The sequence below is a fragment of the Cupressus sempervirens genome, chromosome 4 (genome assembly GCF_028749045.1).
Source record: "Cupressus sempervirens isolate cs-2001-9-10 chromosome 4, ASM2874904v1, whole genome shotgun sequence".
NCBI lineage: Eukaryota > Viridiplantae > Streptophyta > Pinopsida > Cupressales > Cupressaceae > Cupressus > Cupressus sempervirens.
Window position 1 is genome coordinate 293,190,754 of NC_143121.1, and position 144,179 is coordinate 293,334,932.

The window sequence follows — 144,179 nt, forward strand, 5'->3', positions numbered from 1 at the left end:
GTCATCAAATACACTTTTTCATCAATGGCTTAGCTGATCCTTGTACTTCATTACAATATCATAACTTCAACATTTCTCTAGGTGTTCTAGTTACATCTTATTGATTGCCACCACCTTGTCAACCAACTAATTGATAGTATTTGGATCACTAAAGCAATTGTCATTCCTCCAAGTAGCAAGTTTGACATCAATGACAAAACAATGATTGAGAACATTCTTTATCAGTCCAACAACTCTTATGATCAATTCAATCATTTCCAACAATATCCCTCTTTGGCATTGATGGCAAACCAAACTGATCAAGTAATCAATTCAGTTACCACCAAGATTGTTAGCTTGCTGCATTTTCACTACTTTCACTACTGATCACATATATCTACCTCTTTCATATATGTCTCCCTCTTTCTTTGTATTGATCAGGTTTCTGCATATTTCTCCCTCTTTGACATAAATTCCAAAGATGTAGCATCCTCATTATGCAAAATATGAGCTTTTTCTTCTTGTTGTTTTTCTCCCTCTATCACCATGTTTGTGATTGTTTTGGATTTTCTGCTCTTGCTTTCATCCTCTACATCATTCTTCTGATATTTCACTGATTTATTTGTTGGTGATGCAGGGTAGCATTCTTGTTGCTTTAAGTTGCTTGAGTTAGGGGCATTACCCCCAACTTGCCTCTAAGATATTGATAGGCATCCTTGGGCAATGGTTTGGTGAAGATATTTGCAGTTTGTTCCTTTGTGTGAATGTATTCCAACTTCACTTGTTTGTCTTCTACCAATTCTCTGACATAATGATACTTAATTGCAATGTGCTTGGTTTTTGCATGAATCACTAGATTTTTGGATATGTTAATAGCACTTGTATTATCACAATACAAAATCACCGATTTTGTTACTTCTTCTTTCATTCCATTCAATAGATGTGTGAGCCATACAATGTTTGTGCAATTAACTGCAGCTGCCACATATTTTGATTCTGCAATGGATTGTGATGTACATGTTTGTTTCTTGCTAGTCCAAGTAACTAGCCTCTTGCCTAGAAATAATGCACCTCCACTTGTTCTTTTTCTATCATCAATGTTTCCTCCCCAGTCTGCATCTGTATATGCATTGAGTTCAAACTTCTCATTCCTTTTGTAGTATAGACCAAAGTTATGAGTTCCTTTGGGATATCTCATTATTCTTTTTACTACTATGAGATGATTTTCTTTAGGATTAGCAGAGAATCTAGCCACTATTCCAACTACTAACGCTATGTCTGGTCTACTATGTACAACATATTGAAGTTTTCCAATCATGGATCTGTACATTGTTTGATTGACTTCAGCTGACTCATCATTTTTGGATAGCTTATTTCCTATGGCCATTGGTGTGCTGACTGGTTTGGATTCCTCCAATCCAAATGTTTTAAGAATCTCTTTGATGTACTTTGATTGTGTTATAAATATCCCATGTTTGAGTTTATGTACTTGCAATCCAACAAAAAATTTGATTTCTCCAAACATTGACATCTCAAATTCATGTTTCATTTTTTCAGCAAAGCCTTTGCAAAGTACTTCCTTACCACCAAATACTATGTCATCCACAAAAATTTCAAATACAATAATGTCTTTACCTTCCTCTGCTTTGATGTACATGTTTCTATTGTAATCAGTTCTTTCAAATCCAATTTGCACTAGATACTTGTGAAGTCTTTCATACCATGCTCTTGGTGCTTGTTTCAAACCATAGAGTACTTTGTGTAGTTTACACACCATATCCCTATTGTTTTCATCAACAAATCCTTTTGATTGTTTAATGTAGACTTCTTCTTCTAGTATACCATTTAAGAAAGCAGATTTTACATCCATCTGATAAACTTTAAAATTTTTGTAGGCAGCATATGCAAGTAAGGTTCTTACTCCTTCCATTCTAGCAACATGAGCAAATGTTTCTCCATAGTCTATTCCTTCTCCTTGAGCATAACCCTTGCATACTAGTTTAGCTTTGTTTCTGGTAATCTCACCATTCTCATCTAGCTTGTTCCTGAATACCCATTTGGTGCCAATCACATTCTTGTCAGTTGGTCTGGGAACCAAACTCCAGGTTTTTTTTTTCTTTATTTGATCAATTTCTTCTTCCATAGCTTTATACCAGTCATCATCTGCTAATGTACCATATACTATCTTGGCTTCAGATTTTCTGATTAGACATGATTCATGTCTTAGTCTATTCCTTGTCATTGTTCTTGCATCTTTGTCACCAATTATTTGTTTAGCAGGGTGATGTCTTTTCACATATTTGGATAATCTTGGCTCTGTCCTTGTTTCCATGTTTGATCTTTCAGATTCAGGATCACTATGCTCTTCATTGTCAGGTTGTTCTTCATTATGTATGCTATTTTCAAAATTAGATTGTTCATTTCTTTCATTCTGCAACTCGGCTTCTGAATGCAACTTGGCATTCACTGGTTGAGACTTGACTGAAACTGATACTTGTTGTTGAGTTTCAATTTGATTGACATCATCCTCATCAGCAATCATTCCTTCATAAGAATAGAAAAAGGTTCTGTATTCTTCCATTTTCTTTGGTTCTTCAGTTTGAACTTCTATGTGCTCATCAAAATTTACATTTGCACTTTCCACAATTTTGTTATTGTCAACATTCAAACACTTATATGCCTTGCTTCTAGTGGAGTATCCAAGAAATATACCTTCATCACTTTTTGCATCAAACTTTCCATTTCTAGCATCTTTAAGGATAAAGCATTTACAACCAAATATTTTGAAATGTTTTACATTGGGTGAGTAACCATACCATAATTCAAAAGGTGTCACATTTGTACCTTTCTTGATTTGTACTCGGTTTAGTGTATGAACAGCTACACTTACAACTTCTCTCCAATATTTTAGAGCAATGGTCTTTTCCATCATTAATGTTCTGGCACAGTCAATCACAGATCTATTCCTTCTTTCAACAATTCCATTCTGTGTGGGAGTTCTAGGAGCTGACATTTGTCTCTTGATTCCTTTGTCATTACAGAATATCTCGAATTCATTTGATGTAAATTCACCACCTCTATCTAATCTTAGGCATTTCAAGCTTTTTCCTGTTTCCTTTTCAAGTCTAGCCAGATACCATTTAAATATTTGAAAAGCATCAGATTTTTGTTTTAAGAACATAACAGTCATCATCCTGGAATAGTCATCAACAAACAACATAATGTATTTATCTCCTCTATAGCTTTGTACTTCTATTGGACCACATAAGTCAGTGTGAACTAACTCAAGTATCTCTTTAGATGTATAGTTTTTTCTTTTGAAACTTGACTTTGTCATCTTTCCTAACTGACATTGTTTGCACATGATATTATGATGCTTCTTCAATTTTGGTAAACCTCTAAATTTCTTCAATTTACTGATGTTGATCAGATTTTCAAAGTTGACATGACATAATCTTCTATGCCATAACCATTCATCATCAAATTTTGCAATAAAACAAGAAACATTATCCATATCAAGGTAAAACAGATTACTCTTTGTTTGATCTCCTTTTCCTATCAATTTACCATCAATATCATAGATTTTTGCAATTTTGTTTCCAAATTCCACTTTGCAACCTATGTTGCCTAACTGTGAGACACTCAGTAAATTGTAGTTTAATCCTTCAACATAGTATGCATTATCACATGAGATTTTTTCTGTGAGCTTAATAAACCTTTTCCTTTGATTTGACATGGAGCATCATTACCAAATCTAACACTATTTCCATCATACTGAGTAAAGTTAACAAACTTACTTTTGTCTCATGTCTTGTGATGTGAGCATCCACTGTCTATGATCCATCTGTCATTCTTGTTTATACATGTCACTAGTGCTGTGGCTTCTTCTTCATCAGATTGGTCCTTCATGGCTACATAAAAAATTTCATCATCATTGTCATTTGAATTTTCTTCAACAATATAACACTTCTTACCTTTTTCTTTGTAATCTCTCTTGTCATCATCTCTTCTATTCTTGTATTTGTTGCCTTCCTTGGAATCCTTTTTCTGTAGACATCTTGTAGCAATATGACCTACTTCATTGCAATTGAAAGGCATCTTACCTTTGAATTTTCCTTTACCTCTGTGAAATCTTCTAGCTAGTAAAGCTTCCAATTGATTCACATCTTTCTTATCAGTGCTATTGTCACTGGATACATATTTCATTTTTCTTCCTTTCTTTGATTTCACCTGTTTAGCATCTTTCAGTGATAGCTTGGCTTTGAAAGCAGTTTCAACATTCTTAGGTCTATAATTGTCAAAGTTAGATAACTCAAATGTAGTGAGTCTACCTATTATACCTTCAAAACTTAGATTGTTACCTGGTATACATCTCAGCTCTTGTATTGCTGATACTCAAATATCATAGATAGGAAGCAAGGTTCTTAAGAACTTACTATTAACAGTATCTTCATCCAGTTGACCACTCAAGAATCTTATTGCACTTACCACTTCCTTTATTCTTGCACCATACTGAGCAACGTTCTCATTTTCCTCCATTCTCATGTCATCAAAATTTCCTCTGAGACTTTCTCTTTTTGTTCTTTGTACATTTTGATCTCCTCCATAGATGTCTGATAGGGCTTTCCACATTTTGAATGCAGTATTACATCCTTTAATATCATTAAATTCAGCATAACTGAGTGCAGAGGCAATTTCTAGCATTTTCTGGTTGTGTTCTTGCTTGTTTTTCATATCTTCTGCAGTAGGAGCACCTGTTGGATCTACATGTTCAGTTGTGATTGAATTTTGGGCATAATCTCCTATGGATCCAAGATGTAGCTTCATCAAACTTTTCCATGCAACAAAGTTGTCTTTGTTGAGCTTGGGAACTTCTCTCTTAGGCATTTTGATCTTTTCTGCTAGTAGTCCCTTTAAATTGAATCAGCAGTTAGATGCTCTGATACCAATTGTTAGAATTCTTTAGAATAACTGAGAGGGGGGGTCAATCAATTATTCAAGGTCCAAAATGCCCTATTAATACCTTTCTTATACTTTTATACCCATTTCATCTGTTCAAACTTAAAATAGTCATATAAGCAAATTACTGTAAATCAACATGCAAAGATAAAATATGCAAGATCAACACATGACACAATGATTTACGTGGAAACCCAATTTGGGAAAAACCACTAGTAACATGCTACTTGATTCTCACTCTTCTGAAGTGATGCCCTGTTAAAGGCTTACAACACACTGTTAAATGTGACCTTGTTAGAGGATTTCACCAAACTTTTAGGAATGGGCCTGGTTAAAGGACTTTAGAACATTCACTTGGAATGTCACCTTGTTAAAGGATTTATCTAATGGTTATCAAACAGACCTAAGTCCATAGGATTTAAACTAACTGTTACAATTGCTAGAAAGTAACAATAATGGTCTTTTGATCTGATACAACTTACAACATACTTTGCAGATTTTAGATCACTCTTTTATTTCAATCCTTATGCTTGGCTTTTATCACTTCAACTCTGACTGCTTGTCTTCCTCTCAAGATTTGCCTCCTTGAGTCTTCTAACTCATTGTACCAATGCATCCATATCAGGGGTCTTCTTACTGAAACAAAATAACTATGCTTTCTTTTCTCTTTTGCACCTCCTTCAGCATTTCATGCTTTCATGCTTGACCACCTCCCTCTCATCCTATTTTTAATTTTCATTAACTTATGACTCCTTAAATAGAGATCTGACTTGTCTTTGCCACTCAATTCTCCCTCTCCAATTTTAGGATTTCAAAATGGATTAGGTAGGATATAATGTATCTACCCCATATCTTGTTCTCTTCTAGAAACTTTGCCAGCTGTATCCTCAAAAAATTTTTTACATGGTGTTCTGTGCCACTAGCTCATCATTCTTATTTTCCTTTTTAATTTACAAACTTCTAGATAACAACTTTGTCGGCTTAGATCTGACAATTCTTCAATTTTCTAAATAATGCAGCAACTCGGCATTATTTAGTTACTGGTGCTCGGCACCTCTGTGCTAGTCGGCACACAAAACTATATCACTCAACACTTGTTATCACTCAGCACTTGTTATTACTTGGCACTTGTTATCTTGCTCGGTACTTGTTTTCACTCAGCACTTGTTATCACTCGGCACTTGTTATCACTCGGTACTTGTTTTCTTGCTCGACACTTGAAGTTTACTCAGCATCTATAACATGCTCGACTCCTTTCCAATAAACTTAGTTGAGCTTTGCAAAAGACTTAGCTAAAACTTTCTATCTTTAATATGTTTTAGTGTGCCCATTCTTTGTATCTAATAGTATGTCATCAAATACACTTTTTCATCAATGGCTTAGCTGATCCTTGTACTTCATTACAATATCATAACTTCAACCTTTCTCTAGGTGTTCTAGTTACATCTTATTGATTGCCACCAACTTGTCAACCAACTAATTGATAGTATTTGGATCACTAAAGCAATTGTCCTTCCTGCAAGTAGCAAGTTTGACATCAATGACAAAACAATGATTCAGAACATTCTTTATCAGTCCAACAAATCTTATGATCAATTCAATCATTTCCAACAAATTTCATGTATAAGAGAGGTTTTAACAAGCTTTACATCACAAAGTAAGAACAAATTACTCACACTAGCACCAACAGGACTAGTTGCATTTAATATACATACTTTGACAATACATGCAAGGCTAAAAATACCTATTAAAGAGATGAAACTATTATAGAACCAAGTATTAAACACATTCCAAGAAGAAATGAAATATATAAAATATATCCTTATAGACAAGATGAGCTCCATAGGACCAAAGTTGCTTCTCAAAGTTAATAGTAGACTACATAAAGCCTTCTCCCATCGAAAACATAAATATTTTGGTGGTGTTTCAATGATACTATTTGGTGATTTAGCCTAATTACCACCTATAATGGACAAACCTATTTATAGATCGCATTCTACTAAAAGTTTTTTATTAGGAAAATAGGTTTTACAGGGATCCTAAAACCCAATGTTTTACAGCAGAAAACAACTTAAAACTGAAAAGATAGAAAAAAAAGCTGCCTCAAAAGGCCAGAAACAAAAAGGCCCGAAGCTTGAGAAACAAAGGCTAGGAACAGAGCCTGGCGGGTAGACTAGTGTCCCTTCTTTTCCATTTCCTGTAGGGTTTTTGTAGCATCGCTTTCCTTCTAGTTGGCCTCTTCCTCTTGGATCCTGGGGGCAAAATGCTTCTGGTCCCCTTGACTTTCTTGGTTTCCAGTCTCTTTTTGAGGATCTTCCCGGCTGGTTCCATGCTCTGTACTCTGCTCCACGTTCCCCACAAGACTAGCATTGGTTAGATAGTCCCCCAGATTAACAATGTTTTCATTCAGGGTATGGAGGGTATCCACAATCTTTTTAGTCACAATCTGGTGGATGAAATCTAGCCTTTGGACCTTCTGCTCGAGCCGAGTGATTCTGTCTTCCTGATTGTCTCTGGGGTCCTGGCTTCTGCCTTTTTCCTGGCTGCCCTCCTAGTCTTTACTACCTCTGGCCTCATGATCCTTGACATCCCCCCTATTGTTGGTCTGGTTGGACCTATCCTTCAGAGTCTCAATTTCATAAAAAACCCACTTAATGGAGCAAAAATTGTCAATCAGGGTATTCTTTGCATTGTTGAGAAAGTTGAAACCCATTTCACGAACATTGTCAAAGAGAACCAAAAGAGTTGGGTGAAGGAGCTCGTCATAGTGGGTGCTACTATCAAGATCCCCCAACACCTAGATTTTAGCAAGTTCTCTGACAATGCCCATACTGGCCCTATCCACATTGAGATTGCTCCAGGCTCTTCTCTTATTTTCCCTAATGGCCTCCCCCCCCTTTTCAACCATGATTTCTATCATCTCTTCTGGGTGTGAAATGGGGACCTCCAGGGGGGAGGTAGGCATAGTAGGGCTAGGGGAAAAATCGACGAGGTCACTGAGATGATCATGGGTAGGGGTCTGGTCCAATTTTCTTTTCTTGGGGTTATCCTGGGTTACCAAGGGGGTCACCTCCTTCTTGTCATTATCTTTCTCCTTGTCATCTTCCAACTCACTTTCCTTCTCTACCACTGAATTTGCCTCCTCTGACTCTGTATCTGACTCATCACTAGACTCTTTAGGATGAGGGGAAGGGGGGTTAGGGGGAGGGCACCTGGGGCTCTTCTTGCTAGGGAAGCGGGGAGAGGGATTGGCTTTTGGGCTTTCAGACTTGACAGATTTCACAACGCACACTTCCCTTGAGTCTGAGCTAGCCGTGTCCTCCGAGGAGCCACCCAAAACCCCAATGGGCTTTCCTCTTGTCTGGGTTTTTAGAAACTCAAAAATGAGGAGCAAAAGGCCTTCGTGAAGGGCGGGGTTCTTGACAGGACATTTCTTGTAACTCTCTATATTCTTAGTCATAGAAATATTAGTATAGAAAGGAAAGGATATTTTCACTTTATGTCTAAAATGATTAAGCAGAACAAAATGATGGGTCCTGACTTTATCAAACCTGGGCTCCAAAGTGACATACTCTATGATGATCCTCAGAACATGCACCCCAGATCTTCTTGATGGACTCAATGTCATAGTAGGTGTCAATCTTTACCAGTTTTCTTTTCTCCTTGTCGTTCTTGACAAAATTGTTGACAGCATTGGCAGACATCTTCTTATCCCTGAAGAAGCTAATGCCTTCCTAGGAGAAGCCAGTCACCTCCGCAATGAGACCTTCTATGATTTTGTGGGAAACACCATCAATTTTGACCTTTCCATTGTGCTAGGTTTCAACCATAATCTTGGTAACCCCCGCGTTGAAACCATGGAGCTTCTCCATGAAGCTGGTTATGCCGCCCTTCTGGAGTTTTTTCCAAACCTTCCCTTTTTCTTTCCAGCTCTCCATTTCTTCCCATGGTTCTCTTCTAATCCTTTCTCCCACCATTGTGATATTATGCCTCTCTAACCCTAAACCCTTAACAGAATTGTAGAGCTCAAAGATGAAGAAATCACTAAGGATAAGAGCTTTAATGCACGTGTTATTGGGTTTAACTCTGGCTTTCTTCTACTCGTGTATTTTGTACATGTTCTTATGAAACGGTGGGGGTTCCACATAACTCCAAATGATTCCATTTTTAAAACATCATTTAGCATGTCTCATCATCATAATAAAGATTTTGTATTGGTACCTTGAATTTTCTCCTTTCGGATGAGCTCCATAGCCGTCGTCAGAAAATGATTATTGTTTCCTCACGTCATCATTGAATTGAATGTGACCACTGCGTTTGCGAACCAATCAGCAACCATGTTAGCTTCACGGTAGACATGGATGACGTTGTAATTTTTAAGTTTTCTCAAGTCCATTTTTAGGTCCTCAATTATGCTTTCAATGGTCCATGAGGGTTTGGTTACTGCTATAATACAGTTTATTATATTTAAGGAGTCTCCTTCAAGCCACAGATGTTCGATCCGTGAGTCCAGGGCCAGCTTAACAGTGAGTTTGGTCCCACTAGCTTCAGCCAAATGGTTGGTTTGGTGACCGATAGGGGAGGAGATAGCAGCAATGCCCCCTCCCAAGCTGTTTCTTATGATTCCACTACATCTTGTGGGAGCAAGGTTCCCCTTAGCCACCCCATCGAAATTGGCTTTATGCTAGTTTTCAAGGGGGAAGGACCAAGTAGCCTACTATCTTCTTTTGATCCTGTCTTCTTTCGTAGCCTTCATTTTCCCTCCATCCTTTATGTTTCCATCTCTAGTTGTGGAATAGTTCTCTTTCATGAGGCCATCAATTTTCTCTGTTATAACACCCTCATGAGCTTCTCTATCTTTAAATATCCCATTTTTGTGCTCCTTCCATATTCCCCAGCAAAAGTGTGGCATAATCCAAGAACTCAAAAATTGGGAGTTCAGGCCTTTGTGGTTGCTACTCCACTGTATGAAGAATTCCTAGATACTGGCTGGCAGGCACTAGTAGAAGTTCATATTGGAATTCAGATGACTCCACACTCTAGAGGAAAAGGGGTAGTGAATGAAAATGTGATTAACCGACTCCAAACTACAAAGTTATTGTGGGATCGATTCACAATAGTCATCAATTTGCACACAATCTTTTGACAACAATGAGATGACAACATCCAAAAATGATTTCATCAAATGTTATGTAATATCTGAGATGCAAATCCAATAAACAATGATTGGAAGCTATTAATGACATGTACAAATATATACCTAAAAACATGTGAAAATAAAAGATTCAATGGTGCTACACATTTATTTGCAGGGTATGTGCAGGATCATGGTGTGCAAAAAAGTGGCGATCTGAAAAATATGTAGTTCTAAAATGCCTCAAAGAATTTCAAAATCTATTCCCACTTTTTTCCCACCCATCCTGATACTAAATGAAAAAAATTAATACCTTTATAATTCCTACTATATCTTTCAATACCAACCTTATATGGTCATCTTTAAAACATCCTGAAAATGTGTTTTTGGCATATTCTTATGTGTTTTTTACTTCAAGCATGTAGCTGATGACTTTTTTTTAACCAAAATTTGATGTAATGAAAAGGGTTTCTTAAGAATGTTCTTAGCTTTTTATAAATGTAAGTTTTGTCAAATTACGAGTTCACTAAGTAATTATTACTTATTTTCTAATGGAGTTAGCTACAAAGTGCTGATTGACATACTGGTTGAAAAATAGCTATAACTTTCAAACCGTATAAGATTTGTGAAATCCAAAAGATGCGTCACATTCTATGCTTTGACTAGTATAAGAAAAAAAAAAAAAAAAACTTAATTTTGATTTTTTTTGAACTAGTTAAGGTGGTCAGACATGGGAGTTTTTTTAATTCTAAAAATAGTATAGTAGAAAATTCATAATTAATTAAATATTTGGAATTAAAATTGCCAACAATATGCGTCACATCCAAGAATGAGTCTAATTTTTATATCTAAAATTATATTTGAAAATATTATCATTTGATTATGATTAAGGTGGTCAGACATACACCTACTTTTTATTTTTGCCCTGAAATTTTTGTAGTACTACATTAAAATCCAAACTTTTGACCAATCAAATAATTTTTTCTCCAGATAGGGCCTTGTAGTTTAGAAACTAGATTCAATTTCCTATAGATTATTTTCTTACAACTTTTTGATATAAAGTCCAAAAACACTTTAAAATTATGTGTCAAGTTGACATAACCCTGATTTGCTAGTTTTTCACTGCCACTTAAGGCCATAGTTTGGTACACCATGATCCTGCACATACCCTGCACGTAATGAGGCCATAAAACTACACAATAAGATGATGTTAAAATCATTGAATTCTCTAGTTGGACTAAGTATGGTAGTGTATTATCTAAGTGGTAATAATAATCTTATGGATGAAGAACAACTTGAAAAATATATGCTCCTTTCTAAGGGGCAACACATCATGCTTAAAAAAAATATATGGATATATATAGGAATGGCGAATGGAGCACTTGGTGAGATTTTTGACATTACTTATGAGCCAGGCTGTAAATCATGAAGTCTTCCCATGTACATTACTATGTGTTTCGATAATTATAGGGGCCATCATGGGATGAACATGATTCAAATACCATACCAATTTTTCCTATCACATTAGGAAGCTGGAGACAACTCCCACTCACCATTTCATGGGCTATTACCATACATAAATCACAAGGGCTAACACTCTGCAAAGCAACAATTGACATAGGCAGAATAGAAAGACAAGGGATGACATTTATAGCTATGTCAAGAGTAAAACACTTAACTAATCATCATATTTAACCTACTTTTACCTTGCTAAGGTATGTAAAAATGAGGAATAACCCATAGACAATTAAATAGAAGAAATAGGAATCTTGCCTTGATCAACTAGTAGTAGAAACAAGATGTAACTATTTTGCATTCATGAAGAAGAACTAAATAGATAAATCACCATCAACATAACCTTGTCAAGGTTAGTGAAAAATTGCCCTAGTGTCAAAAACTATAACATCATCTCATATATCAAACTATTGGTGTTATCCTTGAACCCTTCAATGGTGCAAGTGCTAGTTAATAACACCATCAAAAAGTAGAAAATGCGTCTTGTGGTATGACCTTAAAGAGTTGTCCATTTGAGAATGATTAAGGTTTCATTGAAAAAATAAAATAATTAATGATCAATGGGAATGGTTAGCTTATGCTCCCTTGAAAATTTTATGAAAAGTTTGATAAAATTGAAATATGATAAATTTAACTATTATGCTCATTCTTTGAAGAAAAAACCACTCTATGACATTGCATATAGATGGTTTGAACTACATTATCAACTGAATTCTAGAACTTCTATGTGACAATAAGATATCTTATTGGTTTACCTTATTTAGGATAATACTTACTATCAAAGAGTGGGTATTATTATGATTCAATATACTTAAGTCTCAAGTTTGTCATACTATTATGAATTTTTACCCATCTATTTTCTTCTTTGCTTGAGAAATTTCCCTATTATATTATTCATAAACAAAAATAAATATAATCTATATCATTGTTAGTCCATTTTCTAAATAGAAAACTAATTTTTTCACCTTATATTTTGTTACCCTAATGGACAATGTAACTAGTAATGCTCTAAATGTATGTAAATTGATATCAGTTGTCACTGATGTCAAGTCTTAGTTGGATAAATATTATGCTAACTCAAAAATGTGCTTTATCATTATGATTGATGAAGAGGATTTGAGGAAAGAAGCTTGAAGAGAGAGTTAGAAAGTATGGTATATGATGGAAACTTGAAGGAGTTGGACAATGAAAATGCAATGATAGTTTGATTATTTTACAATCATGTGATATTGCAATGTATTGAACTATGCAAGCTTAACCAAGTGACATGGTTAATGAAGGAAGATTTTATTTGTGGAGTGATTAAATAGTTTGTCACGAAAATTGAAAGGTAATAGGGAAATTTAGTGTTATCCAAGAAAGTCTATTATTAACCCAGTACTATACTACCCAATGCAATGATAGTTTGATTATTTTATAATCATGTGATATTGCAATGTATTGAACTATGCAAGCTTAACCAAGTGACAAGGTTAATGAAGGTAGATTGTATTCGTTGAGTGATTAAATAGTTTGCCAAGAAAATTGAAAGGTAATAGGGAAATTTAGTATTATCCAAGAAAGTATATTATTAACCCAGTACTATACTACCCATGTAAAATTTTATGTTCACCAACCAACAACTAGAAGAAAAAGTTGAATGAAATGGAATCTAAAGTTGTCATCTAAAGGCAATATAGAATGTTTTGCATTGTCAAAGGCATGAGTCAAAGTTTTTTGCAATATCAACAAGTGGGAAAATTCAATAAGGATATGATAATGGAGATGAAAGGATAAAGAAGAGCATGAAGTTCTATGAAAATTTATATTTACTATGTGGTAACATACATTGAATCTATGATTGATGATTATAATTAAGCAAAAATAGATATAAGAATATAGAAGCACAAAGATGACTATTTAATGAGATTTTCAAGATAATTTTAAATTATTAGTTGGAAGTTCATTAGGTGATGATAATATTTATATGAATGTGAATTTTTTGAAGGGGAAAGAAGATATATGAGCCAGGTGAATTGGGTAGAGTTGAGGAAGAAGAAAGAAAATGTGTGAGTTAGCTAGTCAAGGGAACAAAAAAAAGAGATCAAAATACAAAGATAAGATAGAAACAAGAATAGAAAGGAGATATGAACAAGCATAGTAATGCTATACCTAAATAGATCATTTTTATACTATTAGATTCTAATCATTGTAACAAATAATCTTATAGACCTACTGGACCTAACAAGTCTATGAAATCCAATATGATAACATTGATTAGTGATGATTGAAAGTCCTTTAGATGAGGCCACTCTTGAGACAAGGCCAAAGAGTGATAAGGCCTCAATGAACTTTTGGTTGAAATCCTCTATGAAGTTCACATGAACAATGTGTCTATGTGTAACTGTGCAAAGTTGAGCACCAAAAACATGCTACTATTTTTTTTTTTCTAATGTAAGGTATAGTGTGATATTTCTATAGCACAATCAAACTATGGTTTGGGTAGCATGAGAATAACACTCATGAAATAGGTAGAGTTCTCATGCTATCTAAAAATGATGAATTAAGTAGTGGAATTACTCTATAGCATGATCACATTGTTGAAAAGGTTTATAATAAAAAAGCTAGAAATATTCCTTATTTATCTTCCAAGGAAAAAGGAGTGTGTGCATATTGTTGCTACCCATTTTTTACCTAAATTTGTATCAGATATGGCACCATCACATCAGAAATCCCAAAATGCTCAAAGAGGTATGAATTTGAACTCTTGTTTTTGTTAAAATTTTGTGTTTTTAAATGGTTTTTAAATTTTGATTAGGGTTTGTTTAGTTTTTTAAAAATAGTACTTGTTTAATTGTTAGATAATTTAGAGAATACACCACCTTATCCACCAAACCCTCTACAGGATCAAGTGCCCAAAAACCCTCAAAATAAAGAACAACCACTTCCATGACCTCCACTAATCAAAAGATCACTTCCACACACCTAAGAAATGTATTGAATGAATTTGAATGAGGAAAATTAGAGTTAGAAACAATTGTTAGGAGGTTGAAGGATTCACTTCATAATACTCTTGGTAGATCATTATTGGTACAATCCCTTGAGATCATTGTGGGTTAGGTAGCATCAACTAGTGGTCAACAGAACCTATGACATAATAAAAAAGAAGAATAAAAAATATATTATGCTAATAAATTGTGCTATGAAGATGTCAAAGGAAAATTAGATTACCAAAGATGACTCATGTACTTTGGTTAGAAAGCCTAGAGAGAAAAAAACATTAAGAACTACAACTAAAATGTTTCCCATTCATTGGTGCATTCATGAAGATATTAAAAATAACTTTTGGGAGAGATGGTGGATGATATTTGTGTTGGAAATATAAGAGGAATAACTGAGCAGGGAGTGGTGAATCAATTACTACAAAATAAATCTCAGATCCCTTAGATGTCAGTACAAATAAACTCTAAAAATTGAATACTACTAAAGCTTAGCAAACAAAGAAATGTTGTAACTCAATAAATAATGAGAATGCTTGGTAATTAATTAGCATGCAAATCTTAAGATGTTATCTATGATTATTATTACTTTAACTTAGTTACTAACATAAAAAAGAAACATGATGAACACATTCGACACGAAGATTTTAACATGGAAATCGAATTTGGGAAAAACCATCAATTACAACTAGTTACTAGTTTCACTCTTCTGAAGTAAGCTCTAGAGGAGCCAACCCTGTTAAAAGTTACAAAAAACACTATTAGGTGTGACCTTGGTAGAGGATTTAATCACCCTATTAGGAGTGGCCTTATCAGAGGTCTTTTAAAAAATTCAATAGAATTGCCACCCTGTTAGAGGATTTACAAATGGCTATTAATCCAACTCTATTAAGAGATTTAGAACACTACTACAATGTTTAAAGAGTAAAAATGAGATGAACTAATTTTTAATGCAACTGAATTACTGATTAGAGATCTCAATTATAGCTTGTACTTGATGCTCCTTGATTGAATGTATCATTTTAGCTCTACAAGGATATTCTTCTTATCCTTCTGATTTACTTTCTCTTAGCATCCTCTAATCACACATACACTCCTAACTTCCATCATCAAATTCTCAAATTGACCTTTTATTTATATCTTTCATTTTGTCAAGTCAACTCATATACAACATAGAATAAATAATATTCATCTTCTTAGTTATCTAGAACCAATAGATAAATTAATTAATCTCAATATGTCAAAACAAGAAAATCCTTTATTAGCCTACCCTACTCAGTAGACACTAAATCAGAAACTATTTTCCTATATTAACCAAGTGAACTTGGTTAACACTGCATACTTGCACAAATCTTTTGGCAATCAAGTGAGCTTAGTACACACTGGTTCCAACCAAATTTTCCTTATTAATCAAGTGAACTTGGTTACTAGTCATCTTCCACAAACTTTCCTTCGGTGCCTAAGTGAACTCAGTAGACACTCCCTTCTAAACTAGGCAAATTTTGGAACACTCAATAGACACAAAAAATTGTCTTCACTGCCCACATGAGCTTGGCATACACTAGATGGTAATGATATGACATGTGTGTAACATCAAAGAATGATACACTGACTAGTAGTGATATGACATTTGTGTAACATCAAAGACAATACATAATTAATCAATTGTATCCAATAATCTCCCTCTTTGGCATTGATGGAAACACAACATGTAATAACATGATGAAATTTTTGGAACAAGAATAAGGTAAGGAACTCATATCCATGAGAATTCTCTCTATCAGTGTGAACTATTTTTTCCTTTAGTTTCTCCATCTATCAAAAAACTTCTATCTACAACAACTTCTGATAGCAAACTCTACCCTTGATATCAGAAAAAGTTCAATCTCCCTTTTTGACATCCTTTTACAATGATAGCACACTTTTTCTTTACTAAAATTTATATGAGATATGATAGTATACTTCTCCCTCCTTGAAAACACATGCCAAAGACAATTTTCAATGAATGTCAATGTACCTTAAGTACTGATTCATTTGCAATATGCCCTTTTAATACTGTACAAATTGATTTATCTTCAACATGCTCTAGTTGATGCAACACTAAACTTCATTTAGTGAGATTCAGATAGGGGAATGACCCCTTTCTTACCTCCTAGATACAAAAATACATCCTTAGGTAATGGTTTGGTCAATATGTCTACAATTTATTCGTTTGTGTTCCCATGTTCCAATCTAACTTCTTTATCTTACACTAATTCTCTTAAGAAGTGATATTTTATGGTAATATTCTTTGTTTTAGTATGTATCATTGGATTATTTGATATATTGATTGCACTGGTGTTATCATAGTATATGACTAATGGATCTTTGGTCTCTATCTTCATTCCTTCCAACAATTGTTTAAACCAAACAATGTTAATACAATTAATTATTGCTACCACATATTCTGCCTCTACTATGGATTGAGAGATGCAATTTTGTTTATTTCTTGTCCAAGACATTAGTCTTTTACCAAGAAAGAATGCTCCACCACTAGTGCTTTTTCTATCATCAAGACTTCCTTCCCAATCAGCATCAGTAAATACCTTAAAGTCCAAATTGCCTCTAATTTTGTACCATAATCCATAGTTTTTAGTATCTTTCAGATATTTCATGATTCTCTTGATTTCTATCATGTGATTTTCTTTGAGATTTGTTGAGAATCTTTCCACCATACCAGCTGCTAATGTAATATCATGCCTTGTATACACTACATACTACAATTTTTCAATCATTGATCTATATGTGGTCTGATCTACTTCTTTGGAATCATCATTTTTGGAAAGATTATCTCTAGTAGACATTTCAAATTAGTCTTCATTCTTCCATTTCAAATTTTTTTAGTAGTTAGATTGAGTATTGTAGATACCATCTTTCTTCTGCTAAATCTATAATCCAATAAAGAATTTTATTTCTCCAAACATAGATAACTCAAATTATTTACTCATTTATTTTAAAGATGCTTTGCATAAGTCATCATTTATTATGAATAAGGTATCATGAACGAATATTTCTACTAACACAATCTTCTTGTCTGGTACTTCTTTGATATAGACTACTGTTAACATTTGTTCTCTAAAAACCAATCTGTATCAAGTAATTATGAAGTCTTTTACACCAAGCTCTAAGAGCTTTCTTGAGACCATATAATGCCTTGTGTAGTTTGCAGACCATGTCCCTTTTGTTAGGATCTATAAAACCTTCTAGTTGTTCAATGTAGACTTCCTCATCAAGAATTTCATTCAAGAATGAAGATTTAACATCCATTTTATACACTTTAAAAAATCTATGAGCTACATATGCAAGTAAAGTTATAATACCTTCTAATCTTGCAATAGGAGCAAAAGTTTCACCATAATCAATACCTTCTTCTTGGGAATAACCTTTACATACCAACCTTGCTTTGTTTCTGGAAACTTTTCCATCTAAATTCAGCTTGTTTCTAAACACCCACTTTATGCCAATTACATTTTTATTCTTGGGTCTAGGAACAAGAGTCCAGGTGTTTTTCTTCTCTATTTGTTCTATTTCTTAATTCATTTCTTCAACCCAAATTTCATTATCAAATGCATCTTTAATATTTCTAGGTTCAAATTCAGGAAGTAAACATTTACCTTTTAATTTGTTTCTTGTCATTGTTCCATCACATTTGTCTCCAATGATCTGATTAGGTACATGATGCCTTTTGACATATCTTACTAACACACACTCTTTGGATTTATTGATTTCATTATGAACTTTGGTGTCAAGTTCAAGTCCCACTATTCGTGACTCAGGTCCATCAGACTTGATTTCTCTTGAATTAGCTTGGTAGCCTTTGACTGTGACTCGAGTCCTTTAGACTATGACTTGAGCTGCACTATCTGCAAATTAGTAATTGTTGGAGATTTTTGAGACTTAGGAGGTGAAGCCTACTTTCTTTTACATAGATTTAGTAGGGTATCAAGTTCATAGTAAACAAATCTTGTGTAATCTTCTAGTTCTTTGTTGCTTTCATCTTCCCTTTTTCCTACAAACTCATCAATTCTCACATGTGCACTTTCTATTATTTTATGAGTAGACAAATTCAAAAATTTGTATGCTTTACTTCTATAGGATTATCCTAAAAATATGCCTTCATCACCTTTGACATCAAATTTTCCTTTTCTATATTCTTTCAAGCAACTTACATTAGGTTTATAGCCATACCATAGTTCATAAAGAGTTTGATTTGAGTCTTTCATCAACTACACTCTATTCAAGGTATGAACTACAGTGCTGATAGCCTCCTTCCAATATTTGGTTGCAACATTCTTTTATATCATCAATGTTCTTTCATAATCCATGATGGATCTATTTCTTCTTTCAGCTATACCATTCTACTCTAGTGTACCAGGAGCTTATACTTGTCTTTTAATTCCTTTTTCAATGCAAAATTCATTGAATTTATTTGAGATAAATTCATTACCTCTATCTAATCTTAAGAATTTTAACTTCTTTCTAGTTTGTTTCTCTACTCTTGCCAAGTACCACTTGAATTTTTTAAAAGCTTCAGATTTTTCTTTTAGATACATTACAATCATCATTTAAAACTATAACTCTATATTCCAATGGGTCCACATAAGTCTATATTCACAAGCTCTAAGACTTCTTTAGAATGATAGTTTTTTCTTTTAAAACTAGCCTTTCCCATTTTACCAATTTGGCAATTTTTGCATAGACCCATATTAAGTTTCTTCAAACTAGGAATACATCTTAGTCTTTTGTTTTTTCTTATCTTAAATAGATTATCAAAGTTTACATGACATAATCTTTTGTTCCATAGCCAACTTTCCTCTATTTGAGTACTTAGACATGAACTTTCATTGAGATTAAGATAAAATAAATTACCTTTTGTTTTCTTGCCAGATCCAACCAAATTTCCTTTACCATCCAGCACTTTGGCCTTTCCATCCATGAATTCTACCTTGAATCAAATGTTATTCAACAATGCCACACTCAGTAAATTATGCTTTATTCCTTCAACTCAATAAGTATTATCACAGACAAGTTCATTAGTTAATGAGACATGACCTTTTCTTTTTATGCAACAAGGTTCATTGTTTCCAAATCTTACACTACCTCCATCATAATGTACCATGTGTTCAAATTTTGTTTTTTTCTCTAGTCATATGATGTGAGAAACCATTATCAATAATCCATGTATCATTTTTTCAAACATGAGAGATAAGTGCAATCGTATCTCCTTCATAATCAAATTCATCTTTTATAGTAATATATACCATTTCATCTTCACTACTATCAAAATCTTTAGCCATAAAACAAGATTTATTACCTCTGTCCTTGTAGTTCTTGTAATTTTTGAATTCCTTCTTGCCTTTGTAATTATTACTTTTCTTCTCATCCTTTTTTTCTCTGTTTGGACACATGGTAGCAATATGACCAACTTCTTCACAAGAAAGGTAGATCAGGGGAATTTTTCCTTTGTACTTTCCTCTACCTTTGGAGTATTTCTTTGCAACTAGGGATTCAACAATTTCAACATCACTATTATAACTTTCTTTTGTCTCTTTTTCACTTCTTGATTGATTGGACTTTGATTTTTTCCCCTTTTTTTTAGCGAGAGTTTGGCTTCAAATGAAAACTCAATGTTTTTGGAACTAGAAACATAGTTATCATAGTTATCCAACTCAAAAGTTGTCAATCTTCCAACCAAAGTATCCAAAATTATTTTTTTATTTGGATCACATCTCATTTCTTGAATGGTTGATACTCTAATTACATAAATAGGAAGAAGAGTTTTGAGTACCTTGCTTGCAATATTTTTGTCATCAATGTCTCCTCCATATGATTTGGTTGTGCTCACACTTGCTATGATTCTTTTCACATATTTTGCAATGTTTCTATCTTCTCACATTTTCATTTGATCAAAATGACCTTAGAGACTTTCTTCTTTTTCTCTTCTTACATTTTCATCTCCTCCATAAATTCCTTTTATTTTTGTCCACACTTTATGAGTGGTTTTATAGAATTTTACCTCATCAAATTCAACATAACTAAGAGCAGATGCAATATCAATCATGATGATGTTATCATTATTCCTTTCTGTAATGTATTCAACTAATAATGCTTGAGTGGGAGTCTTGTATTCAGCATGAAGATATTTACAACTTAAATCATTGATGGTAGTCAAATATAACCTCATAAGTCCATGCCATGTTGCAAAATTGTATATGTTCAAGTTGGGAATCTCTCTTCTATAAGACATCTTGATCTTTAGCTTAAGTCCTTGAAAGCTTCTCTACAAGCACCAAAAGCTTTGATACCAATTATTGGAAATATAAGAGGAGTAACTAGGAGGGGAAAGGTGAATCAATTACTACAAAATAAATCCTAAATCCCTTAGATGTTAGTACAAATAAACTCTGAAAATTGAATACTACTAAAGCTTGACAAACAAAGAAATGTTGTAACTCAGTAAACACTAAGAATGCTCAGTAATTAATTAACATGCAAATTTTTAGATGTTATCTATGATTATCATTACTTTAATTTAGTTGAAAGCACAAAAAATAAATAGCATGAACACATATGACACAAAGATTTTAATGTGGAAACCCAATTTGGGAAAAACCACCAATTGTAACTAGTAACTATTTTCACTTTTTCGAAGTAAGCCCTGTTGGGAACCAACCCCGTTAAAGGTTATAAAATACACTATTAGGTGTAACCCTATTAGAGGATTTAATCACCCTATCAGGAGTGGCCTATTGATCTCAGATTGGTTTTGAAAATTGAGTGTCAACACACTTAATCTTTTTACTAAGTTCATGTCAACCTAGTAACATATGCTAAGTATAATGTGTATAGATGCCGAGTTGCAATGAGTGTCGAGTCACTCATGTGCCGAGTAGTTCAAGTTCGAAGTGAGCAGTAGATGCTGAGCAAGTTCAAGTGTCGAGCCAAAAAAAATTAAAGTATGTGTCGAGCATCAGTATTATCAAGTGCCAAGTAACATAGAATGGAACTAGTTGTTTGTGATGGCACAAACAACTATGTAAACCATTTTTGAGCTGACATATGGATAGATTATGATATTGCTATCAAGATTTATCTGTGTGATTTTTGAGTCAAACTCATTGACCCATGTTTCATGAGTAGTGATTCAACATGAATCCATCTCTCGTGAGAATAAATGGAAGACTTACCACTCATTGGATCTAGGTGATGCTCATAGGGGTGAAGCACCAGGACTTCCTGGGAGGTCACCCATCCTAGTACTACTCCAACCTAAGCGATATTAACTATAGAGTTTCCTCCATGGTTAAACCCAAAGCTTGAAACTCCATTTTTAAAACCTTCACCAATTTGTGCCTTATGAACCATTCATTAGAAAGCCCCTTAAGCTCATCAATTGATAAGTAGGACATAATTTCCATAGCAAGTCAAATTATGATCTTGCTATTAGGATTTAATTATGTGATTTTTGAGTCAATCTCATTAACCCATGTTTCATGAGTAGTGTTTCAACATGAATCCATCTCTCATTAGAATAAATGGAACACTTAGCACTCATTGGATCTAGGTGATGCTCACAGGGGTGAAGCACCAGGACTTCTCAGGAGGTCACCCATCCCAGTACTACTCCAGCCTAAGCGCACTTAACTATAGAGTTTCCTCCATGGTTAAACCCAAAGATTGCAACCCCATTTGTAAAACCTTCACCAAGTGTTTTGGAAACTATATCCTAATAGCAATATCACAATTCGACTTGCTATTGAAATTATGTCCTACTTATCGATTGATGAGCTTAAGGGGCTTTCTAATGATAGAAATATCATAATTTGACTTGTTGTGGAGATTATGTCCTACTTATCAATTAATGAGCTTAAGGGGCTTTCTAATGAATGGTTCATAAGGCACAATGCTTGGTGAAATTTTTTCAAATGGGGTTGCAAGCTTTGGGTTTAACCATGGAGAAAACTCTATAGTTAAGCGCACTCAGGCTGGAGTAGTACTAGGATGGGTGACCTCTTGGGAAGTCCTGATCCTTCACCCTTGTGAGCATCACCTAGATCCAATGAGTGCTAAGTATTCCATTTATTCTCATGAGAGATGGATATATCTTGAATCACTACTCATGAAACATGGGTCAATGAGTTTGGCTCAAAAATCACATAGTTAAATCCTAATAGAAATATCACAATTTGACTTGCTATGGAAATTATGTCCTACTGATCAATTGATGAGCTTAAAGGAATTTCTAATGAATGGTTGATAAGGCACAACTGCTGCAGTTGCAGAGAAGTGAAACGCTATAGGAGGCAACATTGTTGAAAATGTAATAGGAAATTTAATGTTATGTTTTAAATGCTTTTAGTTTTTGAAGTTTGTAATAACATCCTACATGTGGTGGCATACCTAGAGTAGCAGTTCGATGAGCTCTCCAGATATAGCCACCTAGGACTAGGTGTGTGGATCTTAAATTAGAATAGTTTTTTAATTCGTAGGTGGAGTGTTAATGATTTTCAGAGTCCAAGAATAGGTAGTAGGCAGTTTTTTGGAATATTCCTAATTTAGGAAATGACTGTCTAATATTGGTAGGAAAAGAACGTTTCAGATTCTGATCTTTTTTTGGATAGAAGACATTCTTCTTTTCTAAATAAGAAGAAAAATTTTCACATCCTTTAATTAGAAAAAGAAAGTCAGTTTTAAATAAAGCCAGTCGGCTATGTAAGACAGGAATCGAATTTGGAGAGAAATGTAATGATTTTTCATAGTGCATGTTTCATTAGTCTCAGTGCGGGGGTAATATCTCCCAAATGCACCATTGGATATTCATGAGCTTTGGATATGTTATTATCGGCCCAATTACACCCATCTTCACCAAGGCGATTGAAGAGTTTCGATATGGCTCAAAAGTTATACATGTTTGTTCACAGGTCTATCTAGAGACAGCAAGAAGCAATGTTTTGCAAAAAAATATACTCTGAGGCGAGGTCAATATCTCCAGTTTGAACCGTTGGATTTCTCTAAAAAATTTATATATTGTTTGAAACCTAGTTACGCCAAATATCAACGGCTGGATTGAGTAAATATTTTCCGGTTCGAAAGTTATTCATGTCTGAGTGCAAGTCTATCCGGAGGTAGCAAGAAGAAATTTTTGGGGGAATTTTAGTTTCAAAGTTTTGATTATTGAATCTGATTTTAGTGTGTGATCTTGAAGGTTGTAGATGCCCCTTGAAGAAACTCAGTTGAGTGACTGATTCCTCCTCAGTTTTCCAAGGTGTGGCTCTGCATCACTTTTGGTATCAGAGCTCAGCAAAAGGTTTGGGAAAAAGTAGTTGTGTATATGTTTGTGTGATTGTGAAAGATTGAGAGAAGTAGTCTGAGAAGAAGTCCAGGGGACTAGATAAGAAAAAGATAACCTAGCTAAGGAATAATGGTAGAAGAAGAAGCAAAAAGACAAAGCTATAGCCAAAGACATTCTATATTCCGAACAAAGTGCAAGTGCAAGAATAAGGTATGCAAAGTTATAGTTGACAGTGGTTCCTTTGAAAATATAAGCTCAGTAGAAATGGTTGAGAAACTGAATCTTCCAAGAGTACCTCATGATTTACCTTACAAAGCTTATGGGTTAGGAGATGAATAGTGGATTGATGTCTTCGAAAAGTCATATGTTTCTTTTAACATTGGACCATATTTTGATACCATTGAATGTGATATTATGCCTTTAAAAGATTGTCACTTGATTTTGGGAAGAGCATGGCAATATGACAAGTCAACCATATATGATTGTAGAGAGAACACATATACCATCAACAAGAATGGGAAGAAGATGGTTTTGCTTCCATTGAAAGATGATGAAACATGGAAGGAATCAAGAAGTATAGGTCTTATTGATAGGATAGCATTTGCAATGCATGATGAAGTGAAAGAGGAAGTGAAAGAAGTTTTGGTAGAGGCAAATGAAACTATAGAGAAGGCAGCCATAAAGAGTGTAGATGTATGTGAAGTTGGTACAGAAATCTTAACAATGATAGATGTAAGTTGTCCTTTGGAAGGGAAAGAACCTGAAGATCAGAAAGAAGATAAATTGCAGCAAGTAAATGTTGATGAGAAGAATAAAGAGGAAAGTCCTATGGGATTTGAGTGTGAACAATTTGTGGATGGAACAGTAACATGTCCTTTGAAAATAGAGAAGAGTACAATGTTGGAAGGTACTCCTATGGAAAATATTTTGGAGGCAACTGATGAAGCCTTAAATATGCATAATGAAGAAAAATGTCAAGAGGAATGGCATGAAGATGAAGCTAAGAAATGTGTAACAGCAAGTTCTAAAGAAGAATCTGATTTATGGGAAACATTTGCAGCCATTGTGGGAGAATGGAAAAGGCATGGCGGTAGTATGGAAACTCAGCTTGAAGAAGAAAGGAAAGAGTGCAATATTGTTATTGTTCTAGAGCAAAGTTGTAATAAGAATGAGATATTTGAAAGTGAGATTACTACAGAAGATCAAGATGATGATAAATGTTTAATAAAGGAAGAAGAGATAAATACGATTCTTAAGATTCAAGATGTGAAACTGGTTGATAGTCAAGAAGCAGATAAGTTTATGGTTACTATTGATGAAGATAGATATGATGCACATTACATGGTGTATAAGGAAGCTCATATTCAAAAAGAGAACTCAAATAATCTTAATGCTGATGATATGTTTTCTTCTAATAATGTTCATGCAGGGATGCAAATTTCATGTATAGTGAATCATGCTGGAGAATTTTCTGTGACATTTACAGCATTAAAGAATCAAAGCTACAATGTGGAGAAGTTGGATATTATCTTTGTTTTTCTTGTACCTATGCTCATCCTAGTTCAAAGAAATTGGAAAGTTTGAAAGAAGAATGAGATGCATTTCTACAAAATATCATCTCAAGAGGACTTGAGATTCATTCTACAGGGGAGTATGCTGCAGTGGCAGAGAAGTGAAATGCTATAGGAGGCAACATTGTTGAAAATGTAATAGGAAATTTAATGTTATGTTTTAAATGCTTTTAGTTTTTGAAGTTTGTAATAACGTCCTACATGTGGTGGCATACCTAGAGTAGCAGTTTGTTGAGCTCTCCAGATATAGCCACCTAGGACCAAGTGTGTGGATCTTAAATTAGAATAGTTTTTTAATTCGTAGGTGGAGTGTTTAATGATTTTCAGAGTCCAAGAATAGGTAGTAGGCAGTTTTTTTGAATATTCCTAATTTAGGAAATGACTGTCTAATATTGGTAGGAAAAGAATGTTTTAGATTCTGATCTTTTTTTGGATAGAAGACATTCTTCTTTTCTAAATAAGAAGAAAATGTTTCACATCCTTTAATTAGAAAAAGAAAGTCAGTTTTAAATAAAGCCAGTCGGCTATGTAAGACAGGAATCGAATTTGGAGAGAAATGTAATGATTTTTCATTGTGCAAGTTTCATTAGTCTCAATGCATGGGTAATATCTCCCAAATGCACCATTGGATTTTCATGAGCTTTGGATATGTTATTATAGGCCCAATTACACCCATCTTCACCAAGGCGATTGAATATTTTTGATCTATTTCAAAAGTTATACATGTTTGTTCACAGGTCTATCTAGAGACAACAAGAAGCAATGTTTTGGAGAACAATTTACTCTGATGCAGGGTCAATATCTCAGGTTTGAACCGTTGGATTTCTCTAAAAATTTTATATATTGTTTGAAACCTAGTTACGCCAAATATCAATGGCTGGATTGAGTAAATATTTTTTTGTTTGAAAGTTATTCATGTCTGAGTGCAGGTCTATCCGGAGGCAGCAAGAAGAAATTTTTGGGGGAATTTTATTTTCAAAGTTTTGTTTATTGAATCTGATTTTTGTGTGTGATCCTGAAGGTTGTAGATGCCCCTGGAAGCAACTCAGTTGAGTGACTGATTTCTTCTAAGTTTTCCAAGGTGTGGCTCTGCATCAACAACACTTGGTGAAGGTTTTTCAAATGGGGTTGCAAGCTTTGGGTTTAACCATGGAGGAAACTCTATAGTTAAGTGTGCTCAGGTTGGAGTAGTACTAGAATGGTTCACCTCCCAGAAAGTCCTTATGCTTCACCCCTATGAGCATTACCTAGATCCAATGAGTGCTAAGTGTTCCATTTATTCTCATGAGAGATGGATTCATGTTGAATCACTACTCATGACACATGGGTCATTGAGTTTGACTCAAAAATCATAGAGTTAAATCCTGATAGAAATAACACAATTTAACTTTCTATGGAAATTATATCCTACTTATCAATATGGATAGATCTCGAAGCTTTTAAGATAAGATTGAATCTATTTTGATTCCCTATGTGATCAACAGGAAACCAATTAGAAAAATGTAAGGAATTGAGCTAATAAAAAAAATGAATCTCAATTGTAGATTCATACCTAACCCTAAGTCACCAGAGTCTTTTTAAAAGGGAGATGAAGCCCCATAATTTAGTATGTGAGAGAGACCTTTAGAGAATGCATGTGAGGAGGTGATACTAGCAAAGATTTGAAGGAAGTGAAAAGGGGTAAATTGATTAGTATACATTCAAGGTGACTTAGAAAAAGGATTGAATTGTAGAATCAATTAGCAAAATAGAGGATTGAGGATACAACAATTTCATACTAGATTAGAAAGGATCAAGATGAATGGAATTGATATTTGAAATCAGCAATACTAGGTTGTAAGTAGTTAGATCAAACATTCTACTTTACTTCCTAACAACTGTATCAGTAGGATGAAATCCTATCTATTAAGGTTGACTTAACAGTCATTGTGAAATCCTTTAATATGGTGACATTCCAAGTGACTGTTCTAAAGTCCTTTAGCTAGGCACACTTTTAATAGGGTGTTTAAATCCTTTAATATTGTGGGATCTAACAATCCTTTGTAAACCTTTAATAGGGTAAGCCTTTCACAGGGAAGATCATGAGAATGGTCAAATTATGTAACCTTAACCGGTGAACTTTATTGCTGCAATAGTGAAGAATTGTGGGTCTCATTCCCATCCTAGTTTTATGTTTTAATTGGAGCATTTCTGGGTAATCATATATGGTGTCAAATTTTCATGTGGATGCATTTACTTTACATGTTATTTCATTATGTTTATGCATGCATTTTTTTTAAGTTGAAAATTTTATTGGTTAGGGATTAGTACTTCTAATTCACCTCCCTTCTTAGAAGTATACATTTCCCATTTGTATTTCCAACAATTGGTATCAGAGCTAAGTTCTCACTAGGAGAAGCCTTACAACTTGGAGAAAATATCTTGAGATGGAAGTTTACAAGTTGGGAAAGACCATTGAACATTAGGAGATTGAGATACATCTCTTATTACAACAACTAAATGAAGCTAGAGATGCCTTGAGAAGTTTCCTAAAGAGAAGGAAAGAGATTGGTATGGCAAAAAATCACACTCAATACAAAGAGAATGACATCACAAAGTTATTTGCAGAAGGTAACTCCTATGAATTTGATGCAACAATTGCAAATCTCATGGACAAGAATAGAGCGCAAGCTAAGGAGATGAAAAATCTTATCTTGGAAAAAGAATCACAAGAAAAATTTCTATGTGAGGTGACTGAACAAAAGAAGAAAGCTATAGAAGACAAGACCATGATTGAAGAAGACAAAAGAATTTTTTCAAATAAATTGGAAGAAAAATCAATAGAGTTATCTAGGATCTTAAATATGCAATTGGACACCCTAAGCTAAATGATGAATTCCTCGTCATGAGTTGAATGTCAAGGACATTGAGATATCTGCATTGAAGTTATAGAATGAGCAATTAAAAAATGACTTGAAAAGAGAAAAGGAATTTGTTAAAATTTTCAACAAGCCAAATGAAGCCATCAAGTACTTTGAACAACTATCAAAATCCCCTAGATCTAGTAAAGACACATCAGGATTTGGATACACAATCACTGAAGAAGGAGAATCATGCAAAGATGCTAAGGAAAGAAACAATAAAGGTAGGAATTCTAAACCTAATTGTCACCATTATGGAAGGAAAGGACACACAAATAATGTTTGTAAGAGAAAGAATGCTAGTCAGAATGCTAAGGCAAAGAACCTGACTCATTGTTACAAGTGCTACAAACAAGGTCATTAGGCACATGAATGTAGAACTAGAACCATCCATGTATCAAAATTTGAAGGGCACTGCTACAATTGTTAGAAGTTCATACAAAAACCCTTTGAATATAGATCCAAGACCACATGGTCATTAAACAAGTCAACAAAGGGAAGAAGCTATGAAAATTCCTATAATTGTGATTACAATACAAGACATAACTATCATTATTGTCAAGAGTATGGATACATCCCTAAGAATTGCATAAGAACACATTTCAGTAGTAGCTACAATTAATGATTGAGTCAAACTACATGGTTTAACTATTTGAAGACTGGTCATATGAGTAAGCACTACCCAACAAGGACAAAGACACCTAACTTAGAGTTCAACAAGGGAAAAGGCAAGGTAGATGTTGAGAACATTAGAGGAGAAATGAAAAAAACATGGAAGATGAAAGATGGCTGCAACACATCAAATGAAGAGATCACTTCACCCAAAAGGTCCAGTGTTCACATTTCATCAAACTAAGCAAAAGGAAGTATGCGGGACCGATATCTAAATGCCACATCATACATCATTTCCAAGATAAGTTAGTGCTTAATGTATAAACTAGCATGAATAAAGATGCAAGCCAACAAGAAAAAAAATAGGTTAAATATTTAATTTTTCGTCTTACTGCCTAGTGTAAAAAATCTTCTTCAATTGTTGAGTAAAATTCCAATGTGTACCGAGTTGACAGCCAAAGTTAGTTGAAGCCGAGTTAGTTTTAGCTACCAAATAAAGGAAATTCCTATTGGAACTGAGTAAGGGTGATTGAAGTAGCTACCAAGTGATGGGAAAACCAATGGATGTCGAGTGAAACAAAAATTGCATAGAAGCCAAGTTTACAGCTGTATAATAACCATGCATTAAATGCGATGTTTTGAAAGGGTATAAGGTAGAGTTTTGATCATTTTTCATTAGTACAAACACAAAGAAAGAGTGAGCAAAGAATAGAAGCAATTTTCATGTAAGATTGAAGCATTTTCATTGATTCTAGTAGCGATCAAGCATCATTCCATTGATCTAAATGTATCCTTCACATGTCGAGTTACACAGTTTCATTTAGTTAAAAGCCTAGTTTGCAAAATGGCCTCTAGCTCTAAGAATCTAAGGACAAGGAACCATTCAAAGTTCAACTAGTTAGTAATGAGGTAAATCAACAAGACTTTAGAGCTATTCCAGAGGTTACATACAAAAATGACCTAGCAAGCACATTATCAGTTATTCCACCCAAGGTCATAATGGTTCGAGATGTAAGCAAGTGTTATAATTGCAAGGTTAGAGTATTTGGAGACATGGAAATTTGTCAAGCATATGATAAATTATGTGAAAATGAAGTGTTAAAAGAAGAATTTAAAATTGGAGAAAGAAAGAGACTAACCCATGCCCTAGATTTCCCCATTATTTTGAAGATAGAATGGATGATAATTATCTTAAGAAAAATCCATGATGGATGCATATAGCTAGAAGGAGGACCTATCAAACTTTAAAATAGGATTGTACATAGGGTTATGGATATCCAACCCTAGATTGGCCCAAGACCCTAAGGAGTGATTCAAAAGAAGTAATTGAGAAAAATGCAGGGGCAAAGTGGAACAAGAGTGGAATGACAATTGATACTATCAAGGATCCGCTTCTTGAATTTACAGTGAGGGTTGTATCACACAAATTCTATTAGTTAAGCCAACTGAATAGTGTTCCATGTATTGCAATTGATGTAGGGTACAAGATTTTAAAGAAAGATCATACTTATGATCTAGCAGAGTTATAGTTGCAACAAATAATAGAGAGCTTAGGATCAATAAGGAGATCTAAAAGTGCTCAATGTAAGTTTGGTTCCATATTGATATGCATATTTTTCTATGTTCAAAATGAATTCCCATATTTTGGTAAGATAGGATGGAAAATCAGTAGGTTTTTGGCTATGCAAATAAATGAGTACATCAAACAAATGGGAGATAACTTTGAGTCAATGATGACTAGTTAATCTAAAGACGTCAAGAAGTCAACGAAATAGAGGCTAAGAATTTTTGTTTCCCTAGTGGAGAAGTACTACAATGACATTTGTTTCTTTGTAAACATTGATTACACCTTTATCTAGGATGTAGTACCTAGAGTGAGATGGCTAAAGCCTTTGGGTTATGAAATCAACATAGATGAGGCATCAACTACCATTACTACACTACTTCTAGAAGAAGTTGATAAGTCAACAAAAATCTTTGGTAATTATGATGTTGACAAATCTAAGGTTGAAATGGAGTTGAAAACTACTCCAACTCTAAAGAAGAAGGATAAAATGGTGAGGAAGTTGAATGCTAGATTTGGTGAGGGAGTTGAAGGCAATGATGAAGGTGATGATGAAGAAGAAGAGGAAGATGAAGAGCCAGGCTAGGAACCTCTTGCCCTAACCCAAGGAATGGGTGAAAATGTTAAAGAAGAAGGTGTCATAGAGGAACAAGTTGAGGAAGTAGTAGCCAAAAAAGAACCAAAGAAGAGAAAGGCTAAGACACAGTCTATAGCTCAACCAAAGGGAATGATAATTGCAAAACCAAGCCCTACAAAGTCTACTGCTCCAGCCACAAGAGCCACCACAAGGGCCACCACTCAAATGGCCAAGGAGCAAGTAGAAGAAAAGAAGAAGGCTACAAAACAACAAGGTCCTGTGTAGAAGAAGTTAAGGAGAAAATATGTTGCACAACCTAAGTCTGATGATGAAAGGACCAAGTCAAAAGACACAAGCCAGCTTAGAGTGGTAAGTCATGCTCCCAAGTTTGATATTATAAACATTTGTCATAATGTTAGGGACAATGCAAACTCAAATAGTTTGAAAAACATTGAATTTAATAAATGGAGTAGAGAAGGTCAAAATAAGGTTGAAGAATTAGTGTATGCGATGATGGAAAAATTCAAGAATATCCCTCATGAATTTGATAATACAATGCTCAAAGATTTATATTCAATTGTTGAGAATAAATGATACTATTGCCTAAATATGGAGAAGGAAATAAGAAAGTCTACATGGCACAAGTGATGCCAGAATTGTCAAAAGGGAAAATAACCAAGGCATATAAGAAACATGGTAGAAAATTTACACGTAAATATAGAGCCTTTAGCATATTCCAAAACAAGATTGAAGATGTTGTAAAGAAATCAACTCAAATGTTGAAGTTGATATATGGCTTGACTACTATCAAGGAAGGAGAAGAGGATCCCTTTGAGGGAAGGAACAATGGAGAAGATGAGGATAATGAAAAGGAAGGAGAAGCTAAGAAATAAAAGGAAGGTAACACAGTGAAGGAGACACAACAAAAGAGAGATGAAATGGCATTAGCTGAGCAACAACAAATAGATCAAAGTATGCAAGACACACAAGTACCACCATTAAGACCTCCACATGACACAAACACACATGTAGTCATAGTAAAAGTAAAAGATGTTCCTAACAACTCAACTCAGAACATCAATTCACTAACTATAGAGGATCTAAAGAAGATCCTTAACAAATCCATATTATAGCATAAATTTTATGATAAACCAGTGTTGGTCAGTGTGGATGAGTTATAGAAAGAAGTAAGTGACATAACTAGGGATAAGGTGAATACACAAGATCCGCCTGCCATCCCTACACCTACTAATGGTCAACCTCAAGAGTAAGTATCACAAGATACATTAGTAAAGGTTGACACCATAGTCATAGTTTTTATGATTGAACAACATACTCAGACTATAGAGGATCCCACAAATGATTAAGCAGGATAGATAGAGCTATTTGTACATACTACACAAACAAAAGGTACACCATAGATAATTGTGATTGATCAAGAAAAAATAGAAGAAGATAAGGACATTCCAAAGGAAAAGGTGTAGGAAGCCATTCAGACATTGGTTAATTTACCGACAACTGGCACTCCTACCCAAGTCCTTCATAAGTCAAGCACTAATGCAATGCAACTTTAGATTTCTACAGTAGGCTCAAGCTCAATAAAGGTTGCAAGGGTACTTCACTATGTAGACCCAACACTAGATGAGGAAATAGTTATACCAAAATATGACTATGCAACCATGAACCTAGAATAGATCAATATCATGTAGGAGGCATTGGAAAGGAAGAAGAACCAAAAAATACTCAGAAAGGAGCATAAGAAAAGGCAAGAACTACATGAGATTGAAGACACCTTTTTAGATACATTCAGCTTGCAAACACCTAATGAAACCAAGCCTATATTAGAACAAATATTAGAAGTTGTTGAACAGGTGACAAATGGAGACCAAGAAACCAATGCAAAACTCATGGAATGGTCTGAAAAGAAGTTTCAAGGTAAAGTTAATGAGAAGATATCTAGTGAAATAGCACTATCACAAGTTAAATTGGCTACAAAGATTGAAAAATTAAAGAAGGTACTTGAGAATATATTCTCATTGTACACCAAATTGTGTGACGCCACACTCTTCACACAAAAAAAAAGCTAGAGGATTTTGAGTTTGGAAAGAAATTTGAAAATAGTTGTATGCAATTACCACAAAACCCATCTCAAAGTGAGAAGCACTTTCATTGAACGCTTCACACATAAAAGGAACTAGCTGTATTGATAGTGAAAGACGTGAACACAAGAGCAAAGCTAGTCAAGGTTCAAGCTTCCCCGACCCCTCACATGGAAATACAACAAAATGAACTAGCCTATGCTAAAATAGTACTCAAGAAAGATCCTAATCTTTTTACTTTGGATGGTTTAGTTCACCTTGTAGCAGAGACAACCATCTAGATCAAATCATTAGATGTTGCAATAGACAACTAGGATGGTACTCTCAAGATTGTAATGGAAGTGAATAAGAACTTGGATAAATACACACTTAGTGTATAGACCCTTTGACATCAGTGCCAGAAAAGGGGGAGATAAAAGATGGAGACAAATGTGCAAAGGGGGAGACATATGAAAAGGGGAGTCTATAAATAAGAGCAAACAAAGGGGGAGTAAATAGGACAAAGTAAAAATAGGGCATATCAAAACATATTAGATAGAGAGTATCAGAATGATTGAAGAAAAAGAGTAATATCAAGAGTCAAATCTACTCTAAGAGATCTTGGATAAAAAAAAGACACATAAACTCAGGGGAAGTCACCAATTTTTTGGAGTGTATGGTTCATTAAAAAAAAATTTGAACAATTTTGAAGTTTTGTATATATGATGAAGTAGATATATATTATACTCAAGGAGATTAGATTCATCATGTATAGCTAAGTGTTTTTGCCATTCATCTCAAAGGGGGAGATTGTTTATTACAGATTGATTTTGACAATTGAGTGTCAACACACTTAACCTTTTTACTAAGTTCATCCTGAGCTAGTAACATATGCCAAGTATAATGTGTATAGATGCAGAGTTGTAATGAGTGTCGAGTCATTCATGTGCCAAGTAGTTCAAGTGCCAAGTGAATAGTGGATGCTGAGAAAGTTCAAGTCCTGAGACAAATAGAATTATGGTATGTGTTGAGCATTAGTATTATCAAGTGCTAAGTAACATAAAATGGACCTAGTTGTTTGTGATGGCACAAAAAACTATGTAAATCATTTTTGAGCCGACATATGAATGGATCTTGAAGCTTTAAAGATAAGATAAAATCTTTTTGGATTCCCTATGCGATCAACATGTAGCCAATTAGAAAAATGGAAGGAATTGAGCGAGAAAAATGAATGAATCTCAATCGTAGATTCATACCTAACCCTAAGATACCAAAGTCTTTTTAAAAGGGAGATGAAGCCCCATAATTCAGTATGTGAGAGAGAGCTTTAGAGAATGCATGCAAGGAGGTGATACTAGCAAATATTTGAAGGAAGTGAAAAGGGGTGAATTGATCAGTATACATTCAAGGTGACTTAGAAGAAGGATAGAATTGTATAACTAGTTAGTAGAAAAGTGGATCAAGTATACAACAATTTTATACCCAATGAAAAGTGATCAAGATGAACTAAATTGAGATATAAAATCAAAAATACCAGATTGTAAGTAATCAGATCAAACATTCTACTATAATTTCTAACAACTATATCAGTGGGATGAAATCCTTTATATTAAGGTTGACTTAATAGCCATTGTTAAATCCTTTAATAGGGTGACATTCCAAGTGAGTGTTCTAAAGTCCTTTAGCTAGGCACACTTTTAACAAGGTGTTAAAATCCTTTAATAGGATGGGATATAATAATCCTTTGTAAGCCTTTAACAAGGTATGCCTTTCACAAGGCAGATCATGAGAATGGTCAAATTATGTAATCTTAATAGGTGAACTTTATTGTTGTAGTAGTGAATAATTGCGGGTGTCATCCCCACCCATGTTTTACTTTCTCATTGGAGGGTTTTTGGGTAATTATATTTGGTGTCAAGTGTTCATGTGGATGCATTTACTTTACATGTTATTTCAATAGGTTTATGCATACATTTTTTTAAAGTTAAATATTTTACTTGTTAGAGATTAGTACTTCTGATTCACCCCCACACCCCCCGCCGCCCCCCCCCCCCCCCCCCCAAGAAGTATACATTTCCCATTTGCATTTCCAACATGCGCTTGTGAGAGGTCTTTTAAATAATTCAATAGAGATGCCACCTTGTTAGAGGATATACAAATGGCTATTAAGCCAACTATGTTAAGAGATTTAGATCATTGCTACAATGGTTAGAAAGTAACAATGAGATGACATAATTTTTGATGCAACTGGATTGTTGATTACAGACCTCAATTTTGGCTTGTACTTGATCCTTCTTGATTAAACATGTATCGTTTCTAATCCACAAGGATACTCTACTTATACTTCTAATTTTCTTCCTCTTAACATCATCAAATCACACATACACTCATTACTTCCATCATCAAATTCTCAACTTGACTTTTTATTTATATCTTTCATTTTGTCAAGTCAGCTCATATACAACTTAGAATAATTAATATTCATCTTCTTAGTTGGCTAGAACCAATAGATAAATTAATTGATCTCAATATGCCAAAATAAGGAAATCCTTTGTTTTTCAACCCTACTTGGTAAACACTAACTCTGAAATAATTTTCTTGTGCTAACCAAGTGAACTCAATTAACACTCTTAGTGTAAATAATTATTATTTACACTTTACTTAAGTTTACTCAGGATAAATGCATTATTTTATTATTTCTTAGGTTAGACACATAGTAGTTTGCATACTCATATGAGTTGTCATGTTGACAACACTAGAGTTTGCATAATTAATTTGAGTTGTCATATTGACAACATAGTTACTCACACTCTTATTTTAGCACATGGTGTCTACAACATAATTTTATGTGCTAGACCTTTGTAGGCTTATCCTCTCATCATTGCACTAATTATTGTGCTTAATGGATGATAATTCACTACTGGTGGACATGTGCCTGGTTGGAAGTCTTATCAGTTTTCTGACTCCTAGAAAGTTTAGAGGCCTTTATATTCAGGCACTCCTAGTGTACTTGCATATCAATTACAATCAATTGAATATCATATTGTTATTTTGATCATACTTTGTTTGTCTATTTTGTGTTAGTTGTTGTGTTTCTAGGTCTTGGGTGATTTTTCCCTAAGGCAAATTCTTACATGGTATCAGAGCTATACCAAATTCTTACATGCTATTAGACCCATAGGAGCATCATTTCATAGCCATTGGAGACCATTCTTGCTTCACCTGTCTGAGGATACCTCAATTCAAATCTAGAGTATCCGTAGCTATTGGGAGTGTCTAGAGCCCAAGCAGACCTCACCATTGCATTTGGAGCATTGATTCGGTGAAAATTGACTATAAATTCACCTATATTTGGCCATAGTCAACTTTGAGGCAATTTTTTTTTTCAAATTGACACCCAAAGGCCCGATTTGTAAATATGATATGATCAATTAGATCTGCACATTTATTTTGTTTCAGATCTGTATTTTATTTTTTCTATATTTTTCAAAGCATTTTGTTCAAAATTATTTTAGGCCATCAAGCCTATAGAGAAATTTTAATTTTTTTGGAGGAAGTCGGTGGTCAAATCTCAGCCCTTATAGGTGGAATATTTCTTATTAACTTAGCATAATTCATTTTAATTTAGCACCTTTAGCATACCAAAAAACCAGTAGTATTCCTTGCTATTTTGGCATTGGTTCATCAAATTCTAGCAATAACATTGTACAAATATTGTACCGCACCATATTTCCCAAACATCTAGCGGCATTGAACACTCCATATCCAGTGGACTATGTTGGTTTATTTTACTGCAGTGGCCAGGTGTTTTTAAATATTGTCCCATTCATAACCCTTGTAAATATGGGACTAATATTGCCCACGGACCATCGATCTTTTCAACTATGCTACTGGTAAGTTATTTTTTGGTGATTACAAAACTTTTGGCTTCCACATAGACAGATCCCCTTCACATGTACTTGAGCCATACAATTCCATACCCCACATCAACAACACCATATTGTGCCACATTGAATCTATGTAGGCACTACCACATGTATGTCTATACATCTATATTATTTTTATCATCACTGACATCATTTGCCACATCAGCCAGGGGTATCTTTATTGTTGATGTCATCAAAACACTATGTTAAAATTGATGGCCATTTGACCATCATTCGTAGGCAAAATTGAACTGCTGCAATAGTTGTTTGGATGTCAAATTCAACCTTGCACTTTGCTGATTAGACCCCTCTCTAGATTCAATTTTGATTTGATAGTCTAAATTTGAGAGGCCATATCTCAGTCATCCAAGCTCCAAATCAAGTTCAATTTTCTCTTTTCTTATCTAGAATTTCTTTAAAAAATTAGTGGTGCCATTATTTTCTAGTTTTAGGGCATAGATTTGTCAGAAATTGTAGCTTTTGGTGACTGTATATGTCCAATCTTGCATTTTTCAACTTCAAATGCTCTGTATAGGCTCATCTAGACACATAAAGAGGTTCCATTTTCTTGAAAGTGAATAATTTTTTGTGTACTTTTTGGATCTACAATTATACTATAGGCATGTGTGGATAAAAATATCACTTTTAGAGATAGGTCCTTTCTTTGCATTATATTGCTTTAAAATTATTGTATTTCTGAGCTACATTCTAAGGTTCTAGATTTCTACTTCAAAAGGAGGTTGTAAATAGCAAAATAAGAAGTCCACTAAGGCCTAAATTGGGAAGTGGCCTATTGTAAATGCACTACCTATAAAGTTCCAAATCATACATTAGGGGGGGTTGATTGCTTGTTTTTTCATTTTGGGGGGTGCATTTATACATTGATCTCATGGAGTTTTGTTTTAGATGTCATTTTGGTGTTAGACCGAGGTTGACAAAGAGGAACTATAAAAAATGGAGTGCTTTGAGAATTCATCAACCAAGAGAGCATATGGAAGTATTTCCTTATCTATGTTCCAATGAACTACTCTCTATCATTGATATACCACCTATTACAGTAATTTTACATCTCATTTATTTTAGTATCACCCCTGATTTCTTTGAAGTCATTGACAAGGTCACTTATCCTTATAACATTTTGATGGCTCTTTGGAAAGCACATGGAGATCCTACAGTTCCTCCATTTCTAGAGCACATTCTAACTCTAGTCACTCCAGTTATGGTACCTCCAAATCCAAATGAGATCACACATCCTAATACTCCTATTGATTCCACTGATCTAGTTCAAGCCACAAATTCTCCTAATTTAGTGTAGTAGGCATTACCATGTCTTCCTACTTAAGCTTCATGGGATGACTTCCTTCCAAACATTGTAGGGTTGTTCATGGAGTCTTACCTTAAAGATGTTGGAGACATCATTGATGACATCAATTTTCTCTTTGTTGAGGAGACTTCTTCACTCATTGCAAGGGCACACTCTGACCCTCAACCACTTGAGTTATCTTTCAAGACTGACATGATTATGGATATTTCTTTACAGCAGATGGAGAAGGACTCTTTCACTTATGAGGAGTCATATCAATCTTTGGAGATTGTATTCCTTTTTCCTCAGATATCATATTTTTTGAGGATTCTTCCTACTAGTTGGGGAGCATTCTCTACTACACCTATGACACCATTTCTTCCTACAAGGAGGAATTTCATTCACCCTTCCTAGTGTAGCTTCTTCAGTCATCAAGGAGCTTCTATCATGGGTGTGCCTACATTATTGAGGGGAGGTGAAATTTCTTCTCTTCCTACATCTTCTTATCAGGATGCTTCATCATCTTTGGAGGTTGATTCACCTTCATGCATGGACATGTTACCTTGTTTTCCACCTTTTGGGAATCAATTAGACTGGTTCACGGAATCTTCATTCATCAAGGACTTGTCAACATTTGATTAGACCTTAGAGGTAGCACCCACGACATACTAAATACGGATTCCTCTTTCATCTTCCTATCCACAGTGGGAAGCATACTTACACCTATACTTGGTGTATCTTCTTCCTCAAGGGAGAAACATTGCTTGTCAACAATAGATTTTCTTCTATCTTCACACACTTATCATTACAAGATCCTTAACTAAGGGGGGATTTCATCAAAGAATTCTCTGTTGTATATGCATGATGTATGTCATGATGGGGGGGTATTGATTATGCCATCCATACATGCATCTTTCTTTATTGTACATATCTCTCTTTTTGGAGGATGTTTTTTCCCATGAGTTTTTCCCTCTTCCTTCATTTTCAAAGAGATTTAATTTCATTTCAGCATTGCATTTGTACTTCGGTACCTAACATGGCCTAATAGCCGGGACCCATTATGCATTTCATTATATCTTTTGTCAACTTAAGTGCATTTCCCTAAGTTGCACCTAAGTGGGGGTTTTACTATAGATAAATATTATTTACACTTTACATAAGTTTACTTAGGATAAATGCATTATTTTATTATTTCTTAGGTTAGACAGATAGGAGTCTGTGTACTCATATAAGTTGTCATGTTGACAACACTAGAGTTTGCATAATTAACTGAGTTGTCATGCTGACAACACAATTATTCACAATCTTATTTTAGCACATGGTTTCTACAACATAATTTTATGTGTTATACCTTTGTAGGATTATCCTCTCATCATCACACTGACTCCTGTGCTTAATGGAGGATAATCCACTCCTGGTGGACATGTGCATGGTTGTAAGACTTATCAATGTGGTGACTCCTAGTTAGCCTAGAGGCCTTTATATTTAGGCCCTCCTAGTGTACTTTCATATCAATTAAAATTAATTGAATATCATATTTTTATTTTGATCATACTCTGTTGGTCTATTTTGTGCTAGTTATTGTGATTCTTGGTCTTATGTGATTTTTCCACAAGGTAAATTCTTATAACCACTACATACTTGCATAGATTATTTAGTAACTAAGTGAGCTTAGTAGACATTGGTTCCATCCAAATTTTCCTTCATTAATTGAGTGATCTTGATTAACACTCATCTTCACCAAGATTTTCTTTTGCACTCGAGTGAACTCGATAGACACTCTCTTCTAAACTAGGCAAACTCTTTAACCCTCAATAGACATAGAAAATTAGTTTCACTTCCTGAGTGAGCTCAACATACACTAACTCGTAATGATATGACATTTGTGTAACATCAAAGACAATACACAATTAATCAATTGTATCCAATAGTTTGATGCCCCTCCTTGTAGAAATCATGAGGTTCCAAGGTATTACTTGAGCAAACTATATTGTGAATTTTTCCTTGGGGAGATTCCTAATTATTTTAATATTCTTCCTTCTCATCATAGAGGTGGGGTTCATCGTCTAATAAGCCATGTGAACTTTGTGACCCTACTGTTGTTAGTTTTCTTATCGGAAAGCCATAGGTGAAGCATATTACTATTCATTCTTGTTGAAAAGGAACATGTGGAGATCGACATTGTAGGAACTATTAGATCTTTGAATTAGAGCCTCAATCATTATGCATCTCCTTTGGTTGTGGATGAGCCACTCATACTATTGGTCACATGTGCACATCATGTGGATCTTTATACGCATTCAACACTTCTAGGAGATGGGATGAAGATACTGGGATCATGACATAAGACTTCCTAAATGTTACATTTGGAATTGATACACACGTAAATATAAATAATTCTATTTTAAATATTTTGATCACATCTCATATGTAGGTGAATGAAAAATAAATGAATGTCTCAACATTGTTCAAAAATTAGAGGTAAACTATTGTTGACACTAGCATTAATCCCTTGACCCCATTTTATAGCACATTGACAACACTGTAGGTATATATCAATGTATTCATTTAAGGTAATACATCTATTTATAATGTAATCATATCAAAGGTTAACTCAAAACTTGTATCGATTTGAATTAGTTTTGTGTTAGACCATCAACTTTAACATTAGATTTTGAGCATGGACATGGTACAAGTCATGTGTGTACATGTATATTTGTTTGCACGTTATTTTTATTCAATTGATTATGTTTATTGAATTAATCAATGATTAATTTACTCCTTTAATTTATTATATGATCTTATGTAGAATTAGATTATTCATGACGATGTTGATTTGAGGTTAGCAAGATTTTAGATGACTTCATTTTCCCTAGATGTATACATACATATGCTAATGTGTTTAATTTTTTGTGTATAGTACATTATTTTTCACATGAATGTGATTAAATTCTAATGTCTAATACATTTACATACATGTGCAATAGGTAAATGTTGCACCTTTAGGATCTACACAATACAATGAAGGATGTGGTGCTACATTCACAGAGGTACCCAAATATTTGAATTGCTAATGTGGCATAAGAAAATATGTATTTTTGATAAATGCATCTGATTCTCTTTTTCTATCATTTTCAACTAATACCACTAGAGATTCCTCCACATCTTCATCACTATATTGATCAGGGAGTCACTACTACTATTGCTAGTTCCAAGCCATTGACCAATGCAATAAAGAGCTTGCATTACAATTTAGTATGTATTTAAATTAGATATGATATTCATAATTATGATAACCTTGATAATTATTGCAGGGTCTTATTACTCCCAATCATCCATGTGCCTATGATGGGAATGTAGATCATGATTATCAGCTAGATGTAACAAAATATTCTATTTTATGTGTATATATATTTAATTTTTGATGTGTAATAGGTATTGATTTGCATATACTTTTGATCGTAATAGGTTGAGTTATAGAAGAGTCTAGACAAATGCACTAGTGAGTGTGTTAGGAAGACCCCATCATCAACAACATCTTTTTCTTCTTAGTAATCAATGTCAACTAGGGATATATTTTTTGTTCCCCTAGCAAAAAGAGTAGATATCTAGGGATTTATATTTTATGCCTATATGCATTATTGGACATACATTTTGTATATTGTTTTTCATGTATGTCATTTTTAATATATATTTCATGTATGAAATTATTAGAACTAAAGTTATGATGTTTAAAATTATTGATGTATGATATTATATGAGATTATTGGATATTGGCGTTATTAGACCTTATGCACAAAACTTCAAGTTTTTGTTATCACATTGGATTTGATGCTTGCAATATGGGATTAGCTAATTTAATACTAATATTTGATAATAGTGAATTTTAAGCTGAAATGTTTTGACAAAGCAAGATATTTCATAATCCATACTGTGTTAGACGTATGGGAATGTTTGTGCATTTAAAGATCAATAGTTTACAAAGTTCAACAGCTTACACTGGTTGGATTCTTTGTTGAAATTTGTGTCTAGTGCTACATAAATGGATTTAATGTATGGTGGATGTCCCTCTCTTTTTTGAAATTCCAATGTTATGCATGATTCCATATTTTTAACATGTATGAGTAAGGGAGATCAATTCCATTTCTTTCAACTATATTTGACTGTGATTAAATAAATACTCTTCAACATTTAACTCTATCACCAAGGTTGAATCATTCCTCCTCACATTTCATCAAATAATTCAAATGCATCATACATGCCTCCTTAATTTATTTGGATAAATTTGTCAAACACTTCCCAACATGTCCTCTCTTCTTCTACAAAGCAAAATTTCTTTGAAGGAATTTGTCAAATAGTTTACATTCTTTGTATATTACAACATGAGCAATAGTCATGATGCAATGCTCACAAGCTCTTAAGGACAACAAGGTATAAAATCCATGAAAGCATTCCCAATGTTCGGTGAGGGAAATAGGATATTCAGTAAAATTTACCCAACCAATGGGACCTAATAGAGCTAACAAAATAGTCTCACAATGAAAAAACTAAAAGATGCTACATTTAGCAACTTTTCATTGTATAAAAAATAAGATTTTGTATCGACTGAAATGTCTTCACCAAAATAAAACCATGAGGACCATAAAAAATGAAGCTACATGCGCTTACATCATGGGAATATCTTACTTGTATATTTCATGTAACTTTTGTAACCATCATGAAGTCTGAGATATTGCCCTTTGAAAATCAGTGTTTGGTTTTACTTAGTGCATGTTGGGGACACCTAGGTATGACTTGCACGAAAGAATTCCCTATATTTAGTGAGGGAAATGGTATGTCCCCTAGCATTCACTTGGCCAAACCCACCTAAAATAACTGAAGGAAAGGTCTCACAATGAACGGATTGAAAGATGCTCCATTTAGAAACTTGAACTACTACACAAAAAAGAAATGTTTTGTATCAATCAAAACATGTTAACAAAAAACCAAACTATGAGGACCATAAAAAATAGAGATAAAAACACTTACAACTTGGGACCACCTTTATTTTTCACTTCATATAACTTTGCTAACTATGATGAGGTCCAACATATCGCCCTTCAAAAATCATTGTTTGGTTTTATTTAGTATTGTTAAAATGTAAAGTCCACCAAGATAACTGAGAAGGAGGGAGGGTGAATAAATTATCCAACTATTAAAATATTTATCAACCTTATTAATCCTTAACCATGTGACCAATATAATCAGCAACCATAACTAGATAGTCATACACAATAATACTAGATATGTTAACTAGGGAGACCCTTAGGGAAAAATCCAATGGGGATTGTACCCACAAAATGATGTACTAATATAAAGGTTCCTTGTTAGAGGATGGACTCTGTTAGAAGCCAATGAAATATATTTAGTAGACATTGGTCCCTATTAGGAGAATTTAAATCTCCATTAAGAGATTCCAATCCTATGAGAAGTTGTGCCAACCTCGTTAGAAGTTGTAGAAGGTAGATGGACCCATTGTCCAAATAATTTCATGTTGAAAAGAGATTGATATGAGTATGATAAATATGTTTCAATCATTTTTTTTTCATTGATGTCAAACCTACTACATACTGGTGAGACAATTGCTTATATGATTTAAGTACTATCATTTATATGATTGATGAAGAGGATTTGATCAAATGAGGTAACAATAGCACCTAGACGAAATATTGAGTTATGATATGAAAAGGAGTACAAGAAATAGTTGAGATAGTGATAATATAGTGCATTGATAATATACTTAAGGTTGTAAAGGTTGGTTAAACTATGTAACGTTGGAAAGACATGTTAAAAAAAGTTTTTCTACCAAGCTTGACCAAGTAGATAATAGGTGCCGAGAAAACTTAGTGCAAGTCGAGAAGAAAATTAGTTGGAGCTGAGAAAAGTCAATTTTAGTGTAAGTCAAGTGAAAGAGTGTAAGGCAAGTAAAGTTTTGTTGATGACAAACACTATTAAATTTTAGTTCATGTTGAGTGTTTCAATAGTGGATGTCAAGCAATGTAGTATGTGCTGAGCACCAGAAGCCAACTAATGTCAAGTATCAACATTATGAGAAAGATCAAGAATTTGATGAATTTGAGCTAACAAGTTTGATTTCTTGGATTGTGTGAATCATGTGGAAGATAAGGTTGATGAGTTGGTAGCATAGAATTCATGGTAAATTATTTTAAGGCTACATTCAAAGAGAATTGAAGGAGAAGTTTAAAGAAGGGAATGAACTGAAATAAAGGGTAGATTCATTGAATCCTACCTAATCTGATCTAACCCTACAATGGACAATTGAGGATGAACAAAAAAAGATCTTTATTCTCTACTAATAGAGATGGTTGGTCAGAAGAAAGGGTTGTCATGTGCAAGAACCTAAGGAACACAAACAGTCTAGGGTATTGCTTCATTTAGTGACTTAAGAGAAGAGACAACATTGGTAAGAAAAGTAAAAACTCTTAAGGATATGAATGCTTGAAGGGTGAACAAGCTACCAAAGCTGAAGTGTATGAAAGGCAAATAGCATGGAGGGCTGAAATAGAGATCTATAATCTAGAAGTGTGTTGTAAGTTCTTATCAGATCAAACCTTACTATTACTCTCTAATCATTGTATCAATCTAGAGTAAATCCTTTGGATTAAGGTTGACCTAATAGTCATTTGTAAATCCTTTAACTAGGTGACATTCCAAGTGAATGATCTAAAGTCCTCTAATAAGGATCACTCCTAATAGGGTGATTCAAATCCTTTAACCAGGTCACTTTTAACAATTTGCATTGTAACCTTTACCAAGGTTAGCCTTTCAAAAGACATCACTTTAGAAGAGTGAGAATGAGTAGCATGTTACTAGTAGTTTTTCCCAAATTGGGTTTCCACATTAAATAATTGTGTCAAATGTGTTATTGAATCTATTATGTTTCATGTTTACATTTCTACAAATTGATTTAAGAGTAAACTACAAGTTTGAGTAATTGCATAATCTAATGGATGCATGCATGATGAAAATGTTTTATGGATATGGGTTCACTAAGATATGAAAAGTTTTATTTTACATCTAGACCTTGGATAACTAATTCACCCACCCCCCCCCCCACCTTGCCCACCCTCAGTTATTCTAAATTATTCCAACACTTCAGGGCCAAGACCAACAAACCAACTATCCAACTAGTCTATGTATTATACCTTGCAGAATAATAGAAATGTGTAGCTCCTTCTATATCCTCTGACTAGACCAAATGCCTATTGATTTTGATACTAGATCACCAACATCACATCTAATAATCCTTTGATCACTTAGACACATTTACCAAACACTTTGCTCTTTCTTGCTTGATGTTAACCTGAATACATAATTGATCCATATAATATCACAAGTAAAATAACCTTCATTTATATCATGTCCTTCAAACTATTCCTTGGGTCTTCCCTAAGGCTTTGCTAATTAATTATAATAGGACCTCATTAAGATAAACAAATATTTTACAATTACACAACACTTTTAGCTCATAGTCTTTAAAACTTATTACACGTGTGACTTCTATCCTTACATGCATGCTAACATCACCATCATCATGTTTAGCATAACTATCCAACTTTTCACATTTAGATTCTATCTCTATTAGGAATTAGAATCCAAACATTAGAAACTGCTTCTTAGGTACTTTGTTTGAATACTACCTTCTATAAATTATGAATATCTTCATCATGTCTTCAACTCTCTGTACATGCTTTTGTCCACTTCATCATGACATACTATATAATACTTTCTTAGTTGTGCTTAACTTGATTTAATAAACATACAATTTATACAACCTCATTCTCTATCTGCTACTCTACCAGTCTTTATAGAAATTATACTATGCTAACACCAATGAAATTTACACAGTCATGAATGCAACATGCCAATAATAAATAATCTCTTGAATTCTTAGGATACCCCCCCTAAGGAATAGCATTATCATTCATGCTAAAAATGTCCCCATTTGGCATTGATGGAAACATAGATGAAAAACATCCAAGTTCCAAGAATACATAATCAAACACTATTGATGTTTTTGTTGTTCTCTTCTTTTCAAATCCTTGTTATCAATCAAATATGAAACACATAGAAGCACTACTTTATTTTCTTCTCTTTTTGTTAGGATTGAGATTAGTTGTTCACACTCTAATGCTCATGAATAATTCTCCTTATTTGATGGATGGCCATCATTTTTCTCAATCTTAAATGCATGGAAATCAATTGTTCACAACTTCTCTTATATCAATATAACTCAATGTTTTCTCCCCATTAACATCAATAATACTTCTCCCTCATACATAGATGTAAAGGATGTTTTCTTCTTCACTAAGTAGATGTTTTTCATACCATGTATACTCCCCCGCCCTCATTGACATCAATGACAAAGGTTTCATTATATCAATCATTTACTCAAAATCTTCAATCAGCTCAAGTGTCCAAATATACTTTTCCCTACCAACTACTAAGAGTCCTTGATGATTCTTCTTATCATAGATACTCCCTCATACAGGAAGCATGATCATTCAATATATATAAACAATAGTTCTTTGTACCGTCAGACTGATGCATTCTTTGCATCATTTATTTAGAAATAGGTATGGGCATAACCCCAAGCATACCTTGAAAATACTCAAATGTATCTCTATGTAAAGTCTTTGTAAATATATCTATAATCTTCTCTTTTGTACTTACATACTCTAATCTGATTTCATTCTCTACAACTTGCTCACTCAAAACATGATAATTAATGGATATATTCTTAGTTTTAGAATATAACACATAATTCTTAGACATATGAGAATTGTACTTGTCTTATCACAATGTATGATAAAAGGTTCTAAAAATTCTATTCCAATGTTCTTTAGCACCTAATGTATCCACATGATCTAATTATAATTGTTTACTGCCATTACACACTTTGCTTCTATTGTTCTAAGTGAAATACAAACTTATTTCATTCTTAGCCAAGAAACCAATCTTCCTCCAAGGAAAAATGCTTGACTACTATTTCTCTTTCTTCCATCCATACTACCTACCCAATTCACATTAGGATAAATACACAAAGGGAAATTACTTGATCTATCATACCATAGTGCAAAATTAGGTGTATGCTTTAGATATATGAATATCCTCTTTACTATTGCATAATGTGATTTCTTAGGATAATCTTGAAATATTTCTACTATCCCAACTACATTTTCTATATCAAGTCCATTGTGAGTTAGATATTTCAAACCTCCAATCATAAATCTATACTTCTTCTACTAAACTATTGGTGTTACATCTTTGCTAGATAACTTGTGAACAATTATCATAGGTGTACCAATAAGCTTACAATTTTATAAACCATTTAAATATCAAAAATTAAATCAAATACTTATTTGTTGATAAGAAAATACCATCACTATTTTGTACAATCTATAATCCCAAGAAAATCTTTTTCTCACCAATCATACTCATCTCAAACTCATTCTTCATCTCATCAAAAAACTTATCACTTGTTTCGTCATTTCCTCCAAATATTATATCATCAACTAACATCACAAGGATCAACAATTAATTCTCAATTTTTTTCAAATAAAAATTAATGTCTTTTGTACCTTTAGCAAATATCAATTTTTTCCAAATATTTGTCCAATCTTCCAGATTAGGTTCTTGGTGTCAATTTTGCACCATAGAATGTTTTCTTCAATATTCCTACCATGTCTTTCTCTTCAATGATACTCAATTTATACTTCTTCAAGTTCTCAATTCATAAATGTTAACTTTACATCCATCTGCTACACTTTAAACTTCTTATTTGTTGCATAAGCCAAAAACATTCTTACTACAATTCTGGCAATAGGGGAAAATGTCTTCATAATCTATACCTTCTTTCTATGGGTATCCTTTGCATACCAACCTTTTTTCTTTCTCATAACTTCACCTTGTTCATTCATATTGTTTTTGAATACCCATTTGGTCCCTATAACATTTATTTCTTTGGGTCTAAGAATGAATTCTGATGTCCCATTCTTCATAATCTGATCTAGTTTTTCCTTCGTTACTTGAATCTAATGATCGTCCTTGCATGCCTCATATGCACTTTTTGGTTCAACATGAGAAATCAAACATATTTATTCATTCATTCTATTTATTCTCTTTACTCCTTTGTGAATAATCTGATCAACAGGGTGATTCTTCTCCAAATTTATGTTTTTTGTGGCAATTGCTGCCTCATTTCCACAAACAATTAAATGTAGATCATTTTAGCCAACATCTATGTGATTTTTATGGATTGTAGATATAGATAAGGAAAAAATTACATTTATTGTTAGAAGGAATTGATCCCAAGAAAGGAAGATTATGGTATCATGCCAAATCAAAAGGGTTAAATGATAAAAGAGTGAATTATGGATCATTGGTTATGATCTAGAATATTCTACGATTATCTATTTAAGTAGGGTTCTAACCCTAACTCAATATAGTAGCATGTGTGATTTGATGAATGCATAGATGAATGTGAAACATCAAAAAAGCTAAGGATAGAGCAAGGAAGGCTATTAGACCAAAAAACTTAGCAGTGAAGACAAAACTATAGTACATCAAATGAGGAAATCAAATTTAGACATTGAAGATAAGAGATCCATAAATATATTTTTGAGAGAAAAATAATTGATCAGGTACTGATATATTCTAACAAGTGTATTAGGGAAAATATCATAGTAGAGTATTTTTAACAAACCTTGTGCAAATTTCTTAACAGAGGAGTGAGTGCAAGAAGATGGGTCTCACTTTTGGCAAAAAAGTGGAAGTGTTTTTCCTATTTTTGAAATATCTTGCTAATTGATGCAAAAATTTGAGGCATTGAGATATTAAATATAAAAAAACTTCACAAATAAAAATTGTAGTGTTAAGAATATCCTTTTTGTATATGTTATTTATTTTTATACCAATATGATAGTTTCTTTTTGTATGGATATTTAAAAACCATTTTTTTCAAAATGCATGTTTTAGGACCATACAACACTCATGTACGAACACCATAATTTGACACAACTAAATGATTTTTTGTGAATCCTTTTAAAAAGAAGTTACTTGACACACCAAATATTGATGAAAATAATTTTCTTTAATTTTTTAGTCATTTTTTAATTATTATTTTTAATTGATGACTAAGCTAATTTCTAAAACCTCCCATGTATGAATATCATAATTTAATCAAAAGTTAACTTTTCTAATTTTTAAACTTCAAAAGAATTGTGTGCAGGTTGATGACATGTAAATTAATTTAAGAAATATGAAAAATTAAAAAATTTATTAAAGTTTTAGTGAATCTCACTATTTTATGTTTAAGTGATACTTTTGATTAATCAAGCAAACACCACATTGATCCATGCATTCATGCTCTTAGGATCTATCTTTCTAGTGAAGATTTCTAATGTTTTGTATTCAAGGAGTTCAAGTATTCAAGGCTTTCAATAATTTAAGCAAGATGATTCCTATCTAGCATTGACAGATCCTTTGTGGGCATTTATTCTTTAAGATCTAGCATATTGTTGGCCATCAAGGGAGGGTATCTATATTGAAGAATTCATCATCTTCTTCATTGATGCACTTTTATATCCATGACACCATGGTTAGATTATGGTAGATATATTGCAAAGAGTGGAGATATCCTACATTCCTAGTTCAAGATTTATAAAACATTTATCTACATACAAACAAGAGGAATCCTAAAATTTATCTTGTTTCTTAAGCATTTAAATCTAAATTTCTGAATTATAGTTGATTTATTAACCTCAAGGTTTACCAAGGAAAGCCCTCATCAAACCCCAACCCCTAAAAATTCCTTTTCCATGTTGATTTGCAAGTTGGGAGAAAAAAGGATTATAGATTTGAAACTAACTATTTGCAAGCTTTCTAGAACCATTAGTTGCAAATCATTGGACATGAACCTGATTGTAGGATATTTCCCCAAGTTGACCTAGTCCTTCAGTCTCTAATTTTGGGAAGATTTTAGGGTTTTTTTATTCTTGTTGTTTGATTTTGAGATCAATGTATGGATATTTAAATATAGTTTAGATCATTGAGATTTGGAGGGAAAGTACATCTTCCTTCATGAATTTAAAGGTGAGTCATTTATATTTTATTTCCTTTCATATCTTTACCCTATATTTGTATCTTAATTTGGTTGATTGTCTTTACATAGCATAAAGATTTATAGTAGCTAGGCGATTGGTCAATTTCATTATCTAATTAAAGGCCTAAGAGAGTGTGTTTATTTGTATTGTTTTCCTTTTTATAATCTAAATTCGGTATTAGCACCCTTATTTCTCTGGGTCCTAGTTAATATAATTTGTTTTGGAAGTGCAATCATACTTGGAATATCTACTTTTTTCCTCACACACATATTTGAATGACTTAGTGTCCCCATAAAGTGGAAGTCTACATCTTATTAAAGCACTTCCATTTTATCACTAAACATTTTGGTGAACTTCACTTGTCCCCCTTTCTTTTTGGTATTAGATTGTATTATTTTAGGTTTTTACTATATTTTTGGTGAACTCCTCTTCTCTTTTTATCCTACACTTATATTTGGCTATTTTATATGTGATTACATCTCCCTTTTATGCTATTTATTACATTTTTATGGTTAGATCTCATTTTTCCTTTTTTATCTCTCCTTTTATGAGTTTAATTACATGAAACGTAGCCTATAACATTCCTATCAGGTTATGTTGTAGACTCATGGTCTCCTTTGTTAATGATTCCTCTTTTCTTCCTAGGACTCAAAATGACACTCACATATGTACTCATGAACTTAACCATATAATGGAGCATAACTCTTTGAACTCATCCCGTAAAGACAATGATGCTTTCAGAGTTCCTCCTTCAAAAGTTGATAATCTTTCTAGTGAATTTGATAAGTTGAAAACTTGGCCTACTCAAGAAAATCAAAATCCTAATAGCATTGCTACTATTGAATATCTTAATAATTTCTTAATAATTATGATAATAATATTTTTATCTTACATCGTATATCTAACCTTATTAATACTCATGCTTAGTCTTTGACAAAATGTTCTTAAGAGCTAGGATATCCTCCTCCTTCCAGAACCATTGAAACTTCTATCCTGATTTATACCACTCTTTCTAAAATAGTTCCATATGCTCTGCATCTTATGACTACTTTTAGACAAGTGTCCACTCATTTAAGTGTTTATCTTCCTATTCTTTCACTTCTAGCAGGGATAACTTTAAGAAACTGCCTTTAGAAAATAGTATAAAATTTTGATGACTCGGATACTAGTTCAAGGAAAAAATATTAATTTCTATTGTGAAATTTTTATTTTTAAGTAGGAATTTTTTTAATTTTATTGGTGATTATTTTTCAATCAGGTGAAAACTCCATAAAATCTCAGTGAATGTTTCATTATTGATGAAAATCATGAAAAAAATTAAACATACCTAAAAACAATGATTTTATTATTATTATAATATGGAGCCTAATTAATTATCAAAGTTTATGTTTAAATTTAGCCCACTTTTATCATTATGATTTACTTGCAAATTATTGAATGGTGGTTTGGGGGAAGCACCCCTATTATTTTTAACTATTGGATGATCCTAAAACAATTGTCTTAATCTTATTTCATGGCAAATTTTTAAAATGATACTAGGTTTTAAAGAGAGTTCTCAAAGCAAAGACATGTGTCCCCAATCAAATCCATTTTGTAGCAAAGTGATAAAGGATTAAAAGTTTCATGAAAGGTCTTTAGAATAGAGACACATGTCAAATATACATACTTAATCGATAGTGTAACTTAAATATTTATGAAATATTGGTGAATATGACCATTATTAAGAAAAGGCTTGAAAATTGTAGGAGAAAATATTTAATTTACTATGTAGAAAAATTAGATTCCATTGGCGAAGTCATCACTAAAATCTAAATACTTCAACATTATTATTGGTGATTAACCTAAGTAGGGGACCAAATTTTGGTAAAGTGTAGGCAATATGGACACCCCAAAAGTGCAAAAAAAATTAGACAAATTTGGTTTCCCGAATGAGTGAGATTGGAAAATTGGAAAATATTAGCCACTAAAGTTATGCTTGACTTCTAGTGAGTATTCCTCCTAAATCCATTCCTTCTCATCCTCCACCAAAATCCTTACATATTCATTCTACTTCTTATAACTTTCCTAATCCATCTATCATACCTATTGCTACTTGTGTTTCTTTAAATCTTACTATTAGTATATTGATTCCAACCCTCTCATCTTTATAGCAACAACTCACTTAGCTTACTCAATATAAGTAAAATATTCCTACATTTGATGTTGTTAATCCCCTTTCCTTATATGAAATTCATGTTTTTATCATACAACATGTTGATGCACTCCATCTTGATACTTATAATGGTAAGGGAGATCACATAATTCATGTTAAAACTTTCTAGACTATATGTAGTGATTTGTCTCGTGACTATAAGCTTATGAATAAGTTATTCCCACATACTTTTAGGGATAGAGTCTTGCAGTGGTATTTCTCTCTACATCCTTATTCTATTAATTTTTCTCAAACTTTTTTCTTTCTTTCATTCAATAGTTCAATAATATTACTCCACAAGTGTCTTTATTTTGATGATTTAATGCATTGTAAGAACAATGTCAAAGAGAAAGTTATTAATTTTATTGCTAGATTTAAACATTTGTATTCTCAGATTTCTTATCATGTGCCTAATTGTGATATTTAGTGTATCTTTATTTATAATTTACCAAAGGACATTAGGATTAAGATTCTCCTTACTAAGTACACCTCCTTTTCACTCTTATGCATAGTGCTTCACCATTACTACTTACAAGTCAGCCAACTCGAGAGCTCTACTCTAATGGCTCTTGTTTCTAGTGATAAGGGTGATACCATCAAAAATTTAAAAAAGCTCTCTAAAACTAAAAATTTCATCAAAATCAAGTCTACTAATATAGGTGATGATCAAGTGACTACTACATCTAGAAGTATGTCTACTTTTTCCTCTATATTTCATCCTAGTCATCAATATGCTCAACTATCTGAGCCTTTGTCTAAGGTGATGACTAACTTGATTCATTCTCATGTTCTAAATCTTTGTCCTATTCTTCCTATTGACCATAATAAGGTATTTAATATTTCTTTTGATTCCAATTATTTTTGTCAATATTACTATCAACCAGGTCATGACAATAAAAAATGTTATGGTTTGAAGAATGTTATTCTAGATGATTCTAAGGCTCTTTGTTGAGTCTGAAGTTAATAACATGGATAGATTTTTTGCATCACCTAATCAAAATTTTAAGATTTATAATAATCCTTTCGCTTCTCACTCAATGAATATTTTTAATCAACCTTCTTTTTTCAATCATCATATTAACTATGATGAGAATATACAAGAAGTTAATCATGTCGTTAATCATGTTGATTTATCACCTCAACCTTCAATTTAATCTCCACCTAAAATTGAATAAGTGTGTATTATTACCTTTAGTCACTCTAATATGTTTAAGGAACCTAATAGACCTTTACATCACTATTAGAGTTTCTCATATTCCTTCTTGTGGTACTTTGGTTGATCCTTCCTCTATTGTAAATGTTATCATGAAAGAAAACCCTTTTAACAAAAGGTTGCATAGAGATATAGTTTCTGGTACCACTCATGTTTGGATTGGAACTTGTAATCATGTTGTCTATCATCCTTAAGTTTCTATTACTTTGGCTATGTCTTTATTAGGGAAAATTATTTATACTAAGTTTATTGTCATTCCCACTTTTGATCAATTTCAAGTTAAGCTTGATATTCCATGCCTTTTTTCCATGCAATTCGTAGCTTCTCCTATTTATAAATGTCTTAAATTTCCTTGTGATTGTGCTAAGATTTATTTTTATTGGCCATCTCACTGTGGAAAACCACCTACATGTCTAGATCATCTCTATCAAAACTATTAATGACATTAAGTAGCTAATACCATGGAGTTGAGTTTTCTGAAGAGTTTTTCTCTTGCATTTGTCTCTCCTACTTTATTTGTTCCTTATACTTTATAACCTATTCCTCCATCTAAATCTCATCCTTTAGTTGCTATACCTGAACCCATTGATGAAAAATTAACTAATATGGTGGAGTTTTTAGAAAATGACTTGTTGTTGTAGGAGCAGGTGTTGGAATAGGTTCATCCTTCATTTTTAGCATATTTGTTATCACTAGTTATCCTTTTAATTATAGGAACCTTTAGTGTATGAAAAGTTGTTCCTGATTGTAGGTGAATATCATTGAGAGTAATCGAATAGGTTTTGTTGTTGATTAGGTTGCTTACTATTAATTAGATTAGGGTTAGGCTGAGTCGGCTTGGGGTGACTTGTATTGGCTTTAAGAGGAAGAAGTATAGTTTTTTGTTGAGGTGGTGGTAGTATTGCTTACTAGTTAGGCTAACTATTTCATTACTAAGGTGACTATTGCAAGATACTTTATGGAGGCTTCCATTGGTTGGATCATTGCTAATCTTATTGAGGTTGTTACCAATTTTGAGAAGATTGTTGCCATTAGTTATTTTACCAATTTTGAGAAGATTGACATTGTTGGTTAAAATTTGGTTGTTACCACTAGTTATTCTCCTAGGATTGAGACTAATTATACTAATAACTACTCTAGTTATAACCGTAAGGTCTAGGGTTGGAAATTTTATTTTTTCTCCATTGACTAATTTTATTATAACAAGAATTATATATAGAGTCTTATGGCATACATTTTCTTTGAGCACATGGTTGACATTGAGAAACATCAATAAAATCATAATTCTCATCCACAAATTTAAATTTAGTTGGCATTAGATATGATTCTAGATTGGCTACAATTTTGCACTTGCACCTCCTCTTCCTCTCCTTACAGTGTGGACAATAATCCATGAGCATTGCTATAGCTTCGTCATGCTTCCTCTTCACTTGCATTGTATCCTATTGTGTACCAACATTATTGATAATATCCTTGTTGAAATAAGAGAGTATATTGTAAAGATCTACTTTAGATACTATGACACCATTCAGCTTACTAGGAATAAATGTAACGCATGTTGTTTTTTTGGTGGCCACTCTTAAATAATTAAGTCAAATTATCTTAATATCTTCTCAAGTTCTTTAAGTAATATTGCCTCCCTAACTGAGGTCCAATTCTTCTATTATCACGTTACTAATACCTTTAAGAAAAAATTTCTTAGGTGATTCTTCATTTAATTCATGTTGAGTGTTTCTTTGGAGATTGAACATAAACCTAGATAAGTAGTCTTCTAGAGTTTCAACATATTTTTATGACATTTTAACAATGTCATCCCATTTCATATCATATCCTCTACAATACTCCTTGTACTTTGCAAGAAAAAAAGTTTTTATTCTATTCAAATCTCCTTGAACATTTTCTCCTAACCTCATAAACCATCTTAAGGAGACATTCTTAAGAGCAGATGGAAACAACTTCATCTTGTGAGCAACTGTTGTATAGTCAGAACTCCTATAAGGGATGTCAAACTCAAAAAGAAAGGTCTCAAGATCTTCTATGATTAAGCCATAGAATTGTATAAGGGTAGAGGCTGAAATTTTTTCAAATGATTTTTTTCTTGATGGCAACGAATAGGAAATAGAAAGGTAGGTTGTGCCATCCTAGGTTGTGGTGGTGGTATTGTTTGTCATGGTTGATAGATGACAAGAGAGAAAGTATTATCCTAGTATTTAGGGGTATAAAAAAGGTTATTCATGATTTCTAGTGTTTAGAAGAAAATAGGATGAAAGAAATAATTTATAGGACATGTGTGTAATGGTTTAGTTTGATACAAAAAAAGGGTTAAAATATAGAATGGTAAAAAATGGAAAGTTATATGGGTTGCATCTTATGCATCATCATGAGATAATTTTTTTTAAATATAATGGAATTTTTATATTTAATTTTAAAAATTATTATACTATATAAGTGATAAAACAAATAAAAAATTATTAAATTGAATTATTTATGAAAGAAAACAAAAATAGTGACCCTGACTTAAGCTTTTGATGCAGTGAGGCTTTAAGTGTCCTACAAAACTCAAACAATGGATTCATTAGGGTTATCTAAATACTCCAAGGATTGGTGGGGTAGGATCTTCCAAAGAATCCTCCCTAGGTCTTTTCTCTCCTACGAAAAAAAACCCATCAAATTAACCCTCAACTCAATCTAGCCTATAGGGCTCTCCTAGATACCTTGGTGTCTCACCAACACCCCCACAGCCCCTACTATAGAATATTTACAATTAAAGGTGTCCAACACCTTCCAAAAATATCAATGAACTTTTTTTTCCATTCTTCAAATTGGGTTTCACTCTTTTCTCAATCCTTGTTCAGAAATGATATGCTTTATCCAAACAGACCTAGCAGAATTAGCCCAACTAATCAAGGATTTTACAAATTCCATAAGTTTGACCTAGAAAATTCCCTGAAAGAATTGATATTTGGATAACCTTTTAGACAAAATATCAAATTCTAAATAATCCATTTAGGGTACCGTACATAGGTTCCCTAATCACAAAACCCTCCCTTTTAGGCTTAAATGTAGGGTTTAAACTTGATCAAATTTGTTTCAAGGTAAAATCTCTTGAAAAAAAATCTAAACTAGGCTCAAATATTCTATAACAATCTATATTTTTCATTTAAGGTTTGAAACCTTGCATCATAACCCACAAGGTGACAGTATGCATATTTTTCCTTCTTGTAATGGCTCAAAACTACACTTGTTCAACCATACACTCACCATTTTGGCATCACAAAAAAAGAGGAAAGGTCGGAGCACTTATTTAAAATCTTTTAACCTTTACCCCTAGCCATTTGCAAATCCATAGCAAGTTAGAGGACTTGGATTGCTAGGAATTCATTGAAAGTTTCATAACCCTAATTGCTAGGAAAACAAAAAATGAAGAAAAATGAATTCAACGTATTATAACAATTAAATATAATAGTTTTAATCAATTTCTTGACCATTTGAGACCAATCTACGGTCTAGATTCAATCAGTTCATCAAACAAAATCAAAACTTGCTTGAAAAAGTACAGATCAACACTCTAGTACACACAAAAATTTGCTCCAAAACTTGTCTCCTTGATTTCAAACCAAAAATATGGTGATATCCAACATATATACATTCCTCTAGGCTATTCCTTCATTTCACAAACAATATTTTACTTGGTTATGCATTCTTGACAACTTTTGCAAGAAATTACAAAAAATGCACTTTCCAACTTTTTAGCAACTTTTTGCACTATTATGTAATTTGACCCCAACTATGTGTGAGAGATCCCAAATTATTTCTAAAGAATAAATATGATAAAAAAAAATGATCTAATCCAACCTTTAGTCAACCTTTTACAAAATTTTGACTGTTTGACCAACCTAGAACAACCTAGACAAACAAACATTAGGTGATCTTTTAAACTCTAAAAGTCTATGAGTTAACCAACATCTAAAAAATTACCACTAAGGTCTCTAGGCTCGCCCTATCTAGGTTCTTTTCCCTAGAGTTTATTTCACATTTAAATTGATGATTTCAAAAACTATCTTGCCATGCTTGATGATGTCCAACTCAAGTTGTCTAGGGTATGTGCAGGATCATGGTGTGCCAAAAAGTGGCGATCTGAAAAATATATAGTTCTGAAATGCCTCAAAGAATTTCAAAATCTATTCCAACTCTTTTCCCACTTATCCTGATACTAAATGAAAACAATTAATACCTTTATAATTCCTACTATATCTTTCGATACCAACCTTATATGGTCATCTTTAAAACATCCCAAAAATGTGTTTTGGTCAGGTTCTTATGTGTTTTTTACTTCAAGCATGTGGCTGATGCTTTTTTTTAACCTAAATTTGATGTAATGAAAAGGGTTTCTTAAGAATGTTCTTAGCTTTTCACAAATGTAAGATTTGTCAAATTATGAGTTCAGTAAGTAATTATTACTTATTTTCTAATGGAGTTAGCTATAAAGTGCTAATTGACATACTGGTTGAAAAATAGCTATAACTTTCAAACTGTATAAGATTTGTGAAATCCAAAAGATGTGTCACATTCTATGCTTCGACTAGTATAAGCAAAAAAAAAACAAAAAACTTAATTTTGATTATTTTTGAACTAGTTAAGGTGGTCAGACATAGGAGTTTTTTAATTCTAAAAATAGTATAGTAGAAAATTCATAATTAATTATTTATTCAGAATAAAAATTCCCAAAAGTATGTGTCACATCCAGGCATGAGTCTACTTTTTATATCTAAAATCATATTTAAAATTATAATCATTTGATTATGATTAAGGTGGTCAGACATACACATACTTTTTATTTTTGCCCTGAAATTTTTGTAGTACTGCATTAAAATCAAAACTTTTGACCAATCAAATAATGTTTTCTCTAGATAAAGCCTTGTAGTTTAGAAACTAGATTCAATTTCCTACATATTATTTTCTTACAACCTTTTGATATAAAGTCCAGAACCACTTCAAAATTATGTGTCAAGTTGACATAACCCCGATTTGCTGGTTTTTCACTGCCACTTAAGGCCAGGTTTGGTACACCATGATCCTGCACATACCCTCTAAGTGGTTTCAACTTTAGGATAACCTTCCCACTTAACTAAGTAGTCTTAGTAGACTCCCTTCCTTCTCTTTTTCAACACTTTGGTGTCCAATATCCGTTCAACTTGCATAGATTGAGGAGTGGGAAAATAAGTCACCCAATCATCCATCCGAGAGTTGTAGACTACTATTTTGTCAATATATAAAGGCAATCCTTTGTTGGCATATAAGATCACATACATTGAAGATAGGGGAGAATCCCAAATCAGGTGGTAGTTCCAGATCATAGGCATTGGTGCCATAATTTTGTAATACCTTGAGGGGTCCTATCTTTTACATAAGTAACTATTTTGGTTGACCCTTATTTAACCTCTCCTTTCTAAGATAAGACATGACTAATTCTCCTACATTGAACTTGACTTCTTTTCTGGACCTTTTTCCTCTTTTCGTATATTTATCAACACTCTTTTGAAGAGATTTTTTTACTATATCATTAATGCCTTTAATATGTTTAGCAAAGTTCTCTCTCAAGGGACTCCTCTTCTTCATATATTTGGTATCTCTTAGTTCTAGTACTCCTTTTGGATGGTAACCATAAATAATCTCAAAATGACTTATGCCAGTGCATCTATTGACTAAAATATTATAGGCATATTTTGTCCACCCTCTAATTAAATGCCAAACTTGTCAATGTTGTTTGGTAAGGATCCTCAAAACATTTCATAATGACCTATTCACTACTTTAGCTTGACCATCTGATTGAGGATGGCAAGCTAAATAAAATGGAAGATTAGCACCAAGCTTTTTCCAAAATGTCCTCCACCAGTGGCCAACAAACTTAGAATCCCTACCACTAAAAATGCTAAGTGGTCAACCATGAATTCAAATAATTTCTTTAAATAAAATACCTACAACATAAGAATCATCATTAGTACTCTTGCATCAGATTAAATGAGACATTTTGCTAAATCTATCCACTACAACATACACAGTGTCACAACCCCTTACTATTTTAGATAGTCCTAATACAACGTCCATACTAAGGCACTCCCAAGGCCTAGATAGTATGGAAAGAGTTTTATAAAGCCCGAAATTGGATATGTTCCTTTACCTTTTTGTAAAATTCTACATTATTCCACAAAATGCCTAATATCTTGGTACATTTTAGGCCAAAAGTATGTCTTGTTTACCTACTCCATTGTCTTCTCATATCCAAAATGTCCTCCAAGACTACTTTGGTGTTTTTTTTTGACAATTTTCATCATCATAGACCTTTGAGGTATACACAATTGTGAACCTTTAAAAAGTAATCCATCGTGCAAAAAATAATCAACATAATCCACATGGAATGCATTAGAAAAATCAAATTAAACCTTATATGCATCTAAAAAATCTTTATCTATGATGTAGTGCTCCTTTAATAGCTATAAACCCACACTTTGTAATTGGACTTTATGGATTTCCAAAAACCCTTCTACTAAGGGAATTAACTACCTTGTTTCGAGTACCCTTCTTATGCATTATAATGAATGCATAGGCTTGTAGATACTTTACCCACTTGAGATTATTTTGATTCAAATTATTTTTTTTATTAAGAAAACTTAAGGCATGATTGTCTATATAGACTATAGACTCCTCGGGAAGAAGGTAATGTCTCCATTTTTTTAGTGGTTGCACCATATCTTACAACTATAGATCATATGTGGAATAACTCTATCTAGCTACATCAAACTTCTTTGAAAAGAAATCTATAGGATGGTCTTCCTGACTCAAAACTGGACTAATGGCCAAGTTACTAGGATTATAATCAAGTGTAAATGTATTTTAGAAATATAGTAACCTAAGGATGGGAATGTCAGCTGCCCTCTTCTTAAAGTACTCAAAACTTTCATCTACCTTAGGTGTCCATGCAAACTTTCATTTTACTCCTTTAATAGTGTTTAAGATAATTACCATGATATGATGTCTAAAGTTTCTAAAGAAATTCCTATTAAATAATGCCAATTCATGGAAGCTTTTGACATCCCAAAATGATCTAGGTGTAGGAAAACTCAAAATTGCCTAAACCTTAGACATATCCATCCAAAAATAGCCCTGTGATACTACAAAACCAAGGTGAACCAATTCAATTTTCATAAACTCACATTTATATATAGTAATAATCAACTTTTCTTGATGTAACTTGTTCAATCCCATGTCCAAATTCTTCAAGTGCTACTCCTTAGTCTTGCTAAAGATCAAAATATCATCAAGGTATACAATTACAAAATTAGCAATAAATTCTATCAACACCTCATTCATTTACCTCATGAAGGTACTAGGTGCATTAGTCAACCCAAATGGTATCACCAACCATTCATACAAATCCTCACTAGTCTTAAAGGTTGTCTTCCACTCATCTTTAAGTTTGATTCTTACTTGATGATAAGCTAACTTCAAGTCAATCTTAGAAAAGTAGCATGCTCCTCCCAAATAATCCATCAAGTCCTCTATCCTTGGTATGAAAAACCTATAAATTATTCCAATCTTGTTGATGGCTTTAGATTTAGTGCACATCCTCCACTTTTCATCTTTTTTAAGAGCTAGTACAGTAGGCATAGCACACTCTTCCTAATTAACCCTTTTTCCATCAATTCTTACACTTATTTACCTATCTCTGCACTTTGAGTGGAAGTCATTTTATATGTTTTCTTGTTAGGTAGTTTTGACCCTAGTATGAGATCTCTTTGGTAACTTATGTTCCTCATGGGTGTAAATTTGATTGGTATCTCATTGGCCACTATATCATGGTATTAATCAAATAATTTTTACACATCTCTAGGTAGTTTTGTGACCTTTTCTTTCAGGGGTTCTTCTTTTGGTTTTAGAATTATTTCACATGGTTCTTGTATTGGTTCAATCTTAAGAACTTTGAAGAACTCCTTTCCACTCAATAACATGACAGTAGAACCTATGGTTTTATCCTCTACCATATGTGGTAATGGATCCATCTAAAACTTCCTACCTAGTTTGGTGATAACATAGGATTTAGTTTCCACATCATGCATTCACTAACATCATACAACCATGGACATCCTATAAGAAGAAGGCAAGAATCCATTGGTAGCACATCACAAAGAACCTTGTCCTTATACTCTCCAATTTCAAAATCTACATAGGCTTGCTCATCTACAAGCACTTGTTGACCCTTATTAAGACAAGATGCATTATAGGGAGTAACATGAGGTAATCTCTTCAACTTAAGCTTTTCTACCACTTCAAGAGACACAATATTTTTAGTAGAATCCAAATATACTATAACCTTACATACCATTCTATGGGATTTTCATGTAGTTTTGAATAATTTCTTCATCTATAGTGGCTCCTTGAGTTGGGGTACTTTAAGCAATGTCCTTCTCAGCATCAAGCTTTCTCCCTTTTGGACTAGTCCAACATTACCCATAGGAGAAGTAACACTAATAGCCTCATCTTCTCATACAAAGGTGGTTCTTCTCTCCCTTTTTATGATGAGTTCTTTTCTAGACATCTATCCACAATGCATCCTATCTGACCATAGTGATAACATTTCCCAGTGAACACAGTAGTTCTACCATTGCCAAATCCACCAAATCTATGTATTTATGGACTTCCACCTATGTAACTATCCCTACTACTTCTTGCACTGCTCTCTCCACTTCTTTTTGGTGTCACATTCTCCTTGTTACCAGTATTAGGTTGTCCCCTCCCAAAGAAACCTCTTCCACTAAAACATCCCTGATTCCTAACTCTTGGATTTTGTTCTCAAGTTTCTTTCTCAACTTTTCTTCTACTCTCAAGGCTAGTTAGAAACACTTTTTCATTCTATCAAGATCCATAATGATGATTTCATCTTGGATGTTAGACCTTAGCCCATTAAAATATCTTACCAATTTCTCAAGTTCACTATCTTATTTCTTGGAACTCAAAAATGATTCTATAGAATTCTTCAATGTATCAACTCACATTGAGATATTTTTATTTGAAAATTTAAAACTTACTCTACATTTGTACATCATAGTCAGTTGGGAGAAATTGGGCTTTAGTTCTAATCACTGTTATTTCCCAAGAATTTATCTTCTTCTTGCCTTGGTGGACTCTATCTTCTTGCATCACATTCCCCCATATTAATGTTTGTATTTTCAATCTTGCCTTGGTAACACTCACCTTCTTGTCCTCGTCCATTTCTTTAAGACCAAATTTTCTCTTCAATGCATCAATCCAATCTAGTAGTTCCCCACCATTTAAACTTCTATTATACTCTAGTAAACTACCAAAATGATCTCTATTTAATGTCTTCAGGGTATCTAGAAACATCTTGTATTCCTTACCAACTTCAACCATTTCAAGTTTGGAAGAAGTTCCTTCTTCTTCTTCTATATTTTTTTGTCATCTAATACATTAGCCCATTTAGTGATCTTACCATTTTCCTTGCCTTTGGTCTAGTCACATGTCAACTCTTGCTTTTGGGTGTCCAACATTTCTTGGACAAGTTGTTTGACAAAAATCATGTTAATAGCATTTGGAGGCATAATTTCCACCTTAGTCTCCCTTGTAAATAGTGACTCTTTTGTTTTTGACATACACTTCCACTCAAACTTTCTTTTTAATACAACTCTAATGTAGTGAGGCTTTGGGTGTCCTTCAAATATCAAACAATGGATTCATTGTGTTTATCTCAATCCAACAATGATTGGTGGCATAGGATCTTTGAATGATTCCTCCCTATGTCCTTTATCTCCTATGGACAAGAACTCATCAAATTAACCCTCAACTCAATCTAGCCTATAGGGATCTCTAAGATACCCTGATGTCTCACCAACACCCCCACACCCCCTACTATAGGATCTTTTAAATTAAAGGTGTCTAACACCTTCTGAAAACATCGATGAACTTGTTTGTCCATTCATGAAATTAAGTTTCACTATTTACTCAATCCTTGTTCAACAATTCTATGCTTTATCAAAACATGCCTAGAAGAATTAACCCTACTAATCAGGGATTTTTTAAATTCCACAAGTTTGACCCAAACAAGGACTGAAAAATGTTTAATATTTGGATACCGTTTTGGAAGAACTATCAAATTCCAAATAATTCAATTTGGGTTCTATATAGATGTTCCCTTATTACAGAACCCTCCTATTTAAACTTGATCCACTTTGTTTCATTGTAAAAACTTTGTGTAAAACTTCCAAACTAAGTTCAAATCTTCCATACTAGTCTTTATTTTTCATTTAAGGTTCTGAACCTTACATCATAACTCACAAGGGCACCCTATGCACAATTTTCCTTCTTGTAATGGTTCAACACTACACCTATTCAAACATAAACTAACCATTTTTGGCATCAAAATGAAGGAGGTAAGGTTGGAGCACTTATTTATAGTCAAATTATACCATTACTACTAGCCATTCATAAAGCCATAGTAAGTTAGAAACTATGGATTGCCAGGAATTCATTGAAAGCTTCAAAACCCTAGTTTCTAGGAAAGCAAAAAATAAAGAAATATGAATGAAAAATATTGACCTAGTTTAATGTACTAATTTAAATCAATTCCTTTAACATGTGAGAGAAATCCACAGATTGGACTCAATCAGTTCATCACACAAATCCAAAACTTGCTTGAAAAAGTAGGAATCAAAACTCTAGTAGACAGAAAAAAATTCTCCAAAAATTACATCTCCTTGATTTCAACCCAAAAATATAGAGATATTCAACATATATATAGTCCTCCAATTCATTTGTTCATTTACCAAACAAATTTTCACTTGGTTATGCATTCTTGAAAAGCTTTACAAGAAATTGCAAAAATTGCACTTCGCAACTTTTTAGCAACTTTTTGAACTATCATGGAATTTAACTCTAGATATACATGAGATGATCCCAAACCATGTCTAAAGACTAAATATGACAAAATTTACTTAAATCCATCCTTGAGTTAAGCTTTGACCAAATGTTGATTATGTTTGACAAACCTAGAAAAACATAGGCAAACAAACACTAGGTAATCTTTTGGACTCCAAATGAGTTCACCAACCTATCCAACATTACCACTAAGGTCTCTAGGCTCACCCTATCCAAATGTGTTTACCCTAGAGTTTCTTGCACAATAAAGTTTATTATTTCACTAACTAGACCCCTTGTCTACATTGTGGTCCTGCACTAGCTTTATATAACAACAAGGTTCATAATTTAAAATGTTAATAAAAAATTTACAATAATTTTATTATAAATTAATATTGCAGAGTTTAAATAAGATATTATTATGTTTACATTATCTAGTTTGGAGGATTCATTTTCATGATTAACTTTTCTTGTTTCATTTGGTGGATTGATCTTTTGAAGTCTCTAAGGCTTGTGTTGCTGCTATTTTCTATTTTCTTTGTGTTGTCTTTTTCTCCCTTTGGAGTATTTGATCGATATTTTTTTCTAATTTTTTTTCAATTTGATTCTTCTAGGGTGTTTTCTTTCTTGGTAGTTGTTTTGGGCATTGATGTTTTCTATGGTTGAAGTATCGTTATTGAATATCTTCTATCATCTTAGTTCTAATGTTCTTAGATGTCTAGATGCTCTAGTTTGGAGGTTTGTTTCTACAACCTCTATGATGATGTGTTTTATGTTGGTTCGATGTGAACATATTTTTATATATCTAAGGAGATTTTTTTATCTATCACTTTTTTAGGTTTTCTTGTAGCTGGGTATGTGTAGGATCACGGTGTACCAAATAGTGGTGATCGGAAAAAAGTGGAGTTTGAAAACATCTAAAAGTGTTTCAAAATTTGCTTCAACTTTTTCCCACCCATCCTGATACCAAGGAAAAAAGGTTGGGTTGAACCTTATTAGGTATCCAATCCATTATCAAGTACCCAATATCATATCAACTATCTAATATCAGATCAAAAACCTAAAACCTACAACTTTGAATTTTAAAAAAAATACCCGAGAGCAAATAATGCATTTGTGTTTGGGTTTTATTTGTGTTGCCTTCATTTTTAGTATCAGATATAGGAATGGATACATGATATAAGTAAGAATTTTTATTTTATTTTTTTATGATTTTGAATGAATTTTAATATAGATTAGGCATTTTAAATAGAATTTGTTGAAATTATGTTTTTTTAATAAAAATTGTTTAAAATTAAGTTTTTTTAATACAAATGTTGTTTTGCAATTTAATGGGTATGGCTGACCCAGATAATGACACTAATCTAGGAAACAATGTTCCTCAAAACACTCCACCAAACAATCTAGTACTCCCTCAAAGTTGTCCAACAAATAATCCCCTATCCCCTCAAAACCATCCTTGAATTGAATATTTGATAGAAGAAAATCTCACCAAAGTGAGGGTTTTGTAAACCGGATATAAAAATATACCTACATTGGCTTCCATGTTATCTATGTTAAACACCATAGTGGATAATATTCAAACACTTACTAATGAACAAAATTTTTCTCTTCACTAGCATGAGAAAATGTATGCCATGCTTGATGATGTGTTGGACTATGATATGGTTTTAGCCCAAAACATAACTAAAGATGATATATAGTTAAACCTTTTGTGTACCCAAAAACCAGTAAAACATTAGACCAAAGAATGCTGAAATAATGAATTAAATGGTGCATGAATGAGGCTATGTGTGTGAAATTTTGGGATCATTGGTGGATGGTTTTTGAAAAACCTCCACACATCAATTTAGAGGTCCCATTTCATTTGATGAAAAACTGTATGCCAAGTTTGTGTTGCACCTCAAGGTAGACTACTAGAGCATGAGGCCCAACATGGGTGTAAGATGAGGAGCTCCTCATGATAGACCCTTTCCCCAATGGAAGAAAGATGGAACTTATGTCCCTTGTATTGATGTCTCCCCCCCCTCCTCTAGTGTAGCATCTTGATATCATTATAAAGGTTATCTCTCAGACAATTAGAGCCATCCATAGATTGAGTAGCCTATTGATATCCCAAATTAGGTTAGTGTTGCCTCCCTATGTTGATGGTGTTGGTGCAAACTTATCACATGTTTATGCACTCCATACTTGCATAATGTGCAAGAATATTTTTCTAGGTTCCATGGATGATCTTTCTAAGTATGAATTTGTATTTCAAGAGGATGATACACTAAATGCACGTACGTAGGCTTCACACACTAACATGAGAGAGTAGGGGCACGAATAGGCATGGAATCCTTCTGTGTCGATAATTGTATATATATTTTTTGTACGATATATGTCATTTAATGTTAATCTTTATAATACAATAATTTTAGCCCACAGTGGCATATACATATATATGTGATCTTCATTCGTGTTTAATTGGAGGATCTTAGATAGGTTGATAATGTCATCCTCTTGCCTATTTCATTTGGCCTTGAGACATGTAGGGTATATTATGATGTGTTCTCATTGTTTTTATATTTGATGTTGGAGCATATATGGTTTCTAATCTTTCTTTTCTCTTGTAGGTATCACCTGTCAATAAGGGGTATAGTGCAGGGGATGAAGAAGACCCCATTGACAAGAGAAAGGTAATTCAGTTCTTTTAAAGTGATTATATATCGATGAATTCTTGTAGAATACTTGTGCTAATATAAGTTAATTATATTTTTTATTGTATAGAGCCTGGCTACTAATAATGAGTCCAAGGAGATTCAACATCATAAACCCTCTAGGATTTCCATTTGCAATGAGAGCCCCATCATATTTATAAGTATCATGGTTTCAAAGTTGCATAATGATGCACCAATGAACTGAGGCACACTACAAGTTTTGACATCGAGTGAAATCACTATATTGAATCCAAATGGAATGTGATCTATCCAAAATGAGATAGGTTATGGTAGGCCTTAACATGACCATCCTGTAGCATTTGATGTTTCACCAATATCCCCCACAACCTATGAGTTATGACCCTCAAAATATTGATCTCCAAACACACTTAGAGCACCTTTGAGACTCTTCGGTACAGGGTGGCCATGAATGTTGGAGTTCTCTATGAATAGAACAAGGGTGTCAATAGGGTTCACCTACCTATCTATAACTAATGGCACTAATGATTTAATGCCAAGATCAATAGTTTAAAATTTGCACAGTGATGTAACAATGAACTAAGCCACACACCAAGTTTTGGCATTAAGTGAGATCCTTGAGTCAAATCCAAATAGAATGTGATCTATCCAAAATGAGATAGGTTATTGTAGGCCTTGGCATGACCATCCTATAGCATTCAATTTTTTTATTGATATCCTTCACGAGCTCCAAGTTACAATCCTCAGAAGATTGACCTCCAAATGCACTTAGAGCACCTTGTAGACTCTTCGGTATGGGGTGGCTACAAATGTTGGAGGATCTTTGTGGATCAAACAAGGGTGTCACTAGGGTCAATATAAATTAAAAAAATTATTTTTAGCTCCCTCAAACTTTTGGATTTGGGAACAGTGCAAGTTTTGTAATAGTATTAAGTAAAAAGTAAATACATTATTTTTCAGCTCCCTCCACATAAATTACATTAAGTAAAAATATCTTTGTTTCTTACATTAATTCAACAAGTCTACATTTACAATATCTCAAGTTTTTCATCGTTATTACATCAATATACATCTACCAAAAATTGTAGTGTCAAAAATAAAATAGTTTTTTCTTCATTCTACTCCTTATTTAGCTTTTATGTTCATAAATGGCTACTCTTCATGATGTACCTACATTCCAATATCATAAAAAATATTAGTAAATAATTGGATTATATAAGATTATCATCTATGCATCGAATCATTATGAACAAAGGAACATAAGAAGTAAATATACCTAGTCAAGTGTTCCTATAGAGTCCTTTCTCTATTTTAGGGTATCCAATAAGGCTTCATGATCAGCATTAGTAATAGTAAAAAATTATTTTACTTTTGGTCATCCTTGATGCTTCAACTATTGGATATAATTGATCAAGTGTGTGTTGTCCTTGATGTTACAAAAAATTTATATCAATTGATAGTCAGTGCATGCCGAGCTCACTTGGTTAGTGAAGAAAATTTTCCTATTCTATTGAGTGTTCCTAAGTTTACTCTGTATAGAAGGCATTATCTACCGAGCTCACTCAACCGTTAAAGGAAGTTATGTAGAAAAGAGTGCTAACTAAGCTCTCTTACTTAATGAAGGGAAAGTTGAACAGATTTAGTATTAACCAAGTTAACTTGGTTGCCAAAGGCACTTTTTAAGTTTGCAATGTTAACCAAGCTTCTATTGGTTAACACAAAAATTTCTTTAGAATCAATTTCTACTGAGCTGGGTCAGCTACCAAAGGATTTTCTTAATTTTTCATGTAAATCTTAATTATTTTACCTATTGATTCTAGCTGACTATGGTAATCAATATTAGTTATTCTAATTTGTATTTGAGTTGACTTAACAATTTGGAAGGTATAAGTAAAAGGTCAAGTTGTGATTTCAAAGTGTGTATGCAAGTTGAAGGAATTAGAAGAGATAAGAAGAGAGGAAGCAAAATTGAAGGATAAGAAAGTATTCTTGTGGAGTAGAAAAGTTTAATTCTATTAGGAAAGATCAAGTATTAACTAGAACAGAGATCTGTAATCAACAATTTAGTTGCATCACAATCAGGTCATTTCATTGTTACTCTCTAACCATTGTAGCAGTTATCTAAAATCTCTTAATAGATTTGGTTTAACAACTATTTGTAAATCCTCTAACAAGGTGAAAATTCCCTTGAATTGTTTCAAGACCTCTTGCAAGGCCGCTCCTAATAGCGTCACACCTAACAGTGTGTTTTGTAACCTTTAACAAGGTTGGCTCCTAACATGACTCACTTCAAAAGAGTGAAAAATAGTAACTAGTTGCATTTGGTGATTTTTCCCAAATTGGGTTTCCACATTAAATCTTGATGTCTTATGTGTTCATGTTATTTCTTTCATACTTGCAAGTAATTACTGATAATACCTTAAGATTTGCTAAGCAATACATACTACATTTATTGAGTTACATCAATTTTGAATTCTTATTCAGTATTACCAGTAATCAATTTTATCAGTCTGAATTTTATTTGACATCCAAAGGATCTAAGGAATATTTTAATTGCAATGATTTACCCCTCCCCTCTTAGTTACTCTGCTTATATTTCTAACCATTAGTATTAGAGCTTTCGGTGTTTGCAGAGAAGGTTTCAAGGACCTAAGTTAAAGATCGGGATGTCTTACAAAAGAGTGATTCCAAAACTGAATAGAGGCAACTTTGCATCATGGGAAGGACTTATGAGGCTACATCTAGCTACCATTAGTAATTTAGGATGCAAATATCTTGATGAAGAATACAAACTCCCGCTAGAACATTATCCGTTGAAGATATTTCTGAGAAGAAGAACCATAACATCATGATGATTGACATTGCATTTGCTCTCAATTATGCTGAATTTGATGAGGTCAAAGACTGTAAAACTGCTTTTCATATGTCTAAAAAACTGAGAGAAATCTATGGAGGAGATGAAAATGTAAGAAGAGCCAAAGCAGAAAGCCTTAGAGGACAATTTTATCAAATGAGAATGAGAGAAGATGAAAATATTGCAAAATATGTGGAAATAATTAAGGCTAGTGTTAGTGCAATCAGAGCATCTAGAGGAGAAATCAAAGAAGAAAATGTTGTAAGTAAAATGCTCAAAACTTTTTTCTCAGCTATGCAATTAGGGTATCTACTATTCAAGAAAAGAGATGTGATCCAAATAACAATATAGGCTTGGATGCCCTAGTAGGAAGATGGACAAATTTTGAACTAGACAATTTTGACAACTATGTTCCTGCTTCCAAGAATATTGAGTCTGCATTTGAAGCTAAACTCTCACTCAAGGGAAAGGGCAAGAAAATAAAAGATAATCAATTAGAAAGTGAGGAAGATACTAAAGAAAGTTCTGATAGTGATCTTGAAATTGTTGAAGCTCTACTTGCAAAGAAATATTCCAAGAGCAAAGGAAAGTACAAAGGTAAAATTCCTTTAATCTATTTCTCTTGTGAAGAAATTGGTCATATTGTTGCTAGATGTCAAAACAAAGAAGCCATGGAAGAGAAGAAAATCCACATGTATAAAAGAAAGAAGGAATTCAAAGGTCACAAATCCTACATAGACAAAGGTAAGAAAACTTGTTTTATGGCTAAAGATTCTAATAGCAGTGAAGATGAAATAATGTATATTTTTGTAAAAGATGAATTTAATGATGAAGGAGATAAGATGGCACTTGTCTCTCATGTTAGTAAAAATGACACATGGATCATAGATAGTGGATGTTCTCACTATATGACTAGAGATAAAACTAAGCTTCAACACTTTGAACACTATGATGGAGGTAGTGTAAGATTTGGAAACAATGAACCTTGTTGCATAAAAGGAAAAGGTTGTATCACATTAACCAATGAACTTTTATGTGACAATGCCTATTGGGTTGAAGGACTAAAACATAATTTACTAAGTGTAGCATAGTTGACCAACATTAGATTCAAGGTAGAGTTCATGAATGGCAAGGCAAGATTACTAGATAACTAAGGAAATCTGATTGGATCAAGTAGGCAAACAAAAAGTAACTTATTTTATCTTTATCTTGGTGATTGTTCATGCTTTATTGCTCAAGTCAAAGAAATTGGTTATGGTAAAGAAGACAATGCCATGTAAAATTTGATAATATGGTCAAGATAAGAAAACTCAGAAGAGTAAGAGGTATTCCTAGTTTGAAGAAACCTGATGATGGATTATGGAAAAATTGCCAAATTGGTAAAATGGGAAAGACCAGTTTTAAGAGGAAAAACTATCAGTGAGAAGATGTTGTGGAAATTGTGCATATTGATTTATGTGGACCCATTGGAATAGAAACTTATAGTGGAGAAAAAAAATCCATTCTTTTTTTTTTATGATTATTATAGAATGATGACTATTATGTATCTGAAAGAAAAATTAGAAGCTTTTGAGAAATTCAAATGGTATCTGGCTAAAGTAGAAAAAGAAACTAGAAAAACATTAAAATGCTTAAGATTAGATAGAGGTCATGAATTTATCTCAAATGAATTCAACAATATCTACATTGAAAGAGGAATCAAAAGACAAGTATCAACCCCTAGTACTCCTAAGAAGAATGGAATAGTTGAAACAAGAAACAGATCCATCATGGATTGTGCAAGGACACTAATGATTGAGAAGAATGTTTCTATCAAATACTAGAAGGAAGCTATTAGCACTACAATTCATTCTTTGAATTGAGTTTAGTTGAAGAAGGACTCAAACAAAACTCCTTATGAACTATGGTATGGCTACAAACCCAATGTAAGTTACTTGAAAGTGTTTTACAGCAAAAATTATATCTTGAAAGAATTTAGAAAAGGAAAATTTGATGTAAAAGGTGATGAAGGTATATTTATAAGATATTCCTGCAGAAGGAAAGCATACAAATGTTCGAATTTGTCCACTCACAAAATCATATAAAGTGCAAATCTGAGAATTGATGAGTTTGAAAAAAAGACTGAAGAAGAAAGTAAAAAGGAGCCAGAAGATTACAAAATATTTGTCTACTATGTACTTGATACATTGCCAAAAACATTTGACAAAAAAGAGACTTCATCTCCTAAGCTCTCTAATTCTCCAATAGTTATTGAGTTGCAGGAAGTACAAGTCGAGTCACAGATACCTGAGTCACATTTAGAGGTTGCCAATTTAGTGCATACCAAGTCAGAAGACCCCAAGCCATAGCTAGGACCTAAGCCTAAAGTTGAGATTCAAAATGAAGATAGAATAATTTATTCAAAAGTCAAAGAACCTGTATTGACTAAATATGTCAAAAGGCATCATGCACCTGATTAGATCATTGGAGATAAATCAAATGGAACAATGACAAGAAACAAACTAAAAGGCACATGTTTACTTGATGAATTTGAACCTAGAAGTGTTAAAGATGCACTGGAAAATGAAAGTTGGATTGAGGCTATGAATGAAAAAATAAAACAAATAGAAAAGAATAAAACTTTGACTCTTCTTCCTAGGCCCAAAGATAAGAATGTGATTGGCACAAAATGGGTATTTAGAAATAAGCTAAATGAAGATGGAAAAGTGTCAAGAAACAAAGCAATATTGGTATGTAAAAGCTATTCTCAAGAAGAAGTTATTGACTACGGTGAAACTTTTGCCCCTATTACAAGATTAGAAGGTGTTAGGACTTTACTGGCTTATGCAGCTCACAAAGGATTCAAAGTATATCAGATGGATGCTAAGTTTGCATTCTTCAATGGAATTCTTGATGAGGAAATCTACATTGAATAGCCATAAGGTTTTGTTGATCTTGACAAACCTATATGGTCTAAAACAAGTTCCTAGAGCCTGGTATGAAAGATTACATAACTATTTGAAACAAATTAGCTTTCAAATAAAAAAAGATAATAGTAGAAAATATATCAAGGAAGGACTCAATAAGAAGATTGTGTTGGAAAAAATATTTGTGAATGATACTCTATTCATAGGAAATGATGACTTATGCAAGGCATTTTTAGAATAAATGAATAAAGAATTTAAAATGTTGATTTTTTGTGAAATAAATTTTTTTGTTGGATTGTAGATATAGAAAAATAGAAATGGTCCCTATATCACTCAATCTAAGTATATTATAGAGATACTCAAGAAATTTGGAATGGAAGATTCAAAACCAGTTGGAAACCCCATGCGTACTAGACTCAAGCTTACCAAAGATGATGATTCCAAAGAAGTAGATCAAACCTTATATAGATCAATGATTGGGAAATTGTAGTATGTAGTACATACAAGGCTTGCTATTGCCTTAGTAGTTGGGATAGTGGCAAGATTCTTAGCAAAATCTAGAGAAAACCACATGATGGAAATAAAAAGAATTTTGGGATATCTGAAAGGTACTAAAGACTATGGCTTATGGTACAAACTTGGAGGCAATCTTGACTTAAAAGTATTTATAGATGCTGACCATATGATAGCAATAAAAATAATTTTGAGATATCTAAAAGGTACTAAAGACTATGGCTTATGGTACAAACTTGGAGGCAATCTTGACTTAAAAGTATTTACAGATGTTGATTGGGAAAGAAATCTCGATGATAGAAAAAACACTAGTGGTGGAGCATTCTTTCTTTGTAAAAGGATGGTATCTTGGACAAGCAAAAAGAAAAATTGCACATCTCAATCCATAACAGAAGCAAAGTATGTAGCAATAGTAATAAATTGCTCTAACATTGTTTGGTTCAAACAGTTGTTGGAAGGAATGAAGGTTGAAATCAAAAAGCCAATAGTCATGTATTGTGATAACACTAGTGCAATCAACATATCAAAGAATCTAGTAATGCATTCCAAAACAAAGCACATTGCTATAAAATATCACTTTATAAGATAATTAGTATAGGAAAAAGAAATCAGATTGGAATATGTGCATACAAAAGAACAAATTGCATATATATTCACCAAGCCATTACCTAAGGATGCATTCTTGTAACTAAGAGGTAAGCTAGGGGTCATTCCCCTATCTGAAGCTCGCTAAATAAAGTTTAGTGATGCATCATCATGAATTGAGTTGACAATCAATTAGTTGATGTAGTATTGGCAAGGAAATGATGCAAATGAATCTATACTTAAGGTACATTGATACTAATCAAAATTGTCTTCGGCATGTGTTGTCCAAGAGGGAGAAGTTTACTGTCATATCTTTCAAAAATTTTGAAATTCACAAAGGGATAATACTATAGGAGAAGTTTTCTATATAAAATCAAAGAGGGAGAAACTTTCTGACAGAGGGAGTCTTGTTCTCAAAATTTTATTATGCTATGACATGTTGTGTTTCCATCAATGCCAAAGAGGGAGATTGTTGGATACAATTGATTAATTGTGTGTTGTCCTTGATGTTACACAAATTTCATATCTATTGACAGTTAGTGCATGTTGAGTTCACTTGGTCAGTGAAGATAGTTTTCCTTGTCTACTGAGCATTCCTAAGTTTACTCTATATAGAAGGTAGTATCTATCTAGCTCACTCGACTGTCGAAGGAAGTTATGCCAAAAAGAGTATTAATCAGGCTCACTTGGTTAATGAAGGAAAACTTGGATAGAGTTAGTATTAACTAAGTTAACTCAATTACCAAAGGGAATTTGTAAATTCATAGTATTAACCGAGCTTATGTTGGTTAACATAGGAAATCACTTCAGAATCAATTTCTATCAAGCTGGGTTGGCTACCAAAGGATTTTCTTATTTTGGCATGTAAAGCTTTATTATTGTACCTATTGATTCTATCTGACTATGGTAATAAATATTGGTTATTCTAGTGTGTATTTGAGCTAGCTTAACAATCTAAAAGGTATAAGTAAAAGGTCAAGTTGTGATGTCAAAGTGTGTATGCAAGTTGAAGCAATTAGAAGAGATAAGAAGAGAGGAAGTGAACTTCAAGGATAACTAGGTATCCTTGTGGAGCATAAAAGTGTTATTTCATTAGGAAGGATCAAGTATGAACCAAAATAGAGATCTATAATTAGAAATTTTATTGCATCACAATCAGGTCATTTCATGGTTACTATCTAACCATTGTAGCAATGATCTAAAATCTCTTAACAAAGTTGGTTTAACAACCATTTGTAAATCATCTAACAAGGTGACAATTCCCTTGAATTATTTCAAGACCTCTTGCAAGGCCACTCATAGCAGGGTGATTAAATCCTTTAACAAGGTCACACCTAACAGTGTGTTTTCTAACCTTTAATAGGGTTGGCTCCTAATAGGGCTCACTTCAAAAGAGTGAAAAATAGTAACTAGCTGCATTTGGTGGTTTTTCCCAAATTGGGTTTCCACATTAAATCCTAGTGTCCTATGTGTTCACGTTATTTCTTTCATGCTTGCAAGTAATTACTAATAATATCTTAAGATTTGCTAAGCAATACACACTCTACATTTACCAAGTTACAATAATTTATGAATGCTTATCTAGTATCAACAGTAATTAGTTTTATCGGCCTAAATTTTATTTGACATCCAAGGTATCTAAGAAATATTTCAGTTGTAACTGATTCACCCCTTCTCTCTCAGTTAGTCCTCTTATATTTCCAACATCAACAACTTCACATTTGTTTCCATAATAAGATGTGAATATATGAGAATTGTTTTGTGCTTCTAATAATCTTCAAATGTAGGAATTCCATTCCTTCAAAGCATGTATATCTGTAGCCATGTTCCAGCAACAACAACTAAACTAGTAGGATATGTGAATCCATCATCATCTATAATTAGTTTTGCAACATTTTTTTTACCTCTTACACAATGTGCTACCCAATAATCTGATTTCTCATCATGCCCCTATGGTGCAACTAGTGTAAAGACATGTCCTGGTTGAAGAAGATCTAATACATGGTTATACTCGACTGAACTTTCCATGTCATCATTTATGATAGTGTATGATAGATAATGGAGTAAGATAATGTGGATCTCATGTCTTCACTCACTCACTTGACTCATAGTGATCCCAATCACACTGAAAAGAACTAGGATAAAAGAAAACAAGTTGTCATGTCCAAATGGTTCATGTACTAGAATTAGAGCTCTAGAATGAATGCATTTTTTATGAGTCTCTACCAGTAGCACAATCTTATCTATCACCTATGAAATCTTACTTAGCCAACCAAAATAACCTACATATTGCTCAATCAAGTGGTCCCCCTTGTGATAATACTAAACTAGTACACCAAACAACAATGCTATGACCATCAAGAAGATCTACCCCTGTAATATTTAGTTGCTCCTTAACTTGAGCTCCCTTCAGATATGCCCCTACTCCATCATGTTCCCCTTTCCCATGGCTGGACTAAAATAATTCCAAATATGAGGCACACCCTCTCTACGTGCATCTTATACAATAAATAAAACATGCGAGGCATTCTTTAATTGACCTATACAATTATTTGACCAAATTCTATGTCCATTCATATAAATGTCATACTCCTATAAGAAACCAAAATAATTCTTGAAATAATGTTGTACAAACTCATGCAAGTGAGATCTATCATCACTTATGTCAAAATGGTACTCTTTAATAATCTTTTGGTTATCTTCTGCACTATTAAGGGCATGCCTATATGTTATGTGGACAAAAATAGCAATTTGAACAAAGTTGTAATATAGATATTATGTCTCATTTTGGGGCTACAATGTGTAAGTCTTTGCAAAGTCAACAATTGATATAATAGTGCCAATGGGTAAAGTCTCCTTGCACATTCTAAATTGTTGATGAAACCGCTAAGACCTATGACTATGCCTTGCATACTTGTAGAAACGATTTTCCTTGAAATCTAAAATAAAACTAGTCACACTAATTTCTTTTGTAACCAATTCACATCTAGAACCCCTACACCCACTCTTCAATGTGTATTTCACTATTTCATATGCCATTTTTATACTATTATCCTCCCAAGATCTTGTTTACACCCCTCATGGAAACATGTTTTAGACTTGGATAAGACACCACATGTTGAACACATCTCATTTAAGCAAGCATTTCTATAAAAGAAGCAACCATCAACTCTAGTACATAAATTTTTTATCTATCAAGTCTCTCGGCGATTTTGTAAGCCCACTATCACCACAATTCCCCATCATTTCTTTACTATGCAAAGTAGAATAGATGGAGCATAATAGTTCATGGTGTCTAGAAAAATCCACATGATATTTTCAACAACATGTGTTTCAAATATTAAGTGGCACACAATAAAATGTCTTCAGGGATCCAAAAGCCCTTCATGATATATGCAATCTTGGATGATTCTCTATAAATTCTTTGAACAACATAGTTTGAATTACCTCCAAATAATGTTTAGGATGTGGTGTGTGGTCTCTATTTCCAATTCTCAACATCAACATATCTTTAGCATTGGGCAATACTCTTGAGCTAGAGTTCCAAAATTGTGCAATATCTTTCTTCACATCATTGGTTAGCTTCTTATCAAAATATGAAAGTCACCCACCAAGAGCCCATGTATCATTTTGAAGAGGATCATCAATTCTCTCTTATCTATTAAGTGATCTTCTCAAAGTAGTATAATTTAGGTTCAAGTCAATACAAGTTTGTCTCATATATCTACCCTTTCTAAAATGATGACTTGCCAAAGAGGTCGTAATAGTCCTTTGAGAAACTCCCTTATCCTTCTCTCTACTACTTTTCCCAATGTTATTGAGACCACTAAAAATATTCTTCACAATAATGGCATTTCTATCCATTTTATTATTAATGTGAATCTTCAATTCAGAAGGCATAGGTCTCATCTTTTGCATCTTTTATATGCCATAAAAATTTGACATTTCTTCAGCACTATCTTGTTGTTAAAAAACATCTTATATATAGTCTTGAAGCCCATAATCGAATCATTCTTTGTGATTTTTTTCCTTTAAAATTAGTAACAATCATTTCATCAATTTTAATTATCCATTTTTGTGTTCTAGGACCTTCATGTCGATTATAATTAGGAGATATGTAACATTCCTATGCATTTTCATTTTTGACATGGTCAATCATGGCATTTACATTATGAAATGGTAAATTTTCATTCTCCAAATTTTTAATCCTGGCATTATCATTATCAATTGGTACATTTTCATTCCCCTACTAAACATAGTCATTTTCTACTTCATCAACTTGATTCACATTTAACATACCTTGTCTCTTCCTTCCATGATTTTCCTTATCTCTTTCCCTATATATTGTAATGTCTTCATTTGATAACTTCTTTTCAAATTTAGCCATTTGACAACTATTACTCCCCATTTAGACAACAATATTGGATACTTAACCAAATTGTGTAGCAACCTTTTCATTCGAATGGGCCCCAAACAATCTTTTTTTTTCAAACCCTTGAAAATGGCCCAAAAAATGTGATTGTCAAGTTTGTAGTGACAAATAATATTTTGGTAAAAGTCTACCAGTAAAACAATTTGGGTAGTTAATCCCATATTGGGTATCCGATATAATCATGTATTTGATTCAAGATCGGATACCCAATATGATATTGAGTACCTGAAATGATCACCCAAATTTTGGAGGGAAATCAGTTGGGCAAGTGCGGGAAATTAATAACTATTGTATATTATTATTATTAAATATAATATAGTAATATATTATTTTTTTACTATTATTGTTTGATTGATAAATGGATGAAGTCTTTGTCTTATGTTAGATAAAATAGAAGTTATATTGTTCTCCATTCAAATGGTCACTAGTAGGAAAGAATGGAGAAAGAAAACCTCCAGCCTTTCTCGAGATCAAACTCCTATATTATATAGATTTTCAAAGGGGCATACCCTAGTATATTAAATAGATCTTTCCTGACCAGATAGATTGTCACTACTAACTACATTAATCAATTTCTAACAAATATATCCAATCCACAATATTTTTCTATGTACCTCTTAAGATAATGTTTCAAAACTTTCCTGCAGAATAAGTAAGACTTTCTTTACACATGGTGTTAGTAATATTAGTTCAGAAGAGAGTATGATAAAGGAAAAATAGATTTATGAAACCTTCTTTATAAAAAAAATTTAACATGTTTTTTAAATATCTATATATTATTGTGGGTTGTTGATGTTTCAATTAAATTTAACTTACTTTAATTTCTTAGTGTGGTTCCATATATATTTCATTCGAATTTCATATTTCTTGATTCTAATTCTGATAGCTATTGTTTAGAAAAAACATGTTTCAAGTTTCTACAAACATAGGAATCCATTTCCACCTTCCATCATACTTTGAAGTAAATTAAAAAAACTAGAGTGAACAACTAGACAAAGTATTACATTCATTAGTGACTGTGAGTATTTATATAGTAAACTGAATCTCAAGGGAAATATTTTAAAATATGAGCTCAAAACAAAATACATTGTATGTAGTAGATAGTTGTAGAAAGACCAAAGCCCTAACAATGCTATATAGAAAAATTAAAACAAAGTATAAATCCAAAAAAATAACATAAAAGCCCAAAGGTAGAATAGGACCATAGGGAGAACAACCAACTAGTAGCAAAATCTTCAAACTAAAAAAGCACCAACAAGAAGGGAAAGGCAAAAATCTTAACTTTCCTTTTTCTAATACACCATGGTGATCTTTGCTATGTCCTTAGGGTTCTCAATTTGAAATTTCCTGAGCCATGCTTTGCTATGGTCTTCTATAATCCCTCTCCATCTAAGAAGAAAATGAATATTGGCTTCCAGTTTTTGTCACTCTTGAAAAAATAAGGCATTCTCTCAAATTACTAGAGAGGGGCATCTAGGGACAATGGCCAGCTTGAAGCTCCTAGGTGGATATGCCATGTAAAGCTATAGCAAAGGGATTCTAAGCTTCTTATCTATACTCTTAACCACTTCTTCAAGACCTACATAGCAAGTTGGATTGAAGACATTGAAGCAAAGCCTGATAGTCACGCATTTCTCCACTTTGGCTCTAGCTAGAAACCCTATAAAGGAACCTATAATGTTGTAGTTGGTTCTCCAAGAGAATTCATAAATGAAAGAACCTTCCCATAAGACATGGCTAACAATGATACTAGTCATGTCATCCACATGGTTTAAAAGATAGTTCCATCTTTCTAGTTTAATGTTACGCCTAAATGCCATAATCTTTAGAGGAATGAAATAAACTAATAATGGTCTCCATATTAAAACTATAGCTAAATTAGGTGCAACAAAGTTAGGGAAAAATAAATAGCATAAGCAAGGATGAAGTTAAATAGAAAAAGAAAGAATGCAAGGCAAGGATCTAGAAGAGTCAAGATTACTGACGATATTTGTTCATGTCAGCTAAAAAACCACATAATGATGATACAAGATAATAACAAGTGTAAAGAAATGATGAAAAATTAAGGGGAATAATAAAGAGGTTCTCATGTTGGTAGTTTCAAAAACATTTTCTAAGAAAGAAGGCGAGAGAGAGATTAGAGCTATGGATAAAAGCTTACAGGATTCAGAAATATGTTCCTAGATAAATTTGCTAGTTTCCTAGATCTTAAAATAATTTCCTTTCAACTATGGAAGTACAATAATCTTCACTATTTTTATTTATTTTTAAATTAAGAAACCCCATATTATTATTATTTTTCATTTTTAATTTTTAAATATTTAAGAGTCTTGATTAATAACTAAGAATTCATCTCCATCTACCCCTTTATTTGCTAAATTGTCAGCTTTACGATTTCCTTAACTAAATATGTGTTGGATTTTGGTTTTCTCAAAGAGATCAAAAATCTTTAAAACTTCTTCTAGCTTTGAATTTAATACCCAATTACGGGTGCTTCCTTTTCTTAAAGTGTCAAGAACAATTTGAGAGTCTCCTTCAATAATGAGTCTTTTAATACCTAAATCAAAGAATAGTCTGAGTCCTTGTTTGAGGGCTTTAAGTTTAGTTAAATTTTTCATCATGTTACCTATGTAATAAGCTCTTTTTGTAATTCATCTCCATGAGTCCTTTTTTCTTATATATCATATCCCTAAAATCCTAGGGTTGCCTCTGATCAAAGTTTAGCTTTGGGAGGTTCCCATTTACATTTATCCCCTTCTTGTTGACTCCTTTTTTTGTACACTAATAGTAGGTTGATCAGATTATTCCAATTTATTTTCATCATACCATCCTAGTTTGAAAATTCCCCTTCTTCTTTTGTAGTCTTCCTTAGATTCAAATTCATCACTTCTACTATACACATATTTTATTGAGTAGCGTAGAGCTTGTCAATTATTTTTCATAGAATATCCTTCTATTTCTTTCTTTCCATATATCCCACAAAAGGATCAAGTGGAAAAGGTTGCAAAGTTTATTATAGATATGTTGAAATTTGTTAGATGGACAACTTTTCAAATTGCTCTCAAGGCTATTAGGTAATGGTGAAGACCAATCGAGCCTTAGTTTTAACCATTCCTAGTAGTCTTGAGAAAATTTGGATTGAAATAATAAGTGATCAATAGTTTCAATTTCTTTCTTACATAAAACACATCTAGATGGTCCATCAAATCCTATTTTCCTAAGTTTTTCTATTGTGAATATCCTCTTGTGTAGTATAGCGTAGAGAAAGACCCCTACTTTGGGGAGGCAAGCAGAGTCCCAACATAATCTCAAGGGTATGTCTACCTCGTCCCATCTCTGTGATTAAATTTTCTAGATTTTTCCACTTCCATATTTATGAGCCATTTTCCTATGTGAGATGTGTTTAATTGCTCACTTTATTCCTCCATAATTGTTCTAGTTCACTTTTGACATTGCCTAAAATACCCAAGCTATCCAAGAGGGGATGTCAATCCCATGAATCCTCCTAGAATAGGGCTTCTTTTGCCCTTCTTGTGTCTGAAGTGATGTAATTAGTTATCAGTGCTCTACATTTAGTAATAAAATACCACCATACTAATCCTTTGGGTAACTTTTGCATCCCAAAGAGGGAAGTAGGATCAGCTATATTTAAATATTTATTATATAGGAGCTTAGTCCATTTTTTTTTCTCTTTCATTATAAATTCTCCATACAAACTTGGAACCTAATGCTTCATTCTAGCAATACAAAATTTTGATTCCTAAGCCTCCTAGTTCCTTGGGTTTACTTATGTTTTACCATTTTATTAATGCCAACTTCTTGTGCTGCTTTGTATCATTCTAGAAGAAATTTTTGAGTTTTGCTTATATTTTTTTGTTAGTAGTAAGGCTTAGGGGCAAGCAACAGAGTTGATATGTGGGAAGGGCTGAAAGTACAACTTTAATCTTTGTTACTTTTCCCACTTTTGTTAACCACTTTCCCTTCCAACTTCCTATTTTCTTATCCATCCTTTCTAATATGTTTTTCTCACCTTTATTTCTACCCAAGCCTTTCTCTAGTTCTATACAAAGATATTTAAAAGGGAAATCTTTTTTTTTATAATCCATCAAATTGTTGATCTGATCTCGTACTTCAATTTTTGTGTTGAGGAAGAAAATTTGTAATTTCTTTGAGTTTACTTTCTAACTTGATGCTTTTGTGTATAACTATATTACACTTTTAAAAGTTTGAGCCTTTACCATCATGCTTTCCCTTGGAAATATAGTGTCATCAACAAATTATTGATGCGTGATAATTGGGATATTGTTAGCTACTATTATTCCTTTAATATTTCCTTTTGTTTGGGATTTTCTAATGTACCTTCCAAAATCTTCTACCATGATTATAAACAAAAAAGGAGATAACGAACCTCCTTGCCTAATACCTTTAGAGATGTTGAGGAAACCTTTAGTAGACCCATTGATGAGAAGGGAGATTTTGGGAGATGAAATACATTTGAAAATATAATTGATCCATTGATGGAAAAATCCAAAGGCTTCTAGTGTCTTACATAGGAATCTCCAATCCACCATGTCATAAGCTTTTTGAATATCCAATTTCATAAATATACTAGCTTCTTTGTTTTGGTTAGTTGAATGCATTATTTCCTATATATCTATGATTTTGTCTAGAATAGATCTACTAGAAATAAATATTGTTTGCTCTTCCAAAATTAATTTAGGAAGAATCAATTTAACTGTCCTAGCTAGTGTTTTTGACAAATTTTGTAGATAGTGTTACAAAGAGCAATAGGTCTAAAATCCCTAGGATAAGTGGCTTCTAATTTTTTGGGTATGAGAGTTAAGAACGTGTTGTTGACTTTAGTTAATAAGGATCCCCCATTCCAAGATGCTTCTAAAGATCTCCACAAGTCTATCCCAATAATATCACAAGATTTCTAATAAGAGAATGCTTGGAATTCATTTGGCCCATGAGACTTATCCAAATTCATATTGAATGGTGTTGATTTAAATTATTTTAAGGTGGAGAGTTTTTTAACATTCTATTATATTCTATAGTTATGAAATTTTTGATGGACTCTAACATTTTAATTTGTGCTTTTCTATTTCAGTTGTCATTAATATTAAGAATTTTTTAACAATAATGCTTTCAATATCTGATGGATTTTCATGTATAATCCCTATTGTGTCTTTGACTCTATTAATATTTTTCCTGGATCTATTGAAAATGTTGTTGTTGCACTAAAGAATTTTCTATTTTGGTCTCCTTCTGTAAGCCATGTTTCTCTCAATTTTTGTCTCCAAAATGTTTCTTCTTTTTCCAATATGTCTTCTTGTTTTGATAGCAACTCTTTTTCTTTTAGGTAATCTTCATTATTCATTCCCTTTTTTATAATTTCTTCATTTAGCTTCTCTAGTTTATCTTTTTTATCTAGTTTTTCTTTAAATATATTGTCAAAGTGCATTTTATTCCATTTAAGAATATTCTCTTTTAGCATTTTCATTTTTTCCACAATACAAAACATTTTGGATCCTTCAAAGTTGCCTTGTGACCACCATAATTTTATCTGATTATTGAAGTTGTTATCAAGGAACCACATTTTTTCATATTTGAATGGACTTCTATGAGGTTTTATAGGTTCAGTTATTTCAATTCTTACCAGGAAATGATTTGATCCAGCTATAGGTAAGATGGTAGATTGAAGATTCCTATCTATGCTTTTTAATTGTCCTTTAAGAAAGGAATCTATCTAGTTTTTTAGTGATATAAGCAAAGTTTTTCCTTCTATTATTCCAAGTATATGTTTCATTATTAATTGAAATATCTAATAATTCATTTGTGTCTATTGAATTTATGAAATCATTAGAGGCTTGCAAAATATGCTATACGCCTCAAGATTTTTCTCTTAAGTTTAAGATTACATTAAAGTCTCCTCCTAATATTTTAAATTCATTATTGAAATCTGTCATAAAAAGGCTTAATTCTTCTTGTATTGTTCTTTTGTCTACTATTTGAGTATGGCCATATATATTAATAAGAATTATTTTAAAATCATTTTTAACCTTTTAACTATACAACCCATCCAAGTCTGATTTGAATTAATTAAAACTAGATTAATTTTCCTTGGGTTCCATATTATTCCTAATCCTCTAGATGAACCTCTAGATTCTTGTAGGACTATGTTCTAGCTTCCTAGATTCTTTTCTAATTTTAGACCTTCTTCTTTGTTAGGCTTGGTTTCTTGTAGTAATATTACTTCTTCTTCAAATTTAGTTAAGTTTTCTTTTGTTAATCTTTTTTGGCTATAAGCATTAAGCCCCATAGCATTCCAAGTTGTTATTCTCATACTGAGCTAGGAAGGCTCTTTTCCTTCCCTACTTTAAGAATCTAATTGATCTTTTGCTACTTTTGTTCCTCGCCATCTGCTTCTCTCAGTTTTTTCAGGGATTTTTTTCTTTACTTCATCTTTTGTTTACAACATCCAGGGGTCTTTATATTTTCTTGATCGATAGAAATGCCTATTGTTCCAGATTTTTAATAATTTATTTTGCTAAGTCCAAATATTCTTTGTTTTGGATCCTTTGTTCTTCATTTTGCCCATTTTCCTCATTGTCTGATTCCTCTATTTCGCTCTATTCTATTTCTACAGTCATTCCTGGTTCCTCCCATTTATGCCATAGGCTTTCATTCATTTCTATAGCTTTGTTCTAATCTTTGTTTTGTTCTATAATATTCCTTTTTTCTGATATAATCTAATCTTTTGATATCTCTTCTTTTGTTTCTTCTTTGTTTGAGCTTGTTCTATTTTTTACTTTAAAAGGATTTGCTCCATTCTCTAAAGTTTCCCAAAATTTATTGCTTCTTTTCTTGGCTCTTTTTCTAATGGTAACATTGTACCATTGGTTTGAGGTTGCTGGAGGAATAATTTCTTGCTTGTTCCATTATCCAAAAGATCCTTTAGTTGCTTCTGTTTCTTCTTCTATTGCTATTTTAAGTTCTATAGATACATTTCTGTCATGTCATATTGGTGTCCTGAACAACCAAGACTTCTCTTTATCTTCTATACTTTTATTCTAATCTTGTCCCTACTTATCTTCAAATTCTAGCGGTCTTATCAAATTCTAATTTTGTTTCTTTTGTTGAGTTTCTCCTTTTTTATTCTATAAGTTCCTATTCCCTTTTTTCTTCTCTATACTTTGATGCAATATTGTCTATTTATCCCCTATTAATGTCCTCAAAATTTCCATTTGATCTATGGCATCGTTGATTTTTAGGGTTATTCCTTCATTCATTATTAAAATTTCTTTGATATTCTCCTCCATATCTAATATTTCTATCCATGAATTCTCTGAATCTTCTTTTAGAATTTCAACTTTTTCCTTTAATGTACGTATCAATTGGATTCCTTCTTTATATCTCCTTTGAGTTGTTAGATTAATATCTTCTTTCTCTATTTTTTTTTATTTCTTTTCCAAGCTTTTTACAAACTCTGTAAGATTTTAGGTTTTGATACCTCTCCTTCTTCAATCTCCTTATTCTTTGTGATCACTATATTTTTTATTTTATTATTTATTTTTCCTCCCATATAATCCTCTTCCTTTAATAGTTCTACCATGTTTTTCATTTTCTTTGTTTTAACTTCATTTTGGTCTTCCATTTTCACTTCCTCAAAATCTTTGTTGCTCACTAACCTTCTGATTCCTTCTTTTAGATAAATCACAAAACTAATTTTCCTAGTATATATCTCATACTTCATTATGTGTATGGATCTATTTGTAATTATTCTAACCTATTCTTGATCTATGCTTTCTGGTTTTAGATTTATCAGTAGTTTCACAGAGGTTATTTTTGACTGATGATGTTCTTAATCCTTTAAATCTCCAAGCTTTTGTCTAATTTAATAAAATTTTCTAAACCAGAGAGTTCTACTGGGATATTTTTATTTCTATCCATTTTGGCATATTGAGGTTTTCGATTTCTGTGTCATTGAAAATAGGTTTCCATTTCACAAAGTTTAAACTATACCCATTAAAGAATTTTAATTTACTTCTAAGTAAATCTTCTCTAAATTTTTTAAATCTTTACAATTTGCATCCATCATTTTGAACCAATTCATCATTTTTTATCATTCTAATCGTGGGCTAGTCCCAAAAACATATAGTCCTCTCCTTTCGTTATCAAACCAGTTTTCTTCTATAATTTTGTTACTAAAAATAAGATCATGTTTTCCATCTTCATTTTTGTTTTGTGGTTTGTTTATTGCCGGTTGACTATAATTCTATTCTGAAAGTCCCCAAATTGAATTTTAGGGTAAAAGGGTGTTGTGGCTTTCTCTACCAAGATATTATTTCTTGATATTTTGGCCCTATGTCTATGAACAAATGTTACTAGAATGCTAGTAGCTTCAGACATGATGGAAGGTTTAGGGAATGAAAGATCCATCTTGGGTGGATGATTTCCTAGGGTTGTTCTTCCATATTTTCTCTCAAATATTGAATTTCTTTTGCATACCTAGTTTTTATGAAGAAAAGGGCTTGAATTTTCTGCCTCTCTCCTCTGTTAACTTCATGATTCTTTATTTTCCCCTCTATATTTTTTTGGCCTTGTAGTGTTCTTTTTGTGGGGCAAAACTGGCTTCCATCCTTCATCTTTATTTGATACTATTGTTTGGATGCTTTGAATGTTCCCTTTGTAGAAGTAGTTCTAAGTCATTCTTGAGTTTCACTAGATGTGATTTTCTATCTTAGCTCTATAATAATGAGCTCCTAATTCCTTTGGTCATTCTTTATGCTTTCCAACTAATATCTCAAACTAATTTTGCAATTTGATCAATTCTATGGAGGCTCCATTTTGTTTGACAGGGTTTCTTCATGAAGTTTGAGAATCATAATAATTAATGTGTCTGCCATTAACGAGTTTGGGAACATATTCCCTACCTTTTGTTGCTTTCACTTTTGCATTTTTTGATAACTCTATCATTTTTCACTACTTTCTTTTTAAATATGTCTAATATTTTAGTTCAACACTTGCAATGTCTTTACCTTGTTTTTTTTTTTTGTTTTTATTATTATTAAATATAATATAGCAATATATATGATTATTACTATTATTATTATTATAACTATTAGTATAATATAGTAATAAGGTAGTAGGCTAGGGAAATCAATGCAATGGGTTGAATGGGGTCGTGAACTAGCCCATGACCCCATTCGACCCATTGCATCATAACATGTGTTAGTAGGGGTCCTAGGACCACAAGCGACCTATTTCATTTGTTTGAATGGGGAGACAAGGGTCATAAAATAACCTATGACAAATCTCAACATATTTCATGAGAACATATGTCCCTAGGGGTCCTAAGACCCCTAGCTAGGACCTATTTCATTTGTTCAAATGGGTTGAAATGGGTCATAGGAAAACCTATGACACCTTTTGATGCAACATATGTCTATAGGTGTCCTATGACCCCTATTGACCTTTTTTTTTTTTTTAAATAGGTCGGAAGGGATCTTATGTGACCTCTTTCATATGTTTGAATGGGTTGAAAGGGATCATACGATAACCTATGACCTCTTTAATGTATTTCATGACAATATATATGTTGTCATGAAATGCATCAAAAGTGGTCATAGGATAATCTATGAACCCTTTAAATGAATTTCATGACAACGTATGTCCCTAGGGGTCCTAGGACCCCTAGGGATTTATTTCATTTGTCCGAACAAGTCAAAAGGTGTCATAGGTCCCTTTCAACACATTTCATAATAACATATATCCCTAAGGGTCCTAGGACCCCTAGGGATCTATTTAATTTGTTCAAATGGGTTGAAAGGGGTCATAAAAAAACATATGACCCATTTTGATATATTTCATGAGAACATATGAACCTACAGGGCATAAGACCCCTAGTGGGACCTATTTCATTTGTTTGAATGGGTCGAAAGGCATCATAGGAAAACCTATGACCCCTTTTGATGCATTTCATTATGACATATGTCTGTAGGGGTTTACCCCTAGGGACCACTTTCATTTGTTCAAATGGGTTGAAAGGGGTCATAGGATAACGTATCACCCCTTTTAACTTATTTCATGACATGTATCTGCTACGAACCTATTTCATATGTTTGAATGGGTCAAAAGAGGTCATATGATAACCTATGACCCTTTTTGATGTATTTCATGACAACATATGTCCCTAGGGATCCTGAGACCCCTAGGGACATATGTTATCATGAAATGAATCAAAAGTGGTCCTAGGACAATCTATGACCCCTTTAAATGCATTTCACGACACCATATGTCCCTGGTTGTCGTAGGACCCCTAGGGATCTATTTCATTTGTTCAAACAATTCAAAAGGGATCATAGGATAGCCTATGAACCCTTTCAATGCATTAAATAATAACATATATCAGTAAGGGTCATAGGTCCCCCTACGAATCTATTTCATGTTTTTGAATGGGTCGAAAGGGGAAATACGTTAACATATGACCCCTTTCTATGCATTTCATAACAACATATCTTCCTAGGCATCCTAGGAGCCCTAAAGACCTATTTTATTTGTTTGAATGGGTTAAAAGGGGTCATAGGGTAACTTATGACATCTTTTTGACACATTTCATGACAACATGTTTCCCTAGGGATCCTAAGACACTAGGGACCTATTTTCTTTGTTCGAATGGGTCAAAAGGGATCATAGGATAACCTATGACCCCTTTCAATGCATTTTAAGAGACTTATTTCATTTGTTCAAATGGGATGAAAGGGGTCATAGGATAACCTATGACTGCTTTGGATGCATTTCAATATAATATACGTCTCTTGGGGTTGTAAGACCCCTAGGGACCTATTTCATTTGTTTAAATGGGTTGCATGGCATCACAGAATAACCTACGACCCCTTTCGATGGATTTAGTGAGAACATGTGTCCCTGTAGGTCCTAGGAATCCTAGTGACCTATTTCATTTGTTTGAATGGGTTGAAACAGGCGATATGATAACCTATGACCCCTTTCGATGCATTTCATGACAACATATTTCATTTGTTCAAATGGGTCAAAAGGGATCATAAGATAACCTATGACCGTTTTCAACACATTTCATGAGAACATATGTCCCTGTAGGTCCTAGAAACCCTAGGGACATTTTTCATTTGCTTGAATGTGTCAAAAGGGGTCATAGGATATCTGACCCCTTTTGTCCTAGCTCATGAAAAAATATGTCTTTAGGGGTCCTAGGACCCCTAGGGACCTATTTCATTCGTTCAAATGGGTTAAAAGGTGTCATAGGATAACTTATGACCCATTTTGATGCTTTTCATCACAACATATGTTCTTATGGAATGTAGGACCCCTAGGGAACCTATTTTATTTGTTTGAATGGATTGGAAGGGGTCATAGGATAACCTTTGACCCATTTTCACACATTTTGTGACAACATATGTCCCTAGGGATCGTAGGACCACTAGGGACCTATTTTATTTTTTTAATGGGTTGAAAGTGATCATAAGGTAATCTATGACCCCTTTTGATGCATTTCATTATAATATATGTCACTAGGGGTCGTAGGATCCCTAGTTAACTATTTCATTTGTTTGAATGATTCCAAAGGGTTAGAGGGTAACCTATGACCCCTTTTCACACATTCCATGACAACATATGTCTCTAGAAGTCCTAGGACACTGAGATACCTATTTGATTTGTTCGAGTGGGTTGGAAGGGGTCATAGTGTAACCTATGACCCCTTTTACCCTATGACCCCTTTCAACGAATAAAATTGCAACATATGTCCCTAGGGGTCCTAGGACCCCTAGGGATCTATTGCATTTTTTTGAATGAGTTGAAATGGGTCATAGGATAACCTATGATCCCATTCAATGTATTTCATGAGAACATATGTCCCTAGGGGTCATAGGACCCCTAGGGGGACCTATTTCATTTGTGCAAATGGGTCAAAATGTAGTGCCCACCCATAATTTTTTTTTCTATTATATTTATTAAAGTCTTTTAAACTTATTTCATGGATTTGTTAGTTTTAGGGGTATTGGATTTATAATTATGAAATTATTTCATCACTGGATTACATGTATATCAATAAAGAATTACTTAGTCAATTATATATCACATGTTTATTGATTATTATGATTACTAGGGCATTAATGATGCTTTAATGATTATTAATTCATAGTTGTAATGATGCATAATTTTATTTGAGCATTTGATGTTTCACTTGTAATTATAATGGTACTTACACCATAATTGCATGTGTATGGTGCATGTGTTTGTTTTATCTTTATATTTTTTTTGTTTGATGTGGTTAAGGGAGGGAGTCATAGCTACCTGCTAGTTGGGATCTACACAATGTACCACTCCCCACCATTGTTTGTTTAGTTTAGATATATTTATATACATGTACATGCTCATCTTTTATGTAGAATGTAGGTACTGGGTATTGACTTCCCTAGATTCCCAGGATCAACATGCCCTATCACAATAACTCAATGGTAAGAATGGAGAGATAATGTTCAGGTCCAATCCTAGCCATAGCCTAAATACTTGTCCTGCAAGGAGGACTCGTAACTAACTTTCCACCCTTTTTAAACCTGTAAGTTTATCTTTGTCTTTGTTGTTTGATTTTGAGATTCGGCCTATTTTGATAATGTTTCTTTTATGTGGAGTTTACTATGTGATTTAATAATAATATTTGGATTAATCATATAATTAAATATTATTTGATTAAAAAGAAAATATTAAATCATGAGAATATTTAATTAAGTTAAAAAAACTAATTAAATATGTGCTTTAATTTAAAAGTCTTAGTTTAGAAAATTAGTTAAAGAGAAATTAGGATATGATGATATTTAGTTATTTATAAATTAATTAAATATGTACTTTAGTTTAAAAGATTTAATTTAAAAGTTTAATTTAAGAAGTTGGACAAAAAAAGATAATTACAATATTAAATTATTAAAGATTTAATATTGCTTTATTATGATTATTTATTTAATAATAATTAAATTAGAGTTGCATTTAAAGAATGAGCTTTGATTATTATTATTATTATTTTAAATAATAAAGTATGCTTTAATTAGTGCTTCCACTAATTAATAAGTGGAGGAGAATAAAATATAAAAGAATATTTTCATTAAAAAGTTCTTCAAATGTGTATGAAAGAATTAAATTTAAAATATTTGATTAAAGTTATAATTTAGGTGTATTTATATTTATTTAATTTAATAATAATTTATTTAGGAGTTTTATTTTTAATAAATTCTAAATAATATTATTAGTTAAATTTATAAATATTATATTAAAAATGTCGCATGATTTAATAAGGGAGAAAAAGCTTTGATTTAATAAAGTTTATTTTAATTAAATTGCATAAAGTGTGTGCGTGAAAATAAAAATATAGTAATTGAAGAGAAAGGATTTTCGCATGATTGCACAATCAAAGCCATAATTTGGAGGAAAATTCTTTATTAATGAAATTAGAGCTCATTTCTAAATACATAGGTTTTGGAGAGTAAAATTCCAAATTTGATCAAAAGAATTGTTGAAAGTTTTAGAGGGTTTGGATTTGCATGCATTAACAGATTGTCTCAGATTTTAGCTATGTTTTGAGGCAGAGTTTGAAAACCCTTTGTAGAATTTTATTGGAAGATCTATCTACTTCCTGTCTTCTTGGGTGTTCACATATTACTTACTAATTTACTATATTGATTGTTGAATAAATAATTATGTTGTAGATTTTGATAAAGGAAAACTTATTAATCGAGAAAACTTGACTAGGGAAAATTATAGAAGAATTGTAGAAAATTATTATGATTGTATTCTTTTAAACCCCTTTAGATAATATAGGGAATATTTGATTATAGAAATTTGGAAGAAAATAATAAATTGAGTAGTTGGGGTTTCAACTTTAAATTTGTAATTAGAACCATGAGATTATCATGAATTTTTTAAATATAAATAAATATTATTCTTATATTTAAAATACTTTAATTACAAATTTTATTAAAAGAAAGAAGAAGAAAAAAAAAAGATTAATTGAGAGGAAACCATGTTGTAACCAAACTTATGCATGTATGCTAAAAATATAAATTAAGTATAGTATGGTTACATGCATGTGAAAACAATTATGTTAAAAAATAGAAAGCTAAGTATAGTAGGGCTACATGCATATGAAAACAAATATGCTAAAAATAGAAAGCTAAGCAAAGTAGGGTTGCATGTGAAAACAAATATGCTAAAGATAGGAAAAATAAGTTTAGTATGCTCACATGGTTTGAGAGATCAAAGACATGCAAAAAAACTAATTGCATGTTTATTTTTATTTTATAAAAATATAATTTAATTTTCAGATTTATTTATTTAAAAAATTAAAAAATTAATTAAAAATAAATAAATAAATTATTTATTTATTTTTAAGATTTTATAAATATTTTCCATTTAATTATAATGGGAATGCTAGTATTAGTGATTTTTTAAGTCTAATTAAACTCTTTGTTGCATATAAATAATTTAATAATTATTAATACAAGAGAGAAGTTAATAAACAAATATTTATAATTTTATTATATTTTAAGAGAAGTTGTGGTAGAATCCACTTTGTAATCATTTAGTTAATAACTATGACTTTATGGGAGAATTTATAAATAACTAAATTAAATTAATAATTTTATCTCTACTTGCATTATGAATTAAAGGAAAAGTAAATATTAATATTAGACTTAAATAGAAGTCATATTAATATTTTAGAAATCAAAATTGATATCAATATTTAAATAATAGTATATATTTATGTTATTAATTAAATCATTTATGATTTAAGATTATTTAAATTAATAACATGATGATATTGCATGGCATATTATATGCACAAAAAGATCGGATATTTAAATACTTATTATTTTAAATAAGTATATTTGCATAACAATTTATACTAACATGTATATTGTTACTTTATTTCTAAACACATCCTTATAACCCAAACTAAACAAGAGAAATTGATGGAATTAAATAATCTGGCTAAAAGCTATGTGTTTTCTAATATTCTATTTATAGTCGTGTGGTGTTTATTCTTTCGATACTTTTTCTTTGTGGGTTATTTAGTTGGCCAAGTTAGGATGTGTACTAGAAGTATTTTTGAGATTTCTTTTATGATTATTTGATTGGATGTCCTGATGAAATTTATGATTTTGAATCGAGATTTATGTTTTATGAACTTTATGCTATTGAGCATTTATGAGAATCTTGGGTTTTGAGAACCAATGATATTTTTGGGTTGCTTGTTGAACAACCAATTTCTATCTTTATGGGTGTTGTGTTATGGGATATAGTTATGGTTTATGTGCTTAGGGGAGGTTGTCTAGGTATGTGTCTTTAGAAATGGCTTCCAATAGGAGTTTGGGACCCAAAGTGGTTAGTACGAGGGTAACCTATTGTAAGTTATGTAATAAGTGATAACATAGTAATTAAAATATCTTGTCTAGCCTTTTTTCTTGAGATACATTAAAAAGATAAGTTAGAGAATTTTCATTGTCCATGCCTTGGGTACTTGTATAGACTAAGGATGAGATGGACATGATACCTTGAGAGGTATGAATAGTTTTCATCATCTTCATGAGAGGGTATTCTATTTTTTCATATGTTATATTGAGGGTTTGGAGTCCAGAGTGACTAGTCTAGGGTAACTCAATAGTTGAGGGTCTAGGGTCTTGTGAGAGACCTGTCTAGGGTAACTCAATTAGTTAGACCATGTGATGACACTCCTTAGTATGTAGCCTAAGTCTCCTCCATATATTTTATATTTTCCTCTAGTGGTGCAATTATTGGTGTTCTTCTTATTGTTGGATGTTCTTATTGTTGGCGATTTACTGTTATTGATGATGCTTGTTATCTATTGGTTATTGTGCTTATGACACTTGACATTGTTTTGGAGGTGGTTGTATCTTTTGGTTTTGGTATATGATTTGTACTTGGTATTAGTTGTTGATTTTGATATGTGATATTGGTTTGGATAAGTTTATTTTTTACTTTGATTATCTCTTCTTCTTAAGTATTTTGTGTTACACTTAAGGTAGTTTTAGCTATCAAGATTCTTTGCCAAGGATTATTTTATTATTTTATTATTTGTGCATGCATTCTATATTATCTCTCTTGTACAGTGTAAGTGGGAGCTAATTAGGTGACCACATGATCGAGAGGTAGTGTATTCTTACCATTTGGGTCCCCCTCAGATTGATAGATATTGGATGTGTTGGAATGTCTTAATGGGAAGAGTGCTTCTAAGAGGGGGATGAATTAGAAGTACTAGCCTTTTCTTCTCTTTTAAATTCTTAATAACATATAACTCAAACTAACATGAATGCATATAAACATTAAATAATCATGACAAACAAACATGCATCACCACATAACACTTGAGATTTTGGTGACCTAGAAACCCTCCAAGAATAAGAAGGTAAAAATAGGGTGGGGATGATACCAACAAAATTACTGTAGCAATTGATTTCAACCACTTTTGATGGTTTTCCCTATTAAAGGCCTGCCCTGTTAAAGGCTACAACACACTATTAAATGTGACCTTGTTAAAGGATTTACATAAGGTTGTTAAACCCACCTAACTTAATAGGATTTCCAAATTCCTAATACAATTTTGAGAGAGTATTAGAATAATACACCTAATTTAATGCAATTTCTAATGCTGATCTCAGGCTCTTGATCTGCTCTTCTATCTCTAATCTCTGCTAGATCTGATCTGTTGATTATGTTCCTTGTTCTGTTATGATCAACTAGATGTTTAAATGCCATCCTTTCAACTAAATCTTTGACACCAATGTTCTACAATGATCTTAATAATCGGCTCTACCTTTCCTTCTTCTCTCCAACAACTTATTCAATGGCCTTAGGACTCCCTTATAAAAATTAGTGGTTTGTTATGCATCCTTGGATAAAATGTTCCTACTCAAACCCTTGAAATTCACCCATTGGCTACATGCAATCTCCAATTTTCTAATTGGCTACATGAGGATTACATAGGTGGATGGGAGGATTTGATCTTATCTCCTTATACTGCTATGAGTCATGCATAACTATTTTACATCTTTGTTTGTGATTGCACAAACTTTCATGATGATCCTGCATTGCTCGGCACATTAAGTAATACTGATGCTCGGCACCATCTATTTTGGATTGCTCGGCATCCACTATGTTTCCTACATTACTAAAATCCTATAGAATTACTATGTTACTAGGCACCTATTATTTTTCTACATTGTTCGGCTCCTATTGATTCCTAAATCACTCGGCTCCTATTAACATCACAATGCTCAGCTCCTATTGGATCCTGAGTTAGTCAACACATATTGGTCTCATCTACTCGACACTATCTATAACTCAACATGTGTTAGAATTCTAGCTTGGCTTCCATTTTATACTTAGCATGTATAGAGAAAATGGTTAAGTGTGTTGACACTCATTTTTTATTCTTATTTATTTGATCAACAATCTCCCTTAACTGAGTGTCAAAAACACTTAACTGATCATTCATGATCTAAACCTTGTGTGTCCATTCTTCACTTGGAAAATTTCAAAAAGATATTGTGAAGAATAATATACCTTATGACTCCCCCTAAGTTTATTATGCCTTATCATGTCATGAATTTTGATATCTTGTGCCATTGTGCCTGATGTTCTCTGTTCTTGTCCTATTCTTGCTTTTTGATCCTATTATCTTCTTATCTTATTGCTATATGCATTTCTCCTCCTTTAATATATCTGTCCGCTTAGAATATTATCCCCCCCTTAGAATATTATCTCCCCCTTTTTGACACTTATGTCAAAGGGTTCTAAATGGTAATGCCATGCTTAGCCAAAAATGTCTTATTTACCTCAAGGAGAATTTTGAGAGCTGCATCCCAGTTATTCAATGTAACATACAATGACTTGTGTTGGATTGCAAACTCTAATACTAGATCAAAAAGTCCTTCATGTGTAGAAACATTTGGATCCTTCTTCAGGACTATGTCAGCATACATTTTCTCCTCATGTAATATCTCCAAGTGAGCAGTAATAGAGGCTTGTACTTGCATCAACTTTTCTTTAATAGTGGCCTCTTCTACTGATAATGTAGCTAATTCCCTCTGAGTGTGAAGAGTTTGAGGAAATTTCTTTTCACTCTATGCATGATTTGAGGGTAGTTGCATACTGGAGAGCTTGATTTTGCTCTCAAGGTTCAAATTTTTTTGATTTATTCCTTGTGTGAACTTGGAAAAATCACACAATTTGTTATAAAGGAAAAAGATGTTCCCTAACACAATCTTTACATTGTCCAATTTCTTAGCTAGGTCAACCTGTCCCAAAATAATGTTATTAGCTATCTTTTGGTTGACCTTTCTTATAAACTTTTTTTCTGACCATTCCATTAGTTTTACATTTGCATCATGGTCTCCATTATTCACTTGGTCAACTATATCAGATAGTTGCTCAAGGATTGGCCTATTTGCATATGGAGGTTGTAGGCTAAAGGCATCCATGAATATATCTTTGATCTCATTCATTGTCTTCTTGTATTTGAAGTTTTTCCTCATTGCCTCTTGCCTCCTTTTATCTAATGCACTCTGTATTTCATTCATCTTTTCCTCAGTTAGAGTGCTTGGACCACAATAGGGTATTTGGATTTCTTTATCAAGCTCGGGAATACCATAATGAATGGTCCTAGCTACCCTAGTAGAACTTGAGCTTGGTGTACTGACTTGTAAGGTCAACTTGTTAGTACTCAGCTCCTAAAAATTTTTTTAGGAGTTCCTATTTTTGCCAATTCAACCAAATTTTATATTGCAGACTCCTCCTGTTGCACTCGGCTCCTGATGAGCTTGCATGGAAATTCTTGGTGGTTATGGAGATGGTAGAAATGGAAGTCTAGTAGTTTGAGTGATTTGAGGTGGTTCTTATGGTGACACCATGGCTTCTTTGAGTTTATCTACTAACTTTTGGAGCTCATCTACATTGACCAATATAGGATTTGCACACAATTGTGCTTAAAAAGTTGTTTGGTCAAGGATCTTCGTGAGATCCTCTATAGTTAGTGGATTGATGTTTTGACTTGAAGTGTCAACAACATCCTTAATCTTTATAATTTTTGCAGGTGTGGTAGTAGAGTGAGGAGGACTAGGAGGTGGAAGTTGTGTTCCTTGCACACTTTGTTGCTCATTAGTACCCCTATCTTCATCTTTTCCTTCCTCCTCTTAAACATTTTTCTCTACTTCTATCTTCTCTTCTCTCCTCTTTCTTCTCTCTTTAGGTTTAATAGTAGCTTCTTCTTTGTATTCCTCTTCAAGGACATTTTTAGCTTTCTTATATAAATTCTTCCACACTCTTGTGCTTCTCTATACAACTTCTTCAATTTTTTTCTGGAGAATGGAGAATGCCCTACACTTAGGTGTAAACCTAGTGTTATGCCTTTTGGCTACTTGAGTTATCTGTTCCTTTGTCAAATTAGGTAGTATACTTGCTAGGGTTGATTCCCTCATCTCTTTCTCCATTTTCAAATAGAAATGCCATCTATTTTCTACAATTTTAGACAATTCCTTTGGTAATTGTCCATCTAGTTCAAGAGGTGTATACTTGAACTATGCCATCATTGCATAGACTAATTCTTCTATTCTATTTTGTTTCTCTTTGGTGAACTTATTGAAATCAATCTTTTTCATTTCACTTAAGTCTCCATTCCTAATCTTTTCACATAATGTATCAACTAAAGACTTAGGAGGATGACTTACTTTTTTAGTCTGATCTTCCTCATCAGTATCAGGTTGAGCCACATATCTTTTTCTTTTCCTTGGCTCTTCCTATGACTTCTTGGTTGTCTTCTTCTTCTTTGTTGCTTCCTCTTTGGCCTTCTGTATGGAGGCCCTTATTGTAGCTCTGGTTGTTGGCTTCTTGGATGTTGGCATGGCAGCTTTCTTTGGTTTAGGCTCAGGAGTAGGAGGTGTCTTTTCCTTCCTTTTGATGACTTTGCCTTTGATGGGTGCTTCCTTGGCTTCTTCTTCCTCTACACTCTCATCTTTGTGTTCCCCTTGGCCTTGTGACAATTCAAGTGGCCCTTGTTCTAGCTCATCCTTATATTTCTCATCATCACCTTCTTCTCCTTCACTAATCTCCTCTTCTTTGCCTGCTGCACTTGTTTCTTCAACACCAAATTTCTTCTTTATCTTCTTCACTAGCTTGTCCTTATTCTTGATTTATGTGTTTGTCTTCAGCTGTGTAACAACTCTTGATCTGACAGTGTCATAAGTTCCAAATGCCTTGGTAATTTTTTTTATTTCTTTTGCAAGTAGTGCTATGATTGCTACCGAATCTTGGTCAACATCAAGCTCATATCCCAATGGTCTATGCCATCTTTCTCTTGGAAGGACTATTTGGATCTAAGTAAAATTAATGTCAACAAGAAAGTATATGTCATTTACATGCTTTTCTACTAGTGAAACTGGTATCCTCATTCTTTTCTTCATTGCATTCTTGAAATCATCAAAATAGATAGACATTTGATCATCAAAGCTATCTCCCATTTATGCAATGAAATCACTTATTTGATCAACAATTGTTTTGTTCTAACTCTAGTTGACTTTGCCTAATGAAGGGAATTCCTTCATCACATAGAAGAACATACAAACTAGTACTGACCCAAATTTATATTGTGCTCCCTTGGACTTTCTAATAGCTCCAAGATTTTCATTAATCTATTGCAACATGAGATTTGCAAGGTCATAGGTGTGGTCTTCCTTTACAAGCTTATATGCCACATCCATTGCTATGCAAGCTACACTATTCAACCTATTGGATTGATAAAAAATTATGTCATATGATCCTTATAGAAAAGTCTAGAATGGGATTAGTTATGGTGTCTATGGTCATGCCTCTGTTATTTCACTTTGCTCCTATGTTCTTCCCAATTATTTCCTTTTTGTCACTTCTCAATGTCTTTGGCTGATCTAGGGTTGGAAAACTTGTGACCCTATGAATCATTTTCTTGGTAATCTATATTGGTCCTTGCTCTAGCCAGAATGATCATCATGGATTTTGCTTAGCATTATGCATATCCACTCAATTTTGAATACGATTGGAAAAACTAGGGCTTTGGTTAAACACTTCTTCTCTATGATTGAAAATTCATCCTTCAATATACCGTTGTCACAGAGTTTGTCAAAGGCATTAAAGATTTCCAAGTCTCCTATGGCTCCTATTTTGTAGTTATAACACTTTCTGATGTAGGAGCATCCAGATGTATAACAGCAATCCTGTGTCACCTAAAAAAAATGTACTTAGACTTAGTTTCTGTTTCATGTGTTTTCATTTCTAGATACCCATTCGGGTCAGATAAAGGTTCCAACTCTCACAGTTCCACTATCAGTGTTCTAGGAAGGAGTATTTGAACACCTTGGGATACGAGTAAATGCTAAAAAAATAGGAGTGTGTAATTGAGCCATCATTCTAGTGAACTAGGAGGTGTAAATTGGCCAGATGAATGTAATTGTAATTTAGAGCATTCCAAAAAAAGAATCAGGTCAAAAGGCCCGACGGTTTGAAAGTTATCAAAAAATTTTGGGTTTTGGAGACCTCCTAAGAATGCTTCAAAGTTAGTTTAGAGGCATTAAATGACCTCAAAAAGGGTTAAAAATGGGGGATGAGTGAAGCTTGTCCATAGGGCTATAGAGTGCTTCGAGAGCTTTCCAGAAATGTAAACAGTTTGTCAATCGGAGCTACGGTTCAAAAGTTATGCCTCCCGAATGTTCGTTTACCATTTTTGGATTCTTCTAGATTTGAACCAACTTCTAATGTGACTTCTGGAGCCTTCTACTTGGTCATTTCATGCCTACTAACACTTTCTAGAATGTATTCCTAGTCCTTAACGCTCTGGGGTCTATTTAAAGACATTTCTGGCATTGTAAAAGGTAGTTCAGAGTGGATTTTGAGAGGAGGTACTAAAAGGAGAAATTATCTCCAAATTTATGTTATTGTAAGCCCATAGGGCATGTTATGAATTCTATTTTCTCTGTACTAAATGTACTAGCTTATTTTAATAGTTATTACAATTTCCCTTTTCCTGTTGTGTCCATTTTGTGCTTGGGTTGTGTTCCCATCAAGTGGTATCAGAGCTGGTTTTCTTGAGTGTGTAGAAAGAGCACCGACTATGAGGCAGTTTGCACTAGGACTTTTGATTAGAGTAGGGCATGCAAAAGCAAATAAGTAGAAGGTTTCTCGTTATATCAGTGGGTTGCGACCTAGCATCCAGGAGGAATTATGTTCGATAAGAATGAGCAGCGTTGAAGAGGCATACCAGTTTTCCCTACGAGTTGAAGAGAAGTTGAATAAGAGGTTTGAAGGGAGACAAAGAGGCCATGTTCATGGAGGAAGGGGAACTGGTAGGTCATTTGGAGGTCAAAATGAAACCCAAAAAAAAAATGAAGATGTGGGTACTAGCAAGAACTAGAGGAAAGAGGGTTTCCACCGCTCCCATGATCAAGACTTTGAAAATCAGAGAGGAAGAGGTAGAGGACATGGAAAAGGAAGAGGAGGCTTCCACGGTACCAGTTTCCATTGCAATGAAGAAGGTCATCGTGCCTTTGAATGCCCTCAATGACAAGGAAGGACAAATAGGAGAGCTGAGGACCAAGTTAGTGTTGCTCATGTGGATGAGGATGAACAATCATCATGTTCAGAGGATGCAAAAAGAGGAAAGACCTTCGTGAATGTAAGGGTCCTACTAAGTGGTGAGATTAAACCAAGACAAACGAGGAGTTTGTTCCATACTATATGCAAGTGTGAGGATAAATGTTGTGAAGTGATCATTTATGGTGGTAGCACTGATAACTTGGTATCATAAGAGATGGTCTCTAAGCTGAAGCTCAAGAGGGAGAGACATTCCCAGCCCTATTAGATTGCTTGGTTAAAAGATGATCATAAGGTCCTGGTAAGTGAACAATGTCTCATGAAATTCAAAATTGGGAGTTACCATGATGAAGTTCTCTGTGATGTTATTCCAATGGATGTTTGCAATCTATTGTTGGGTAGACCATGGAAGTTTGATAGACATGCAGTACATGATGGTCATGCAAACACATACTCTCTAACAAAGGATGGAGTTCGCCACAAACTGAAGCCCATGAAAAAGGAAGGTGAAAATGTATGTAGTAGTGCTAGGATTTGTCTTGTTAATGGAAGAAAGTTTTTAGATGGAATGAAACATCAGCGTATGTGCTATGCTTTGATTCCTAGGAAAGATAAAGAAAGTAGTAGTGAAATACCACTTGAAGTTTCAAATTTACTAGGTGAATCTGTAGATATTATCTCTGATAATATTCCAAAAGGATTGGCACCAATAAGGCAAATTAGTCATCAGATAGATCTGATTCCAGGAGCAAGTTTTCCTATCAAGGCTGCTCACAAGATGACTCCTACTGAAATAGAGGAGCTAAACAGACAAGGTCAGGAGCTGTAGAGGAAGGGCTTGATTGAGGAGAGCCTAAGTCCATGTGTAATACCTAAAGTACTTGCACCAAAGAAGGATGGAGAGTGGAGGATGTGTACAGATTCTTGAGCTATAAATAGGATAACTATAAAATACCAGTTTCCTTTGTCAAGGATGGATGATCTTATGGACTTCTTGAGTAGAGCTCTGTACTTAAAAAAGATAGATCTCAAGAGTGGCTATCATCAGATATGGATACGAGAAGGAGATTAGTGGAAAACATCCTTCAAGACCAAGGAGGGTCTTTATGAGTGGTTAGTCATGCCCTTTGGATTGACAAACGCCCCAAGCACCTTCATGTAGCTTATGAATGAGGTACTTAAGAAGTTCTTGGAAAAATTTGTTATTGTCTATTTGGATGATATTTTAATTTTCAGCAAGACTTTGGAAGAACATTTCTTGCATATTCGTAGTGTCCTTCAAAGGTTAAGGGAAGAGATTTACTATTAATTAATTTGAAGAAGTGTATCTTTGCAAAAATGGAGTTAGTGTATTTGGGGTTTGTTATATCACCTGAAGGTCTCAAAATGGATCTTGAGAAGGTAAAAGCCATCTTGGAATGGCCTAATTGAAGATCTACTATTGAGGTAAGATCATTTCATGGTCTAGTTAGTTTTTACAGAAACTTTATTAAAAATTTTAGTGGCATATGTGCACCCCTAACTAACACAACAAAAAGGGATAGAAAAGAGTACAAATGGACTATAGCAGCTGCGAGAAGTTTTGAATTGCTGAAGAAGAAGGTGATAGTAAATCTTGTGTTGGCACTTTCATATTATAGAAAGGTGTTCTAGGTGGCTTGTGATGCTAGTGGTAGTGCTATTGGGGCTGGAGTGAGCCAAGAAGGTAAGCCTATTGCATATTTTAGTGAAAAATTGAATGATGCAAAGAAGAAGTATTCTATTTATGATGAAGAGTTTTATGCAATAGTTCGGGTCTTAAAGAAATGGAGGCATTATTTATTGCCAAAGGAATTTCTTTTGTGTACTGATCATCAGGCATTACAGTACCTAAATAGACAAGGTAAATTGAATCAGAGGCATATGAAGTGGGTAGAGTTCTTGCAGAATTATACATTTGTGTTGAAGCATAGAAGTGGAAAATCTAAGAAGGTTGCTGATGCACTAAGTAGGAGATAGTTGTTGCTTACAGTAATGAAGGTTGAAATAGTTGAGTTTGATGAACTCAAGAATTTGTACCCTAAGGATCCCGATTTTGTTGAAGCATAGAAAGCTTGTAAAGAGCCTGTTTCTGTAGATAGAACCAAGTGGTTAAACTATTTGATTCATGATGGTATGTTATTCAAGGGCAGCCAATTGTACATTTTGAGTATAGTTTCTGACAAAGATATTAAATTTGTGGGGTATTTCTGGAGTATATTGTGGAAAAAGTTGAGAACTGACTTGAAATTCAGTTCCACACGTCACCCACAGACTGACGGCCAAATAGAAGTGGTAAACAGAAGTCTAGGCAATTTGCTGAGATGTTTAGTTGGGGATGAGCCCAAGGGACGGGATTTGATTCTACCACAAGCAGAGTTTTCTTATAATAACTCCATAAATAGGAGTACTAAACAATCACCATTCCAAATTGTATATGGAAGTAGCCCAAGGACTGCACCAGAATTGAGGAAGATAGAGCAAGGGGATAGGACAAGTGCTAAAGCTGAAGAATTTGCTAAACATATCAAGCGTCTACATGAGGAGGTTCAGGCACACATTACCAAGATGAATGAACAGTATAAAGCTAGGACTGAGCAAAGGAGAAGACATAAGGAATTCCATGTAGGGAATCTAGTCATGGTGCACTTACGAAAAGAAAAATTTCCAGCCAGTACTTACAACAAGCTGAAAATGAAGAAATTTGGCCCCTACAAAATTCTGAAGAAACATGACTTAGAAAATGCATATGAGGTGAAACTGCTAGCTGGTGTTCACATTTCTCCTATTTTCAACATTGCAGACTTAACAGAGTATCATGATAATGGTGCAGATCAGGAGCTGGTGTTAGAGCAATTTCCAATTCCTGCTTCTAAGAAGGAGGAGATAGAAGACATTCTAGATCATCATGTGCGTAGAAGTACTAGAAACAGACAGTATGAAGAGTATTTGGTCAAGTGGAAAGGACGATCGATAGAGGACTCAACCTGGATTTCAGTAGCTGAGGTTTCCCATTTGAGATTTTCTCTACCATTCATAAAGTGACAGGGTCACCTTTCAATCTACCCTGGGTGTCTGATGCAGGAGCATCCAGAGGTATAAGGGAAATCCTATGTCACCCAAAAAAAAATTACTTAGACTTAGTTTTTGTTTCATGTGTTTTCATTTGTGGATACCTATTTGGGTCAAATAAAGTTTCCAACTCTCATAGTTCCTTTATTAGTGTTCTAGGATATAGTATTTGAACACCTTGGTATATGTGTAAATGCCAAAAAAATAGGAGTATGTAATTGAGCCATCATTTTGGTGAACTATGAAGTGTAAATTGGCTAGATGAATGTAATTGTAATTTAGAGCATTTCAGAAAAAGAATTAGGTCAAAAGGCTCGACGGTTTGAAAGTTATCACAGTTTTTCAGATTTTGGAGACCTCTTAAGAATGCTTCAAGGTCAGGTTAGGTGCATTAAATGACCCCAAAAAGGGTTTAAAAATGGGTTACAAGTGAAGAATATCTATAGGGCTATAGAGCACTTTGAGAGCTTTTAAAAAATGTAAACAATTGGTCAATCGGAGCTACGGTTCAAAAGTTATGCCTCCCAAAAGTTCAGTTACAATTTTTGGATTCTTCTAGATTTGCACCAACTTCTAATGCAACTTCTGGAGCCTTCTACTTAGTCTTTGGATGCCCACTAGCACTTTCTAGAATGTATTCCTAGTCCTTAACCCTTTGGGGTCTCTTTAAGGACATTTTTGGCATTGTAAAAGGCAGTTCGGAGTGGAGTTTGAGAGGAGGTACTAAAAGGAGAAATTATCTCTAGAATTATGTTATTGTAAGCCCATAGAGCATGTTATGAAGTCTATTTTATCTGTACTGAATGTACTAGCTTATTTTCTCAGTTAATACAACTTCCCTTTTCTTGTTGTGTCTATTCTGTGCTTGGGTTGTGTTCCCATCAAGTGGTATCAAAGCTGGTTTTTTTGAGTGTGTCGACAGAGCACCGACTGTGAGGCAGTTTGCACTAGGACTGTGTGGTTGTAGGTTTGAGTTAAGAAGATGCCTCCATGAAGAGAGCATGGTGGAAGAGCAAGAACTATTAATCCTAAGGAGGTTAGAGCCCTCTAAAGGCAGGTACAAGCATTGCAAGAGGAGCTCTGTAAAGGAACAAATGTTGCCGCAGGTGACGACAAGGAGGGTGACAATGAAGAAGAAGAAATTGGACCAGAAGAGGAGTTTGATGGGGAATTTCCAAATCATGTAGAGGAAAGGCTTTTTAGGTCCATTACTAAATTTGGGAAAAGACCTACAATTGATGTGGGTGTATTTTCAGGAACTCTGAAATCAGATGAGTTGATCGACTTGATCAATGAACTGGAAGAATACTTTGAGTATGAGGATATCAGGGACCCAGATAGGGTTAAGTTTTCAAAGGCCAAACAAAAAGGCCATGCCAAAATCTTGTGGCAAGAGGTTCAATTGGAAAGAAACAGAAGAGGAAAGGAGAAGATCACAAAGTGGGATCGTATGGTGGACAAATTGAAGAAGCAGTTCATTCCTATGGACTACGTGCTTGATTTGTTTAAGAAGATGCATGGGTTAAAGCAAGCAAGAAGATCAGTCCAAGAATATACAAAGGAGGTTTATCGACTTTTGATTAGAGAAGGGCATGCAGAAGAAAATAAGGAGAAGGTTGCTCATTATATTAGTGGGTCGCGACCTAGCATCCAGGAGGAATTAAGTCTGATAAGAATGACCAGTGTTGAAGAGGCATACCAGTTTGCCCTATGAGTTGAAGAGAAGTTGAATAAGAGGTTTGAAGGGAGACAAAGAGGGCATGGTCAAGGAGGAAGGGGAAGCGGTAGGTCATCTGGAGGTTGAAATGAAACCCAAAAGAAAAATGAAGATGTGGGTACTAGTAGGAACCAGAGGAATGAGGGTTTCCACCACTCCCGGTATCATGACTTTGAAAATTAGAGAGGAAGAGGTAGAGGATGTGGAAAAGGAAGAGGAGGCTTCCATGGTACCTATTTTCATTGCAATGAAGAAGGTCATCATGCCTTTGAATGCCCTCAATGACAAAGAAGGACAAATAGGAGAGCTAGGAGCCAAGCTAGGGTAGCTCATGTGGATGAGGATGCACAATAATCACATTCAAAGGATGCAGAAAGAGGATAGACCTTGGTGAATGAAAGGGTCCTACTAAGTGGCGAGATTGAACCAAGACAAAGGAGGAGTTTGTTCCATACCAGATGCAAGTGTGAGGATAAATGCTATGACATGATCATTGATGGTGCTAGCACTGATAACTTGGTATCAGAAGAGATGGTATCTAAGCTGAAGCTCAAGAGGGAGAGACAACCCTAGCCCTATCAAATTTCTTGGGTAAAAGATGATCATAAGTTCTAGGTAAGTGAACAATGTCTCATGATAATCAAAATTGGGAGTTACCATGATGAAGTTCTCTATGATGTTATTCCAATGGATGTTTTTCATCTATTGTTGTGTAGACCATGGTAGTTTGATAGACACGTAGTACATTATGGTCATTCAAACACATACTCTCTAACAAAGGATGGAGTTCGCCTCAAACTGAAGCCTATGAAAAAGCAAGGTGAAAAGGTATGTAGCAGTGCTAGGATTTGTCTTGTTCATGGAAGAAAGGTTTTAGATGGAATGAAACATCAGCCTATGTGCTATGCTTTGATTCCTAGGAAAGATAAAGAAGGTAGTAGTGAAATACCACTTGAAGTTTTAGATTTACTAGGTGAATTTGGAGATATTGTCTCTGATAATGTTCTAGAAGGATTGCCACCAATAAGGCAAATCATTCATCAGATAGATCTGATTCTAGGAGCAAGTTTTCCTAACAAAGCTGCTCACAGGATGACTCCTACTAAAACAGAGGAGCTAAACAGATAGGTTCAGGAGCTGTTGAGGAAATGCTTGATTTGGAAGAGCCTAAGTCCATGTGCAGTACCTGTAGTACTCACACCAAAGAAGAATGGAGAGTGGAGGATGTGTACAAATTGTCGAGCTATAAATAGGATAACCATCAAATACCGGTTTCATTTTCCAAGGATGGATGATCTTATGGACTGCTGGAGTGGAGCTCAGTACTTCACAATGATAGATCTCAAGAGTAGCTATCATCAGATATGGATACTAGAAGGAGATGAGTGGAAAATAGCCTTCAAGACCAAGGAGGGTCTTTATGATTTTTTAGTGATGTCCTTTGGATTGACAAACGCCCCAAGCACATTCATGCGGCTTATGAATGAGGTACTTAAGAAGTTCTTGGGAAAATTTGTTATTGTCTATTTGGATGATATTTTAATTTTTAGCAAAACTTTGGAAAAACATTTATTGCATATTCCTAGTGTCCTTGAAAGGTTAAGGGAAGAGAAACTATTAATTAATTTCAAGAAGTGTATCTTTGCAAAAAGGGAGTTAGTGTATTTGGGGTTTGTTATATCACCTGAAGGTCTCAAAATGGATCTAGAGAAGGTAAAAGCCATCTTGGAATGACCCACTCAAAGATCTGCTACTAAGGTAAGATCATTTCGTGGTCTAGTTAGTTTTTATAGGAAGTTTATTAAGAATTTTAGTGGCATATGTGCACCCCTAACTGACACAATAAGAGGGGATAGCAAAGAGTTCAAATGGATGGTAGCAGTTGCGAGAAGTTTCAAATTGCTGAGGAAGAAGGTGATAGAACAACCTGTGTTGGCACTTCAAGATTTTAGAAAGGTGTTCTAGGTGGATTGTGATGCTAGTGGCAGTGCTATTGGAGATGTATTGAGCCAAGAAGGTAAGCCTATTACATATTTTAGTGAAAAATTGAATGATTCAAAGAAGAAATATTCTGTTTATGGTCAAGAGTTCTATGCAATAGTTCAGGCCTTAAAGAAATGGAGGCATTATTTATTGCCAAAGAAATTTGTTTTGTATACTGATCATCAGGCATTACAGTACCTAAATAGCCAAGGTAAATTGAATCAGAGGCATATGAAGTGGGTAGAGTTCTTGTAGAGTTATACATTTGTGTTGAAACATAGAAGTGGAAAATCTAAGAGGGTTGCAGATGCACTAAGTAGGAGACAATTGCTGCTTATAGTAATGTAGGTTGAAGTAGTTGGGTTTGATGAACTCAAGAATTTGTACCCTGAAGATCTCGATTTTTCTGAAGCATGGAAAGCTTGTAAAGAGCCTATTACTCTAGATAGAACCAAGTGGTTAGACTATTTGATTCAGGATGGTATGTTATTCAAGGGTAGCCAATTGTGCATTCCAAGGAGTATAGTTTCTGACAGAGATACTAAATTTATGGGGTATTTTTTGAGGACATTGTGAAAAAAGTTGAGAACAGACTTGAAATTTAGTTCCACACATCACCCACAGACTGACGGCCAAACATAAGTGGTAAACAGAAGTCTGGGCAATTTGTTGAGATGTTTAGTTGGGGTTAAGCCCAAGGGATGGGATTTGCTTCTACCACAAGAAAATTTTTTCTTACAATAACTCTATAAATAGGAGTATTGGAAAATCACCATTCCAAATTGTATATGGAAGTAGCCCAAGGACTGCACCAAAATTGAGGAAGATAAAGCAAGGGGAGAGGACAAGTGCTGAAGCTGAAGAATTTGCTGAACATATCAAGTGTCTACATGAGGAGGTTCAGGAACACATTACCAAGATGAATCAAGAGTATAAAAATAGGGCTGATCAAAGGAGAAGACATAAGGAATTTCAAGTAGGGGATCTAGTCATGGTGCACTTACGAAAAGAAAGATTTCCAGCTGGTACTTACAACAAGCTAAAAATGAAGAAATTTGGCCCCAACAAAATTCTGAAGAAACATGACTCAGGAAATGCATATGAGGTGAAGCTTCCAGATGGTGTTCACATTTCTCCTATTTTCAACATTGCAGACTTAACAGAGTATCATGATGATGGTGCAAATAAGGAGCTGGTGTTAGAGCAATGTCCAATTCTTGCTTTTAAGAAGGAGATAGAAGACATTCTACATCATCGTGTGGGTAGAAGTACCAAAAATAGGCAGTATGAAGAATATTTGGTCAAGTGGAAAGGATGGCCGATGGAGGACTCAACCCAAATTTCAGCAGCTAAGGTTTCCCATTTGGGATTTCCTCTACCATTCTTAATGTGACAGGGTCACTTTTGAATCTACCCTGGGTGTCTGATACAAGGGCATCCAGAGCTATAAGGGAAATCTTGTGTCACCCAAAAAAAATGTACTTAGACTTAGTTTCTATTTCATGTGTTTTCATTTCAGGATACCCATTTGGGTCAAATAAAAGTTCCAACTCTCACAGTTCCACTATCAGTGTTCTAGCATAGAGTATTTGAACACCTTGGGATACGTGTAAATGCTAAAAAATAAGAGTATGTAATTGAGCCATCATTTTGGTGAACTAGGAGGTGTAAATTGGCTGGATGAATGTAATTTTAATTTAGAGCATTCCAAAAAAAAAATCAGGTCAAAAGGCCCAATGGTTTGAAAGTTATCGCAGTTTTTCAAGTTTTGGAGACCTCCTAAAAATGCTTCAAAGTCAGGTTAGAGGAATTAAATGACCTCAAAAAGGGTTGAAAAATGGGAGACAAGCGAAGTCTATCCATAAATGTAAATGGTTCGTCAATTGGAGCTACGGTTCAAAAGTTAAGCCTCCCCAAAGTTCGGTTACCATTTTTATATTCTTCTAGATTTGCACCAACTTCTTACGCAGCTTCTGAAGCCTTCTACTTGGTCAGTGGATGCCTACTAGCTCTTTCTAGAATGTATTCCTAGTCCTTAACCTTTTGGGGTGTATTTAATGACATTTTTGGCATTGTAAAAGTTAGTTTGCAGTGGAGTTTGAGAGGAGGTACTAAAAGGAGAAACTATCTCCAGATTTATGTTATTGTAGGCCCATAGGGCATGTTATGAAGTCCATTTTCTTTGAATTGAATGTACTAGCTTATTTTCATAGTTAATACAATTTCTCTTTTCCTGTTGTGTCCATTCTATGCTTGGGTTGTGTTTCCATCAAGTGGTATCAGAGCTGGTTTTCCTGAGTGTGTAGACAGAGCGCCGACCGTAAGGTAGTTTGCACCAGAACTATGTGGTTGTGGGTTTGAGTTAAGAAGATGCCTCCATGAAGAGAGCATGGTGGAAGGGCCAAAATTATTAATCTTGAGGAGGTTAAAGCCCTGTAAAGGTAGGTACAAGCATTGCAGGAGGAGCTCTGTAGAGGAACAAATGTTGCTACAGGTGATGACAATGAGGATGACAATGAAGAAGAAGAAATTGGACCAGAAAAGGAGTTTGATGGGGACGTTCTGAACCATGTAGAGGAAAGGATTTTTAGGTCCATTACTAAATTTGGGAAAAGACCTACAATTGATGTGGGTGTATTTTCAGGAACTTTGAAACTAGATGAGTTGATCGACTTGATCAATGAACTGGAAGAATACTTTGAGTATGAGGATATCAGGGACCCAGATAGGGTTAAGTTTGCAAAGGAAAAACTAAAAGGCCATGCCAAAATCTGGTGCCAAGAGGTCCAATTGGAAGGAAACAGAAGAGGAAAGGAGAAGATCACAAGGTGGGATCGCATGGTGGACAAATTGAAGAAGCACTTCATTACTGTGGACTAGGAGCTTGATTTGTTTAAGAAGATACACTAGTTAAAGCAAGCAAGAAGATCAATCCAAGAATATATAGAGGAGTTTTATTTATTTTTGATTAGAGCAAGGCATGAAAAAGAAAATAAGGAGAAGGTTTCTCGTTATATCAGTGGGTTGCGACCTAGCATCCAGGAGGAATTAAGTCTGGTAAGAATGACCAACATTGAAGAGGCATACCAATTTGCCCTATGAGTTGAAGAGAAGTTGAATAAGAGGTTTGAAGGGAGAAAAAGAGGGCATGGTGAAGGAGGGAGGGGAAGTGGTAGGTCATCTAGAGGTCAAAATGAAATCCAAAAGAAAAATGAATATGTGGGTACTAGCAGGAACCAGAGGAATGAGAGTTTCCACTGCTCTCGTGATCAAGACTTTGGAAATCAGAGAGGAAGAGGTAGATGACGTGGACAAGGAAGAGGAGACTTGCATGGTACCTATTTCCATTGCAATGAAGAAGGTCATCATGCCTTTGAATGCCCTCAATGAAAAGAAAGGATTGATTGGAGAGCTAAAGGCCAAGCTAGGGTTGCTCATGTGCATGAGGATGCACAATCATCACATTCAGAGGATGCAGAAAGAGGAGAGACTTTGGCAAATGAAAGGGTCCTACTAAGTGGTGAGATTGAACTAGGACAAAGGAGGAGTTTGTTTCGTACCAGATGCAAGTGTGAGGATAAATTTTGTGACATGATCATTGATGGTCGTAGCACTGATAACTTGGTATCAGAAGAGATAGTCTGTAAGCTGAAGCTCAAGAGGGAGAGACATCCCCAGCCCTATCAAATTGCTTGGGTAAAAGATGATCATAAGGTCTTGGTAACTAAAAAATGTCTCATGAAATTCAAAATTGGGAGTTACCATGATGAAGTTCTCTATGATGTTATTCCAATGGATGTTTTCCATCTTTTGTTGGGTAGACCATGGCAATTTGATAGACATGCAGTACATCATGGTCATGCAAACACGTACTCTCTAACAAAGGATGGAGTTTACCACAAACTAAAGCCCATGAAAAAGGAAGGTGAAAAGGTATGTAGTAGTGCTAGGATTTGTCTTGTTGATAGAAGAAGGTTTTTTTGATGGAATGAAACATCAGCATATCTGCTATGCTTTGATTCCTAGGAAAGATAAAGAAGGTAGTAGCAAAATACCACTTGAAGTTACAGATTTACTAAGTGAATTTGGAGATATTATCTCTGATACTATTCTAGAAGGATTGCCACCAGTAAGGAAAATCAGTCATTAGATAGATCTGATTCCAAGAGCAAGTTTGCCTAACAAGGCTGCTCACAAGATAACTCCTACTGAAATAGAGGAGCTAAACAGATGGTTTCAAGAGCTATTGAGGAAGGGCTTGATTCGGGAGAGCCTAAGTCCATGTGTAGTAGCTGCAGTACTCACACCAAAGAAGGATGGAGAGTGGACAATGTGTATAGATTCTTGAGCTATAAATAGGATAACCATCAAATACAAGTTTCCTTTGCCAAGGATGGATGATCTTATGGACTACTTAAGTGGAGCTCAGTAATTCACAAAGATATATCTCAAGAGTGGCTATCATCAGATATAGATATGAGAAGGAGTTGAGTGAAAATCAGCCTTCAAGACAAGGGAAGGTCTTAATGAGTAGTTAGTCATGCCCTTTGGATTGACAAATGCCCCAAGCACTTTCTTGCAGCTTATGAATGAGGTACTTAAGAAGTTCTTGGGAAAATTTCTTATTGTCTATTTGGATGATATTTTAATTTTCAGCAAGACATTGGAAGAACATTTATTGCATACTCTTATTGTCCTTGAAAGGTTAAGGGAAGAAAAACTGTTACTTAATTTTAAAAAGTGTATCTTTGCAAAAAGGGAGTTAGTCTATTTGGGGTTTGTTATATCACTTGAAGGTCTCAAAATGGATCCAGAGAAGGTAAAAGGCATCTTGGAATGGCCTACTCCAAGATCTACTACTGAGGTAAGATCATTTCATGGTCTAGTTAGTTTTTACAAGAAGTTTATTAAGAATTTTAGTGGCATATGTGTACCCCTAACTGGCACAATAAGAGGGGATAGAAAAGAGTTCAAATGGACTCCAGTAGCTACAAGAATCTTTGAATTGCTAAAGAAGAAGGTGACAGAACAACCTGTGATGGCACTTCCAGATTTTAGAAAGGTGTTCCAAGTGGATTGTGATGCTAGTGGTAGTGCTATTGGGGTTGTATTGAGCTAAGAAGGTAAGCCTATTGCATATTTTAGTGATAAATTGAATGATGCAAAGAAGAAGTATTCTATTTATGATCAAGAGTTCTATGCAATAGTTCAGGCCTTAAAGAAATGGAGGCATTATTTATTGCCAAAGGAATTTGTTTTGTATATTGATCATTAGGCATTACAGTACCTAAATAGCCAAGGTAAATTGAATCAGAGGCATATGAAGTGGGTAGAGTCCTTGCAGAGTTATAAATTTGTGTTAAAGCATAGAAGTGGAAAATCTAACAGGGTTGCAGATGCAGTAAGTAGGAGACAGTTATTGCTTACAGTAATATAGGTTGAAGTAGTTGGGTTTCATGAACTCAAGAATTTTTACCCTCAGGATCTCGATTTTGCTGAAGCATGGAAAGCTTGTAAAGAGCCTGTTGTTGTAGATATAACCAAGTGGTTAGACTATTTGATTCAGGATGGTATGTTATTCAAGGGCATCCAATTGTGCATTCCAAGGAGTATAGTTTCTGATAGAGATACTAAATTTGTGGGTTATTTTAGGAGGACATTGTGGAAAAAGTTGAGAATAGACTTGAAATTTAGTTCCACACATCACCCATAGACTGACAGCCAAACAGAAGTGGTGAACAGAAGTCTGGGCAATTTGCTGAGATGTTTAGTTGGGGATAAGCCCAAGGTATGGGATTTGATTCTACTGCAAGAAAAATTTTCTTACAATAACTCTATAAATAGGGGTACTGGAAAATCACCATTCCAAATTGTATATGGAAGACATAAAGAATTCCAAGTAGGGGATCTAGTCATGGTGTAGTTATGAAAAGAAAGATTTCCAGCCGGTACTTACAACAAGCTGAAAATGAAGAAATTTGGCCCCTACAAAATTTTGAAGAAACATGAATCAGGAAATGCAGATGAGGTGAAGCTTCCAGATGGTGTTCACATTTCACCTATTTTCAACATTGCAGACTTAACAGATTATCATGATGATGGTGCTGATGAGGAGCTACTGTTAGAGCAATGTCCAATTCCTACTTCTAAGAAGGAGGAGATAGAAGACATTCTAGATCATTGTGTGGGTAGAAGTACCAAAAACAGGTAGTATGAAGAGTATTTGGTCAAGTGGAAAGGACGGTCGATAGAGGAGTCAACTTGGATTTTAGCAGCTGAGGTTTCCCATTTGGGATTTCCTCTACCATTCATAAAGTGATAGGGTATTCCTAGTCCTTAACACTTCGGAGTCTATTTAAGAAAATTTTTGGCATTGTAAAAGGCAGTTCAAAGTGGAGTTTGAGAGGAGGTACTAAAAGGAGAAATTATCGCCAGATTTATGTTATTGTAAGCCCATAGGGCATGTTATGAAGTCTATTTTCTTTGTACTAAATGTATTAGCTTATTTAAATAGTTAATACAATTTTCCTTTTCTTGTTATGTATATTCTATGCTTGGGTTGTGTTCCCATCAAGTGGTAACAGAGCTGATTTTCCTGGGTGTGTAGACAGAGCGTCGACTGAGAGGCAGTTTGCACCAGAACTGTGTGGTTGTGGGTTTGAGTTAAGAAGATGCCTCCACAAAGAGAGCGTGGTGGAAGGGCCAAACTTGATAATCCTAAGGAGGTTAGAGCGCTCCAGAGGCAGGTACAAGCATTGTAGGAGGAGCTCCGTAGAGGAACAAATGTTACAGCAGGTGATGACATTGAGGATGACAATGAAGAAAAAGAAATTGGAAGAGAAGGGGAATTTGAAGGAGAAGTTCTAAACTAGGAAGAGGAAAGGCTTTTTAGGGCCATTAATAAATTTGGAAAAAGACCTACAATTGATGTGGGTGTATTTTCAGCAAATCTAAAACCAGATGAGTTGATCAACTGGATCAATGAACTAGAAGAATACTTTGAGTATGAGGACATCAGGGACCCAGATAGGGTTAATTTTTCAAAGGCCAAACTGAAAGGCCATGCCAAAATTTGGTGGAAAGATGTTCAATTGGAAAGAAACAGAAGAGGAAAGGGGAAGATCACAAGGTGGGATCACATGGTGGACAAATTGAAGAAGCAGTTCATTCCTGTGGACTACGAGCTTGATTTGTTTAAGAAGATGCATCGGTTAAAGAAAGTAGGAAGATTAGTCCAAGAATATATACAGGAGTTTTATAAATTTTTTATTAGAGCACGGCATGTAGAATCAAATAAGGAGAGGGTTGCTCGTTATACATGTGGGTTGCGACCTAGCATCCAGGAGGAATTAAGTCTGGTAAGAATGACCAGCATTGAAGAGGCATAACAGTTTTCCCTACGAGTTGAAGAGAAGTTGAATATGAGGTTTCAAGGGAGACAAAGAGGGTGTGGTCAAGGAGGAAGGGGAAGCGGTAGGTCATCTGGAGGTCGAAATGAAACCCAAAAGAAAAATGAAGATGTGGGTAGTAGTAGGAACCAGAGGAATGAGAGTTTCCACTGCTCCCGTGATCAAGACTTTGGAAATTAGAGAGGAAGAGGTAGAGGACATGGACAAGGAAGAGGAGGCTTCCACTATACCTATTTCCATTGCAATGAAGAAGCTCATCATGCCTTTGAATGCCCTCAAGAACAAGGAAGGACAAATAGGAGAGCTGAGGGCCAATCTAGGGTTGCTCATGTGGATGTTGATGCACAATCATCACATTCAGAGGATGCAAAAAGAGGAGGGACTTTGGTGAATAAAAGGGTCCTACTAAGTGGTGAGATTGAACTAGGACAAAGGAGGAGTTTGTTCCATACCAGATGCAAGTGTGAGGATAAATGTTGTGACTTGATCATTGATGGTGGTAGCACGAATAACTTAGTATCAGAAGAGATGGTCTCTAAGATGAAGCTCAAGAGGGAGAGACATCTCTAGCCCTATTGGATTGCTTGGGTAAAAGATGATCATAAGGTCCTAGTAAGTGAACAATGCCTCGTGAAATTCAAAATTGGGAGTTACCATGATGAAGTTCTCTGTGATGTTATTCCAATGGATGTTTGCCATCTATTATTGGGTAGACCATGGCAGGTTGATAGACATGTAGTACATGATGGTCATACAAACATATACTCTCTAAGAAAGGATGGAATTCACCACAAACTGAAGCCCATGCAAAAGGAAGGTGAAAAGGTATGTAGCAGTGCCAGGATTTGTCTTGTGAATAGAAGAAAGTTTTTAGATGGAATGAAACATCAGTGTATGTGTTATGCTTTGATTCCTAGGAAAGATAAAGAAGGTAGTAGTGAAATACCACTTGAAGTTACAGATTTACTAGGTGAATTTGGAGATATTATCTCTAATAATGCTCCAAAAGGATTGCCACTAGTAAGGCAAATTAGTCATCAGATAGATTGGATTCCAAGAGCAAGTTTTCCTAAGAAGGTTGCTCACAGGATGACTCCTACTGAAACAGAAGAGCTAAACAGATAGGTTCAAGAGCTATTGAGGAAGGGCTTGATTCGAGAGAGCCTAAGCCCATGTGTAGTACCTATAGTACTCACACCAAAGAAGGATGGAGAGTGGAGGATGCATACAGATTCTCGAGCTATAAATAGGATAACCATCAAATAACAGTTTCCTTTGCCAAGGATGGATGATCTTATGGACTGCTTGAGTGGAGCTTAGTACTCCACACAGATAAATCTCAAGAGATGCTATCATCAGATATGGATACGAGAAGGAGATGAGTGGAAAATAGCCTTCAAGACCATGGAGGGTCTTTATGAGTGGTTAGTCATGCCCTTTGGATTGACAAATGCCCCAAGTACCTTCATGCAACTTATGAATGAGGTACTTAAGAAGTTCTTGGGAAAATTTGTTATTGTCTATTTGGATGATATTTTAATTTTCAGCAAGACTTTTGAAGAATATTTATTGCATATTCATATTGTCCTTGAAAGATTAAGGGAAGAGAAACTGTTAATTAATTTGAAGAAGTGTATTCTTGCAAAAAGGGAGTTAGTCTATTCGGGGTTTGTTATATCACCTAAAGGTCTCAAAATGGATCCAGAGAAGGTAAAAGCCATCTTGGAATGGCCTACTCCAAGATCTACTACTGAGGTTAGATCATTTCATGGTCTGGTTAGTTTTTAGAAGAAGTTTATTAAGAATTTTAGTGGCATATGTGCACCCCTAACTGACACAATAAGAGGGGACAGGAAAGAGTTCAAATGGACTGCAACAACTGCGAGAAGTTTTGAATTGCTGAAGAAGAAGGTGAAAAAACAACCTGTGTTGGCACTTCAAGATTTTAGAAAGGTGTTCCAGGTAGATTGTGATGCTAGTGGCAGTGCTATTAGGGCTGTACTGAGCCAAGAAGGTAAGCCTATTGCATATTTTAGTGAAAAATTGAATGATGCAAAGAAGAAGTATTCTATTTATGATCAAGAGTTCTATGCAATAGTTCAGGCCTTAAAGAAATGGAGGCATTATTTATTGCCAAAGGAATTTGTTTTGTATATTGATCATTAGGCATTACAGTACCTAAATAGCCAAGGTAAATTGAATCAGAGGTATATGAAGTGGGTAGAGTTCTTGTAGAGTTATACATTTGTGTGTAAGCATAGAAGTGGAAAATCTAACAGGGTTGTAGATGCACTAAGTAGGAGACAATTTTTCCTTATAGTAATGTAGGTTGAAGTAGTTGGGTTTGATGAACTCAAGAATTTGTACCCTAAGGATCCCAATTTTGCTAAAGCATGGAAAGCTTGTAAAGAGCCTGTTGTTGTAGATAGAACCAAGTGGTTAGACTATTTGATTCAGGATGGTATGTTATTTAAGGGCAGCCAATTGTGCATTCCCAGGAGTATAGATTCTAACAGAGATACTAAATTTGTGGGGTATTTCTGGAGGACATTGTGGAAAAAGTTGAGAACAGACTTGAAATTTAGTTCCACACATCACCCACAGACTAAACGGCCAAATAGAATTGGTAAACAGAAGTCTGGGTAATTTGCTGAGATATTTAGTTTGGGATAAGCCTAAGGGATGGGATTTGATTCTACCACAAGTAGAGTTTTCTTATAATAACTCTATAAATAGCTGTACTAAAAAATCACCATTCCAAATTGTATACAGAAGTAGCCCAAAGATTGCACCAAAATTAAGGAAGATAGAGCAAGGAGAGAGGACAAGTGTTGTAGCTAAAGAATTTGCTGAACATATCAAGCATCTACATGAAGAGGTTTAGGCACACATTACCAAGATACACCAAGAGTATAAAGCTAGGGCTGACCAAAGGAAAAAACATAAGGAATTCCAAGTAGCGAATCTAGTCATGGTGCACTTACGTAAAGAAAGATTTTCGGCTAGTACTTACAACAAGCTGAAAATGAAGAAATTTGGCCCCTATAAAATTTTGAAGAAACATGACCCAAGAAATGCATATGAGGCGAAGCTTCCAGATGGTGTTCACATTTCTCCTATTTTCAACATTGTAGACTTAACAGAGTATAATGATGATGGTGCAGATGAGGAGCTGGTGTTAGAGAAATGTCCAATTCCTGCTTCTAAGAAGGAGGAGATAGAAGACATTCTAGATCATCGTGTGGGTAGAAGTACTAGAAACAGGGAGTATGAAGAGTATTTGGTCAAGTGGAAAGGATGGCCGATAGAGGACTCAACCTCGACTTTAGTAGCTAAGGTTTCCCATTTGGGATTTCCTGTACCATTCATAAAGTGATAGGGCCACTTTTCAATCTACCCTAGGTGTCTGATGCAGGAGCATCGAGAGGTATAAGGGAAATCCTGTGTCACCCAAAAAAAAGTACTTAGACTTAGTTTCTGTTTATTGTGTTTTCATTTCTAAATACCCATTTGGGTCAAATAAAGGTTCTAACTATCATAGTTCCACTATCAGTGTTCCAAGATAGAGTATTTGAACACCTTGGGATACGTGTAAATGTTGAAAAAATAGGATTATCTAATTGATCCATCATTTTGGTGAAGTAGCTGGTGTAAATTGGCTAGATGAATGTAATTGTAATTTAGAGCATTCCAAAAAAAGAATCATGTCTAAAGGCCCGACAGTTTGAAAGTTATCGCAGTTTTCATATTTTGGAGACCTCCTAAGAATGCTTCAAAGTTAGCAAGGGGCATTAAATGACATCAAGAAGGGTTGAAAAATGAGGGAAGAGTGAAGCCTATCCATAGGGCTATAGAGCACTTTGAGAGCTTTCCAGAAATGTAAACGCTTCGTCAATCGGAGCTACGGTTCAAAAGTTATGCCTCACGAAAGATTGGTTACCGTTTTTGGATTCTTCTAGATTTGCACCAACTTCTAACGCGGCTTCTAGAGCTTTCTACTTGGTCAGTGGATGCCTACTAGCACTTTCTAGAATGTATTCCTAGTCCTTAACCCTTCGGGGTCTATTTAAGGATATTTCTACCATTGTAAGAGGCAGTTCGGATTGGAGTTTGAGAGGAGGTACTAAAAGGAGAAGTTTTCTCCAAATTTATGTTATTGTAAGCCCACAAGGCATGTTATGAAGTTTATTTTCTCTGTACTAAACATACTAGCTTATTTTCACAGTTAAAACAATTTCCCTTTTGCTGTTGTGTCTATTTTGTGCTTGGGTTGTGTTCCCATCAAGTGGTATCAGAGCTGGTTTTCCTGAGTGTGTAGACAGAGCACCGACTGTGAGGCAGTTTGCACTAGGACTGTGTGGTTGTGGGTTTGAGTTAAGAAGATGCCTCCATGAAGAGAGTGTGGTGGAAGGTCCAAAGTTGTTAATCCTATGGAGGTTAGAGCGCTCCAGAGGAAGGTACAAGCATTGCAGGAGGAGCCTCGTAGAGGAACAAATGTTGCCACAGGTGATGACAGTGAGGATGACAATGAAGAAAAAGAAATTGGACTAGAAGTGGAATTTGATGGAGAAGTTTTGAATTAGGGAGAGGAAAGGCTTTTTAGGGCCATTACTAAATTTGGAAAAAGACCTACAATTGATGTGGGTGTATTTTTAGAAAATCTAAAACTAGATGAGTTGATCGACTGGATCAATGAACTCGAAGAGTACTTTGAGTATGAGGATATCAAGGGCCAAGATAGGGTTAAGTTTGCAAAGGCCAAACTGAAAGGCCATGCCAAAATTTGGTTGCAAGAGGTTCAATTGGAAAGAAATAGAAGAGGAAAGGAGAAGATCACAAGGTGGGATTGCATGGTGGACAAATTGAATAAGCAGTTCATTCCTGTGGACTACAAGCTTGATTTATTTAGGAAGATGCATGGGTTAAAGCAAGCAGGAAGATCAATCCAATAAGATACAAAGGATTTTTATCAACTTTTTATTAGATCAGGGCATGCAGAAGCACATAAGGAGAAGGTTGCTCGTTATATCAGTGGGTTGCGACCTAGCATCCAGGAGGAATTAAGTCTAGTAAGAATGACCAACGTTGAAGAGGCATACCAATTTCCCCTATGAGTTGAAGAGAAGTTGAATAAGAGGTTTGAAGGGAGACAAAGAGGCCATGGTCAAGGAGGAAGGGGAAGTAGTAGATACTTTGGAGGATGAAATGAAACCCAAAAGAAAAATGAAGACGTGGGTACTACTAGGTACCAGAGGAATGAGGGTTTCCACTGCTCCCATGATCAAGACTTTGGAAATTAGAGAGAAAGAGGTAGAGGACATGGACCAGGAAGAGGAGGCTTCCATGGTAGTTATTTCCATTGCAATGAAAAAGGTCATTTCCCCTCTGAATGTCCTCAACAACAAGTAAGGACAGATAAGAGAGCTGAGGGCCAAGCTAGGGTTGCTCATGTGGATGAGGATGCACAATCATTATATTCAGAGGATGCAGAAAGAGGAGAGACTTTGGTGAATGAAAGGGTCCTACTAAGTGGTGAGATTGAACCAGGACAAAGGAAGAGTTTGTTCCGTAACAAATGCAAGAGTGATGATAAATATTGTGACATGGTCATTGATGGTGGTAGCACTAATAACTTGGTATAAGAAGAGATGGTCTCTAAGCTGAAGCTCAAGAGGGAAAGAAATCCCCAGCCCTATCAAATTACTTCGGGAAAAGATGATCATAAGGTCCTGGTAACTAAACAATGTCTCATGAAATTCAAAATTGGGAGTTACCATGATGATGTTCTTTGTGATGTTATTCCAATGGATGTTTGCCATCTATTTTTTGGTAGACCATGGTAGTTTGGTAGACATGCAGTACATGATGGTTATGCAAACACTTACTCTCTAACAAAGGATGGAGTTCATCACAAACTGAAGCCCATGAAAAAGGAAGGTGAAAAGGTATGTAGCAGTGCTAGGATTTGTCTTGTTGATAGAATAAAGTTTTTAGATGGAATGAAACATCAGTGTATGTGCTATGCTTTGATTCCTAGGAAAGATAAAGATGGTAGTAGTGAAATACCACATGAAGTTAGAGATTTACTAGGTGAATTTGGAGATATTATCACTAATAATGTTCCAGAAGGATTGCCACCTGTAAGGAAAATCAGTCATCAGATAGATCTGATTGCAAGAGCAAGTTTTCCTAAGAATGTTGCTCATAGGATGACTCCTACTGAAACAGAAGAGCTAAACAGATAGGTTCAGGAGCTATTGAGGAAGGGCTTGATTCGAGAGAGCCTAAGTCCATGTGTAGTACCTACAATAATGGCACCAAAGAAGGATGGAGAGTGGAGGATGTGTATAGATTCTTCAGCTATAAATAAGATAACCATCAAATATCGGTTTCCTTTGCCAAGGATGGATGATCTTATGGACTGCTTGAGTGGAGCTCAATACTTCACAAAGATAGATCTCAAGAGAGGCTATCATTAGATATGGATACGAGAAGGAGATGAGTGGAAAATAGCCTTCAAGACCAAGGAGGGTCTTTATGAGTTGTTATTCATGCCCTTTGGATTGAAAAACTCCCCAAGCACCTTCATGCGACTTATGAATGAAGTACTTAAGAAGTTCTTGGGAAAATTTGTTATTGTCTATTTGGATGATATTTTAATTTTTAGCAAGAATTTTGAAGAATATTTATTGTATATTCATATTTTCCTTGAAAGGTTAAGGGAAGAGAAACTATTAATTAATTTGAAGAATTGTATCTTTGCAAAAAGGGAGTTAGTCTATTTGGGGTTTGTTATATCACTTGAAGGTCTCAAAATGGATCCAAAGAAGGTAAAAGCCATCTTGGAATGGCCTACTCCCAGATCTAATATTGAGGTAAGATAATTTCATGGTCTGGTTAGTTTTTACAAGAAGTTTAATAAGAATTTTAGTGGCATATATGCACCCCTAACTGACACAATAAGAGGGGATAGAAAAGAGTTCAAATGGACTGGAGCAGCTATGAGAAGTTTTGAATTGTTGAAGAAGAAGGTGACAAAACAACCTGTGTTGGCACTTCCAGATTTTAGAAAGGAGTTCCAGGTGGATTATGATGCTAGTGGTAGTGTTATTGGGGCTATATTGAGCCAAGAAGGTAAGCCTATTGCATATTTTAGTGAAAAATTGAATAATGCAAAGAAGAAGTATTCTGTTTATGATCAAGAGTTCTATGCAATAGTTCAGGCCTTAAAGAAATGGAGGAATTATTTATTGCCAAAAGAATTTGTTTAGTATATTGATCATCAGGCATTACAATACCTAAATAGCCAAGGTAAATTGAATCAGAGGCATATGAAGTGGGTAGAGTTCTTGTAGAGTTATACATTTGTGTTGAAGCATAGAAGTGGAAAATCTAATAGGGTTGCAGATGCACTAAGTAGGAGACACTTGTTGCTTATAGTAATGCAGGTTGAAGTAGATGGGTTTGATGAACTCAAGAATTTTTACCCTGATGATCTCAACTTAATTGAAGCATGGAAAGCTTGTAAAGAGCCTGTTGCTATAGATAGAACCAAGTGGTTAGACTATTTGATTCAGGATGGTATGCTATTCAAGGGCAGCTAATTGTGCATTCCAGGGAGTATAGATTCTGACAGAGATACTAAATTTGTGGGATATTTCTAGAGGACATTGTGAAAAAAGTTGAGAACAGACTTGAAATTTAGTTCCACACATCACCCACAGACTAAACGGCCAAACAGAAGTGGTAAACAGAAGTCTGGGTAATTTGCTGAGATGTTTAGTTGGGGATAAGCCCAAGGGATGGGATTTGATTCTACCACAAGCAAAGTTTTCTTATAATAACTCTATAAATAGGAGTACTAGAAAATCACCATTCCAAATTATATATGGAAGTAGCCCAAGGACTACACCAAAATTGAGGAAGATAGAGCAAGGAGAGAGGACAAGTGTTGAAGCTGAAGATTTCGTTGAACATATCAAGCGTCCACATGAAGAGGTTCAGGCACACATTACCAAGATGAATCAAGAGTATAAAGCTAGGGCTGATCAAATCAAAAGACATAAGGAATTCCAAGTAGGGGATCTAGTCATGGTGCACTTACGAAAAGAAAGATTGCAGACTTAACAGAGTATCATGATGATGGTGCAGATGAGTAGCTAGTGTTAGAGCAATGTCTAATTCCAGCTTCTAAGAAGGAGGAAATAGAAGACATTCTAGATCATCATGTGGGTAGAAGTACCAGAAACAGGCAGTATGAAGAGTATTTGGTTAAGTGGAAAGGACGGCAAATAGAGGACTCAACCTGGATTTTAGCAGCTGAGGTTTCCCATTTGGGATTTTGTCTACCATTCATAAAGTGACAGGGTCACTTTTCAATCTACCCTGGGTGTTTGATTCAGGAGCATCGAGAGGTATAAGGGAAATCCTGTGTCACCCAAAAAAAAGTACTTAGACTTAGTTTTTGTTTCTCCTATTTTCATTTCTAGATACCCATTTGGGTCAAATAAAGATTCCAACTCTCATTGCTCCACTATTAGTGTTCCAGGATAGAGTATTTGAACACCTCGGGATACGTGTAAATGTCAAAAAAATAGGAGTATGTAATTGATTAATCATTTTGGTGAACTAGGAGGTGTAAATTGGATAGATGAATGTAATTCTAATTTAGAGCATTCTAGAAAAAGAATCATGTCAAAAGGCCCGACGGTTTGAAAGTTATCGCAGTTTTTCATGTTTTGGAGACCTCATAAGAATGCTTCAAAGTCAATTAGGGGCATTAAATGACCTCAAAAATGGTTGAAAAATGGGGGAAGAGAAAATCCTATCCACAGGGCTATAGAGCACTTCGAGAGCTTTCCAGAAATGTAAACATTTTCTCAATCGGAGCTATAGTTTAAAAGTTATGCCTTCCAAAAGTTCGGTTGCCATTTTTGGATTCTTCTATATTTACACCAACTTCTAACGTAGCTTCTGGAGCTTTCTACTTGGTCATTGGAAGCCTACTAGCACATTCTAGAATGTATTCCTAGTCCTTAACCCTCTGGGATCTATTTAAGGACATTTCTGGCAATGTTAAAGGTAGTTCGGAGTACAGTTTGAGAGGAGGTACTAAAAGGAGAAATTATCTCCAGATTTATCTTATTGTAAGCCCATAGGGCATGTTATGAAGTCTATTTTCTCTGTACTAAATGTACTAGCTTATTTTCATAGTTAATACAATTTCTCTTTTCCTATTGTGTCTATTTTGTGCTTGGGTTGTGTTCCCATCAAGTGGTATCAAGCTGGTTTTCCTTAGTGTGTAGACAGAGCGTTGACTGTGAGGCTGTTTGCACTAGGACTGTGTGGTTGTGGGTTTGAGTTAAGAAGATGCCTCCATGAAGAGAGCATGGTGGAAGTGCAAGAGCTATTAATCCCTAGGAAGTTAGAGCACTCCAGAGGAAGGTACAAGCATTGAAGGAGGAGCTCCGTAGAGGAACAATTGTTGCTCTAGGTGACGACAGTGAGGATGACAATGAAGAAGAAGAAATTGAACTAGCAGGAGAATTTGATTGAGAAGTTTTGAATCAGGTAGAGGAAAAGCTTTTTAGGGCTATTACTAAATTTGAAAAAAGACCTACAATTGATGTTGGTGTATTTTCAGGAAACCTGAAACCAGATGAGTTGATTAACTGGATCAATGAACTGGAAGAATACTTTGAGTATGTGGATATCAGGGAACCTGATAGGGTTAAGTTTGCAATGGAAAAACTGAAAGGCCATGCCAAAATCTGGTGGCAAGAGGTTCAATTGGAAAGAAATAGAAGAGGAAAGGAGAAGATCACAAGGTGGGATCGCATGTTGGAAAAATTGAAGAAGCAGTTCATTCCTGTGGACTATGAGCTTGATTTGTTTAAGAAGATGCATGGGTTAAAGCAAGCAAGAAGATCAGTCCAAGAATATACAGAGGAGTGTTATCCACTTTTTATTAGAGCAGGGCATGCAGAACCAAATAAGAAGAAGGTTGCTCGTTATATCAGTGCGTTGCCACCTAGCATCTAGGAGGAATTAAGTCTAGTAAGAATGACCAGGGTTGAAGAGGCATACCAGTTTTCCCTACGAGTTGAAGAGAAGTTTAATAAGAGGTTCAAAGGGAGACAAAGAGGGCATGGTCAAGGAGGAAGGGGAAGCGGTAGGTCATCTGGAGGTCAAAATGAAACCCAAAAGAAAAATAAAGATGTGGGTACTAGCAGGAACCAGAGGAATGAGGGTTTCTACTGCTCCTGTGATAAAGAATTTGGAAATCAGAGAGGAAGAGGTAGAGGACATGGACAAGGAAGAGGAGGCTTCCATGGTAACTTTTTTCATTGCAATGAAGAAGGTCATCGTGCCTTTGAATGCCCTCAATGATAAGGAACGATAGATAGGAGAGCTGAGGGCCAAGCTAGGGTTGCTCATGTTGATGAGGATGCATAATCATGACATTCAGAGGATGCAGAAAGAGGAGAGACTTTGGTGAGTGAAAGGGTCCTACTAAGTGGTGAGATTGAACTAGAAAGAGGGAGGAGTTTGTTCCATACCAGATGCAAGTGTGAGGATAAATGTTGTCATGATATCATTGATGGTTGTAGCACTGATAACTTGGTATTGGAAGAGATGGTCTCTAAGATGAAGCTCAAGAGGGAGAGACATCCCCACCCCTATCGGATTGCTTGGGTAAAAGATGATCATAAGGTCCTGGTCAGTGAACAATGTCTCATGAAGTTCAAAATTGGGAGTTACCATGATGAAGTTCTCTGTGATGTTATTCCAATGGATGTTTACCATCTATTGTTGGGTAGACCATGGCTGTTTGATAGACATGCATTACATGATGGTCATGCAAACACATACTCTGTAATAAAGGATGGAGTTCACCACAAACTAAAGCCCATGAAAGAGGAAGGTGAAAAGGTATGTAGCAGTGCTAGGATTTGTCTTTTTGATAGAAGAAAGTTTTTAGATGAAATCAAACATCAGCGTATGTGCTATGATTTGATTCCTAGGAAAGATAAAGAAGGTAGTATTGAAATACCACTTGAAGTTACAGATTTACTAGGTGAATTTGGAGATATTATCTCTGATAATGTTCCAGAAGGATTGCCACTAGTAAGGAAAATCATTCATCAGATAGATCTGATTCCAAGAGAAAGTTTTCCTAGCAAGGCTGCTCATAGGATGACTCCTACTGAAATAGAGGAGCTAAACAGATAGGTTCAAGAGTTGTTGAGGAAGGGCTTGATTCGAGAGAGCCTAAGTCCATGTGTAGTACCTGCAATATTCATACCAAAGAAGGATGGAGAGTGGAGGATGTGTACAGATTCTCAAGCTATAAATAGGATAACCATCAAATACTGGTTTCCTTTGCCAAGTATGGATGATCATATGGACTGCTTGAGTGGAGCTCAGTACTTCACAAAGATAGATCTCAAGAGTGGCTATCATCATATATGGATATGAGAAAGAGATGAGTGGAAAATAGCCTTCAAGGCCAAGGAGGGTCTTTATGAGTGGTTAGTCATGCTCTTTGGATTGACAAACGCCCCAAGCACCTTCATGCGGCTTATGAATGAGGTACTTAAGAAGTTCTTGGAAAAATTTGTTATTGTCTATTTGGATGATATTTAGTAATTTTCAGCAAGACTTTGGAAGAACATTTATTGCATATTTGAATGGTCCTTGAAAGGTTAAGGGACGAGAAACTGTTAATTAATTTGAAGAAGTGTATCTTTGCATAAAGGGAGTTAGTCTATTTGGGGTTTGTTATATCACCTGAAGCTCTCAAAATGGATCCAGAGAAGGTAAAAGCCATCTTGGAATTGCCTAATCCAAGATCTACTAATGAGGTAAGATCATTTCATCATCTGGTTAGTTTTTATAGGAAATTTATTAAGACTTTTAGTGGCATATATAAACCCCTAACTAACACAATAAGAGGGGATAGAAAAGAGTTCAAATGGACTGCAGCAGCTGCGAGAAGTTTTGAATTGCTAAAGAAGAAGGTGACAGAACAACCTGTGTTGGCACTTCTAGATTTTAGAAAGGTGTTCCAGGTGGATTGTGATGCTAGTGGTAGTGCTATTGGGGCTGTATTGAGCCAAGAAGGTAAGCCTATTGCATACTTTAGTGAAAAATTGAATGATGCAAAGAAGAAGTATTCTGTTTCTGATTGAGAGTTCTATGCAATAGTTCAGTCCTTAAAGAAATGGAGTCATTATTTATTGCCAAAGGAATTTGTTTTGTATACTGATCATTAGTCATTACGGTACCTAAATAGCCAAGGTAAATTGAATCAGAGGCATATGAATTGGGTAGAGTTCTTTCCAAGTTATACATTTGTGTTGAAGCATAGAAGTGGAAAATCTAATAGGGTTGTAGATGCACTAAGTAGGAGATAGTTGTTGCTTATAGTAATGCAGGTTGAAGTAGTTGGGTTTGATGAACTCTAGAATTTATAACCTGAGGATCCCAATTTTGCTAAAGCATGGAATGCTTTTAAAGAGCCTGTTGTTGTAGATAGAACCAATTGGTTAGACTATTTATTCAAGATGGTATGTTATTCAAGGGCAGCCAATTGTGCATTCCAAGGAGTATAGTTTCTGATAGAGATACTAAATTTGTGGTGTATTTCTTGAGGGCATTGTGGAAAAAGTTGAGAACAGACTTGAAATTCAGTTCCACACATCACCCACAGACTGACAGACAAACATAAGTATTAAAAAAAAGTCTGGGCAATTTGCTCAGATTTTTAGTTGGGGATAAGCCTAAGGGATGGGATTTGATTCTACCACAAGCAGAGTTTTCTTACAATAACTCTATAAATAGGAGTACTGGAAAATGACCATTCCAAATTGTATACGGAAGTAGCCCAAGAACTACACCAAAATTGAGGAAGATAGACTAAGGGGAGAGGACAAGTGCTGAAGCTGAAGAATTTACTGAACATATCAAGCATCTACATGAGGAGGTTTAAGCACACATTACCATGATGCATCAAGAGTATAAAACTAGATTTGATCCAAGGAGAAGACATAAGGAATTCCAAGTAGGGGATCTAGTCATAGTGCACTTACGAAAAGAAATATTACCAGCCGGTACTTACAACAAGCTGAAAATGAAGAAATTTGGGCCCTACAAAATTCTAAAGAAACATGACTTAGGAAATGCATATGAGCTGAAGCTTCTAGATGGTGTTCACATTTCTCCTATTTTCAACATTGCAGACTTAATAGAGTATCATGATGATGGTGCAGATGAGGAGCTGGTGTTAGAGCAATGTCCAATTCCTCCTTCTAAGAAGGAGGAGATAGAGGACATTCTAGATCATCGTGTGGGTAGAAGTACCAAAAATAGGCACTATGAAGAGTATTTATTCAAGTGGAAAGAATGACCGATAGAGGACTCAACCTGGATTTTAGCAGCTGAGGTTTTTCATTTGGGTTTTCCTCTACCATTCATAAGGTGACAGGGTCACTTCTCAATCTACCTTCGGTGCCTGATGTAGGAGCATCCATAGGTATAAGGGCAATCCTATGTCACCCAAAAAAATGTACTTAGACTTAGTTTTTGTTTCATGTGTTTTCATTTTTGGATACCCGTTTGGGTAAAATAAAGGTTCCAACTCTCATAGTTCCACTATCAGTGTTCTAGGATAGAGTATTTGAACACCTTGGGATATGTGTAAATGTCAAAAAAATAGGATTATGTAATTGAGCCATCATTTTGGTGAACTAGGAGGTGTAAATTGGCTTGATGAATGAAATTGTAATTTAGAGCATTGCAGAAAAAGAATCAGGTCAAAAGGCCCGACGGTTTGAAAGTTATCGCAATTTTTTGAGTTTTGGAGACCTCCTAAGAATGCTTTAAAGTCAGGTTAGGGGCATTAAATGAATTCAAAAAGGTTTTTAAAATGGGGGACAAGTGAAGCCTATCCATACAGATGTAGAGCACTTCGAGAGCTTTCCGAAAATGTAAACGGTTTGTCAATTGGAGCTACAATTCAAAAGTTATGCCTCCTGAAAGTTCGGTTACCATTTTTAGATTCTTCTAGATTTGCACCAACTTCTAATGTGGCTTTTCGAGCCTTCTACTTGGTCGGTGGAAGCCTACTAGCACTTTCTAGAATGTATTCCTAGTCCTTAACCCTCTGGGGTCTATTTAAGGACATTTTTGGTAGTGTAAAATGCAGTTCGGAGTGGAGTTTGAGAGGAGGTACTAAAAGGAGAAATTATCTCTAGATTTATGTTATTGTAATCCCATAGGGCATGTTATGAAGTCTATTTTCTCTGTACTAAATGTACTAGCTTATTTTCACAGTTAATACAATTTCCCTTTACCTATTGTGTCTATTTTTTGCTTGGGTTGTGTTCCCATAATGTGGTAACATAGCTGGTTTCTTGAGTGTGTACACAGAGTGCTGACTGTGAGGTAGTTTGCACCAGGACTGTGTGTCTCTGGGTTTGAGTTAAGAAAATGCCTCCATGAAGAGAGCATGGTGGAAGGGCCAGAGCTACTAATCTTGACGAGGTTAGAGCATTCCAAAGGTAGGTACAAGCATTGTAGGAGGAGCTCCGTAGAGGAACAAATGTTCACGTAGGTGACAACAGTGAGGATGACAATGAAGAAGAAGAAATTGGACCAGGAGGGGAATTTGGTGGAGAAGTTCTAAATTAGGTAGAGGAAAGGATTTTTAGGGCCATTACAAAATTTAGAAAAAGACATACAATTGATGTGGGTGTATTTTCAGGAAATCTGAAACCAGATGAGTTGATCGACTGGATCAATGACCTAGAAGAATACTTTGAGTATGAGGATATCAGGGACCTAGATAGGGTTAAGTTTGCAAAGGCCATGCCAAAATCTAGTGGCGAGAGGTTCAATTAGAAAGAAACGGAAGAGTAAAGGAGAAGATCACAAGGTGGGATCGCATGGTGGACAAATTGAAGAACTAGTTCATTCCTATGGACTACGAGCTTGATTTGTTTAAGAAGATGCATTGGTTAAAGCAAGCAGGAAGATTAGTCCAAGAATATTAAAAAGAGTTGTATCAACTTTTGATTAGAGTAGGGTATGCGGAAGCAAATAAAGAGAAGGTTGCTCCTTATATCAGTGGGTTACAACCTAACATCTAGGAGGAATTAAGTTTGGTAAGAATGACTAGCATTGAAGATGCATAGTACTTTTCCCTATGAGTTGAAGAGAAGTTGAAAAGAGGTTTGAAGGGAAACAAAGAGGGCATAGTCAAGGAAGAAGGGGAAGCGGTAGGTCATCTGGAGGTCAAAATGAAACCCAAAAGAAAAATGAAGATGTGGGTACTAGTAGGAACTAGAGGAATGAGGGTTTACACTACTCCCATGATCAAGACTTTGGAAATCAGAGAGGAAGAGGTAGAGGATGTGGACAGGAAGTGGAAGCTTCCACGGTACCTCTTTCTATTGCAACGAAGAAGGTCATCGTGCCTTTGAATGCCCTCAACAAAAAGGAAGGGCAGATAGGAGAGTTGAGGGCCAAGCTAGGGTTTCTCATGTGGATGAGGATGCACAATCATCACATTCAGAGGATGCAGAAAGAGGAGAGACTTTGGTGAATGAAGGGGTCTTACTATGTGGTGAGGTTGAACTAGGACAAAGGAGGAGTTTGTTCCGTACCAAATGCAAGTGTGAGGATAAATTTTGTGACGTGATCATTGATGTTGTTAGCATTGATAACTTGGTATCAGAAGAGATGGTCTCTAAGCTGAAGCTCAAGAGGGAGAGACATCCCTAGCCGTATAGGATTGCTTGGGTAAAAGATGATCATAAGGTCCTAGTAAGTGAACAATGTCTCATGAAATTCAAAATTAGGATTTACCATGATGAAGTTCTATGTGATGTTATTCTAATGGATATTTGCCATCTATTGTTGAGCAGACCATGGCAATTTGATAGACATGTATTACATGATGGTCATGCAAACACATACTCTCTAACGAAGGATGGAGTTTGCCACAAACTGAAGCCAATGAAAAAGGAAGGTGAAAAGGTATGTAGCATTGCTAGGATTTTTCTTGTTAATAGAAGAAAGTTTTTAGATGGAATGAAACATCAACGTATGTGCTATGCTTTCATTCCTAGGAAAGAAAAAGAAGGTAGTAGTGAAATACCACTTGAAGTTTCAGATTTACTAGGTGAATTTGGAGATATTATCTCTGATAATGTTCTAGAAGGATTGCCACCAGTAAGGCAAATTAGTCATTAGATAGATCTAATTCTAGGATCAAGTTTTCCTAACAAGGCTGCTCATAGGATGACTCCTACTGAAATAGAGGAGCTAAACAGATAGGTTTAGGAGCTGTTGAGGAATGGCTTCATTCAGGAGAGCCTAAGTCCATGTGCAGTACCTGCAGTACTCACACCAAAGAAGGATGGAAAGTGGAGGATGTGTATATATTCTCGAGCTATAAATAGAATAACCATAAAATACAGGTTTCCTTTGCCAAGGATGGATGATCTTATGGACTGCCTGAATGGAGCTCATTACTTCACAAAGATAGATCTCAAGAGTGGCTATCATTAGATATGGATACAAGAAGGAGATGACTGGAAAATATCCTTCAAGACCAAGGAGGGTCTTTATGAGTGGTTAGTCATGCCCTTTGGATTGACAAATGCCCCAAGCACCTTTATGCAGCTTATGAATGAGGTACTTAAGAAGTTCTTGGGAAAATTTGTTATTGTCTATTTGGATGATATTTTAATTTTCAGCAAGACTTTGGAAGAATGTTTATTGCATATTTGTATTGTCATTGAAAGGTTAAGGGACGAGAAACTGTTAATTAATTTGAAGAAGTGTATCTTTGCAAAAAGGGAGTTAGTCTATTTGGGGTTTGTTATATCACTTGAAGGTCTCAAAATGGATCCAGAGAAGGTAAAAGCCATCTTGGAATGACCTAGTCCAAGATCTGCTACTGAGGTAAGATCATTTCATGGTCTGGTTAGTTTTTATAGGAAGTTTATTAAGAATTTTATTGTCATATGTGCAACCCTAACTTACACAATAAGAGGGGATAGAAAAGAGTTCAAATGGACTACAACAGGTACGATAAGTTTTGAATTGCTGAAGAAGAAGGTGAGAGAACAACCTGTGTTGGCACTTCCAAATTTTAGAAAGGTGTTCCAAGTGAATTGTGATGCCAGTGGCAGTGCTATTGAGGCTATATTGAGCCAAGAAGGTAAGCGTATTGCATATTTTAGTGAAAAATTGAATGGTGCAAAGAAGAAGTATTCTATTTATGATCAAGAGTTCTATGGAATAGTTTAGGCCTTAAAAAAATGAAGGCATTATTTATTGCCAAAGGAATTTGTTTTGTATATTGATCATCAAGCATTACAAGTCCTAAATAGCTAACGTACATTGAATTAGAGGTATATGAAGTGGGTAGAGTTCTTACAGAGTTATACATTTGTGTTGAAGCATAGAAGTGGAAAATCTAACAGGGTTACAGATGCACTAAGTAGGAGACAGTTGTTGCTTATAGTAATGCAGGTTGAAGTAGTTGGGTTTGAAATCAAGAATTTGTACCCTGAGGATCCCAATTTTTTTGAAGCATGGAAAGATTGTAAAGAGCCTATTGTTGTAGATAGAACCAAGTGGTTAGACTATTTGATTCAGGATGGTATGTTATTCAAGGGCAGCCAATTGTGCATTCTAAGGAGTTTAGTTTCTAACAAAGATACTAAATTTGTGGCGTATTTCTAGAAGATATTGTGGAAAAAGTTGGGAACAGACTTGAAATTCAGTTCCACACATCACCCACAGAGTGACGGCCAAACAGAAGTGGTCAACAGAAGTCTGGGCAATTTGCTGAGATGTTTAGTTGGGGATAAGCCCAAGGGATGGGATTTGATTCTACCACAAGAAAATTTTGCTTACAATAACTATATAAATAGGAGTACTTGAGAGTCACCATTCCAAATTGTATATGGAAGTAGCCCAAGGACTGCACCAGAATTGAGGAAGATAGAGCAAGGGGAGAGGACAACTGCTGAAGCTGAAGAATTTGCTGTTCATATCAAGTGTCTACATGAGGAGGTTCAAGCACATATTACCATGATTAATCAAGAGTATAAAGCTAGGGCTGATCAAAGGAGAAGACTTGAGAAATTTAAAGTAGGGGATCTAGTCATGGTGCACTTTTGAAAAGAAAGATTTCCAGCCGGTACTTACAACAAGCTGAAAATGAAGAAATTTGGCCCCTACAAAATTTTGAATCAACATGACTCAAGAAATGTATATGAGGTGAAGCTGCCCGATGGTGTTCAAATTTTTCCTATTTTTAACGTTGCAGACTTAACAGAGTATCATGATGATGGTGCAGATGAGGAGCTGGTGTTAGAGCAATGTCCAATTCTTGTTTCTAAGAAGGAGGAGATAGAAGACATTCTAGATCATCGTGTGGGTAGAAGTACCAGAAATAGGCAGTATGAAGAGTATTTGGTCAAGTGGAAAGGACAACATATATAGGACTCAACTTGGATTTCAGCAGCTAAGGTTTCCCATTTGTGATTTCCTCTACCATTCATAAAGTGACAGGGTCACTTTTCAATCTACCCTGGGTGTCTGATGCAGGAGCATCCAGAGGTATAAGGGAAATCTTGTGTAACCCAAAAAATGTACTTAGACTTAGTTTCTATTTTAGGTGCTTTCATTTCTAGATACCCATTTGCGTCAAATAAAGGTACTAACTCTCACAGTTCCACTATCAATGTTCTAGGATAGAGTATTTGAACACCTTGGGATATGTGTAAATGCCAAAAAAAGTGGATTATGTAATTGAGCCATCATTCTAGTGAATTAGGAGGTGTAAATTGGCCAGATGAATGTAATTGTAATTTAGAGCATTCTAGAAAAAGAATCAGGTCAAAAGGCCTGAGAGTTTGAAAGTTATCGCAGTTTTTTGAGTTTTGGATACCTCCTAAGAATGCTTCAAAGTTAGGGTAGGTGCATTAAATGACCTCAAAAAGGGTTGAAAAATGGGGGACAAGCTAAGCCTGTCCATAAGGCTATAGAGCGCTTTGAGATCTTTTTGAAAATGTAAACGGTTCGTCAATCAGAGCTATGGTTCAAAAGTTATGCCTTCCAAAAGTTCGGTTACCATTTTTGTATTCTTCTAGATTTGCACCAACTTCTAACGTGGCTTCTGGAGCCTTCTACTTGGTTGGTGGAAGCCTACTAGCACTTTTTAAAAAGTATTCCTAGTCCTTAACCCTCCAAGGTCTATTTAAGGACATTTCTAGCATTGTAAAGGGCAATTCGGAGTGGAGTTTGAGAGGAGGTACTAAAAGGAGAAATTATCTCCAAATTTATGTTATTGTAAGCCCATAGGGAATGTTATGATGTCTATTTTCTCTGTATTGAAGCTACTAGCTTATTTTTACTGTTAATACAATTTCTCTTTTCCTATTGTGTTCATTCTATGCTTGGGTTGTGTTCCCATCAAGTGGTATCAGAGCTAATTTTCCTAAGTGTGTGGACAGAGGGCCAACTGTGAGGCAGTTTGCACCAGGACTGTGTGGTTGTCGGTTTGAGTTAAGAAGATGCCTCCACAAAGAGAGCGTGGTGGAAGGGCCAGAGCTATTAATCCTAAGAAGGTTAGAGCCCTCCAAAGGCAGGTGCAAGAATTGCATGAGGAGCTTCGTAGAGGAAGAAATGTTGCTACAGGTGACGATAGTGAGGATGACAATGAAGAAGAAGAAATTGGAGCAGAAGGGGAATTTGATAGGGAAGTTCTGAATCAGGCAGAGGAAAGGCTTTTTTGGGCCATTACTAAACTTTGGAAAATACCTACAATTGATGTGGGTGTATTTTCAAAAAATCTGAAACTAGGTGAGTTGATCGATTGGATCAATGAACTAGAAGAATACTTTGAGTATGAGGATATCAGGGACCTAGATAGGGTTAATCTTGCAAAGGCCAAATTGAAAGGCCATGCAAAAATTTGGTGGCAAGAGGTTCAATTGGAAAGAAACAGAAGAGGAAAGGAGAAGATCACAAGGTGGGATCGCATGGTGGACAAATTCAAGAAGCAGTTCATTCCTGTGGACTACGAGCTTGATTTTTTTAAGAAGATGCATGGGTTAAAGCAAGCAGGAAGATCAGTCTAAGAATATATAGAGGAGTTTTATCGACTTTTGATTAGGGTAGGGCATGCAGAAGCAAATAAGGAGAAGGTTGCTCGTTATATCAATGGGTTGCAACCTAGCATCCAGGAGCAATTAGGTTTGGTAAGAATGACCAGCATTGAAGAGGCATACCAGTTTGCCCTACAAGTTGAAGAGAAGTTGAATAAGTGGTTTGAAGGGTGACAAAGAGGGTGTGTTCAATGAGGAAGGGGAAGCGGTAGGTCATCTGGAGGTCAAAATGAGACCCAAAAGAAAAATGAACATGTGGGTACTAGCAAGAACCAGAGGAATGAGGGTTTCCACTACTCCCATGATCAAGACTTTGGAAATCAGAGAGGAAGAGGTAGAGGACATGGACAAGGAAGAGGAGGCTTTCGTGGTACCTATTTCCATTACAACGAAGAAGGTCATCGTGCCTTTGAATGCCCTCAATGACAAGGAAGGACAGATAGGACAGCTGAGGGCCAAGCTAGGGTTGCTCATGTGGATGAGCATGCACAATCATCAAATTCAGAGGATGTGGAAAGAGGAGAGACCTTGGTGAATGAAAGGGTCCTAATAAGTGGTGAGATTGAACTAGGACAAAGGAGGAGTTTGTTCTGTACTAGATGCAAGTGTGAGGATAAATGTTGTGGTGTGATCATTGATGGTGGTAGCACTGATAACTTGGTATCAAAAGAGATGGTCTCTAAGCTGATGCTCAAGAGGGAGAGACATCCCAAGCCCTATCGGATTGGTTGGGTAAAAGATGATAATAAGGTCCTGGTAAGTGAACAATGTCTCATGAAATTCAAAATCGGGAGTTACCATGATGAAGTTCTCTGTGATGTTATTCCAATGGATGTTTTCCATCTATTGTTGGGTAGAACATGGTAGTTTGATAGACATGAAGTACATGATGGTCATGCAAAAATGTACTCTCTAACAAAGGATGGAGTTCACCACAAACTAAAGCCCATGAAAAAGGAAGGTGAAAAGGTATGTAGCAGTGCTAGGATTTGTCTTGTTGATAGAAGAAAGTTTTAAGATGGAATGAAACATTAGCGTATGTTCTATGCTTTGATTCTTAGGAAAGATAAAGAAGGTAGTAGTGAAATACCAGTTGAAGTTTTAGATTTACTAGATGAATTTGGAGATATTATCTTTGATAATGTTCCAGAAGGATCGCCACCAGTAAGGAAAATCAGTCATTAGATAGATCTGATTCCAAGAGCAAGTTTTCCTAACAAGGCTGCTCATAGGATGACTCCTACTGAAACAAAGGAGCTAAACAGACAGGTTCAAGAGCTGTTGAGGAAGGGCTTGATTCGGGAGAGCCTAAGTCCATGTGCAATACCTACAATACTCACACCGAAGAAGGATGGAGAGTGGAGGATCTGTAAAGATTCTCGAGCTATAAATAGGATAACCATCAAATACCGGTTTCCTTTGCCAAGGATGGATGATCTTATGGACTGCTTGAGTGGAGGTCAGTACATCACAAAGATAGATCTCAAGAGTGGCTATCATCATATATGGATAAGAGAAGGATATGAGTGGAAAATAGCCTTTAAGAATAAGGAGGGTCTTTATGAGTGGTTAGTCATGCCCTTTATATTGACAAACGCCCCAAGCACCTTCATGCGGCTTATGAATGAGGTACTTAAGAAGTTCTTGGAAAAAAATTTTATTGTCTATTTGGATGATATTTTAATTTTTAGAAAGACTTTGGAAGAACATTTATTGCATATTCATATTGTCCTTGAAAGGTTAAGAGAAGAGAAATTGTTAATTAATTTGAAGAAGTGTATCTTTGCAAAAAGGGAGTTAGTGTATTTGGGGTTTGTTATATCACCTGAAGCTCTCAAAATGGATGCAGAGAAGGTAAAAGCCATCTTGGAATGGCCTACTCCAAGATCTGCTACTGAGGTAAGATCATTTCAAGGTCTGGTTAGTTTTTATAGGAAGTTTATTAAGAAATTTAGTGCCATATGTGCACCCCTAACTGACACAATAAGAGGGGATAGAAAAGAGTTCAAATAGACTGCAGTAGCTACGAGAAGTTTTGAATTGCTGAAGAAGAAGGTGACAGAACAACCTGTGTTGGCACTTCCAAATTTTAGGAAGGTGTTCCAGGTGGATTGTGATGCTAGTGGTAGTTGTATTGGGGCTGTATTGAGCTAAGAAGGTAAGCCTATTGCATATTTTAGTGAAAAATTGAATGATGCAAAGAAGAAGTATTTTGTTTATGATCAAGAGTTCTATGCAATAGTTCAGGCCTTAAAGAAATGGACGCGTTATTTATTTCCAAAGGAATTTATTTTTTATACTGCTCATCAGGCATTACAGTACCTAAATAGCCAAGGTAAATTGAATTAGAGCCATATGAAGTGGGTAGAGTTCTTGTAGAGTTATACATTTGTGTTGAAGCATAGAAGTGAAAAATCTAACAGGGTTGCAGATGCACTAAGTAGGAGACAATAGTTGCTTATAGTAATACAGGTTGAAGTAGTTGGGTTTGATGAACTCAAGAATTTGTACCCTGAGGATCCGAATTTTGCTGAAGCATGAAAAGCTTGTAAAGAGCCTGTTGCTATAGATAGAACAAAGTGGTTAGACTATTTGATTCAGGATGGTATGTTATTCAGGGGCAGCCAATTGTGCATTCCAAGGAGTATAGTTTCTAATGGAGATACTAAATTTGTGGGGTATTTCTGGAGGACATTGTGGAAAAAGTTGAGAACATACTTGAAATTTAGTTCCACACATCACCAATAGACTGACGGCCAAACAGAAGTGGTAAATAGAAGTCTGAACAATTTGCTAAGATGTTTAGTTGGGGATAAGTCCAACGGATGGGATTTGATTCTATCACAAGCAGAGTTTGCTTACAATAACTCTATAAATAGGACTACTGAAAAATTACCATTCCAAATTGAATATGGAAGTAGCCCAGGGATTGCACTAGAATTGAGGAAGATAGAGCAAGGGGAGAGGACAAGTGTTCAAGCTGAAGAATTTACTGAACATATCAAGCGTCTATATGAGGAGGTTCAGGCACACATTACCAAGATGAATCAAGAGTATAAAGCTAGGGCTGATCAAAGGAGAAGACATAAGGAATTCCAAGTAGGGGATCTAGTCATGGTGCACTTATTAAAAGAAAGATTTCCAGCCGGTACTTACAACAAGCTGAAAATGAAGAAATTTGGCCCCTATAAAATTCTAAAGAAACATGACCCAGGAAATGCATATGAGGCGAAGCTTCCAGATGGTGTTCACATTTCTCCTATTTTCAACATTGCAGACTTAACAGAGTATCATGATGATGGTGCAAATGAGGAGCTGGTGTTAGAACAATGTCCAATTCTTGCTTCTAAGAAGGAGGAGATAGAAGACATTCTAGATCATCGTGTGCGTAGAAGTACCAGAAATAGGCAGTATGAAGAATATTTGGTCAAGTGGAAAGGATGACCGATAGAGGACTCAATCTGGATTTTAGCAGCTAAGGTTTCCCATTTGGGATTTCCTCTACCATTGATAAAGTGATAGGGTCACCTTTTAATCTACCCTGGGTGTCTGATACAGGAGCATCCAGAGGTATAAAGGAATTCCTATGTCACCCAAAAAAAATGTACTTAGACTTAGTTTCTGTTTCATGTGTTTTCATTTTTGGATACCCATTTGGGTCAAATGAAGGTTCCAAATCTCACAGTTCCATTATCAGTGTTCTAGGATAGAGTATTTGAACACTTTGGGATACGTGTAAATGCCAAAAAAATAGGAGTATGTAATTGAGCCATCATTCTGGTGAACTAGGATGTGTAAATTGGCCAGATGAATGTAATCATAATTTAGAGCATTCCAAAAAAAGAATCAGGTCAAAAGGCTCGACAGTTTGAAAGTTATCGCAATTTTTTGAGTTTTGGAGACCTCCTAAGAATGCTTCAAGGTTAGGTTAGGGGCATTAAATGACTTTGAAAAGGGTTGAAAAATGGGGGACAATAGAGCCTATCCATAGGGCTATAGAGCGCTTCTAGAGCTTTTCGAAAATGTAAATGGTTCATCAATCAGAGCTACGGTTCAAAAGTTATGCCTCTCCGAAGTTCGATTACCATTTTTGGATTCTTGTAGATTTGCACCAACTTCTAACGTGGCTTCTGGAGCCTTCTACTTGGTTGGTGGATGCCTACTAGCACTTTCTAGAATGTATTCCTAGTCGTTAACCCTCTAGGGTCTATTTAAGGACATTTCTGGCATTGTAAAAGGTAGTTCGGAGTGGAGTTTGAGAGGAGGTACTAAAAGGAGAAATTATCTCTAGATTTATGTTATTGTAAGCCCATAGGGCATGTTATGAATACTATTTTCTCTGTACTGAATGTACTAGCTTATTTTCATAGTTAATACAATTTTCCTTTTCCTGTTGTGTCCATTTTGTGCTTGGGTTGTGTTCCCATCAGTTTCGCACATCCTAAACCATAACAAATTTTTCAAGGATTGCGGATAGGGAACTAGTGGGATTTTTTTTATATGCAACTTTTGGGATTGGCGTGAATTTAGGTTGCTTAACCTCATTAGTAACAAGCTGAATTACATGTCTCTCTTTTGCTTAAGTGGACTTTGAACTAGACATCATCTTTAATCGAACTAGGGTTTGATGTATAGAATAAAATTCACAAATTGTACAACTTGGCACTTGAAGGAAATACCTGGTTAAATACTTAAATTGCTTGGGTAGATGCTGAATCACTGCAAATTGCTAATTGAATGCTTGAAATTTGCTCAATCATTCTCTTGGTAACCGCTCTTTTTTTAAATGGCTCAAAATGAATCGATTTTCACCTTTAAGCAACTCAAGAACCTTGCATTGAATACATTTTTGTACCGTCACCTATCACTTAGCTTTCAAAGGTTTTCCAACTTGGCATCCACTGAACAAATATTCTCACTCGGCATATACTAACTTTGTTAATAACTCGGCCACCACTGCAATTTTTACTCGGCTTCCAGTTGACTTCTTAACTCAACTGCCGAAGCAGTTTTACTTAGCAACCAAAGATAGCTCAGCATCATCATTCAAGTTTTTTCTTAGCATCTTATGTCATGCAAATTTATACTTTGCAGTGCTTCATCATTTTTTAGGGCTGATTTATGATACTTCATTATATGTATCAATCCCATAGGCTCATGTTGTGATCAGTTGGATGAGATATGATCACTTGACCTCTTGGGTGAAGTGACCCTTCCATTGGGTGTACTTTGTCCATCCTTTTTCTGCCATGTCTTCTTTATGTCTATTTCTATGTGTACCTCCTCATCAACCTTTTCTTTGCCCTTATTTAGTTCAATCTTGGGTGCCTTGGCCTTTGTTGGACAATACCTACTAACATGTCCAATTTTTAAGAAACTGAAGCAAGTAGTTTGGTTCAACCATCTTGTATAGTTCCCCTTGAAGTGTTTTGTTATGCAGTTCTAGGGTATATGTCCATACTCTTGACAATAGTGACAACTTTGTCTTGTATTGTAGTCCCAATTGTAATGGTGTACATTGTTGTCCCTCCTTACATGCTGATTTGGTGTCTGCATGGGCTTTGATTTGCATTCAAAGGCTCTATGTCCATACTTTTTGAAATTGTGGCAATGTCCATCAAATCTTTGTGTCCTTGTGACTTTAGACATCCAGTCTTGTGTCATGTGTCCTTTCTTATTACAGTTGTGACAGTAACCCTTACTTTTGGGTGTGTTTGGCTGATTAATCCTTCTACTCCTGCAAACATTAGTAGTATGCCCCTTTTTATTATAGTAATGACAAGTGGGTTTAGAATCCTTACCTTTGTCACTTCTTTTCTTAGCACTCTTTGATGATTCCCCAACTTCAGTGCTGATGTATCCAAGTCCTGATGTATCATGGGTCGATCTTGGGGATTTCAACAACTGTTCAAAGTACTTGATAGTTTCACTTAACTTGTTGAGATTCTCTGTTGTTTATTTTTCTCTATTTAATTCATTCTGTAGTTGTTCATTCTGTATCCTCAAAGTAGAGATCTCAATATATTTCATATTGAGTTCATGATGAAGATTCATCAGTTGGGAAAATGTATCTATCTACATGTTTGAGATCCTTGTTAATTCAGTACATTTTTCTTCAAGTCTGTTTGCAAGATTTCTTTTGTCATTTTCCATCATGACTCTATCCTCACCTGCTCTTTTCTTTCGTTCAGTGACTTCACATGGCATCATGGCCTATGATTCATGCTCTATCTTAAGATTTCTTATCTCTTCTACTTGAACTCTATTTTTATCCATCAGTTCTGCTATTGCTGCATCAAATTCTTTGGAATCTCCTTTAGAAAATACTTGTGTGGTGTCGATCTCCTTGTAGTGAATAATATTTTTGGCTATAGCTATTTCCTTCCTTCTTTTTAAGGATTTTCTTAATTCTTCTCTAGCTTCCTCTACCTTGTGTAAAGTGAGATGCACATCTATCACCTGGTTCTGAATGATCTTCCCAAGTTTCAAGACTTCCATCTTTGGATCTTTTCCTCAAGATGTTAGGCTTCTTCTTGAGAGAACTGAGCTCTGATAGCAATTGTTGGAATGTCTTAATGGGAAGAGTGCTTCTGAGAGGGGGGTGAATTAGAAAGACTAGCCTTTTCTTCTCTTTTAAATCCTTAATAACATATATAACTCAAATTAACATGCATGCATATAAACATTAAACAATCACGAGAAAAAAACATGCATCACCACATAACACTTGAGATTTTGGTGACCCAGAAACCCTCCAGGAATAAGAAACTAAAACTAGGGTGGGGATGATACCAACAAAATTATTGTAGCAATTGATTTCAACCATTTCTGATGGTTTCCCATGTTAAAGGCCAGCCCTGTTAAAGGCTACAACACACTATTAAATGTGACACTGTTAAAGGATTTCTACACCCTGTTAGGAGTGTGCCTTGTTAGAGAACTTAAGAACATTCAACTCAGAATGCCACCCTATTAAAGGACTTACATAAGGCTGTTAAACCCACCTAACTCAATAGGATTTCCAAATTCCTAATACAATTGTGAGAGAATATTACAATAATACACTTGATCTAATGCAATCTCTGATGCTAATCTTAGGCTCTTGATCTGCTCTTCTATCTTTGATCTCTGCTAGATCTAATATGTTGATTATGTTCCTTGTTCTGTTCTAATCGACTAGATGTGTAAATGTCATCTTTTCCATTAAACCTTTGACACCAATGTTATGCAATGATCTTAATAATAGGCTCTGCCTTTCCTTAGTCTCTCCAACAACTTATTCAATGGTGTCAAGACTCCCTTATAAAGATTAGTGGTTCATTATGCATCCTTGGATAAAATTCTCCCGCTCAAACCCTTGAAATTCACCCATTGGCTGCATGCAATCTCCAATTTTCTAATTGGCTACGTGAGGATCACATAGGTGGATGGAAGGATTTGATCTTATCTCCTTATCCTACTATGAGTCATGCATAACTATTTTACATCTTTCTTTGTGATTCCATAAAATTTCATGCTGATCCTACATTGCTCAGTACATGAAGTAATACTGATGCTCGGAACCAGCTATTCTCGATTGCTTGGCATCTATTGTGTTTACTATGTTACTTGGCTCCTATAGAATTACTACATTACTCGGCACCTATTAGTTTTCTGCATTGCTTGACTCCTGCTAATTCTTGAATCACTTGGCTCCTATTAACTTAGCAATGCTTGGCTCTTGTTGGATCCTAAGTTACTTGACACATATTGGTCTCATCTTCTTGACACCTACTATCTTCTGGTCTACTTAGCACTATCTGTAACACAGCATGTGTTAGAGTTATGGCTCAGCTTCCACTGTATACTCGACATGTATAGTGAAAATGGTTAAGTGTGTTGACACTCATTTGTCAATCTTATTTATTTGATCAACATGATTCTCCTTGATATAATGGTACCATCATCATTCTTACTCTTATCTTGAAAACTTCTATCCATTTGATGTATCTATATATTATGTGTTTTGAGATTCTACGGGATATTGTATTGTATATTGATGTACTTGTATCTATTTTTACATACCCTATGACATGTGAAATCGATGTTATTCATTATATGTGCTTTCATATTACTCATTGTACTTATGCATTTTTTTATATGACTATGTATGTGTTTATTCATTTTATGATTATGCACATTGTAATTTAGACTTAAACTTATTAATAGAACCTTCTTAAATGTGACTCAACATG